The sequence below is a fragment of the Dendrobates tinctorius genome, unplaced genomic scaffold, assembly GCF_039654945.1.
Source record: "Dendrobates tinctorius isolate UK_male_01 unplaced genomic scaffold, ASM3965494v1 ptg000070l, whole genome shotgun sequence".
NCBI classification, from domain to species: Eukaryota; Metazoa; Chordata; class Amphibia; order Anura; family Dendrobatidae; genus Dendrobates; species Dendrobates tinctorius.
In genome coordinates, this window is record NW_027361738.1 from 761987 (window position 1) to 906165 (window position 144179).

At 44.7% G+C, this 144179-nt stretch overlaps 1 long non-coding RNA gene across 1 annotated transcript; it reads left to right on the plus strand.

The window, feature by feature from the left end:
* Positions 1-10143: 10143 nt before the first annotated feature.
* Positions 10144-10407, plus strand: LOC141095892 (uncharacterized). The gene is made up of 2 exons (XR_012233483.1): positions 10144-10222; positions 10322-10407. It is a non-coding gene; the product is annotated as an uncharacterized lncRNA (long non-coding RNA).
* The last annotated feature ends 133772 nt before the right edge of the window (positions 10408-144179 follow it).

The window sequence follows — 144179 nt, forward strand, 5'->3', positions numbered from 1 at the left end:
TTCATTAACATTGGACTCGCTTGACTTGCAACGAATAGCGAGTTTCCGAGTCAGACTCGTTAGAGTCTAGCGATTCCAAGTATTTCAGGATTCGCCCATCCCTATTCTGCTCCCATATCTCTGGAGTAAGCTCCATTCTGCTCCCATATCTCTGGAGTAAGCTTGGTTCTGCTTCCATATCTCTGGAGTACGCTTGGTTCTGCTACCATATCTATGCAGCAAGCTACTTACTGTTCCCATATCTACATACCAGCCTATTTTTAAAGCCTGTTATCTCTGCTGCTTTAATACAATGGCCAGAGATAGGGAGGGAAAAGGAGGGCCACTGCAACTCGAGGGCCACTGCCTTGTGATTGCTCCCCAGGCTGAAAAGTGCCATCCAGCCCCTGTCTGTGTTAGAGTAGTTGGTGAGTTCTTGATGTCGCAGATTTTCTGCTGCATTTTTCCACCTATTTTTGTATCTTTTTGACTGCGTTTTTTTGTTTCTTTGCTATGTTATGTGTTGAATAAATCTGTTTTAATTTTGATACTTCCTGGTACTCGGCTTTAACAAAGCTTTATTGATAGAGTCATGTGTGGATTTTATGCATTTTGTGTTTTTTACCTGCGTATTTTCCTCATCTAATGCAATTCTATGGATAAAATCTGCATATAAATCTCAGCGTAAAAATCATAGTGGGCATGAGATTTCTATAAATCCCATCCACTTTGTGGGGACTGTAAGAAAATGCGTTTTCTATGCAGTGAAAATATTCAATGTGAGAACTTAGCTATATATTGCAATATTATTATTATGAAATCTGGTTCTTCCCTCCATGCCTGAGTTTGAAACTGATGCTAAGCCTATGGTGTTGCCACAATAATTATTGCTAGGCAACTTCCTTTTATGGTGAGATGTCCCTTTAAGATTCCATCACCAGATTCCATTATGACATCACTGATGTCAAGTTAACATTCCACCCCAAGATTCCATTATGACATCATAATGCACCGCCACTACTTAACCAAGTGCTTACTGCCCAGGTGTCATTATTGTCAGTGATTGGCTGCGAAGCTGGTGATATACTGACTGCGCTTGGATTTGCTTGAAATGTCTGACATTTCTTCAGATAAACTTGAGGAGTTGGCACTACTCCAGGGGATTCTTACCATCTATGCCCCTGACAATGTGCTACCAATACCCGATGGCGTCCTCAGCTTCACTTACCGGCTGGTTATGAAGCTAGTGAGAGACTGCCTGACCAAACACCAACAAGGTCGTATAAGCTCAGAATATCTTGAGCATTTACAGATGAACATCAGGACATCAGTACAACAGGTAACAGACAATCTGGGCAAAGCATATAAAACAACAATGGATAATATTCATAAAATACAAGCTGGGGAGGGGGGCGGTGATAGCGTGGGCCTGCGTGCTCTACAATGCCAGGGCTGAATTTTACTCCCTGTCCACCCTGGTCACAATATGAAGAAAAAGTAAATGTTTACACATGTAAAGAATATTTAGCATCCAAAACCTGGTTAAAATAATATTTTTGGGGAAAGACGGATATAAAAGCCTGATCAGAAGAGCAATGCCATGGTTTTCCCTCTTTCCCTGATTCTGGTTCTGATGCCCAACCCATAATCTTGCCACGTTAATTGTTACTAGAATGTTGCTAGGCAACTTCCATTTATGGTGAGATGCCCCTTTAACCCCTTCACCACCTTACGATTTTCCATTTTATGTGTTTTCATTTTTTTGCTCCCCTTCTTCTCAGAGTCAGAACATTTTTTTTACCATCAATATAGCCTATGAGGGCTTGTTTATTGCAGGCTGAGTTGCAGTTTTAAATGACACCATAGATTACATATATTGTACTTGAAAACGGGGAAAAAATTTCTAGTGCTGTGAAATTGCAAAACAGTGCAATTCCACAAATTTTTTTAATTTAAAATGTTTACTAAATGCTAAAACTGACCTGGTAATATGATTCTACAGGACAGTACGAGAATGCAGATACCAAACATGTATAGGTTCTTTTTTTAATTAAGTGGTAGGAAAAACATCTGAACGCCGGCCATGAGTCGGTGTTCATAAAAGAAGATCAATGGACAGGCACACTGGTCTTCTGCAGACCCCCGGCTTTTATGATAACCCATCGCAACCCCAGAATCATGTGACAAGGGCGCTGATGAGCGAGACTTGTGACACGGTTTCGGTCAGCATGTCTGATATGCAGTTGTCAGTGATTGACAGTAGCATTTAAGTGGTTGACAGCCAAAATCCATCTGCATCTATTTGCAGGACATGACAGCTGATCACACCATCAACTGTCATGTGCGGGTAGAGATGCGGGCTCTGGTGCTGCCTAAAAAAGACAGGGACACAACCTTGGATGTAACTATACTTTCAAAGTTGTAACTGGGTTAAGATTCCATCCCCGATTCCATGATGACATCACTGATGGCATGTTAACATTCCACCACAAGACTCCATTATGACATCATAATGCACCACCACTACCTACCCAATTGCTTACTGCCCAGGTGTCATTGTTGTCAGTGATTGGCTATGAAGCTGGTGATATACTGACTGCACTTGGATTTTTTTGAAATGTCTGGAATTTCTTCAGATAAACTTGAGGTGTTGGCACACTCCAGGGGATTCTTGCCATCTATGCCCCTGCCCATGTGCTACCACTACCCGATGGCGTCCTCAGCTTCACTTACCGGCTGGTTGTGAAGCTAGTGAGAGACTGCCTGACCAAACACCAACAAGGTCGTATTAGCTCAGAATATCTTGAGCATTTACAGATGAACCTCAGGACATTAGTACAACAGGTAACAGACAATCTGGGCAAAGCATATAACAATAATAATGAATAATATTCACAGCACATGAAACAATAATGAATAATATTTATAAAATACAAGTTTCTTTACATGAAATATATAGTTTGGCCAAGAGCAATATAATTTATAGCTTATAAGAAATATCCATATATGTATTAATTGTAGCTGTAGATTGCAGGAGTAAAATGGTGACATAAATAGCGTCCTATATTCTCTACTTTCTCTCATGATTTTCCTTTTTTGTTTATTTCCATTTTTATAGGCTGAAGAAAGATCCCAATGTGGAGATCTGGCCTTTTTTAAACAATTGGCCCAACATTTCCTGTATGTACTAGAGTTTATTGCCCGCCCACTGAAGCATTTGGTAAGAATCCGTCATCTTCTATATCTCATGTCTTTCTTGTCTGATCTTCTCCAGATTACTAGTCATATAGCAGATTGTCATATTTCTCATCATAGAAGCCCCCTGTCCGCTCCAGGCAGATACAGGATCTTTTATGGCAGCCTGTCTCTGCTCCATCCTCTGTGGTGACAGTCTGTACTGTGCTCAGTGGTGCGGACCTTTCATATCACATCGGTCTCGCTTTATCTTCACAATCTTCCTTCTTGTAAATGCTGCAGTTCTGGTAATAGATGTTATTGGAGAACTGTTGTATATACAAGTTCCTTATATATTAATGTGGATTTACTGGGCAGAGCGGCCGTGTATATTCCCCGCAATTATGTAAATCCAGGTTTTGTCCATTCTGTCTTTTGTGTACTGTAATTTAGTATTTGTGAGTTGTTATATTAATTGCACATATTATATCCATCAGGAAACACCGGCCGGTGACTCCAAAGAGGGGCAACACCGAAATATCGCTGACCCCAATACCAGTGAGCCAGGGCTAAAAAGTGATCTGATTGAAGGTAAGCTGATCATCTCGCATTCCTACAAACATTAATATTATGGAGACACCAGAGAATATATAAATTTACTCTTCATCCTCTGTATGAGGCCGGTGACGGCTCCTGAACCTCCTGTAGACTGTAATGGAGAGGGCTCATGCAATTCTGAAAACCCCTCTGGTTCTCTCTTCTGGGATCTTCTCAGCCCCAAAATGCACAGAGGACCTCACAGGGTCCTCATCCAAGTCACTGTCAGATCCCGAACAATCACACATTTATGGCAGAGTATATATATCTATGGATGTGCCATAAGTATATACAGTATGTGCAGAATATCCATATAACTAGTATTATACCATTTACTTGTCTTTCCTTCCTTATATCGATGTGTTATATATTAAGTTCTGATATCGTCTAATACATGATGTCTCATTATTTTATCATTATATTAGAGACAACTGAGCCGGCAACTGCTGACGGTGGAATATCTGAGACACCAGAGATCCCCGAATCTGCCAGTGTAAGTATCAGAGAAAACATCTGTATATCATCAGATAACGGGGTATGAATTACACATCACATGTTACACCCCAGAGTACAGTGGGTTAACTCTATTCTTAATGTAGATTGGACCTATTATTATTATTCCTGTCTCCTCTGTGTGATGTCCCTTACCATCCCCTCCAGTACAATGATACATGTGTATGGAGGATATCCCTATAATATAATAGTGTCTGGGGAGCGTCCTGCTGGTATCATGTCCTCTACATCTGCTGAAGTGTAATTAGCGGGGACATAATGTAGAGAAGTTCCTGCATCTGCAGCTTTTATCTTCCTGCAACTTATATGTCTTATTGTCATTTCTTATTCTTCTAGGCCGTGATCAGATCATTGACCCCTATGAGAAAACCAAGTATGAGCGACTATACCCAGATCAAAGAGATTGGCAGAGGATCTTTAGGGTGAGCGTTATGTATAATCTTCATTTTTCCCAAACTCCTTATGATGGTGCCTCAGTCTATATGTCCTGCCTTTTGGAAATTCCTGTATATGAGTCCACATCTAAATTTTACTGTATTCCAAGATGTGTAACATTTTTATTTTTTCATCCCATAGAGCTTTGTAAGGACTTGTTTTTGGTGTGTTGAGCTGTTGTTATCGGTACCACTTTGCACTAGATCTAATCTACATCTAGTCATCTACTCCACATCTATTTGTCATGATTCAGCTCAGTTATGATGTGATATGTATGAAAACCTCCCATAAGGGCTCATACTCACTTGCGAGAGACTCACACGATTCTCGATACTCGCACTGGGACCGGAGCGTGCGGCTACATGTATCTCTATGCAGCCGCACGCTCCAGTCCCAGTGCCGGCGGCAGTGCCGAGTTTTCATGCGAGAGACTAACACGAGAATCGTGCGAGTCTCTCGTAAGTGAGTATGAGCCCTAAGTGATCATTTATGCTGAGTAATTTTGTGTATTTCCAGACATTGGTTTCTAGTGACGGCCATACATCTAGTATTAACTATTAGTGATGAGTGAGTGTACTTGTTACTCGTGATTTCCGAGCATGCTCGGGTGTTCTCTGAGTATTTTGGCATGCTCGGAGATTTAGTTTGTGTCGCCGTAGCTACATGATTTGCGGCTCCTAGACAGCCTGAATACATGTGGGGATTTCCTAACAAACAGGCATTCCTCCTCACGAGTATTCAGACTGTCTAGCAGTCGCAAATCATGCAGCTGCGGTGACACAAACTAAATCTCCGAGCACGCCAAAATACTCAGAGAACACCCGAGCATGCTCGGAAAACTCGAATAACGAGCATACTCGCTCATCACTATTAATCACTATTAACTATTAGGACAGAAGATCATTTGACATACAGTATAGACAGACTGTTAGTAAGAATTCTGTATAAATTATGGATTTTTCTCCTCTACAGGGCCGTCTACTTAGTGCGTCATAAAGACACAAACAAGGTATTCGCCATGAAGAAACAAGCAAGGGGTATCCTGGAGGATCCAGAGTATCTTGAAATGGCCTATCTGGAAAGGGACATCGCAATATTCGCTGATTGTCCCTTTGTTGTCTCCACATTTTGTTCCTTCCCAGGTAAACGACATCTGTGTATGGTCATGGACTTTGAAGCAGGTAAGACATATCCATTGTATCTATAATCAGCCCATTTCTGCTTAAACATATAAAGCTACCAATGTATTTATATTTCATCATTCTACATGCTCATAAGAACAGATTAGGAAGGTTACATCTTTCTGACAGATAATAATTTTCATTGCTTCTTATTGCATTTTTTTCTGATGTTGGGGCAACAAAAACACTGCAATTCCATCTGAGTTTATTTTTTTTTTATTTATTTTGAATGGAGAAAAAGTGATTTTTATATTACATTTTCTTTCCCCAAATATTTTGGTATTTTATTTTTTAGTCTCCATAAGGGACCTGAACTTGTGATTATATAATCGTAATTACTATGTACTGCAGTATGGGCATTGCAGAATATGGTGAAAATCTTGGTCCACTATGAAGCAAAGCTACACACTGACCTTCACAGAAGTACCATAGTGGCAAGGATAGTAGTCTTCCGCAGACACTCAGCAGCCATAGCAAACCACTGACATGGAATGGGAGCGATGAGTGCTTAGAGCAGCTCGCCTCCAGGTCACCTGCTGTAAATGCCGCTGTCAGAGATTGACAGTGCAATGTAAGAGTTTACCAGCAGGGGGCAGATCTCAGCTCTCTTTTTGTATAGGATTACTCTGCAGTATACAGTATACGCTCTACATCACACAGTGTATCTCTATGATTGACTCCCTGCCCCAATGTCTCAGCTTATTTCTCATTCACACTCATCATGTGTAATTTACATTGTAACAAACCCTCACCTGTCATATTTGCTTTCTGCTCTAGGAGGAGACTGTGGCAGTCTCTTAGAGTTATATGGTCGTTTACCCCTCGCCTTGGCCCGCAGGTACCTTGCAGAAACGGTTGTTGCTGTGGAATATCTGCACAGCTATGGTGTGGTTCATCGAGACCTGAAGCCTGAAAAGTAAGTGAGCGCTGCAGGATAATAAAGGGACACAGTTATAGTTATAGTCTATGGGTTATTACTTAGGGCTGACAATATCTTTTCTTTTACAGCCTCATGATATCATCAACTGGACATATCAAAGTCACCGATTTTGGGATTTCAAAACTCGGACTCATGAGACCAACATCAGACATTTACAAGGCTCAAACTATCGACATCACCAGAGAGTTTCCTGCTGATGGGGTTAGCTATACATAAAAAACTTATTCTTTACAGATCTGATCTATTACTGCTTCTCTGATATTTTCTCACATAGAAAACTTTTCCACTGATATTATTTGTCACAGTTATTTTCATTGATCATCTTCTCATTGTTCTGTTGGTTTTCAGATGATTGGCACCTTGCATTATATAGCCCCAGAAGTCATCTTAGGGGAGGGCTACGGAAGGCCTATTGACTGGTGGTCAATAGGGATCATCATGTATGAATTTCTTACCGGCGATGTGCCATTTAAAGGAAGATACAAAAGTGATATTTTCAACAGTATCACCACGGGTAAGTAAAATATTCTGAATGCTGTGTGATGCCACAGTAATTTGGTTCAGTTGTTATGTTCATTCTTTGATTTAGTTACTTGTTGCTTTTGATGAGTTTTTTAAATGATAGTAAATGTAGAGACCTTCTTTTCTGTAATATTTACTTTTTATATAACAGATGACATCACTTTGAAATTTCAAGAGTGTGCTCTTCATCCCAAAGCTCAAAGCATCATTACTCAGCTACTCATAAAAGATCCAACACATAGACTCGGGACAGGTAATATATATAGTAGTATTAATAATGACTTATAGCTCCTCTGTGACCTGACAAATAGATCATTTCCATGAGGATAAACACTGAGGACTCTGCATTATCTTCTTGTCCATTCCCCATTCTTCATTCCATGACTTACAGTATATTTTGGATCTGCTATATCTTCAGTTTAGATTAACTTAAAATGTACAGTCTTCCTAACATTGTCTGGATCACTTTTTTCTTGTCTTCCATTTCCAGGAGGAGCAAATGAAATCAAGAGTCATCCATTCCTGAGTGAGTTAGACTTTGAGAACCTTCAAAATATGCCAACGTTAAGGCCAGATATTACGTCAGAGGAGGACACCCGCTACTTTCCCAGTAAGTAGAATGAGACATCATCTGGTTAAAGTTGCCGTTTGTCTTGTCTTTCATTTTATGTGACAATATGTTCCCATCATTATTAGTAATAACATGGTGACTGTCTGTGATTATATTAATAATCTCTGATAATACTTGTACTTTGTAGCTGGCATTGAGAGACCCAAATATATGAATTCAGATGAGGAGGTCAGTGATTGGCCAGAAAGTCTAAACTATGTATCATCTTCTCAAAGACTTTCTAAGGTAAGTATATGATCAGTAAATCCACAAAACTATAACTAAAATAGTATTATAATACTATATATACTGTATATATATATATATATATATATATATTTAATTTTACTCTGTGTATTTTAGCTATATGACCCCAATACCAGGATGATGAGAGATGAAGATCATGAGCCATCTCCAGATTGCTCTCTAGAGACCAGCACAAAACACTCAGATATGTGAGTAAATTATTATAGGGTATAGTACTGACATATCTTCAGAATACCAAATACAATACGCATATGACACAATACTAAATACAGAATCCACCATCCCATGATTGATCATCACTGTTGGGTCTGGCTTGTGATAACGCTGGTGATAACAGTTGATCATTATGACCAGCCTTTCATTTCCATTTCATTAAAGCCCTTTATTACTAGTTATTATTCATTCATGCTGACAGAAGGCAGTCCTGTGCAAGGTATACCCTTCATTTTGGCCAAGTGTCCTAATTGCCCATAAAAACTGAGTCTTTTTAATTTTCATTGCTTTCACTTGTAATTTATTTATTTTTCTTCTACTAAACAGGCAGAAAGAATCTTCTCCAACTGGAAATGATGGTGATAATCAGTGCTTCACTACTGAAAACAACAAGTCACCCTCTCCCATATTGCCAGGTATGTGCAGGTCTATAGGACATCTTGTTGTCGCCACTGATCATAAGGTGTAATGTAAATGTCACATGAGGACTCAGAAAATCACTGCTTTTTTGTGCCTTTAAAATAAACAACAATCCAACACGTTAATGTATAAAATTCTCACTCTTATGTGCTGCGCATTAAAAGGTATAAGGGGCCATACAGTCTGGTGCCTGATACTGATCACGAATACTCTGCCCATGGCTCAATCAGGCCCCAAATTAACCTTATATATACCCTTAATGTGCCACAGATGTTTAAACCCCTTAACCCCCGAACCTTTGTTTAGATTTTGCGTTTTGGCGCTTTTGTTTTTCTTTCCACTTCTTTCCAGAGCCATAAGTTTTTTATTTTTAGGTCAATATGGCCATGTGAGGGCTTATTTTTTGTGGAACGAGTTGTACTTTTGAACAATACCTTTGTTTTTACCATGTCGTGTAACAGAAAACAGGAAAAAAATTCCAAGTACAGTAAAATTGCAAAATAAATGCAATCCCATACTTAATTTTTGATTGACTTTTTTGCTAGGTTCACTAAATGCTAAAACTGACCTGTGACTTGGATTCTACAAGTCATTACGAGTTCATAGACACCAAACAGGTTCTTTTTATCTAAGTGGTGAAAAAATATTCCAAACTTTGCAAATAAAAAAATAAATTGCGCCCTTTTCTGAGACCCGTAGCGTCTCCACTTTTTGGGATCTCTGGTTGGGCGAGAATTTAGTTTTTGCACGCTGAGCTGACGTTTTTAATGATAACACTTTTAGGCAGATACGTTCTTTTGATCGCCTGTTATTTCATGTTAATGCAATATCGCGGCGACCAAAAAAACTTAATTATGGCGTTTCGATTTGTTTTCTCGCTCAGCCGTTTAGCGATAGGGTTAATCTTTTTGTTTATTGATAGATTGGGCGATTCTGAACACAGCAATACCAAATATGTGTAGGTTTGAATTTTTTTATTGTTTAATTTTGAATGGGGCGAAAGAGGGGTGATTTAAACTTTTGTTTTTTTACATTTTTTAATATTTTTAAAAACTTTTTTTTATTTTTGCATTGCTCCATAGGAGGCTAGAAACTGCCATAAATCGATCGCCTCTGCTACATAGAGGAGATGAATAGATCCCCTCTATGTAGCAGAATTATAGGTGTGCTATGAACCCGACCACAGGGTTGTGCTGATAGCAATCCGGCATCAGCAATCATAAAGATATGACTCTAATCTTATAGGAGGTTATCATTGACTTGTTTTTCTTAATATTTTGTATGATTTTCCAGTTGATACGAAAAATACATCTGCACTAAAACTGGAAGAGCAAAGAACAGAAATAGTAGTAAAGACAGAACCTAGCAGAGGTAAGTGTGACAATAAGGTCTATGTGGTCTGATGTCAGCGACTGAGAATAATTCACAAGGAGGATATATTATATGTTACTTTTTTACATGAATTTCCAGTTGAGACAATAAATACATCTGCATTAAAAATGGGAGAAGATCAAGACCCAAAAATAGTCCCAGAGACAGAACCGAGCAGAGGTAAGTGTGACAATAAGGTCTTTGTTGTCTGATGTCGGCGACAGAATAATTCACGAGCAGGAAATATTATATGTCAATGGTGAGATTTTCACATCTATGACTGACAATGATCACTGACTTGTTTTTCTTACTTTTTTTGTATGAATTTCAAGATGAGACAAAAAATACCTCTGCATTAAAACTGGGAGAAGATCAAGACCCAGAAATAGTCGCAGAGACAGAGCCTAGCAGAGGTAAGTGTGACAATAAGGTCTATGTTGTCTAATGTCGGAGACTGAGAATAATTGAGGAGGATATATTATATGTCAATGTGGGATTTTCACATCTATGACTGACAATGATCATTGACTTGTTTTTCTTACTTTTTTGTATAATTTTCCAGTTGAGGCAAAAAATACATCTGCATTAAAACTGGGAGAACAAAACCCAGAAATAGTTGCAGAGACAGAGCCTAGCAGAGGTAAGTGTGACAATAAGGTCTATGTGGTCTGATGTCGGCGATTGAGAATAATTCACAAGGAGGATATATTATATGTAGTGATAAGTGAATGTGCTCTTTACTCGAGTTTTCTGAACATGCTTGGGTGTTCTCTGAGTAGTTTCGGCGTGCTCGGAAATCAAGCTTTAGTCCCCACAGCTGCATGATTTGAGACTGCTAGACAGCCTGAATTCATGTGAGGATTTCCGAAATAACGGGCAATCCCCACATGTATTCAGGCTGTCTAAAAGCTGCAAATCATGCAGCTGCGGGGACTAAAACTTAATTCATGAGCACCCTCAAAATGCTCGGAAAACTCGAGTAATGAACACACTCGCTCATCACTATATGTCAATGGTGGGATTTTCACATCTATGACTGACAATAATCATTGACTTGTTTTTCTTACTTTTTTATATGAATTTCCAGTTGAGGCCAAAAATACATCTGCATTAAAACTGGGAGAAGAACAAGACCCAGAAATAGTTGCAGAGACAGAGCCTAGCAGAGGTAAGTGTGACTATAAGGTCTATGTTGTCTGATGTCGGCAACTGAGAATAATTCATGAGGAGGAGATATTATATGTAGTGATAAGTGAGTGTGCTCTTTACTCGAGTTTTCCGAACATGCTCGGGTGTTCTCTGAGTAGTTTGGGTGTGCTCGGAAATCAAGTTTTAGTCCTCGCAGCTGCATGATTTGAGACTGCTAGAGAACCTGAATACATGTGGAGAACACCCAAGCATGCTCGGAAAACTCCAGTAACGAGCACACTCGCTCATCGCTATATGTCAATGGTGGGATTTTCACATTTATGACTAACAATGATCATTGACTTTTTTTTCTTACTTTTTTAGATGAATTTCCAGTTGAGACAATAAATACATCTGCACTAAGACTGGGAGAAGAGCAAGACCCAGAAATAGTCCCAGAGACAGAACCTAGCAGAGGTAAGTGTGACAATAAGGTCTGATGTCGGCGATTGAGAATTAGTCACGAGGAGGAGATGTTAACTCCCAGTGGGTACGATTGTCACATGTATGATGACTGACAATGATCATTGACTTGTTTTTTCACTTTTTATATGAATTTCTAGTTGAGAAGAAAAATAACTCTGCAATAAAACTGGTAGAAGAGCAAAATGCCAAAATAGTAGAAGAGCGAGAACCTAGAAGACGTAAGTGTGATAATAAGGCCTATGTTGTTTGATGTTGGCCAGTGAGAATATTTCATGTGGAGAAGATGTTATCTGTCAGTGGTGGGATTGTCACATGTATGATGAGTGACAATGATCCTGTTCCTCTGCACGGATAAGATTTCTCTACTGTCCTGCCACAATGACACCAAAGCAGTATCCTCTAATATGGAGTACCATTACTTACATTAGTTTTATATCTCTTCTCCTAGGGTCCATCTTCCGCCGGATTGTATCATCCTGTCGGCGTGGATTATCCAGGGCCGCTCGCAGCATCAGTAGATGCATTTGCCCAATCTATGATTAGGGCACCATATACATCTAGTACAGCAAGTCCATCATCAAAGCTGTACTTGGGCAGCACGGTGGCTCAGTGGTTATCACTGTTGCTTTGCAACACTGGGATCCTGGATTTAAATGTCACTAAGGAAAACATCTGCAAGGAGTTTGTATGTTCTCCCCGTGTTTGCGTGGGTTTCCTCCGGGTACTCCGGTTTCCTCCCACACTCCAAAGACATACTGATAGGGAATTCCTAATTTAAAAAAATTAAATAAAAATTCTGAATTAATTAATATTCCTTTGTAATAGAATATTTCTGAAATATATGGCATACCAATACTGTACATCGTACATATTTGAAGAATCCTCATGAAGTTTTGCTTTTTTCACTAAACGTGTATGTACTGTAGTGTGGTGGGGTAATATACTTCCCAACTGCCATCTTCTCTGAGATCAAGCTCTGTCCGGCTCCACTTTTATGTGATGTCATAGATACATAGTTACATACATAGGTTGAAAAAAGACTTGGGTCCATCAAGTTTAACCTTTCTCCACCAATTGTCCATTTTGTCACTAAATTAAATATAACCCACAATGTTATGTGTATTGAAGAAATCATCCAGCCCTTTTTAAAAGCTGTTGTAGTGTCTGCTATTACTATTTCTTGTGGTCGGCATTCCACAGTGTGACTGCTCTAACTGTAAATAACCCTTTCCTATTTAGCTGTCGGAATCGCCTTTCATTGCTCTCCAGACTCTTCGGCTCACTCTATGCTCTCGGTGAGAGCGAGAAGTCTCTTCTATAATGCTAGCCTATGGGGCCTTGTTCTGACGCTCCATAGGCTTACATTGATAAAGGCAACCTGTCACCTCGCTTTTCAGCTATAAGCTGCGGCCACTGCCTTTCAGGGCTTATCGACAGCATTCTAGAATGCTGTAGAAAGGCAGTGGCCGCAGCTTATAGCTGAAAAACGAGGTGACAGGTTTCCCTTTACTAGTCGACTACATACTTGCCGATGTGGGAGATGTTGTGACCTGGTCATCATCTAGCCGTGACAATTATTCCCTTATAAAAGGTTCTAGAGACATTCATTAACTAGTAGGACTTGGGCATCCTAAGACAGTCCTGCTTAGACTGCAGAGACCCGTATGACGTAAACGGTGCCTCCCCGCCTCCCACCAATCCCATAATAACGAAACAACAAAAAGGCCTGGATGGGTTGAACAGGTCGGTCACAGTTTACTGAATTCTAAACCGAGAGAGGCAAATACAAATTCTCAACGGACTCAGAGCCGAAAGCCCCCCGTAACTGACGGTGGGCAAGGAAGCTGATGAGAGGTTACGAACCTTTGCCCCCCATACTACCGCTGTGACATTGAATACAACAAAATCATGCAAGTAATGAAAACATTGTCCAAAATTTTTTTTTTTTTTTTTTAAATAAACATTATATACAATAGCCGCACAGCACAATTGCGAATTTATAAGGGAGGGAGGGTGGTGACAAAACTTTGACTGGTCAGCCAGGGGAGGAAGAGGAATTCTCCGGCCCAGCACAAGAATTTAACCCCTGAGGGTGTGGCCGGACGCCCCTTCCCCTTTTTCCCATTGGTCAGTGGGCGTCCTAATATATGGCATCACCTGAGAAGTAGTGGGAGGGGGGAAGCACTGCCCAAAGTTCCTTTATAGCTTAACCTATCTATGGGGACTCTGCAGTCAGACACACATTCCCTATACGGTGCCGTGCCTCTCAGACTGTTCACATTGGACTATGATCAGTGGCCCTGTCGGTATTTGTGTCTGAAGCCCCATAGAATGGGATTCAGATGTTCGCACCAACAGGAACATTGAATATAATGATGCAGGCAGAGTCAGTGTTCTATATTAGCATTATTATATGCCTATTTGAGGCAGGCACCAAGACGCCATCTTGGTGTCTGCCTCAAAAAGGCATACGAGGACAAAAATTATGACCTATAGAGCACACAATGACTCCATCTACTTCATTATAATCAACAAGATGGTGGCCCGATTCTAACACATCTGGTATTCTAGAATATGCATGTAGTTTATTTAAAGGGAATAAGTCACCCCATTTTTGCCCCATAAGCAGGGGCCACCGCAATCAGGGGCTTATCTACAGCATTCTGTAATGCTGTAGATAAGCCCCCGATGAAACCTGAAAAATAAGAAAAACACGTTAGATTATACTCACCGGAGGCGGGGGCGGTGGTTCGTCGCTGTCCGGCGCCTCCCATCTTCATACAATTATGTCCTCCTCCTTGCTTCCCCTTGGCTCCTGTGCACATGTACTTTATCTGCTCTGTTGAGGGCAGAGTAAAGTACTGCAGTGCGCAGGCGCCGGGAAAGATCAGAGAGGTCAGGCGCCTGCGCACTGCAGTACTCTGCTCTGCCCTCAACAGGGCCAATAAAGTACGCGTGCGCAGGAACTGAGGGAGAAGCAAGGAGGAGGGCGTCATCATATGAAGATGGGAGGTGTCGGATGGGACAGCAACACCCATCAGACCGGACCGAACGCCGGGGTGAGTATAAGCTAACTCTTGTTTCTTATCTTTCAGGTTTCATCGGGGGCTTATCCACAGCATTACAGAATGCTGTAAATAAGCCCCTGATGGCAGTGGCTGCAGCTGATAGGCCAAAAATGGGGTGACAGATCCCCTTTAAATTCCACGCCAATATCGCTGATTGCGGCAAATCCGTGTGGCAGGAGATGACCCGAGGCAACCGTCGCGAGATAAGAGGCTAACGCCGCAGATCTCCCGATGGTAGCAGTGGCGTGCGCCGTTCGAACTCCGCACCAATTTGCGGCCGGACTCTGCCTGTCGCTGATTGGTCGCGGCCGGCCGGGCGCGACCAATCAGCGATGCGGGATTTCCATTGCAAACAGACAGACAGATAGAATTATTATATAGTAGATGGCTCCATTAACACAAACATCGGAAAACGTTTTTCTAGGGCTTCAGCTGCAAGCCCCCAACCGTAGACAATGACACAATGTGAACTTTGATTAAGTAATTAAGTTATAGCCATCAAAAAGAAAGAAAAAAAATGGATTCAGCTCACTGCTTGTATTCCAAATGGAGATGCTAAAAAATAACTTTTAAATAGTCTGTGGTCTGGCGCATGGGTCGAGATACATACCAGGCTGGCTCCATAGTCAAATAGCTTCAAAAAGTAGTAGTAGTAGTATATGTAATTACTGCAATCTCCTGCCAAATTCCTTAGTGAGGAGTGCCGAACATTTATTCAGGTTATTTGTCAACCCAGAACGCTTAAGACAATGCATAGGTTAAAAAAACACACTATGCCTATAATAGTTATGACATGTTCTTGTATGGACCTTGAGAATATATCCATGTCAGAAGGAGCAGACATCAGAAGGAAGGGTCGGAGGTTGAACATAGAACTTTGCTTTACCTTATTCACTTAACGGAGTACAAAACATGAACCGATTGGCTTTATTAAAAAAATAAAGTTTTTTCCTGATCCCGAGGGACAATCAGAGTGGACCTACAGGCATTTAGGCTTCACGGCGGTCAGAGCCAGAACAAAAAACAATTAGTTCCAGTCAGAGCATAACAGTTCATTTTAATGGCTACATTTAATCAGCAACATTCCCTTTATAATCTACAGTAGATGATAAATGGATCTGGCAGATTTAAAGGGAACTAGCTGAAGAGCCCGGCACTGCCCGGGCATAGTAACTAACTGTGGTTAGTTATAACAAATAATTATCCTCCATCCCATAGGCCCGTGCCCATATACCCATCATACATATCCTCCATCCCATAGTCGAGTGCCCATATACCCATCACACATCCTCCATCCCATAGTCCCATGCCCATATACCCATCATACATATTCTCCATCCCATAGTCCCATGCCCATATACCCATCATACATATTCGCCATCCCATAGTCGAGTGCCCATATACCCATCACACTTCCTTCATCTCATAGTCCAATGCCCATATACCCATCATACATATCCTCCATCCCATAGTCCTGTGCCCATATACCCATCATACATATCCTCCATCCCATAGGCCCGTGCCCATATACCCATCACACATCCTCCATGCCATAGGCCCGTGCCCATATACCCACCATACATATCCTCCATCCTATAGTCCCATGCCCATATACCCATCACACATCCTTCATCTCATAGTCCAGTGCCCATATACCCATCACACATCCTCCATCCCATAGTCCCATGCCCATACACCCATCACACATCCTCCATCCCATAGTCCCATGCCCATATACCCATCATACATATTCGCCATCCCATAGTCGAGTGCCCATATACCCATCACACATCCTTCATCTCATAGTCCCATGCCCATATACCCATCATACACATCGTCCATCCCATAGTCCCATGCCCCTATACCCATCATACATATTCGCCATCCCATAGTCGAGTGCCCATATACCCATCATACATATTCGCCATCCCATAGTCTTGTGCCCCTATACCCGTCGTACATATCCTCCATCCCATAGTCCAGTGCCCATATACCCATCACACATCCTCCATCCCATAGTCCCGTGCCCATATACCCGTCATACATATCGTCCATCCCATAGTCCCGTGCCCATATACCCGTCACACATCCTCCATCCCATAGTCCCGTGCCCATATACCCATCATACATATCCTCAATCCCATAGTCCCGTGCCCATATACCTATCATACATATCCTCCATTCCATAGGCCCATGCCCATATACCCGTCATACATATCGTCCATCCCATAGTCCCGTGCCCATATACCCGTCACACATCCTCCATCCCATAGTCCCGTGCCCATATACCCATCGCACATCCTCAATCTCATAGTCCCGTGCCCATATACCCGTCATACATATCCTCCATCCCATAGTCCCGTGCCCATATACCCGTCATACATATCCACCATCCCATAGGCCCGTGCCCATATACCCGTCATACATATCCTCCATCCTATAGTCCAGTGCCCATATACCCATCACACATCCTCCATCCCATAGTCAACCATTATGACATCATAATGAGCAGCGGCAGGGTTTGCAACCTATGATGACATCAGCGTCACCATGGCAACTATTGTGACATCATAATGAGGGGCAGGGCTTGATACGCACACACTGTTTCCCCAGTATGCAAATAGGGGCATTATGACATCATAATGAGGGGCGGGGCTTGACGCACACACACTTTTTCCCTCAGTATGTAGATAGGGGCAAAATTGTTTGGTGAATTGAAATGCACAGGGTTAAAATTTCACCTCACAACATAGCTTAGGACGCTCTCGGGGTCCAGATGTGTGACTATGCCAAATTTTGTGGCTGTAGCTGCGACGGTGCGGATGCCTATCCCGGACATACACACATACATACACACATACATACATACATACATACATACTTTGAGCTTTATATATTAGATGTGCCCATTTTTTCTCAACAATTGGAAAAAAAAATGCAAAAACGTATATTTTTTAATGGTATAAAATAGCAATTTTTGTTCATATTTTCAACTTGAAAAACTGGAGGGAGTGGGGGGCAACTGCTGATATTTGCCATAAAAATTGAATGTAATGTGAAATAGTGCAACTGCAGTACACATTGGTGGGATCTGCTCCATGTGTGAGACGTCACTCCTCGCCTTCTAGAAGTTTGCCAAAGGATAAGGCAGGATGAAGCATAGGAGCCATTTTGTTAGTGGCGGCAAAGTGATATTGACAAGTGGACAGTGACACAGAGGTCGGTCGTTAGCACCGATTCTGTTAGTTGAAGCTGCGCTGCTCACCGTTTCAGTGACCGCATGAGATACATGGCTCAGCAGACCGTCACACATGATGGGACTAGATACATGGCTGTGCTCAGTGTAAAGCCTCACTCAGATGTATAATGTAGGGACAACTGAATGAGACTTTACACTGACTGAGCAGAGATGAGTCAGTGTTCAGAGCACAGCAACGTGATGATGAGCTCTGAATACTGAAGTGAGTACAGGTCGGCAGCCTGACATTGTACGACTAATCCCAGGCTACCGAGCTGCTCAATAGCCTGATATTAGTACAGCGTCAGGCTCCTGATCTGTGCTCACCACATCTCACAACCACTGCGCAGACCTCCTGTCACCGACAGCTACGTGAGCTGTTGATATGGGGGTGTAAATTGTAGCCAAGAGCACAGTTCTGGACTACAATAAAATGGCACCTGACTCCCCCGCAGTGTTGAACTGGACACCCCATGGGGAATACACAGTCCACAGCTGAGGCAGACACAATATAGGAGATTGTGGTCTGTGCGTCTCTAGTCTCCTATGGCTGCAGTATTTGCGGTGTGCAAGTGTCATACCCAAACAGTTTTGTTGCTACATTGCTACAAACAAAAGAGAAGATTCAAATGATCCACAACTTTAATAAAAAAAATTGATACACATATAAAGCATTCACGGAAAGCCTACAAGTGAAGATCATTAACTGGAAAAATACAGTGTTTGTGTATCCAAAGTCCAGCATAGTGCAATTATTCGCATGTACTTTTATATCTTGGCCAATTTTGGTTTCAAAGACCTGCTGCAAGTATTGGCAACTGAAATAATAGTGGTTAGATTTGGCTTGGTGAAAAAAAAAAATTATATACAATTTTTTTTTTTTTAATAATGAAATAGAAGGCACGAGTCATTAAGACTGTGCTGTGCAGGCCAGTTTAAGAAGAGGATTGCTGGAGTACAATGCACCAAATTCAGGTGCCGTCAATGTACCCCAGTCAGACTCTTTATGCAGGTGGGTGCAGCCATGCCCTGTCCATATTGGCATAGCTGGCTTGTAAAGTAAACTCCAAATGTTGCAATATTTTTGCGCAACTTCACCAGAATTCTGCTGAAATCAGTTTAATAAATCAGGACCCAAAAGACTTCAAAATAGTGAATAATGAAGTTATTAAAATCTAATAAAGGCTCATTTTAACAGCTTACACATGTAGCAGAATATGAGCACTGAACTGTTACTTTCCAATTACAGGTGGGCTACATAGAGGTAAAGGGACCCCATCCCATTAGAAGGGAGGTACAGTTTACCATTACCTTTTTTGAGACAGTAATAATAACAGCCCCAATACACGTTAGTTGAAAGCCGGTCAAAGCCACAGATTTTGGGAGGATCGCTCGGCCATCTGCTGTGTAGGGGCACCTCCCGCCTCTTCCCCGATAGGAGAGAGAAGGACCGGGCAGGTGGAGTGGCAATGCCTGATACTTTTGTTCTCAGGGGAGATTGTTGTGAGTTCATTCTCTCCTTCACCTTTGATGTCTGATGAACTCCCTCTGCTGGTGAAGAGAGGTAGTGAAATTGATTGGGATGGGAAGAACCTGTCATCTGAACAGGCGGAGTGTGATTGGACATCTGGAATTTCTGAGTGGATATAAGGCAGCCGACGCCCTGCAGGGCTGCTGGTGATCCTTTCTGCTCTGAGCTCTTGCATCCAGTTTTGTTCTTGTCTACTAAAAGCTAAGTTTTTGCCCTGCTAATATTCCATGAGATTTTGTCTGGTTTCCTTAGTGTTTGTATTCAGCCAGTCCTGGTTGGGACTGGCTGAATTCCATTTTTGTCTCTGATCAGTTGATCTCTTTGCTCTGTTTTCAGAATATACCTGAGTGCTGATATAGTGATTTTTGTCTAGTGACTTCAGGGCCTTTTTCCCTATCAGATGGTTGGGACATTTTTGGAAGGGTTTTTTGCGGATTGCAGCCAGCATCTTTTCTGTCCTGTCCTATCTAATTAGTTGGGCCCCATCGTTTGCTCAGTCTGCATTTCTGTCTGTGTTTGTGTTTTCATCTGTTTTTCACCGACAATACATGTTGGGGGCTGTCTATTGCTTTGGGGTCTGCTCTGGGGCAGTTTAGATTTCCCCTTTCCTACTTTAGGCTTATGTAGTTCTCCGGCTGTGACGAGGGGTCTAGGGCACCATAGGAACCCCCCACGGCTACTGTTAGTTGTGGTGTATAGGATCAGGGGTCTGCAATCCGATAGCTACCAACCTCTCCGGTTTTCTGGACTTAGCTTGTATTTTTGTTTTCTCCTCCTCCGGTGACTCATTCATAACAGGAGATAATCTCAAAATCCCCAGCACTCACAAGTATGTGGAGTCGGGAGTGATAGCCTTTGGCCGAACATTCAGCACACGGCTACCCAATGTGTATAGTCAGCTTTTTCCATCTCGTGTAGCATTACAACTGGAGAATATGAAACCATCCTCAAATCCGAATTTGCCATATTCATGGCTTTTTTGTACTCTATTCGTGCAGAATTTATGTTTGACGATCAGTCCCGAACATATTCGCTCAACTCTAAACCCACTGACGTTTGGTGAATACTGCAAATACAATATTCGCCGGCGATCGTAATCCGAACCAAATTTTGCAAAATTGGCTCAACTCTTGTCACAACCCCTATCTCCTGTGGCATTGCTTACTCCCAACACTACATTGATAGCTATACGATAGGGATTCATTTTTATAATAGACATTACCAGAATTTTAATGCCAGGTAACACAAGAATACAAACCATCTTGCAGCAAGAATTCAAACCAAAATTTATTTGCATAAAGTAAAATATGAAAAAGGCAACTTCACAAAAAAACAAAAAAAAAAAAACAAAGAAACCTTCACAATGTTGATAATAAATGGAGTATTCAGAAATACAAAAAATAAATGCATACCTATTTTTCCCATTAAAGAAATTATTTCTGATTTGAATCCCCAGAAACCCTCTTGGCAGTGAACCTGTCAGACACCTGATGTGGGAGTTTTCAAATTAGGCCAGGATCACAAATTGCTATGCAGCCGCACGCTCCGCTCCCAAGTGCAGGCGGCAATGCCTGGTATTAACATGCGAGATTCGTCCGAGTTTCTCGCATGTGTGATCCCGGACTTAAACCAATTGTCAGTGGTAAGAACATTTTATTTGCTGCCGATGTGCAAAACAGCAATTGGTGTGAAGAAACCGAGACACTGTTCATAGGACGGCACTTTTTATTGCAGCTTATCCCATTTTACATCAATGAAGTTACAATACTGAGCTAATCCCATGGACACGAGTATCTAATTATCCATTTATTAGATTTGCTGGCGTTTATATTATACTAGCTGAAGAGCCCGGTGTTGCCTGGGCATAGTAACCAACTGTGGTTAGTTATAACAAATTATAATGATTATATTGCACATAAAAACCGTGCATCTAATCCTATCCTGTGTGATACTGACTGCTGAGCCGTGTATCTGGGTCGCCCTCCCAGGGCTGTGGGGTAATCGGTACCGGGCCGGTCACTCAAGGGGAAAGGTGTCACAGCAGCGGTGACCCGGTCCGTGGCCCTGGGCACCCAAGTAAAAGGGAGATTGAATGGTGGATTGTAGTTGATTAAATGAATAGTTCGTGACGCCACCTGTGGTGTTTGGCAAGGAGGTGTTAAGCCGACGCTGCATGCAGATCCTCTGGGACTGATGGTATGATGCAGCAAAGATGTAAAAGCTCCCCACAGGTGAAGCTGTAGTCCCAGGGCAGTGTAGATGTGGAGGCCAAGGGGAGATGTAGGTCAGGCGGTGTTGGGCACCAAGATGTAGCAGTGCCGGGTGTGTTGGCGCAGGAATAAGTGGAGGACACCAGGGCATGTAGTTCCAAAGCTTTACTCACAGTCTGTTGTGCAAACAGGTGCCTGCCTCTGTGCTGTGTCCTCCAGGTCAGGGACTCAGTCAACCTCCAGGCCAGGTGGAATACTCCTTTCCAACACTCCGCCAACATGTGCCTTTCTGAACGTCTCCTCTTATAGCACCTATAAATGAAGTACTCCCAGTACTGAGTTACACCGGAGTTTCTCCTGTCCGATGTTCTTATGAACTTTCCTTGTACGGCAGACAGCTGTAGCCTGCTTCGGGGACTTCTTGCTTCCTAGTCCCAGCTCACTATCAATGTTGCTGTTGTGCCACCAAGTCTGATGTGGGAATAAAGTATTGCTAACTTCTTTTCCTCCGGTGTCTGCTGCAGGATCATTAGTATCCATACAACCTCGGGGACCGGGCCCCGGCCTTGCACTTAGAACTCCTAGGCAGGGTTCTTCTCTAACCCACGTCCTCTGTTCTGTCTTTTACTCCTCACATTCTGTACTAATCCTTTCTTTCTATGGAACAATCAGGTTTTCGTTCTATGTCTATTTCTTGTGCCAGCAGACCCAGGTCACTGTGGCCTGCTGCAGCACTTCCTTCATCCATCCATCTCCCGGGGATCTTCTCTGTCTCACTCTCTGTCCTTCTGCATCCTCACTCACTCTCAGTGACTGGCTGAATGACTGAATGCCTATGACTGAATGACTGACTACTAACTAACTGCTGAATCCTAAACTCTTCTCGCTCTTTTAATGTAAACTCAACTCCACCCACCTCCCAGCACGTTTCGTGTTCCAAGCAGGGAGCCACCAAATGGGTGCTTTGCTATACTCCAAGCAGGGAGCCGCTGAAGGTGCTTTGCTACACTACTTTGTGGTGTGGGGTGCAGGTGTTGGAGTGTGGTTAGGAGCTTCCCACCTTACCTGGATGGTGGGGCACCACACCTCAGGAGGAGGTGCAGTACCTCTGTGGCAACCGAGCCTCAGGGGCGCCACATATCTAATCCTATTCTGTGTGATACTGTCTGCTGAGCCGTGTATCTAATACTATTCTGTGTGATACTGTGTGCTGAGCTGCGTATCTAATCCTATCCTGTGTGATTCTGTCTGCTGAGCCGTGTATCTATTCCTATCCTGTGTGATACTGACTGCTGAGCTGTGTATCTAATCCTATCCTGTGTGATACTGACTGCTGAGCTGTGTATCTAATCCTATCCTGTGTGATACTGCCTGTTGAGCCATGTGTCTAATCCTCTCCTGTGTGATACTGACTGCTGAGCTGTGTATCTAATCCTATCCTGTGTGATACTGACTGCTGAGTCGTGTATCTAATCCTATTCTGTGTGATACTGTCTACTGAGCTGTGTATCTAATACTATTCTGTGTGATACTGTGTGCTGAGCTGCGTATCTAATCCTATCCTGTGTGATACTGCCTGCTGAGCCATGTATCTATTCCTAGCCTGTGTGATACTGACTGCTGAGCTGTGTATCTAATCCTATCCTGTGTGATACTGACTGCTGAGCTGTGTATCTAATCCTATCCTGTGTAATACTGCTTGCTGAGCCGTGTATCTAATCCTATACTGTGTGATACTAATTGCTGAGCTGTGTATCTAATCCTATCCTGTGTGATAGTGACTGTGGAGCCGTGTGTCTAATTCTCTGCTGTGTGATACTGACTGCTGAGCCGTGTATCTAATCCTATGCTGTGTGATACTGACTGCTGAGCCATGTGTCCAATCCTCTCCTGTGTGATACTGACTGCTGAGCTGTGTATCTAATCCTATCCTGTGTGATACTGACTGCTGAGCTGTGTATCTAATCCTATCCTGTGTGATACTGGGCTCCCCCTGCAGTCTGTGTCAGAGGGTGGTCTGTATTGGCACGGTAATAAATTGTGTTATTTCCAGCTTTACAGACGGACGATAACACCATAGAAATGATAAGAATAATAGGCCTCAGTTACCACAACTGCCTACAAAGAAAACTGTTGCTGATAGCAACCAATCACAGCTCATTTTTCATCTTTTAAACAGCTTTGGGACAGCGTGGCGAGTTTTGAGTGGCCACTTTTGTGTTTGGACTTTTATGTGGCGAGGTTGGTGTATGTGTGGTGAAATGTGTGCTGAGGGTGGTATATGTGTTGAAGCACGTGGTAGTGTGTGGTGCATTTTGTGTGTGTGTTCATATCCCCGTGTGTAGTGAGTATCCCATGTCAGGGCCCCACCTTAGCAACTGTACGGTATATACTGTTTGGCGCCATCGCTCTCATTCTTTAAGTCCCCCTTGTTCACATCTGGCAGCTCTCAATTTGCCTCCAACACTTTTCCTTTCACTATTTCCCCATTATGTAGATAGGGGCAAAATTGTTTGGTGAATTGGAACGCGCGGAGTTAAAATTTCGCCTCACAACATAGCCTATGACGCTCTCTGTGCCCAGGTGTGTGACTGTGCTAAATTTTATGGCTGTAGCTACGATGGTGCAGATGCCAATACATACATACACTTTTTCCCCATTTTGTAGATAGGGGTAAAATTGTTTGGTGAATTGGAACGCGCGGGGTTAAAATTGAGAAAGTTTAGCGCATAAACTTGGCCATTTTATGCACTAAACTTTCTCAATTTTTCATATTTCTAATGCAGTAATGCAATTCATTATTCATTTTTCATGTTTGCATGGTTTGGCGCTACAGTGTGCTTCCTTTTTTGCTTGAATGTGCCAAATTTTATGGCTGTAGCTGCGACGGTGCGGATGCCAATCCCGGACATACATACATACAGTACATACACTCCCACATTGAGCTTTATATATTATATAGTACGGTGTTGTGTACACAACTGTATTATGGCTCCATACAAGCAAAGCGTTGTATAATCATAGCCAAACTAGAGAGCCAGTTCTGCACCTCTAGGTCTCATATGGAGGATTTTTTCATGGCATCCATATTTTTTTTTTGGATACCATTTATAGAGCACCATATGGCGGCACAATGGCTAAGTAGGACGTTCCAACAGGGACTACTGTCTATGTCTTGAGGCTTTACTCTCACACTTGACAATATGGATCAGGCATGTGTTGTCGAATGCAGTATTTTTTCCCCCACATTTCTCTCCATATTGTAACCCTTTTGCTCAGCGTTGACCATTTTTCATGTAGTAGATTCGTTTTTGGTTAAAGCATTAACCAATTTTGCAGAAAAGCAAATGAAAAAAAACCAAAAAAAAATGCATGCTTAAACTAATTAAAAATCTTTTTTTTGTTTTTTTCTTAAATAAACGTCTATGTGGTAAAAATGGTACCAATACCGAGCTGTTGCCACATGCTGGGCCTTTTAGAAAAAAAAAAAAAGAAAAAGTAAAATATATATTTACAGGTCACTTTTTCTTCTCTTTTTGCAAGTGACATGTAAATTAAATCATGAACATCTACTGCCAAATTTAAAAAAAAGAAAACGAATCTAAAATAAGCAAATGTGAATGAGCCCTTGGCATAAAAGACTGCGAACTACTAGCCAAAAAATCGGACCAGATTAAGCTTTTTAGTGCAACTATATTGTATGCGACAGGCATTTATTTAGGGGGGGTGCACATGAGGAAAGCCTTAAAGAAAAGGGTATTCCCATCTCCAAGATCCTACCCCAATATGTAGTAGGTTTAATAATAATAATAATAATATCAAATACCTCCAATTAGAAAGGTAGTATAGTTCTCCTGAGATGCTATGTCCCTTTCCTTAGGCATCCATGGTTACGGCCACTCATATAGTGGCACTTATCTAGTTGCTAGCGGTCGTAACCATGGAAACCTAGGCTACAGCAATGCCCTGCACATGAGGAAAGAGACATGGCAAATAAGAACTATGCTACATTTCTAATAGGGGCATTTGATAATACAGGGTGGGCCATTTATATGGATAAACATGGGTGGGCCATTTATATGGATACACCATTGTTTTTCCTGTGAAATTCTCAATAAGTTTGTCACATGACCCTCTTCCCATTTATTTTAGGTGTATCCATATAAATGGCCCACCCTGTTTATTGGGATAGAATCTTGGAAATGGGAATACCCCTTTAAGGCCTAAATACGCAATTGATTACTTTTGTTTGATCCTGACGAAATGTGATGTCAGGGAAGAGAAAAAGGCTTGAAATTTAAAGGACCCGACTTGTGTCAGAGGAGTGTGTAGGTGGTAAAGGGAGAGATCACTGACGGCAGAATGAGCAGTGGTCCATTTGCCATCATAAGTTTATGGCCAGCTTTAGGTCTACAGCTCCCACATGAGTGACAGGTTCACGTAGTTACACGTCTACAACAGTTTAGTAGGTTGCAGTAATGCTGCAGTTACACGGCCCCAGAGGGCCACCAGTATACAATTCCTAATTACATTTATACATTTTGTATAATTTAAAGGGAATCTATCATGTTAAAAAAGGCAAACCTATACCTACAAGGCGGATACCCTGGTACATATGTGGTGCCCCTGAGGGTTCAGTCGCCACAGAGGTACTGCACCTCCTTCTGAGGTGTGGTACCCCACTATCCAGGTAAGGTGGAGACACCTGACCACACTCCAACACCTGCACCCAGCACAGACACTTTAGAATAGCAGAGCACCCTGTAAGCCAGCTGCTTTGGTTCATGAAGGGTGCTGGAGAAGTGGGTGGAGCTTAGACTGCACAAGAGAGCGGGAGAATGTTAGGAAAGGGTCAGTGAGAGAGAGAAGATCCCGAGAGAGGGATGGAGTGGAAGCAAGTGCTGCAGCAAACTGTTGTGAGTCGGAGCTGTTGGCACGTGGATCGCCCGCCAGGGCAGTGTGGTACTGGGCCGGTATCTCAGAGGGAAGTGTCACAGTAGCGGTGACCCGGTCCGTGGCCCTGGGCGTCCATGTAAAAGGGGTTAAGCGTGGCTGGTTAAAGTCTATAAGTGGATGATACGCGATGCCACCTGTGGTGCTCGGCAATGAAGGGGTTAATCCGACGCTGCAGGCAGATTCTCTGGGACAGATGGTATAAGGCAGCAAGATGTAATAGCTCCCCACAGGTAGAGCTGTAGTCCCAGGGCAGTGAGAATAGGTGTTGAGGAAGAGGGTGCAGTGTTAGGCACAGAGATGTAGCAGAACTGAGGGGGTTGCAGGAAGAAGGCAATGACACAACAGGGTGCAGTTTCCTTTACCTTTACTTTGCTTTGCAAAGTCCAGGATCCAGATTGCAGATGGAACAGGAGTTGGCTAGCCTGGAAGCAACTCAGGAATCTCTCTATGCAGATGAGTTGTGTAGTCTCTTTTCTAGCGCTTATCTGAGGTACATGCAGTACTGAGTTACACTGAAGATCCTCTTGCTTGCTCTCTTTTAGAACCCCCTCGTATGGCAGACAGCTGTATCCTCCTTCTTCTGGCTCACACGTTGCTGTTGTGCCTCCTAGTCTTATGTGTGAACAGAGCATTTACAGCTTCCTATTCCTCCGGTTTCTGCTGCAGGAACATCAGTTTCTCAAACTTCTCGGGACCGGACCCCGGAACCATGCGCCACGCTAGAAGTGAGCCTGAACTCTGCTCAATCCTCCAGCTCTTCTCCTCTCATCCACACACTACGCCCTCCTCACACGAACTAACTAAACTTCCCCTTCCTGGCCTCCAGAGAGCAGCTCTTTCCCCAGTTTTGGTTCAGAGCTCCCTCTGCTGGCCTGGAGTGGGAACTGTGCTGTGTGTTGTATTTACCTGACAGAGAGACCCTTTATTGCTTCCAAAAGCATGACATCACACTCCCTAGGAGGAAGGTAATGCCACTGTGGCGCCCATACTCCTGGGGGCGCCACAGCACGGGAAAGAGCAAGAGAAAGCCTGATTCTCCAGAAGGAAGATAGATTAGTATGGAACATGGGGAGAAGAGAACTGAGGATAAGGGTGAGAGCAGAGCCCTTCCTTAAGTTAAAGCGCATGGTCCGGAGTCCGGTCTCCGAGGTTGTATGGATACTGATGTTCTTGCAGCAGAACCTGGAGGAAAAGAAGCTGTCACCACTTTATTCCCACCTAAGACTTGGGGGCCTTCTGTCTCCCTGTCTCCCTCTTCTGGTGTGATGTCACTTCCTTCTTCTTCTCCCTGTGTCTCATTCTCCATCTTGGCTTCATTAGAAGCACATGTGTTTTCAGCCTGTCTGAAGAAAGTCTTTTTTACCTGCTGCTGTTTGTATGCATTCATCAAGAATTCTTAAAGAAATCAAAGTCTCTTCTGGATTCTTCATAAGGCCGGGGTCACACTAACCGACGCAAAATACGGTCAGTAGTTTACATGCATAATACGGATGAATGACCCCTAAATAGTGCTCGGTATGTCATCCGTAAGGCTAGTTTCACACTTGCTTTTTTTTGCTGCGCGTTTTTCCCGCAAAAAAACGCATAAAAAAACGCATACAAATGCATACAAACGCTGCGTTTTTTTCAAGCATTTTTATGCGCATGCAGGAAAAAAACGCAGCGTTTTTGTGCGTTTGTATGCGTTTTTTGTGCGTTTGCGTTTTTTTACAGACTTTGGAAAAACCCCCAAAAAAAGAAAAAACAACCATTCAACAACACACAAGACCAATGGGACTTCATTGTGGGTGTGGTATGTTAATATATAGACCCTGTCTACAGTATTCTTCACATTTGCTTGATTCTTCTCGTGACCATGGATCTGCGCTGGAAGAGTTTTCACTTCAACTTGGATTTGGACATCGCGATGGCTCAGGCGTATGCAGTTGCTTGCCATGAACAAAGGAAGAGAGAGAGGCAGCGAAGACGGCGGCGTATGTGGATACATCCGATTGTTGAACTCCGGGAGAGCCGTGGGGCATACCACACCCTCTACAGCGAGCTCCAGTCAAACCCGGAGAAATTTACAGATTATATCCGGATGTCCCACGAAAGTTTCATGGATTTGCTTGCTCGTGTCCAACAATCCATCCGGAGACAGGACACACAGCTCCGTCGTGCGATTCCTCCTGAGGAACGGCTACTGGTGACATTACGGTATGTTTTAAAAACCAAGGGGTGCGGTCTGATGGGTTTTTTTTAAATTTAGTATTCAAAACCTTGGGTAATTAGTTTTCGTGAATGTACTAATATTTTATTTTATAGTTTTTTAAAATAATATACATAAATATTAATTTTACTTCTTTGTCTGTTCACAGATTCCTGGCGACTGGAGAAACCCTATCTTCACTACACTTCCAGTACCGTATTGGAATCTCTACCTTGTCTGGAATTGTTGCTGACACCTGCCGGGCTCTCTGGAATGTTCTTTGTCCAGAATTTATGCCCCTGCCCACCGCTGAAAAGTGGATGGAAATTGCTGACAAATTCTGGACAGTATGCAATTTTCCCAACTGTTTGGGAGCTGTTGATGGTAAACACATACGGATCATCAAACCCCAAAGAACGGGATCTGAGTACTATAATTACAAAAAGTACTTTTCAATAGTACTCATGGCGATTGCGGATGCCGGATGTATGTTTGTAGCAGTGGACATTGGAGCATTTGGCCGTGGTAATGACTCACAGGCTTTTAAAAACTCAGACATGGGCCGGAGGTTGTATGGCAACCAATTTAATTTCCCTATGCCACGGCCTCTTCCTCACACCGAAGCTCCGCCACTGCCCTTTGTAATGGTTGGCGATGAGGCTTTTCAAATGTGCGGAAACTTACTGAAACCCTACTCCAGCCGGGACTTGGACCACACCAAAAAAATATTTAATTACAGGCTGACCAGGGCCAGAAGAACTGTCGAGTGTGCTTTTGGGATTCTTGTCTCCATATGGCGAATTCTGGGCACGGCCATTAATCTTAAACTTGAAACAGTCGATGAGGTGGTGAAGGCCTGTGTGGTTCTACATAACTTTGTGATGGCTAAAGAGCACCCGACCTTTGAACTGGACGATGATGCTCCTAACCCATTGCCTGAATTCACTCAGCACACTCTCAGGTCATCCGTTGAAGTTGGCCAAATGAGGGACCAATTTGCAGCCTACTTTATTTCTGATGTAGGACGGGTGCACTGGCAAGATGAAATGGTGTAATGTTTTTGTTTGTTTATGGTAATAAAAAACCTTATTTGATACCATTACTGAGTGCACTATATTTTTTAAACTCCAATTAAATAAAAATATATTGGAACGAGCAAAGCTGCAGGCCATGAATCGGGAAACCAATTTTTTTCAAGAGAAAATTGTGCAACTAGTTGAAAAAAAAGTATGTGATTTTCTCAAAACACAACCCTCAAAACCCAACCCCAATGAAAGTCCATGGGGAATACAAGTCAGCATTGAGTGGATGAATGTAATCTGCTCCATTCCAACTTACAAGTTATTACACTAGGCCTTGGAATGACTATACTAGGCTGTGGTATTTCAAATATGAGTATAGTAGGCCTTGGGCCTACTAGTATAGTCATATGTGAAATACCACGGCCTAGTATAGTCATACCAAGGCCTACTCGATTTTTGCCAACTAGGATCTTGTTTCACGAAAAACAAACTGGTGAAACTTGACAAGTTTCAACAGTTTGTTTTTCATGAAACCAGATTCTAGTTGGTAAAACTCGAGTATTACACTAGGCCTTGTAATGACTACACTAGGCCGTGGTATTTCAAATATGAGTATAGTAGGCCTTGGGGCTAGTAGTATAGTAATATGTGAAATACCACGGCCTAGTATAGTCATACCAAGGCCTACTGTAATAACTCGATTTTTAACAACTAGCATCTTGTTTCACAAAAAACAAACTGGTGAAACTAGAAAGAAACTTATTTTTTAGACAAGTTTCAACAGTTTGTTTTTCATGAAACCAGATTCTAGTTGGTAAAACTAGAGTTATTACACTAGGCCTTGGAATGACTACACTAGGCCGTGGTATTTCAAATATGAGTATAGTAGGCCTTGGGGCTAGTAGTATAGTAATATGTGAAATACCACGGCCTAGTATAGTAATACCAAGGCCTACTTGATTTTTACCAACTAGGATCTTGTTTCACGAAAAACAAACTGGTGAAACTTGACAAGTTTCAACAGTTTGTTTTTCATGAAACCAGATTCTAGTTGGTAAAACTAGAGTTATTACACTAGGCCTTGTAATGACTACACTAGGCCGTGGTATTTCAAATATGAGTATAGTAGGCCTTGGGGCTAGTAGTATAGTAATATGTGAAATACCACGGCCTAGTATAGTCATACCAAGGCCTACTGTAATAACTCGATTTTTAACAACTAGCATCTTGTTTCACAAAAAACAAACTGGTGAAACTAGAAAGAAACTTATTTTTAAGACAAGTTTCAACAGTTTGTTTTTCATGAAACCAGATCCAAGTTGGTAAAACTCGAGTTATTACACTAGGCCTTGGTATTACTATACTAGTCCGTGTTATTTCACATATGACTATACTAGGCCTTGGGTTGGTTTTTAACATGTATTTACCCATCAGTGTGTGTGAGCGGCGCAAACAACATTAATGAAACTTTGTAATGGTGAACCACAAATGTAAATTTATTTTTAATCACAAAAATAAACCAAAAAATTATTTTTTCCGGCGTTTGGGGGCAGATGGTTTCAATTTGGGGGTGTGCAGGGAATATGCAACACTTGCAGTTGAAGACGGTGTTTGAGGGGAAGGGGCAACAAAACTTGTGGGGGAAGGTAGTCCAGTTAAGGGAATTAAACTAGGAACACTTGGAGGAGAGGAAATCTGTTCAGGTACATTAGTTGTAATGGCATGTCGCCGTAGGCTTGTGTGCCTGGACCGACTTTGGCCCAATGCCCGCCTTGATAGATTTCGCCTTGAACTAGGGGCAAATATTGAATGTAGGTCCCCCGTCTGCTGGTGTGGCTGCTGCTGCTGAGGTGGCTGCTGCTGCTGCTGAGGTGGCGGCTGCTGCTGAGGTGGCTGCTGCTGCTGCTGAGGTGGCTGCTGCTGCTGCTGAGGTGGTTGCTGCTGCTGCTGAGGTGGCTGCTGCTGCTGCTGAGGTGGCTGCTGCTGCTGCTGAGGTGGCTGCTGCTGAGGTGGCTGCTGCTGCTGAGGTGGCTGCTGCTGCTGTTCTTCGTTGGCAGTGCTCGTCCTTGCAGGAGGACTGGTGGCGGCAGTGATGGTCCAGGTTTGCAGAGTGGTGGTGGCAGGGCTACTACATGTTGTTGTAGCGGCAGGGCTGTTCCATGTTTGCCTAGTGGTGGCTGAGCTCCACGCATGCATGGGAGTGGCGGTGGTGCTCCAGACAGGAGCAGCGCTTGCCATGGTGGTGTCGGTGAAGTGACCAGCTGCACTCAGACTTGTGGTGGTGTAACGGTGGGTGTCCTGGCTTTGAATAGAGGTGTCCGTGCAGTGGTATGCAGCACAAGTCGGTAGTGAGGTGAAGCGAGTCAATGGTGGCACAGGTGGAAATGACACCACTGACTGCTGACCGTACCGATTATGCTGCATAGCCTGCAAGAAAGCATTGTTGCAGGCCTGCAGCACATTCAGCTGTTGCTCAGGACTAAGGTGTTCCGCCATGCCCTTTTCAATCTTACTAAAAAAATGGTGTGCTGGTCTGTTGAGGTCGGCCTCCAGACAGTCAAGGCGCTGTTCTACAGAATTGAAGCGGTGTTCAAAGTGGTTAAAACCACGTTCCATGAGTGCAAAACCGCTTTCAACTCTGTCGGACAGTGACTGGAGGCTGGAATTAAAGGCCTCGCTCAAATGCATAAACTCGGGCAAGACATTCCGGTCCAAGGCCCTCTGCCGCTGGCGGGTAGTGCCCGCATAACCAGTGGCAGAGACCTGGGACAGGGGAACACCTGATGGCCCAGCTTCCTGGTCACCAGCTGTGTGTGTGGTTGACCTGCAAGGTGCTTCCTGGCTGTCGGATGGCTGGGACGGGTCAGAGGACGTCCGAGGAAGGACCGCTCCAGGGCCAGGTTGCAGGGTGCTGCTCCAGGTGCTGTGGAAGAAAGGAAAATCATTACTACCATGCCTTTACAAGAAGCATCAGCTGTGGATTAGAAAAACACAGATTAATAAAAATAAAAACCCAAAATTTATAATACTTACGATCTCGTGGCAAGGACCGGTCTTAGGAACTGCAACGCGTGATAGTGACGGTATCTAGTTCTGGTCCTTGACGCAGATCCACTGCGAACCTGGCCCTCAGCACGAACATCACTGTTGAAGCGGTCCTTGATCGAACGCCAACGTGTTCGGACTTTGTCCACTGTTGTTAAAAAAAAAACAGTGCCGTCAAGGACAACAGTCAATGCGGCACAATGTAGCAATACAATACTCAAAGCAGTCACTGTAGACCCCGATGACACTGTTGGGTTTCCTGCTAGAATACACCTAGCACGAAACCCAACAGTGCCGTCAAGGACAACAGTCACTGCGGCACAATGTAGCAATACAATACTCAAAGCAGTCACTGTAGACCCCGATGACACTGTTGGGTTTCCTGCTAGAATATGCCTAGCACGAAACCCAACAGTGCCGTCAAGGACAACAGTCACTGCGGCACAATACAGAGCAGGGAAATACTCACTAAACGCCTTTTTGGAGGATGCTGTGGCGCTGTCCCAGCCATCCATCAACGCTGCGGCCACCTCATTCCATAGCCGCCGGGTCACCACAATGTCCTTGTGCAGCCGGTCACGGCTGTCCCACAACGGCGAACGCTCCTGGACCAGGCTGATGAGCTGCTCATTATCCAGGTAGACGTCTTCATCCCGTTGTGGAACCTAGACAAAACACATTCATTAGAATAATCAAATTTAAATTGAATAAAAAGTTACAAAAAAAGAAACATAAAAAAGAGTAAAAATAGAAGATAAAAAATAAAGAACATTACAAATCATTTGATACATACATTCCGTATCACCACCGGGACTTGGCTTCGCTGCTCCTGCTCTTCGCCCTCACTAGTCCCGTCCGCAGAAGATGATGATGACGATGTCTTAAAAAAGTTGAAAAAAATGTAAGAGATTTGGAGAAGCTGCAGATATACTTACCAGATGCACGAAAATAATCACCTCACGGTCTGCTTGCGCCAATTCCTGCCGCGATGGGGAATACTCGGATTCTGAAGACATACTGCATGTAAAAATAATAAAAATCATTAGTACATACATAATTTAAAAGGACAGGCATATAATGTAATATACTCACATTCTTCGCTGATAGAAGATGGGTTCCTTGTTGACTGTCTGCTCTCCAATCTGTCAGTGTAGTAGTGGCAGAGTTTTGGCAGGCACCTCCTTTATATAGACTTTTTTTTTTTGACTTTAGAAGATTATAACTAGTACAACAAGTGGACACCACCAAAAAAACGCAGCGCTAAAAAAACGCTTACATGCGCATGCCAGTGCGCACGTATGCGCATCCATAGGCTATAATGGCCATTTTTAGCGCAAAACGTGCGCATACGTGCACATGCGCTTTTTTGCAGGGCCAAAAAATGCAACATGCTGCGTCTGGAAAATACAAACGCACACCCCAAAAAAACGCAGCGCATGAAAATCGCATACGTGCGCATGCCAGCGCGCAGGTATGCGCACCCATGTTAAATATAGGGGAAAAAACGCATGCGCACGTAAGCGTTTTTTTCCAGCGCAAAAAAACGCAAATGTGAAACCAGCCTAAGCAAGGTGTGGTTGCGTATTTTGCGCATGTCTGCATCCGTATGTAATCCGTATGACATTCGTATGGCGAGATTTTCTTGCCGCCTTGCAAAATGGACATATAATGGAGCCCTATGACAGGGTTTATAACAGATATGAAATAGATATAGACACATAGAATGCATGTAAGTCAATGGGGAAGAAAAGTCAGGAGTGAGAGGAGGACAGGAAACACACCAACAGTGTCCATTTGAATGCCAAAAGCATAAATTCTTATTACTGAAGCTTGTCACCCTTTATTTACTTCATAATACTAGTTACGCACTGAAAAATGGGGGTTATTTGGCTAAAGTTGTGGGGGGGGTAGGGCTGGCTCCAGGTTTTCATGTGCCCTGGGCTTAAGAGCGCCCCTTTAACACATACCACAACTCATGCTGCTCCGATACGGCAGAGAAATAGTGGTATACTACAAAGGAAAATACTTCACTTTTTACATCTCATGACGAGGCCCATCTATTTCTCCATACAGAATCATTGGTCCCATATAATGTTTGAAACAGTATATGATGAGCTCCAAATAATGCTACAGTATATGTTGGTCCCAATGGATGAAGCTCCACTGTCTTATGGGCCCAAATAATGCTCCATACATAATGGGCCCCATTTCTAATGCTCTAGTGTATAATGGGCCCTGTAAATCCAGTGTCTGATGTCCACCTTTGGAATGTTCCAGTGTATGGTGGGCCCCATCTATCATTCTCCAGAGTATAGTGCTCCCCAAAACTTGCTGTCCCAACATTGAAAACAATGAAATAAGTCTCCTCGCTAGGGAATCCCTGTACTAGTCTGGACTTCTCGTCGTCCCCATCTTCCATCTCACTGCACAGTATTTCAACCTTGCAAGTGCTGTGATCCTGAGCAAGCAGGGGGGCCCCACTCGTTGGCGACTGCACTGGCACAGGGCCCCTGATAGTACGGTGGTGTGTCTGACGGCGGGTGGGCCGAACCTGCACTTTCATCTGCAGCTTCCTCTTTGTCACCGTGTAAGATGGAACAGTATATGGGAAGGGTAACCTGAGTTTCATCAGGGTCAGATTCAGGCTGTGTAGAGTGCGAGGGGAATGTAGTGGTCTGGGTCAATGTACCAGCAGATTCATCGAGCAGTGGCTGGGCATCAGGGCACTTGTGTCGCCCCATGGAGTACGGTCGCCACAGTGGCATTACCGTCCTCCTAGGGAGTGTGATGTCATGCTTGGGAGCAACGAAGGATCTCTCTAGCAGGTTAACTGATTGGACGGCGTTATTCCCATGAGTCACGACCCTCCAAACAGCGTTCATGAAGGCAAAGTGTTTGATTTACGTGGGCAGTATGGTTGCAAAGCTGAACCTTAAAGGAATGTCCAGAAGGGCACCACCAGGAGTGGAGCCTGCGGCGTAATTTGACTCAACACGGGCAACCTCAACCATCCAGCAACAAAAAAGATGCACACATTGCAAGCTTAATTCCGTTAACGAAGGAGACTCCGTCATGTCCCACGGTCTGAGTCCGGCTTACTAGAGGGACACGCGAGGCTCTGGCACGTGAGATTGGCCAATAACTGGTGTGTCATTCCCTTACATGTCCGTGGCTGCATGTGCGCTACACTGAAAGGGCCAGCGTTTGTCGCTTACAGGTGCAGATAACCCGCTGAACACCGTTAGTGATGGGGATCTGGGATTACAATTATTACCAGCGAACGATGATTTCCCAATAACCGCAGTTCTGGAATTAGGCCTAACCATCATTCCTGAGAAAATGAAAAACTTACGTGTCCAAACCACAGGTGCTGTAGCTTGCTTAACAGCTCGCCAGCCGCTCTCAGGCCCTGTATGGATTACACGTGATTGCACAAAGGTGAGAAAGGGTACTGTATCACCGGATAACATGTATGGATAGCATAGTGTACACATTCAAAATATATGTCTATAGATCAGGAGGCAGGCTCAGACAGTGTCAGGCCCAGTATAGATTACACGTGATTGCACAAAGGTGAGAAAGGGTACCGTATCACCGGATAACATGTATGGATAGCATAGTGTACACATTCAAAATATATGTCTATAGATCAGGAGGCAGGCTCAGACGGTGTCAGGCCCAGTATGGATTACACGTGATTGCACAAAGGTGAGAAAGGGTACCGTATCACCGGATAACATGTATGGATAGCATAGTGTACACATTCAAAATATATGTCTATAGATCAGGAGGCAGGCTCAGACGGTGTCAGGCCCAGTATGGATTTGACGGCCCAGACTACACAGCGGAGGAGCAGGGAGAGGTAAAGATTGCAAATGCTGGGGCCCTGCCCAAGCAAGGGGGGCCCACTCGTGGGCGTCGGTACTGGCACTTGGCCCCTCATAGTACGGCGGTGTGTCTGACGGCGGGTGTGCACCACCACCGTCAGAGACACTTGATTGCACTATGAAGGACCCTGTGCCAGTGCCCGCGCCCAAGAGTCGGCCTACCCACCTGTCCAGGGCAACGGCACTCGCACGGTCTCATGCGCTAGGTGGTGACCCCGGCCATGGGGGGGAGGCAGCACAGTTAGGGAGTTTTAGAAAGTGGCATATGTTGATGTTGGACATTGAGCTGATGTAAAAGGAGAAATTGTTCAAGTCCCAGGAAGAGGAGCACCAAAGCAAGCCATTTTTCTGTCAACCTATGTGTCATCAGGGGAAGGTGGGACAAAATCCTTGGAAGCCCATGCATGGTTCATTTTAATGAAGGTTAGATCATCCACATTTTGGGTCGACAGATGGGTCCTTTTTTCTGTCAGGATTGATCCAGCAGCACTGAAGACTCTTTCCGATAGCACACTTGCAGCTTGTCAAGCGAGCTCCTGTAGCGCTTTTTGTGCCAATTCAGGCCAGGTGTCCAGTTTAGCGGCCCAATAGTCAAAGGGGAATGACCTGTGAGGGAGAACATCGACATGGGAGGAAAAGTAGTTTGTAACCATAGTTGACAAGTGCTGTCTTTTGTCACTTTCCATCGATGCAGTATTACCAGTCGTGTGAGCGGGACTTGAAGAATCAGTCCACAACATGGTCATGAAACCCCTGTCTCCAACGCCACTTCTGATGTGTGCACCACGAACACCTCTTCCAAGCTGCCCCTGGCCCCTACGGCTCGTGTGAGAACCATCTCCGCTGCTGTGTGCTGGGAATGCCTCAACCAACCGGTTTACCAGAGTAGCTTGTTTGTTAGCCAATATTAGGTCAAGGTTCTCCTGTGGCAAGATATTTTGGAATTTGCCTTTATAGCGTGGATCCAGGATGCTGGCCAACCAGTAGTCGTCATCGTTCATCATTTTGGCAATGCGGGGGTCCCTTTTTAGGATCTGCAAGGCATAATCTGACATGTGGGCCAATGTTCCCGGTGTCAATGATGCAGTGCGACTGCTTGGTGGAGGAGCACTTTCTGGCAAATCCACATCCCTCCAGTCACGCACAAACCCTGTACCAGACCTTGCCACGCCAACATTTTCTCTGGACACACGAGAAGCATCCTCCTCCCCTAAATAATCATCCCCATCATCACCCTCCTCCTCCTCTTCCTCTTCTTCCTCCACCTCGTCCAGGAGAGGTCCCGGAGCAGACAATGGCTGACTGTCATCAAGGATTTCCTCCTCCTCAACCTCGGCTGCAGACGCCTGCTCCTTAATGTGCGTCAAAGTTTGCAAGAGCAGACGCATAAGTGGGATGCTCATGCTTATGATGGCGTCGTCTGCGCTTACCAGCCGTGTGCATTCCTCAAAACACTGAAGGACTTTACAGAAGTCTTTCAGCTTTGACCACTGCACACCTGTCAACTCCATGTCTGCCCTCAAAGTGCCTGTCCGGGTATCCTCCCACAAATGCATTACAGCCTGCCTCTGTTCGCACAGCCGCTCAACCATGTGCAGGGTGGAGTTCCACCTTGTTGCAACGTCGATAATTAGCCGGTGCTTGGGAAGGTGTAGCAATCACTGCAGCTTCTGCATACGACTGGAGTGTACGGGCGACCGGCGGATGTGCGAGCACAGTTTTCGAACCTTCTGGAGCAGGCCTGTTAACTCTGGATAATTATTGAGGGAGCACTGCACCACCAGGTTCAAGGTGTGAGCCAAGCAAGGTATGTGTCTGAGTTTTGAAAGGGCTATGGCAGCCACAAAATTACGGCCGTTATCGCTGACTACCTTGCCTGCCTCAAGATGTAGACTGCCCAGCCATGACTCAGTTTGTTGCTGAAAGTAGTCGGCCAGTACCTCCGCGGTGTGTCTGTCGCCCAAACACATCATCTTCAACACAGCCTGCTGATGCTTTCCACTAGCTGATCGATAGGGGGACACCTCGTGTGCAACACTGGCAGCTGCGGATGGAGTGCTGCTGCGACTGCACTCTGGGGACGAGCTTTCGCTTCTAGAGGAGTAGGAGGAGGAGGGTCGAACGCCTACAGCCAACTGTTTCCTATACCGTGGGCTAGGCAGCACAGTCCCACCACCGCTGTCCTCTGTGGACCCTGAATCCACCACATTAACCCAGTGCGCAGTGATGGACACGTAACGGCTCTGGCCATGCCTACTGGACCATGCATCAGTTGTGAGATGCACCTTTCCACTCACTGATTGCTTGAGTGCATGGACAATGCGGTCCTTCACATGAAGGTGGAGGGCTGGGATGGCTTTGCGAGAAAAGAAGTGGCGACTGGGTAGTTCATAGCGTGGTACTGCGTAGGCCATGAGTTCGAGGAAAGCTGCGCTTTCCACCAACCGATAGGGCATCATCTCGAGAGATTAGTTTGACAATGTGGGCGTTGAAACCCAGTGTACGCGGATGAGAGCATGAGTACTTTCTTGTCCTACTCATAGTCTCTGGCAGGGTGAGCTGGACTTGAGAGATGCCTATGGTGGAACTAGCGGTGGACAGGGCGGACTGTGAGAGGGTTGATGATGGTGATGGAGTTGGTGTTCTTTCTGATGGCCTAGATTCAGTCTTTCGTTGATATAACATTGTGATTCCCTGACAGCTTTGGCCTTGCAACGACACCTCAACATTTGCTGCTGTGCTAACCGGTGGGCTTACAGTGGGGGAAACAATGTAGCGTTGCTGACTACCTTCTTTGGGAGCATTTGCACATGTGGTACTTGAGGTTTGGTGTTCCGTCCACGCTTGCAAGTGCATGGTGGTTAAATGTCTAAGCATGCAACTGGTATTTAAATTTTTCAGATTTTTCCCTCGGCTAAAGGTCTTTGCGCACTTCTTACAGATAACCTTGGCCTGATCATTAGGATTTTGTTCAAAAAAATGCCACACTGCACTCTTCCTACTATGGAAGACATTTTGCGTCCTTGCACGCTGTGCTATTTTGACCGTCTGGCCAAGCAGTCCAGCAACTTTTTGGCTTTTTGTAACCCGTTTTTGGACTGCTCCGTGCCTGCCAGATAACAGCTGTTGCGATGTTGATGCCTGCTGCGGATGCTCCTCCTCCTCTTCGGAGCTATTGGCAGCGGCACCCTCTTCCCCCAATGGATGCCAATCTGGGTCAACAACTGGGTCATCCATCACCTCCTCTTCAATGTCGTGTGCACCTTCCTCTGTGTCACCGTGTATGGTGGTATAGTATGCGGGAAGGGGCACCTGAGCTTCATCAGGGTCAGAATCTGGTTCAGTACACTGCGAGGAACATGTGGTGCTCTGAGTGAATGTACCAGCAGAATCATCTATCAGTGGCTGTGCATCAGTGCACTCCATGTCAGATTCATCTTGGCCTGGGTAATTCACCATTTCACTTGATAACCCAGGCATGGTATGTGAAAACAGCTCCATGGAGTAATCTGTTGTGTGGCCTGCCGCATCCTTCAAATTTGTTTGGGGTGAAGGACACAAAGAAAGGTGTGGATCATGACCATGAGCCTCCAAAGACGACTCAGTGCTTTTATTTTTTACAAGTTCAGAAGAGGAGGCGATAGAGCTGGAGGCCGAGTCAGCAATGTAGGCCAAAACTTGTTCCTGAAGCTCCGGCTTTAAAAGCGGTTTACCTACTCCCAGAAAAGGGAGCCTTCGAGGCCTTGTGGAGCCAGACGATGACGCAGGCTTAACACCTCCTGCATTAGGTGTTATTTTGCTTTTGCCACTACCAGCAGATCCAACACCAACACCATCATTAACAGCTGGCAACCCCCGCCCACTAACACGGCCTCTTACACCACACTTCCTCATTTTTTTGAAAAATGTACCCACAATTCCACCAACGATATGGAACTGTAAAACAAGGTACAAGGTGTATATAGGACAGGGGAGAATTTAATTCTCCTACCACTTTTGGACACTGATGTATTGTGTCAGGCCAGTGTATATCACACCGCTGTATGACAGGCTGAATTTGGCTGGTGTGTAAAATGTGATATATGACGGGAGAAATGGAATGTCCTTACACACTTCTGGACACTGATGTATTGTGTCAGGCCAGTATATATCACACCGCTGTATGACAGGCTGAATTTGGCTGGTGTGTAAAATGTGATATATGATGGGAGAAATGGAATGTCCTTACACACTTCTGGACACTGATGTATTGTGTGAGGCCCAATGTATATCACACCTCTGTATGACAGACTGAATTAGGCTGGTGTGAAAAATGTGACATAGGACGGCAGAAATGGATTGTCCTTACACTCTTCTGGACACTGATGTATTGTGTGAGGCACAATGTATATCACACCGCTGTATGACAGGCTGAATTTGGCTGTTGTGTAAAATGTGATATGTGACGGGAGAAATGAAATGTCCTTACACATTTCTGGACACTGATATATTGTGTCAGGCCAGTGTATATCACACCGCTGTATGACAGGCTGAATTTGGCTGGTGTGTAAAATGTGATATATGACGGGAGAAATGGAATGTCATTACACACTTCTGGACACTGATGTATTGTGTCAGGCCAGTGTACATCACACCGCTGTATGACAGGCTGAATTTGGCTGGTGTGTAAAATGTGACATATGACGGGAGAAATGGAATGTCCTTACACACTTCTGGACACTGATGTATTGTGTCAGGCCAGTGTATATCACACCGCTGTATGACAGACTGAATTAGGCTGGTGTGAAAAATGTGACATAGGACGGCAGAAATGGATTGTCCTTACACACTTCTGGACACTGATGTATTGTGTGAGGCCCAATGTATATCACACCGCTGTATGACAGGATGAATTTGGCAGGTGTGAAAAATGTTATATAGGATGGGAGAAATGGAATGTCCTTACACACTTCTGGACACTGATGTATTGTGTCAGGCCCAGTGTATATCACACCGCTGTATGACAGGATGAATTTGACAGGTGTGAAAAATGTTATATAGGACAGGGCAGGATTGGAATCTCCCTAGAGTGTAGGTCTGTAAGAACGGAACAACTCCTTGACTTATCCTTACAGAGTCACACCCTTAGCTTCACTGTGGCCGTGATAACAGCCGTTACACGGTACTGAGAGAGCAGCGTACACCGCTGTACGGTGTGAAAAAATGCACGCTCAGTATCTCACCAGGACAAAAAAAAAAGGATTGCTTTTAAAAAAGCAGTTTGCAAAGCAGTGTGAAACCAGCAATGCAGCTGATCCACCAAAATATAGCCTCCCCTTGCACTGCACTGGTGTGTTGTGCAGGCAAAATCGCTAGCAGCAGCAGCTGATTTTTTTTCTTCTTCCCTGCCTAACGCTCTCCCTACAGAATCTGCAGCAGCAGCATCTCTCCCTATACTGAGATCAGCAGAAGTAAGATGGCGGTCGGCGTGCACGCCCTTTTATACCCCCTGTGACGCCCCCCAAAGCAAGCCAATCACTTGCATGCCCTTCTCAAAGATGGTGGGGACCGCTGCCTATGTCATCACGTTGCCCACAGTGTCCGTTCTTCCTCATTGGCTGAAAAAGGGCGCTGAAGCATGTTTTGAAATGCGACTTTGGCGCTAAAGTCGCCGACCTCGTGGCCGACCTCATGCTGAGGTCAGGTTTCATTTCATGAAACCCTACTTTGGCGAAAGTCGTCGACTTTTGAATTTTTTCGACCCGTTTCGCTCAACTCTACCCGGTGGCTTTTCGGTTGCGTCTCCCACCATATCTGCGGATCCCAAATGTTTTTCATAAGGCCCTTTTGAAACCTGTGAGGTCCGCTGGGGAGGGATCATCAGCTTCCCCAACACCGGTTTTGGTAGCCGGGCAGTCGGAGTACGAGGTGGAACGAATTGTCGACTCAAGGTTGGTCCATCGTCCCCTTCAATATCTAGTACATTGGAAAGGCTACGGTTCTGAAGAACGCTTGTGGGTTCCTGCTCGATCGGTTCATGCGGATCGGTTGGTCCGGGCCTTTCACGCCAAGTACCCTGAGAGACCTGAGGGTCCAGTGGCCCCCCATTGAGAGGAGGGTACTGTCATGATGATCCAGTACTGGGTTTAGCTTTGGCCCGTCCTGGTCTGACTGGGGGTTAATTGTTCCGCCTCTCCCTGGCAGAGGGCGGCTATTTAATGCTCACTGGACCTAGGTCCGGTGTCAGTTATACTCCTGCCCTCAGCTGAGTTAGTTGACCTTGTGCGTACGTGTGCCTTGTGCCTGATATCTTGCTTGCTTGTTTGGTTTTGATCCGGTTCTGTCCCTGTTACGAGTTCTGCCTGTCCTTCTTGTACTGCGCTACCTCTCGTGTATGACTTTCTGCTTGTGACCCGACTTCTCTCTGCTCGTCCCCTTGGTACCGCGTCACCCTCTTGTGTATGACCTTTGGCTTTGTCTGACCTCCCGTCTGTTTACCCTCCTGTACCTCGCTGTCCGTACTGTGAATGACCTCCATTTTGCCCGACTCTGAGTTTTCTGTCTTCTCTGAAAGCAGGACGCTAAGCCCCTCCCCCTTGCAGTCACATGACCGTAGGTCCCGTGCCGGCTTGCTAAACTTCATCACTCAGGTCCTGTACACCTATACTTTCTGGCTATCCTGATCCCCAGGGGTCCCTACAGTGCGGGTGAGTCCCTGCTCAGCGGAGGCTGTACGCCGGCACTGTCAGGATCCTGATAGATAGACAGTATTAAGTAAATCATTCACACCTCCCCAAAACCTACGTAACCGAGGACAGTTCCAGGTCATGTGTATCAGATCCGCATTGGGCGTTCCACATTTCCAACAATCTGCCTCCCTAGCATAGCCGATTTTCAACAGCCATACAGGGGTTCGATAAACTCGATGAAGCAAATAAAGATGCAACACTCTCTGTGCCTCGCTAACTGAGACTTTCGTGACTTCTTGCAATGCATCCTCCCATTCATCATCTGTTAAATCACCTACATCAACTTGCCACTTATTCTTCAGCATCTCCAAACTTGCCACTCTCTTTTCCAACATGGTTGCATATATCATGGATATAATACCTCTTGATCCTCCTCCCATCACTACTCTATCCAACAGCGGAGTTTTAGCTGGATTACCTAGTGGAGCGAGTCGCTGTTGTGCTTCACAAGCATGTCTCAGCTGGAGACATTGAAAAAATCTTTTATTAAGGATGGAAAATGTCTGTTTGAGATCCTCAAAAGATCGAAACTCCCCTTCCGAATAAAGCTGTGATACTAGTTTAAGCCCTCTCCTCTCCCATAGCTCAAACCCTCTAATTTCTTTAGCTCTGTACATGTCAAGTTTCTCCAGATCAGGGAATGCGCTGTGACTCCCTGTATACCCAATATTTCTTTGGCCGTGTTCCATACCTTATCCATGCACTTCATTATCGGACTATTGATAGCTTGACCCTGACGGAACCGCATTGAGTCTAGCGCCTGCACCAGTAAGTCCCTTCCCAATACGCATGTAAGCATACATCCCGAGGAACTTCACATGAAGGAATCCTCCTCCTCCATCCTCTGAAATGCTGCAACTGCGCTGCAAGATAATACAGAAACGGGTAAGGAATCGCTAATCCCCCCAGTTCTTTAGATGTATGCAAAACCTCCAACCGAATTCTAGGAACACTCCTCTTCCAGATAAGCTCTTTAAATATTCTGTTTACCTGATAAAAGATTTGACGAGGAATCCAAATGGGCGCATTGTGGAGGGCATACAAAGCTTGTGGCATGAGAACCATTTTTACCAGGTTTGCCCTTCCCACCATACTCAGTGGTAACTTGCACCAGTCCTTTATTTTTTGATGAAATTTAGCAAGTAGCGGGGTAATATTTAAACGCTCAAAATTTTGTATATTATATCCAATATGAATTCCCAATTATTTAAACTCTTTGATTACATTTAATTGTCCTGCCAATTCCAAGGAGTTCTCGGGAGCATCTCTCACCGGCATAATTGAAGATTTCTCCCAGTTAATACATAAACCAGAGATCACTGCGAAGGATCCAAAGACTTCCATTGCCACCCTCAGAGAAGATAGCCACTCTCCCAAAAACAAGAGCATGTCATCAGCATACAAAGCTATTTTTTCTTGCAAAGACTCATACCCAAACCCCTTAATTTCAGGTGTCGCCCGAATTACTACTGCCAAGGGCTCAATGCCAGAGCAAACAGTAGGGGAGATAGAGGGCACCCCTGTCTGGTCCCTCTGTATAAGTTAATTGTATTTGAGATCTCCCCATTAATTCTAATTTTGGCCTCTGGACACGAATACAGCAACTGTATCCAGGCAATAAAATTTTTATAGAAACCCATCTTGGCTAATATAGCCCACAGATGTGGCCATTCGATGCTGTCAAATGCTTTAGCAGCATCCAAAGATGCAACAGCCCTGGGTTCCTTTCCCTTAGATGGGATCTGTAAAGTTAGATACAACCGCCGGATATTAATTGCAGTTGATTTCTCTGGCATAAAACCAGTTTGATCTGGATGAATAATACTAGATATTACTCTAGACAGCCGCATCGCCAGAATCTTTGCAAAAATCTTGACATCAACGTTTAAAAGGGGGATAGGCCTGTATGACTCTGGAAGACATGGATCCTTATCAGCCTTGGGGATCACCACTATGATTGCTTCATTCAAGGACCGGGGCAAGTGCCCATCTTCCCTAGCCGCCTCAAACACCTTCAACAGCTGTGGAAGCATTATATTTGAGTACTGTTTATATACCTCCACAGGCAGCCCATCAGACCCCGGTGTCTTATTCCCTGCCATAGAATCTAGAGCCTCCTCTAATTCATCCAGACTAATTGGTGCTTCCAAGCCAACAATCAGTGAGAATCACTCACTATATACACAGATAGCATATATGAATATTCATAAAAGACAATAGAAACCTTCTCAATTAGATATGAATAAACCAAAATAAAGTCCAAATTGATAAAGACTTAAAAAGTTTTTATTTAATTACGGAATAAAAGGAAAACCAAACAAGTTGGACATAATAAAATACCATAAAATGTCATAGTATAAGGGGATAGTTACATAGTAAACACATGGGCCATGAATAGTGTTGAGCATTCCGATACCGCAAGTATCGGGTATTGGCCGATATTCGCTGTATCGGAATTCCGATATTTAGTTCCGATACTTTTTTCATATCGAATACCGGAATCGGAAGTTCCCATAATGCTATGAGCCCGCTCCATTTGATTTAGCCAATGGGAATCCTCAGAAGTGTGGGCACATCCTGTTAGGCATGTAGGCATGTTAACTATTGGCATGGCTGTGATTGGCTGCTGAAATGATGTCTTGATGCACTATAAAAGCCGCAGCCGCCATGTCTGTTCACTCTGCTGTGAATTCAGTTAGGGACAGGCTGCTGTTGAAGACTGTGAGGGACAGTTAGAAATAGCGATTCTCAAAAAAATATTGTGCTTTACCCAGGCTACATAAACCACCACTGTAGCTTTCTTTTGCCTAGCAGCAGTGTTCACACCTCAGTACGCATCAGATGATGATGAGACTCAGTTACCACTTTCTGGTGCGTACGGTGCTGGCGAGACAACCCAGGAGAAGTAGGTGTTTGAAGAGGGGAGTGTAGATGATGAGGTCCTTGACCCATCATGGCGTGAGGAACAGGAAGGTGGTGGGAGCAGCTCTGAGGAAGAGATTCCCCGAATGGCCAAAACAGGAGGGAGAGGGAGAGAGCAGACTTGGTTGCCTGTAGCCTCCACTTCGGCACCCAGTAGGAGCATTCCTCTTTCAAAAGGCAAAACGAGCGCTCCAAAGACTTGCAGTGCATGGTCCTTGTTTGACACAGTTGCAGATGACATTTGCTTTGTCAAATGCAAGCTGTGTCATCAGAAAGTCAAAAGAGGGAAATATGTCAGCAACCTCAATACCACAAATATGTGGAAACATGTGCGGACCAAGCACGAGGTGGAGTTACACAGACACACTGAAGACGTAGGCCAACGTACAGCACCACCTACCACCTCTTCAGCTCATGTTGGGGCCTCTTCCTCCAGCTCACACACAGCTGGTTCGGCTTCCTCACAGGATCGCCAAGGAAGAACCTCTGGCAATGTTGTCCGGAGATCCAGTGAACTTCCACCCACAGCACCACGTTCCCAGTCCTCCTCACACTCCCAGGCCACTCTACAGCCATCGGTAGCACAGGCATGGGATAAAAGGCGGCCATACTCGGCAAACCATCCTCGAGCACAGGCTCTGAATGCTGGCATTGCCAAACTACTGGCACTTGAAATGCTCTCATTCAGGCTGGTGGAGACTGACACCTTCCGGGACGTGATGGCATTGGCAGTCCCTCAATACACTGTACCGAGCCGCTTTTATTTCAGCAGGCGAGCCGTCCCTGCCCTGCAAAAACATGTGGAGGGAAAAATACAACATGCGCTACTAAATGCCGTCAGTAGCAAGGTCCACCTGACCACCGATGCGTGGACCAGTAACCATGGACAGGGACGATACCTTTCCCTCACTGCCCATTGGGTCAATGTTGTGGAACCGGGTACAGATATGGAGAGTGGCGCTGTACGTGTTCTGCCAATTCCACGGATTGCAGGAATCCAGTCTGTACACATTGACTCCTCCTCCTACTCAAGTTCCTCAGAAACAGCGCAGCAGGAGCCTGTTACAACCGATATGAGCACAGCCATGGCCAAACATCAACAGGCCATACTCAAATTAATTTCATTGGGGAATCGAAGCCACACAGCGCAGGAGCTCTGGAATGCCATCAAGCAGGAGAGCGATGTGTGGTTTCTGCCAGCGAATCTCCAGCCAGGCTTGGTAGTGTGTGACAATGGCCGAAATCTGGTGGCAGCTCTTGGCCTAGGCAACCTCACTTTCATCCCATGTCTGGCACATGTGCTGAACTTGGTCGTGCAGAGCTTTCTGAGGGACTATCCGGATCTTGATGCACTGCTGCACAAAGTCCACATAGAGTGCGCTCACTTGCGTTGTTCCAGCATGGCAAGATCGCGCCTTGCTGCTCTGCAGCGCCGATTACGCCTTCCGGAACATCGCATCATATGTGACCTACCCACAAGGTGGAATTCAACGTTACATATGTTGGAGCGGTTGTGTGAGCAGCAGGCAGCAGTCATGGAGTACCAGCTGCATTAGGCGCAAACAAGTCGCACTGTGCGCCGGTCACACTTCAGCACCACTGAGTGGGCCTCTATGAAGGACATCTGCCTCGTTTTGCGTGCCTTCGATGATTCCACGCGGATAGCGAGTGCAGATGATGCACTAGTCAGAATGACTGTCCCCCTTATCTGCCTGCTACAAAAAACACTGCAAGCACTAAGGGAGGAGGTTTTGGAAGAGGTGAAGGATGAGGAGTCCCAAATGCCATCTGCTTCTGGACAGTCTGCGCTACGTGGTTCCTCACAAAGGCCTAGGCAGGGGACACTTTGTGAGGAGGATGAGGAGGAGTCGATGGAGGAGGAAGACATCTCTCCAGAGGAGGGAGGTACACAATCCTCTAGTCAGTATGTACAGCGAGGGTGGGGTGATGCAGAGCAGGCAAAGATGACACATCAAGCAGGGGACAGCGTTTCTTTGGCAGTTGGGAGTCTGCAGCACATGGTTAATTTCATGCTGCAGTGCCTGAGAAACGACCACCGCATCGACCACATTCTCAACACAACTGATTATTGGGTGTACACCCTCCTAGATCCTCGCTACCGGGACAACTCACAAAGCCTCATACCACCGTTGACCCGGGAGCGTAAACTGCGGGAGTACCAAGACACACTGGTGCAGTCATCATGTTTTCCATTCCACCCGACAGCAGTGGTTCTAGTGCTTTACAAAGCAGCCCTGTGCGTCGAGGCAGTGGAGGAAACTCTGCACAAAGAGGGAGCAGAGGCAGCGCCTCAGCACAAGGCAAGACCACTATGGCCCAAATGTGGCAAAGTTTTGTTGTGTCCGCCACAGTTGTCTACACCATCACAGACGGCTCCAGTCAGCAGGAGGCAACGTTTCCGTCAGATGTTGACAGACTACATGTCTTGCCCTGTCAGTGTACTCCCAGATGGCTCTTTGTTGTGAGTTCATTTTTCCCTTCACCATTGAGGTCTGATGAACTCCCTCCTCTAGTGAAGGAAGGTAGTGAGGCTGATTACCAAACACCTGGGCAGCTAGATGATGACTGGGTGGCTGGAATTGAGGACTGGATATAAGGCAGCCGACGCCCTTCTGCCTTGCTGGTGATCCTGCTGGATTCTTGGAGACCAGTCTGATTCCTGCGTCTCAAAACTAAGTTTTTCTGCTCTGCTTTGTACTCTTCAATTTTGTTTTTGTTTTGCCTTGTTCTTTGGGAGTTCTGCCATCCCTGGCTGGGGGTGAGCTGAATTCCATTTTTGTCTCTGATCTGTTGATCTTTTGCTCTGTCTTCAGAATATACCTGAGTGCTGATATAGTCTTTTGAAGCCTAGCGACTTCAGGGCCTGTTTTTCCTATCAGTCGGTTGGCTCATTTTGGATAGGGTTTTTGCGGATGGCAGACAGCAGCTTTCCTATCCTGTCCTATTTAGTTAGCTTGGGCCCCATCATTTGCTCAACCTATCTTTCTATCTGTGTTAGTGTTTTCATCTTGCTTCACCGTCATTATATGTTGGGGGCTGCCTATTGCTTTGGGGTCTGCTCTGGGGCAGTTTAGTTTTTCCCCTTTCTGTCTTTAGGCTATGTAGTTCTCCGGCTGTGATCGAGGGGTCTAGGGCATCGTAGGAACCCCCCATGGCTACTGCTAGTTGTTGTGGATAGGTTCAGGGGTCTGCAATCCGATAGCTGCCAACCTCTCTGGTTTTTCTGGACTCAGCTAGTATTTTGTTTTTTCCTCCTTCGGTGACTCATCATAACAGAATCACCAGCCATACCGCAGATCCTAGGGTACTCAATAGCAGGAGAGAATTGTAAAAAAAAAAAAAAAAAAAAAGTGTGTCAGAATTTTTTTTTTTTTGTGCATATTTTTTCCTCTATATCTCTGAGGCCGTAGGGGGAATTTTTCTCTCAATGGAGATGAAGCAATTGTCTGATCGTGTGGAGCAGCTCGCTGCTGAAGTGCGGGGAGTTTCCGCCTATCTTGCTCATTCACATGCTGCTGAACCAAAGATTCTCCTGATGTGTTTTTTGGGGATAGGTCTAAATTCTTGAATTTCAAGAATAATTGTAAATTATTTTTTGCCTTGAAGCCTAACTCGTCGGGGAACTCCGCGCAGCAGGTTAAGATTGTCATCTCTTTGCTGCACGGCGATCCCCAGGATTGGGCATTTTCTTTGAAACCTGATTATCCTATTCTGAATAATGTGAACGCATTTTTTCAAGCCTTGGGGTTGTTGTATGATGAACCTAATGCTACTGATCAGGCTGAAAAGACCCTGTTGGCATTAAGCCAGGGTCGGGATTCGGCAGAGTTGTACTGTGAAAAATTCCGAAAGTGGGCGGTCCTTACTACCTGAAATGATGGTGCCTTGGCAGCCCTCTTTCGGAAGGGTTTGTCAGAAACTGTAAAAGATACTATGGTGGGATTTCCTGTTTCCTCTGGTCTTGACGATTCTATGTCATTAGCCATTCAGGTTGATCGGCGTTTACGTGAACACAAAACTACACGAAAGATGTTGCCACCTGTTGAATCATAGAATCATAGAATCGTAGAGTTGGAAGGGACCTCCTGGGCCATCTGGTCCAACCCCCTGCTCAAAGCAGGATTCGCTAAATCATCCCAGTCAGATGTCTGTCCAGCCTCTGTTTGAAGACTTCCATTGAAGGAGAACTCACCACTTCTCGTGGCAGCCTGTTCCACTCATTGATCACTCTAACTGTCAAAAAGTTTTTTCTAATATCTAATCTGTGTCTCCCCCCATTCAGTTTCATCCCATTGCTTCTAGTCTTTCCTTGTGCAAATGAGAATAAAGTTGATCCTTCTACAATGTGACAGCCCTTTAGATATTTGTAGACAGCTATTAAGTCTCCTCTCAGTCTTCTCTTTTGCAAACTAAACATTCCCAAATCCTGCAACCTTTCCTCATAAGACAGGGTTTGCAGACCGGTCACCATTCTGGTCGCTCTTTTCTGAACTTGCTCCAGTTTGTTGATGTCTTTTTTAAAATGTGGTGCCCAAAACTGGACACAATATTCCAGATGAGGTCTGACCAAAGAGGAGTAGAGGGAAATAATGACTTCACGTGATCTAGACTGTATGCTTCTGTTAATACATCCTAGAATTGCATTTGCCTTTTTTGCTGCTGCATCACACTGTTGACTCATATTCAGTCTGTGATCTATTAGTATACCCAAGTCTTTTTCACATGTGCTGTCACTTAGCCCTATTCCTCCCATTCTATATATGCTTTTTCCATTTTTATTGCCCAGATGTAGTACTTTGCATTTCTCCCTGTTAAAAACCATTCTGTTTGTTGCTGCCCACTTCTCCAGTTTATTTAAATCTTTTTGAATCCTCTCTCTCTCTTCTCTAGTATTAGCTATCCCTCCTAGCTTTGTGTCATCAGCAAATTTAATCAGTTTACCCTCAATGCCTTCATCTAAATCATTGATAAAGATGTTGAACAATAGAGGGCCCAGGACAGAGCCCTGTGGTACCCCACTTGAGACATTCTTCCAACTGGATGTGCAGCCATTTACGACCACTCTTTGGGTCCGATCACTAAGCCAGTTATGAATCCACCTAACAGTTGCCTTGTCCATTCCATACTTAATCATTTTTTCAATAAGGATTGTATGAGAGACTTTGTCAAATGCTTTGCTGAAGTCAAGATATACTATATCTACAGCATTTCCTTGATCCACCCAATCAGTGATACCGTCATAGAAGGAAATTAAGTTAGTCTGACATGACTTATTAGTTACAAACCCATGCTGACTCTGTTTAATCACTTAATTCTTATCCAGGTATTGACATACATGTTGTTTAATAATTTGTTCAAAGATCTTTCCTGGTATAGAAGTCAGACTCACCGGCCTATAGTTACCTGGGTCCACATTCTTCCCCTTTTTGAAGATAGGAACAACATTTGCTCTTCTCCAGTCTTCTGGCACTTCTCCTGTTCTCCAAGAATTTTCAAAGATTATAGAGAGGGGTTCAAAAATTTCTTCTGCTATCTCCTTCAGTACTCTGGGGTGTAATTCATCTGGACCTGGAGACTTGAATTCATTTAGGCTAGCTAAGTGTTTCCTCACTATCTTTCTGTTTATAGATATCCTGGATTCTTCTATTCCCTTAATAGGACAGTGAATAACAGTTGATGTTACATTTCCTTTCTGAGAGAAAACAGATGCAAAATAGGAATTTAAAAGTTCAGCCTTCTCAACATCCTGTCTTACCATTGCATCATTTTCATCCTGTAAAAATCCTATAGCATCTTTGACTTTTCTTTTACTTTTGACATATCCCCAAAATCCTTTATTATTGCTTTTGACATCTCTTGCAAGCCTCAATTCATTTTCAGCTTTAGCTAATCTGATTTGTGCCCTGCAGGTTCTGCAGACAGCATTATATTCTTCTTTAGATATGCCTCCCTCTTTCCATTTTATAAACATTTTTTTCTTCCTTTTTAGCATGTGCTTAAGTTCTGTGTTCATCCATCCTGGTTTCCTTAACTGCTTCCTATTCTTCCCTCTTTTCGGAATTGTTAACAACTGTGCTTTGAGAATTTCATTTTTCAAGATTTCCCATCCTTCCTGGACATTTTTGTCTTTAAGGATATCCAGCCATTGGATCCCTCCAATTCTCTTTCTGAATCCCTTAAAATCTGCCTTTCTGAAATCTAACCTTGACGTCTGAGTCTTCACAGGTCTTCCGCCTCTAGTTATCCAAAATTCTAAAATAGCATGGTCGCTACCTCCTAGGGTCCCAGCCACTTTTACCTCCTCAACCATTTCCTCCCTGTTTATAAGGATTAGATCCAAGGTAGCAAACAAATGTCTGAACCTATGCAATGTGATAGAGTTTTGTCTAGGGCACAACGTCAGGAGTTCAGAAGGCGTAATAAGGTGTGTTTTTTTTGGAGATGCCTCACATATTATTTCTGTCTGCCCTAAACGAGAGAAACGTTGTGCACACACGTTTTCTGTGGGTGGTGTTCAACCTAAGTTTCTTCTGGCAATTACTCTGATCTGCTCCCTGTCCACATTTTCCGCCATGGCTTTTGTGGATTCGGGAGCAGCTCTGAACCTGATGGACTTGGATTTTGCTAAACGTTGTGGATTTCCTATGACACCTCTGCGGACGCCTATCCCTTTGAGGGGTCTTGATGCTACTCCTTTGGCGAAGAATAAACCTCAGTTTTGGACCCAGGTGGTAATGCGGGTCGCCCCAGACCATCAAGAAAATTGCAGATTTTTGGTGTTGCATAATTTGCATGATACCATTGTTCTGGGGTTTCCCTGGTTGCAAATCCATAATCTAGTTCTGGATTGGAAATCTTTGTCTGTGGTGAGTTGGGGTTGTCAGTGTGCCCTTAGTGATGCTCCTGTTTTCTCCACCTCTCCCCAGTGGCATGATGTTCCTGACTATTTGGCTGACTTTTATGATGTATTTAGTGAGAATGAGTCTGCGTCTTTGCCTCCTCATAGGAGTTATGTGCAATTGAGCTGAACCCGGGGTGTAAATTCCCCAAGGGTCGGTTTTTCAATTTATCTGTACCCGAGCACGAGGCTATGCGATCGTATATTAAGGAGTCATTGGAGAAGGGTCATATTAGACCATCCTCTTCACCCTTAGGTGCTGGGTTTTTTTTCGTGGCTAAAAAGGATGGTTCATTAAGGCCTTGTATTGACTATCGTGCCCTCAACAAAATTACTGTTAAATATCAGTATCCGTTACCCCTGATTTCTGATCTATTCTCCAGAGTTAAAGGTGCTTGCTGGTTTGCAAAGCTTGACCTCAGGGGGGCGTATAATCTTATTCGCATTAAGCGTGGGGATGAATGGAAGACGGCGTTTAATACTCCGGAGGGACATTTTGAGTACTTGGTGATGCCTTTTGGGCTCACTAATGCCCCTTCTGTCTTCCAGTGCTTCATGAACGATATATTCCGAGACTTTGTGGATAAATTTTTGATTATCTATCTCGATGATATTTTGATCTTCTCCAAGAATTGGGACTCTCATGTGGAACATGTTCGGACTGTGTTCCGGATTTTGAGGGAGAATTCCCTGTATGTCAAGGGATCGAAATGCCTTTTTGGGGTGCAGAGGATTTCATTTTTGGGATTTATTTTGTCTCCGTCAACTATTGAAATGGACCCGGCCAAGGTACAGGCCATTTATGATTGGGTTCAACCCACTTCTTTGAAGGCTCTCCAGAAGTTTTTGGGTTTTGCTAATTTTTATCGGAAATTTATAGCTAATTTTTCTGGTATTGCCAAGCCATTGACGGATTTGACTAGGAAGGGTGCTGATGTGCTGAATTGGTCTCCGGAGGCTGTTTCTTCCTTTCAGGAGCTGAAGCGAAGATTCACTTCTGCTCCGGTTTTGCGGCAACCTGATGTCTCACTCCCGTTTAAGGTGAAGGTGGACGCTTTTGAGATTGGTGCAGGAGCGGTGTTGTCCCAAAAAGATCCTGTGATATCTAAAATGAATGCTTGCGCTTTCTTTTCCCGAAAGTTCTCCCCATCCGAACGTAACTATGATGTGGGGAATCGGGAACTGTTGGCCATGAAATGGGCATTTGAGGAGTGGAGACATTGGTTGGAGGGAGCCAAACACCAAGTCGTGGTCCTTACTGACCACAAGAATTTGATTTACCTGGAGTCGGCCAAGCGCTTGAATCCTAGACAGGCTAGGTGGGCCTTGTTTTTCACACGTTTTGATTTTGTGGTCTCTTTTCTTCCGGGCACTAAGAATGTCAAGGCAGACGCCCTCTCTAGGAGTTTCTTTGCTGATTCTCCTGTTGTGACTAAGCCTGCTACCATCTTAGGCGAGGGGGTAGTTATTTCTGCCATCTCGCCCGATTTGAGACGTGCTCTGGAAGAGTTTCAGGAGGACAAACCTGAGCGTTGTCCCAGTGGAAAGTTGTATGTTCATGACCAGTGGAGGAAGAGAGTGATGTCTGAGGTTCATTGCTCTGCATTGGCTGGTCATCCAGGTATTTTTGGTACTAGAGATCTGGTGAGTCGGTCTTTTTGGTGGCCCGCCTTGTCTCATGATGTCAGGAATTTTGTGCAGTCCTGTGGGACTTGCTCCCGGTCTAAACCTTGTTCTCGCTCTAGTGGCTTGTTGATGCCTTTGCCGGTGCCCAGGAGGCCATGGACCCATATTTCAATGGATTTTATCTCTGATATGCCTGTCTCTCAGAGAATGACTGTTATTTGGGTGATTTGTGATAGATTCTCTAAGATGGTCCATCTTGTACCACTCCCTAAGTTGCCATCTTCCTCTGAGTTGGTGTCCTTGTTTTTGCAACAGGTGGTTCGCTTGCACGGGATTCCTGAGAACATTGTATCTGACAGAGGAGTTCAGTTTGTGTCTAGATTTTGGAGGACTTTCTGTTCCAAGCTGGGAATTCAGTTGTCCTTCTCCTCTGCGTTTCACCCTCAGACCAATGGGCAGACGGAGAGAACAAACCAGACTTTGGAGTCGTATTTGAGATATTTTATTTCTGCCGATCAGGATGATTGGGTTTCATTTTTGCCCTTGGCCGAATTTGCTTTAAATAATAGAGCTAGTTCTGCCACTTTGATGTCACCTTTTTTATGTAACTTTGGGTTTCACCCTCGATTTTCTTCAGGGCAGGTGGAGCCTTCTGCCTGCCCAGGTGTTGACACTGTGGTGGAGAGAATGCACCAGATCTGGGACCAAGTAGTGGATAAGTTGTCTCTCTCCCAGGAAAAGGCCCAGCGGTTTTTCAACCGGCGTAGGACCGTTGGTCCCCAGTTTAAGGTGGGTGATATGGTTTGGTTGTCATCAAAAAATATCGCTATGAAGGTGGCTTCTCCTAAGTTTAAGCCTAGATTTATTGGACCTTACAAGATTTTGGAGATTATTAATCCGGTCTCTTTTCGGTTGGCTCTTCCTGTCACATTTAAAATTCATAATGTGTTTCATAAGTCCTTGTTGAAGAGGTTTGTTGAACCAGTAGTTCCTGTGGTGGCACCTCCTGACCCTATATTGGTTGAAGGTAACATGGAATATGAGGTAGAGAAGATACTGGATTCCCGTCTGGCTAGACGGAGACTCCAGTATTTGGTTAAGTGGAAGGGTTATGGTCAGGAGGATAATTCCTGGGTCTCTGCCTCTGATATTCATGTCGAAAGATTGGTGCGTGCCTTTCATCAGGCTCACCCGGATCGCCCTGGTGGCATGGATGAGGGTTCGGTGACCCCTCCTCAAGGGGGAGGTACTGTTGTGAGTTCATTTTCCCCTTCGTCACTGAGGTCTGATGAACTCCCTCCTCTGGTGAAGGAAGGTAGTGAGGCTGATTACCAAACACCTGGGCAGCTAGATGATGACTGGGTGGCTGGAATTGAGGACTGGATATAAGGCAGCCGACGCCCTTCTGCCTTGCTGGTGATCCTGCTGGATTCTTGGAGACCAGTTTGATTCCTGCGTCTCAAAGCTAAGTTTTTCTTCTCTGCTTTGTACTCTTCAGTTTTGTTTTTGTTTTGCCTTGTTCTTTGGGAGTTCTGCCATCCCTGGCTGGGGGTGAGCTGAATTCCATTTTTGTCTCTGATCTGTTGATCTTTTGCTCTGTCTTCAGAATATACCTGAGTGCTGATATAGTCTTTTGAAGCCTAGCGACTTCAGGGCCTGTTTTTCCTATCAGTCGGTTGGCTCATTTTGGATAGGGTTTTTGCGGATGGCAGACAGCAGTTTTCCTATCCTGTCCTACTTAGTTAGCTTGGGCCCCATCATTTGCTCAACCTATCTTTCTATCTGTGTTAGTGTTTTCATCTTGCTTCACCGTCATTATATGTTGGGGGCTGCCTATTGCTTTGGGGTCTGCTCTGGGGCAGTTTAGTTTTTCCCCTTTCTGTCTTTAGGCTATGTAGTTCTCCGGCTGTGATCGAGGGGTCTAGGGCACCGTAGGTACCCCCCATGGCTACTGCTAGTTGTTGTGGATAGGTTCAGGGGTCTGCAATCCGATAGCTACCAACCTCTCTGGTTTTTCTGGACTTAGCTAGTATTTTGTTTTTTCCTCCTTCGGTGACTCATCATAACAGCTCTTCCCACTTCTAGTTTTGGGTCTCTAAGCTGGATACATGGCCAGAGCTTAGCCAGTATGCATTGGAGGTGCTGGCTTGCCCTGCTGCCAGTGCATTATCGGAACGCGTCTTTAGTGCCACAGGTGGTGTACTAACAGACCGTCGCACGCGACTATCTTCCGATAACGTTGACCGGCTTACTTTTCTGAAAATGAACAAGGCCTGGATCTCGCCAGAATTTGCCAGTCCTCTTCCCGAATAAATAATTGGTTGGCAACAGTATCCAGGTCTCCTGTTGTGTTCATGTTTCTACCACCTGAACTATAATCCCTGGGCTTCAACACAGCCAGTTGTCGCTCAGAAGTGTCTTCTGCACAGAAAAAAAACACTAGCTCCTGTGTTAGTGGGGTTCATTAATGCCAGCTGCTTCCCTGCTGTGCGGACGGCAAAGTCTCCTGCTCCATCCACATTCAAACTACTACTGATTTTTAACCGTGCTCCACTTAGGCCTGTGGCTCCACTGTCTCTAGTTTTTCCCCTGCCCTCCAACCCCGCCAGTTGCTGCTCTGAAGTGGCATCTGCACAATCCACACTTGTTCCTGTGTTACTGGGGCTCAGTCATGTCAGTTGATCCCCTGATATGTGTCCGGCAATGTCTCCTGCTCTGTCCACATTCCCATTACTAGTAGTGTGAATGAGGACAGAGCAGGAGACCTTGCCGGACACACATCAGGGGATCAACTGACGTGACTGAGCCCCAGTTACACAGGAACAAGTGTGGATTGTGCAGACGCCACTTCAGAGCTGTAACTGGTGGGATTGGAGGCCAGGAGAAATACTAGAGACAGTGGAGCCAGAGGCCATAGTGGAGCACGGTTACAATCAGTAGTAGTCTACAACCTATATAAAACCTGCTGCAAGTTCGCCTCCGCCTGCTGCATGATTGATCCTGTGCTCCAACAACGCCAGTTGGTGTTCAGAAGTGCCATCTTCACAGAGAAAAACACACAAGCTCCTATGTTAGTGGGGTTCAGTAATGTCTGCTGATCCCCTGCTGTGTAGACGGCAATGTCTCCTGCTGCCTCCACATGCCAAAAACATCAGGCCTCAGCCTGCTCCATGCTTTATCCTGGGCTCCAACAATGCCAGTTGGTGTTCAGAAGTGCCGTCTTCACAGAGAAAAACACACTAGCTCCTGTGTTAGTGGAGTTCAGTAATGTCTGCTGTTCCCCTGCTGTGTAGACGGCAATGTCTCCTGTTGCCTCCACATGCCAAAAACATCAGGCCTCAGCCTGCTCCATGCTTTATCCTGGGCTCCAACAACGCCAGTTGGTGTTCAGAAGTGCCGTCTTCACAGAGAAAAGTACACAAGCTCCTGTGTTAGTGGGGTTCAGTAATGTCTGCTGTTCCCCTGCTGTGTAGACGTCAATGTCTCCTGCTGCCTCCACATGCCAAAAACATCAGGCCTCAGCCTGCTCCATGCTTCATCCTGGGCTCCAACAACGCCAGTTGGTGTTCAGAAGTGCCGTCTTCACAGAGAAAAACACACTAGCTCCTGTGTTAGTGGGGTTCAGTAATGTCTGCTATTCCCCTGCTGTGTAGACGGAAATGTCTCCTGCTGCCTCCACATGCCAAAAACATCAGGCCTCAGCCTGCTCCATGCTTCATCCAGGGCTCCAACAACGCCAGTTGGTGTTCAGAAGTGCCGTCTTCACAGAGAAAAACACACTAGCTCCTGTGTTAGTGGGGTTCAGTAATGTCTGCTGTTCCCCTGCTGTGTAGACGTCAATGTCTCCTGCTGCCTCCACATGCCTAAAATATCAGGCCTCAGCCTGCTCCAAGCTTCATCCTGGGCTCCAACAACGCCAGTTGGTGTTCAGAAGTGCCGTCTTCACTGAGAAAAACACACAAGCTCCTGTGTTAGTGGGGTTCAGTAATGTCTGCTGTTCCCCTGCTGTGTAGACGGCAATGTCTCCTGCTGCCTCCCAAATCACACGACATCTTATTTTCTACTTGCTCCCAGTTGGCCTCAGCCAGCTCCATGATTTATCCTGGGCTTCAACACAGCCAGTTGTTGCTTGGAAGTGCCATCCGCAAAGATAGAAACACTCGCTCCGGTGTCAGTGGGGTTCAGTAACGCCATCTGCTCCTCTGCTGTTTGGATGACAAAGTCTCCTGCTGCCTACACAGTCACACTACTACTGATTTTTAACCATGCTCCACTTAGGCCTCTGGCTCCACTGTCTCTAGTATTTCCCCTAGCCTCCATCCCCGCCAGCTGCTGCTCTGAAGTGGCGTCTGCACAATCCACACTTGTTCCTGGGTTACAGGGGCTCTGTCACGTCAGTGGATCCCCTGATGTGTGTCCGGCAATGTCTCCTGCTCTGTCTACATTCCCATTACTAGTAGTGGGAATGTGGACAGAGCAGGAGACCTTGCCGGACACACATCAAGGGATCCACTGACGTGACAGAGCCCCTGTAACCCAGGAACAAGTACCCCCTCCTGCCCTGCCTGGTTCTAGCACGCCTGCTGTTTTCGGGTAGTGTCAACGTCACTTTGCCACCAATACATTGTCGTGTCGTGTTGCGGTCGGGTTAGCCGAGTCTATGGTGCCTGTATTTTCGGTGCTTCCTATGTGGGCTGCGGGTTCTGGTAATAAAGGCTGGTTCCGTAGTGCCAATAGGACAAGCACCCCCTGTTGGACTGTGGGTTTCGGTAACTGCGTCCTGCTCGTGGCCTTGCAACTTTGTTGATTATGGGTACCTTGTGCTACCCATCCGGGTTCCAGCACCGTCAGCTGGTTCTCGGCAGAGCCTTTGGCCTAGGTGCCTCCTTCTCGGTATCCGAGTTCCTGCAACGTCAGCTTGTCCTTGGTAATGCTTTGTAGCACAGGTACCTCCTGCTTAGTAACCATGTTCCAGCACCGTCAGCTGGTCCACGGTTGTGGCATTGGCTCTTGTTCCTTCTGCTGCCCCTCCGGGTTCCAGCACCATCAGCTGGTCCTCGCTGGTTTCATTTGCTCTTGCAGCTTCTGCTACCCATCCGGGTTCCAGCACCGTCAGCTTGTTCTCGGCAGAGCCTTTGGCCTAGGTGCCTCCTTCTTGGTATCCGAGTTCCAGCAACATCTGCTGGTCCTTGGTAGTGCTTTCTAGCACAGGTACCTCCTGCTTGGTAACCGTGTTCCAGCACTGTCAGCTGGTCCACGGTTGTGCCATTGGCTGTTGTTCCTTCTGCTGCCATGCTGGGTTCCAGCACCGTCAGCTGGTTCTTGGAAGTCTCTTTGGCACAGGCACTCCCTCCTGCCCAGCCTGGTTCCAGCACGCCTGCTATTTCTGGGTAGTGTCAACGTCACTTTGCCACCAATAAGTTGTCCTGTCGTGTTGCGGTCGGGTTAGCCGAGTCTATGGTGCCTGCATTTTCGGTGCTTCCTATGTGGGCTGCGGGTTCTGGTAATAAAGGCTGGTTCCGTAGTGCCAATAGGACAAGCACCCCCTGTTTGACTGTGGGTTTTGGTAACTGCGTCCTGCTCGCGGCCTTGCAACTTTGTTGATTATGGGTACCTTGTGCTACCCATCCGGGTTCCAGCACCATCAGCTGGTTCTCGGCAGAGCCCTTGGCCTAGGTGCCTCCTTCTCGGTATCCGAGTTCCAGCAACGTCTGCTTGTCCTTGGTAGTTCTTTGAAGCACAGGTACCTCCTGCTTAGTAACCATGTTCCAGCACCGTCAGCTGGTCCACGGTTGTGCCATTGGCTCTTGTTCCTTCTGCTGCCCCTCCGGGTTCCAGCACCATCAGCTGGTTGTGACGACTCCTGGAGTGGACCCTCTGGGTCGTGGCACCAACCCTCCCAGGGCGAGCTGACCTAGTGAAGACCACTCCCTATACAGGGAGTGTCAGGTGCAAGCCCCAGGAGGTGAGGTACCACGACTGCTGGCACCAGGCGGCCGGCTCACAGGAGACACGAGTGGGTGAGTGTGTCTGCAGGAACGTGTAAAGCGTGGACACGGGAACACGTGGTATACAGAGACTTCGTACGCCCGGGTGTGAGTGAAGCAGGATGCGTGCAAGGAGCACATCAGAGCACTGAGTCAGGCAGCAGGTGTGCCAGGAGGTGTAACAGAGTACAGGAGCAGGGTGTGTGCCAGAGGGCACAACTGAGCATAAGACAGAGTGCAGGATTGGAACGTGTGCTAGGAGGCACAACTGAGTAAGAGACAGAGTACAGGATCAGAGCATGTGCCAGGAGGCACAACTGAGTATGAGAAAAGGCACAGGTTCCGAGTGTGTGCCAGTAGGCACAACTGAGTATAAGACAGAGCACAGGATCAGAGTGTGTGCCAGGAGGCACAACTAAGTACAAGACAGAGCACAGGGTCAGAGCGTGTGCCAGGAGGAACAACCGAGTACAAGGCAGAGTGCAGGTTCAGAGCATGTGCCAAGAGTCACAACAGAGTGCAAGGCAGGGGACCCAAATACAGTGCACAGCTAGGCAGGGACACGGCAGACCAAGCCAGGAAGCAAAACAATAATCAGGCACCTCCCCTAGGAAGAGGTAGCCTGATATAGCACATGATCATGAGAGCTTCCGGGTCAAGTCCTCCAGTACCATAGAGAGGACTGACCTGGAGCCCGAACTGAGAAAAGCGAGCAAGCGCAGACATAACATGAAGGAGACAGGGACCTAGGTACGATAGGTGCGCGTGCACACCCAGCGGGACCCCCGGAGTGACCGCGGGTCCAGAAGAGATGACGTCGGGGCCGAGGTCCCGCCCCCAGGTGAGCGCGGCGTGACAGTACCCCCCCTTTACGCCCCCTCTTTCTAAAACTGGAGAGGAACTTAGACAAAATCTGGGGTGCGTGGATATTCTCCCTGGGCTCCCATGACTTCTCCTCGGGGCCAAAACCCTTCCAATCGATCAAGAACATGGATCTCCCTCTTACCTTCTTCATGGCCAAAATGTCATTCACCTCAAACTCATCCCCCAAGCCAACAGGCTGGGGTGTGTGGCCTGGAGAAGGATGAAACCGGTTAAGAACCACAGGTTTATGGAGAGACACGTGGAAGGAAGGAATTGGGAATACGGAGTGAAGGAGGCAGCTTCAATTTGTAAGCAATATCATTAATCCGCCTGAGGACCTCAAAAGGACCAATGTAATGGGGACCCAGTTTGTAAGATGGTACCTTAAGGCGGACGTATTTGGTGGAGAGCCACACCTTGTCACCAGGGAGAAATGGAGGAACGTCCAGGCGCCTCTTGTCAGCGTGTAATTTCATTCTGTCCCGTGCTTTCTCGAGAGCGGTTTTGGTCTCCTGCCATACCCTGGAGAACTCCACAGACAGAGAATCGGCAGCAGGTACCCCCGAGACAGGAAGTACCGGTAGAGGCACATTGGGATGCTGTCCAAAGACGATGAAGAAAGGAGACTTGGTGGACGATTCACTGGAGTGATTATTGTAGGCGAACTCAGCCCAAGGAAGTATACTGACCCAGTCATTCTGATGAGCATTAGAAAAATGCCGGAGGTAGGATGTAAGGATCTGGTTGGTACGTTCCACCTGCCCATTGGTTTGGGGGTGATAGGCGGAAGAGAAATCCAATGACACTTTCATGAGTCCGCATAGAGCTCTCCAGAACCGAGAGGTGAATTGGACCCCTCTGTCTGACACGATGCGCTGGGGGAAGCCGTGAATCCTGAAGATATGGGAAATGAAGATCTTCGCCAAGTCAGGAGCAGAGGGTAGTCCGGGAAGAGGAATGAAGTAGGCCATCTTTGAAAATTGGTCTACAACCACCAAGACCACAGTACAACCGGAAGAGCAAGGCAGATCAGTAATGAAATCCATGGCTATGTGCTGCCATGGAGCCGACGGAACGTGAAGCGGGAGCAGAAGACCAGAGGGTGGTTGTCTGGGTATCTTGTTCTGGGCACAGGACAGGCAAGATGCCACAAAGTCTTTAACATCCTGGGAGAGTGAAGGCCACCAATAATAGCGAGAGATTAAGTCCAAAGTCTTTTGGACACCAACGTGGCCGGAAATCTTGGATGAATGTCCCCAATTTAACACTCTTTTTCGGTTATTCTCAGCCACAAAGGTTCTTCCCGGAGGTAACGTGATTAACTTGACAGGAGCCACGGTAATTACTTTTGATGGATCAATGATATGAGAGGGTTCTTCCTCTGCATCAGATGACAGGAATGATCTTGACAACGCATCCGCTCTAACGTTTTTATCGCCGGGCCGAAAATGTAGTTCAAAGTCAAAGCGCGCGAAGAATAGGGACCACCTGGCTTGCCGAGGATTGAGCCTCTGTGCGGACTGGATGTACGCCAGGTTCTTATGGTCCATGAAGATCTTGAATGGATGTATGACGCCTTCCAGTAAGTACATCCACTCCTCCAAGGCCAATTTAATGGCCAATAGCTCTTTGTCGCCAATGGAGTAGTTCTGTTCAGTGGAGGAAAATACTTTAGAAAAGAAGCCACAGGTGACAAAACGTCCAGAAGAGGATTTCTGCAGAAGGACTGCACCAGCCCCGGTAGAGGATGCGTCCACCTCGAGAGTGAAAGGTCTACTAACCTCAGGTCAGTGAAGCGCCGTAGCAGCGGCGAAGGCTTGTTTCAACGACTGGAAGGCCTCTTCAGCCTCAGAGGGCCAAGCCTTTGGGTTAGCTCCCTTGCAGATAAGGGACGAGATGGGGCGAACCAACGAGGAGAAATGAGGAATGAACTGTCGGTAGTAGTTCGCAAAACCAAGGAAGCGTTGGATTGCCTTCACCCCATGGGGCTGTGGCCAATCGAGGACAGCGGACACCTTTGCCGGATCCATGCGTAGACCTGATTCTGAGATAATGTACACCAAGAATGGCAGGGACATTTGCTCGAAGGCACATTTGTCGAGCTTGGCATAAAGGCGGTTCTCCCTCAGGCGCTGGAGGACTTGACGCACGTTCTTTCTGTGGGCGGAGAGGTCTGGAGAAAAAACGAGGATGTCATCCAGATAGACTACCACGCAGGAGTACAGCATATCCTGGAAGACGTCATTCACAAACTCCTGGAACACCGCTGGGGCATTGCAGAGGCCGAAGGGCATGACCAAGTACTCGTAGTGACCATCTCTGGTGTTAAAGGCGGTCTTCCACTCATCACCGGAACAAATACGGATCAAGTTGTAGGCCCCATGAAGATCCAGTTTGGTGAAAATTCGAGCTCCTCTAAGCCGGTCAAAGAGTTCCGGGATCAATGGCAATGGGTACTTGTTCTTGACCGTGATATCGTTCAGGCCTCGGTAGTCTATGCAAGGACGGAGGGAGCCGTCCTTCTTTTTGACAAAGAAAAATCCCGCTCCCGCGGGCGAGGAGGACTTACGGATAAAACCTCTCGCCAGGTTCTCCTGGTTATACTCAGACATAGCTTGGGTTTCAGCATGGGATAGCGGATATATTCTACCCCTGGGTGGCGGTATGAGGTATGAGGAATGAGGTCAATCGGACAGTCATATGGCCGATGGAGGGGCAGAGTCTCGGCCTCCTTCTTGTCGAAGACATCTGCAAAGGACCAGTAAGCCGACGGCAGACCTGTAGGTGCCGGGGATGGACAGGCAGAGTTCATCGGATGGACGGGCAACAGGCACTTCTCCTGACAGGACGGTCCCCAACGGAGTATCTCGCCCGACCACCAGTCCAGGGTTTGCTCATGAGTCCGTAGCCAAGGGAGACCTAGAAGAAGCGTGTGAGACATGGCAGACAAGACGAGGAAGGAGATCTTCTCCCGATGCAGGGCTCTGATCTGCAGCTCGATGTCTTCGGTGGCCTGGGTAACGGTCTCCTGCACGGACGTACCATTGACCAAAACTATCGACCGAGGAGTCTCCAGGGATCTGACAGGAATCTGGTATTTTTTAACCGCCTCGAGTGTGATAAAACTCCCCTCCGCGCCAGAATCCAGAAAAGCCTCCTCAGAATAACGCTTAGCACCGAGATTCAATAACACGGACACGAGCAGGGGAGGAGAGGGATCACGTACACCTAGGGAGCCACCTCTTACCAACCCTAGGCGGAGAAGGTTCCTGGCTTCTTGGGGCAGGAACGAAGGAGGTGAGAGGAGCTCCTCTCTCTGGCTGATTCACGGGCACGTTCCTAAAACCGCAGGTCAATGCGTGTCGCCAGAGAGATCAGATCCTCTAAAGAGGTGGGAGTATCCCGACCTGCCAGTTCGTCTGTGATCCGACCGGACAGGCCACGCCAAAAGATCCCTACAAGAGCCTCGTTGTTCCAACCAAGTTTGGAGGACAAGGTACGAAAACAGATGGCATACTGTCCCACCGGTAGCGTACCCTGATGGAGGTTAAAGAGAGACTCGGTGGTAGAGGCCAGCCGACCCGGCTCGTCGAACACCTTGCAGAAGGTGTTCAAAAAGGTGGAAAGCTGAGAGACGAGTGGGTCATTGCGCTACCAGAGGGGGTTCACCCATGCTAACACCTCCCCCTTTAAGTGTGAAACAATAAAGGCAATTTGGGCGCGCTCAGTGGGATAGTGCTGCGGCAAAAGCTCAAAATGTAACCGGCATTGGTTCAGAAATCCTCAACAAAACTTAGGGTCCCCGCTATATCGGGGTGGCTTGCCGAGGCACGGCAGTGGGTGCGGGGCCGAGGACTGGGCAGAAACGACTTGTATGGAAAGAAGCTGACTGTCTACCGACGCCATATAGTTGAGGATATGGACCTGGGTGTCGCGTTGCTGTGTGATTTCTTGCTGGAGGCTGGCCAGCTGGGAAGCATTCCCAGGGTCAGATGACTGCATGGCTGACAAACGGGACTCCATGGATTTCAGAGAGGACACGATCCTGGTTTGACTCTCCCGTAGGGACACCAGTTCCTTTTGGACGGAGGCAGTGGTACCAGCGGGGTCCATGGCCTGATTATACTGTGACGACTCCTGGAGTGGACCCTCTTGGTCGTGGCACCAACCCTCCCAGGGCGAGCTGACCTAGTGAAGACCACCCCCTATACAGGGAGTGTCAGGGGCAAGCCCCAGGGGGTGGGGTACCACGACTGCTGGCACCAGGCGGCCGGCTCACAGGAGACACGAGTGGGTGAGTGTGTCTGCAGGAACATGTAAAGCGTGGACACGGGAACACGTGGCATACAGAGACTTTGTATGTCCGGGTGTGAGTGAAGCAGGATGCGTGCAAGGAGCACGTCAGAGCACTGAGTCAGGCAGCAGGTGTGCCAGGAGGTGTAACAGAGTACAGGAGCAGGGTGTGTGCCAGAGGGCACAACTGAGCATAAGACAGAGTACAGGATTGGAACGTGTGCCAGGAGGCGCAACTGAGTAAGAGAGAGAGTACAGGATCAGAGCATGTGCCAGGAGGCACAACTGAGTATGAGAAAAGGCACAGGGTCCGAGTGTGTGCCAGGAGGCACAACTGAGTATAAGACAGAGCACAGGATCAGAGTGTGTGCCAGGAGGCACAACTAAGTACAAGACAGAGCACAGGGTCAGAGCGTGTGCCAGGAGGCACAACCGAGTACAAGGGAGAGTGCAGGTTCAGAGCATGTGCCAAGAGGCACAACAGAGTGCAAGGCAGGGGACCCGAATACAGCGCACAGCCAGGCAGGGACACGGCAGACCAAGCCAGGAAGCACAACAATAATCAGGCACCTCCCCTAGGAAGAGGTAGCCTGATATAGCACATGATCATGAGAGCTTCCGGGTCATGTCCTCCAGTACCATAGGAAGGACTGACCTGGAGACCGGACTGAGAAAAGCGCGCAAGCGCAGACATAACATGAAGGAGAGAAGGACCTAGGTACGAGAGGTGCGCGTGCGCACCCGGCGGGACCCCCGGAGTGACCGCGGGTCCGGAAGAGATGACGTCGGGCCCGAGGTCCCGCCCCAGGTGAGCGCAGCGTCACAGTGGTCCTCGCTAGTTTCATTTGCTCTTGCAGCTTCTGCTACCCATCCGGGTTCCAGCACTGTCAGCTGGTTCTCGGCAGTGCCTTTGGCCTAGGTGCCTCCTTCTTGGTATCCGAGTTCCAGCAACGTCTGCTGGTCCTTGGTAGTGCTTTGTAGCACAGCTAGTCCACGGTTGTGCCATTGGCTCTTCTTCCTTCTGCTGCCCCTCCGGGTTCCAGCACCGTCAGCTGGTTCTCGGCAGTTCCTCTGCCTTCTTGTACCTTCTGCTACTTTTCCAAGTTCAAGCTTGTGGAATTGTATTTTGATTCTCACTCTGGATATCCCTGACGATGACCCTGAAGACGACGACCCTGAAGACCACATCGAAGAAGACCAAATAGATGACCCTTTAGAATACCAAGAGGACAAAGAACATGAAGACAACCACCAAGATGCAGAACAACAAGAGACAGAAGACCAAGAAGCAGAAAAACCAAAAGCAGAAGAACATTAAGCATAAGACTAAAAATAAGAGCAAATGATATTATCTAAATTATAAGCAGAAGAAGACTAAGCAGTGTATGGGGGTGAGTCCGTTCCTCCTCAGGCCAAACTGAACGCGGACAAATCCTGTTGTAAATCTTTTGTGACAGGCAGAACGGAAGGTGTAATCTTCAAACTTTTATAGATAACAACTACAGGAATGCCTGTCACAAATAAGAATATGATGAAGAAGAATAGGAAGAAGATGAAGTAGAATATGAAGAAGAATAATAGTTGAATAAGAAGAATATGAAGAATGTAAAAAAAAGAATAATAGGAAGAAGGTGAAGAAGAAGAAGAAGAAGAAGATGAATAAGGTGAAGAAGAAGTTTATGAAATAGATGCTGCTGCTGAGGATGATGAAGGAGAAAGTGTGGGAGAAGTAAAAAAGGTGAAGAGCATGGAAGTAGTGAAACATACATATCTGACAAAATATAAAAGAGGTTAACATAGTCAATATCTTTGTAACTCCAATCGTCTTTAAAATAAAAAAAATTATTACTGCTATTCCATTTGATTGGGCTAAAGCTCTATGGCTTTAATGTCTCATACACCTCCCACAATACATTCTACATTATTCTTAGTTGTTTTTCTTCATGTAGAATTAACCTACAAGGAAAGAAAGGGTTTTTTTCAATTCCGATATTTCTGTTCCATTGACTTGAATGGGACTTCCGGGATCGGAATCGGCAATACCCGATATTTTTTTTAGATCGGCCGATCCAATCCGATCCGATAAATATAGTGATCATAAAAAATCCATCAGCAATCTAAAGTGCATATAGTAAGCAGACACAGGGTCTGAAAGCTCAAATAAAGTGCATAGGAAATGTAATAAGATCATAGATACCCGTGATCAGTGGCTCAATGTATCTCCAGCTCCCTCCAACGTACGTTTAGCCTACCGTGGCTTTCTCAAGGAGTGACTTTATTTTGGTTTATTCATATCTAATTGAGAAGGTTTCTAATTGGTGCTTCCAGCCCAACAGCTTCCGATTCCGACAGAGTAGGCAGACCAGCAGTCCCCAAAAAGCTACTGAGCAACTCGTCAGAGAACCCGCCCTGCGAATTATATAATGTCTCAAAAAACTCGGTAAAAGTTGCTAGAATTGCCCCAGAAGATCTTTATAGTTCACGATTTTTGGTTTTTTATCTCCGCTACCATTGCAGGGCCAGATTGAGTCTTGATCAGGGTAGCTAGTAGATGTCCAGTTCCCTCCCCCTCCCCAAAATAGACCTGCCGCCGGAAGTATCGTTTATCTGCAGCTTTTGAAAGCTTATGTTGGGTTGATCATTTTTCCGCATCTTTTAATGCGTTAAAATGTATATCCGACGGAGTTTTCAAATTTTGCAATTCTGCAAAGATAGCTTCCTTCTGTAAAAGTTCCTCATATTCTCTAGACTTAGTTCTAACTCTATTCACTTCCGAGATGGGCAGTCCTCTCAGATAAGCTTTAGACGCATCCCATATTATTTCCCTGGGGGGCTGTACCCTCATTAATAGCAAGCATTTGCTTGACTAATAGGTAACCAGAATGCGTTAAACGACCATGGTGCCCATTCCCCTCTCCCGCCATTTTCCCAATTAAATGTCGACATAACAGGGGAGTGATCTGACAAGGCCCTAGGTTGATACTTGATTGCATAATTATTACTAGGCAAGTTGTATTTCAGAGGATTCTTTTTATTATTGTCACGTGAACCCGTCCTGTGTGGGCCCTGCAATAGGGAATGGGGACGTGGAGACCTCCTGCACTCCCCTGAGTCAATGTCCCTCACACTTCTAACGTTCCCTATACAGGCTCCCCACCTGTCGCCGAGCCGGATACCTGTCACCATAGCACACCCTACACCTATCCCTTGCTAGGGAGCTGGGTGGTGCAGGCACTGGCCCCACCAGGGAAAAATACAAACAGGGGAAACACCAAAAACACTTATCTTGCTCTGGTGCAGCACCAGGCAGCAGAGTGCATCACCGGATTAACTTTTTGCAGTGGCTTGACACCTCAGAGCCAGCTGCCACCTTAACCATCTCACTCTGCTGCGGACACCGGGCAGACAGAGTTCCTCACCAGTTTCAGCAGTGGCTCCAACCTTCAAGCCAGCTGCTAACTTCACCAGGTTTCTGCAGTGGCTTCACACCTCAGCCAGCTTCTCCCTTCACCGTGGTTGGAATCCCAAAAAGACGCTATCACCCACACCTGCTCATAGACCATGTGACCCTGTATAGGAAAAGGGAATGGTCAAATGATCAGGGGCCAAAAGCTGCTATAACCCCAGTGACCACTGGGGGCAAAAGGCAAAGCAAAGAAAACATTAAGTGCAATGAGACACTTGTGGCCACCAGGGGCAAAAAGTAACCAAAGCAACTATTAGGATGCAATGACACCCATTGCCACCGGGGGCAAAACTAACCTTAAGCCAAAGACTTGAAGGAAAAAAAAAGGTTTACATGCATTAATCCAGAAGCTGACACGGCTCCAAGAATTGGATCGTGACAGTACCCCTCCTTCAATGAGGGGCCTCTGGACCCTTAACACCGTATTACACTGTATACCACCTACAGTGAGGACGCCTTGTTCCATGAGAGTTCACTTCAACCATCATCTGACACTCCCGGTCATGGCAAGAGAGGGTAGATGGAGGTGAAGATGTATACTCTGGAGGCACCACAAATCTCCAGAGCGCCGACCTGGGGAACGAGCTAGGCCTGGGTATAACAAAGGATAACTCAGACACCCAAACACGTACGCACCCAGGTCCGGACCTGAACGTTTATTGCCATTCACTCTCTTACCAATAGATGGCGAACTCCTCACAGCACCGACAACAGAGGCATCCCCCCATGTCCTAACACTCACACCCCCACAAGGCTCAGAGGCAATCTCTCCTCTCTGACCCCCCTCCTAAGAGGACTCCGACTCAGAGGGGCAGCTTGTAATGAAGTTTGCGACTTACCCCTACTCCCTGGTAGCACCCCTGCTGCCACTACTGGAGGAGAAGGGGACGGGGATATGGAGGAAATATACACTCCTTGGTCATCTTCCTCCACACGACCAGGAGGGGGCGGCTTCTTAGATGGTAAAGAATTTTCGACGTGAGCCCCGCGGACCATATCACCAGTGTGCTCACTACAAGAATGTACCCCTTCACCTCGGTGAACCCAAGACAGCACCATGGGGACACCAACTCCTCCCACCTGCCTGGGTGTGTCCGCCTGTATGAGCAAGTCCCGCTCCTCAGCAGGGACTCCAGGGGGCATATCTGCCAGAGCCACAATTGGGAAGGGAAGGAAGAGGGAAATATACTCTTCCTGGCCGTCTTCCTCCACACGACCAGGAGGGGGCGGTTTCTTCGATGTTAGAGAATTTTCGGCATGAGCCCCGCGGACTAAATCACCAGTCTGCTCACTACAGGGATGTACCCCTTCACCTCGGGGAACCCCAGACAGCACCATGGCATGGGGACACCAACTCCTCCCACCTGTCTGGGTGCGTCCGCGTGTATGAGCAAGTCCTGCTCCCCAGCAGGGACACTAGGGGGCATATTTGCCAAAGCCGCACATTGTGGTTCTGGTTGAGCCAGAGGGGAGGCCCCAGACCCTGATAAGTGCTGCTGCTGCTCCAACACACCATGCAGCTCCTCACTCTCCTCAGTGAGAACCAGCAGCAATTGCTCACCGGACTGTACTAGGCCCATGGCTCACCAGAGAAAATGTAAGGTTGGTGATAATGTCACGTGAACCCGTCCTGTGTGACACGACCCGCAGGTCGGTAACTAAAACAACAAAACTGGCACGTGTAACTGTCCTGTGTGACACGACCCGCAGGCCGGTAACTGAAACAACAAGACACGAGGGAAGGGGAAACAGTTACAATGGTGGGCCCTGCGATAGGGAATGGGGTCGTGGAGACCTCCTGCACTCCCCTGAGCCAGTTTCCCTCACACTTCTAACGTTCCCTATACAGGCTCCTCACCTGTCACTGAGCCGGATACCTGTCACCCTAGCACACCCTACACCTATCCCTTGCTAGGGAGCTGGGTGGTGCAGGCACTGGCCCCACCGCTGTACTAATACACACCAGGGAAAAATACAAACAGGGGAAACACCAAAAACACTTATCTTGCTCTGCTGCAGCACCAGGCAGCAGAGTGCATCACCGGATTAACTTTTCGCAGTGGCTCGACACCTCAGAGCCAGCTGCCACCTTCACCATCTCACTCTGCTGCGGACACCGGGCAGACAGAGTTCCACACCAGTTTCAGCAGTGGCTCCAACCTTCAAGCCAGCTGCTAACTTCACCAGGTTTCCGCAGTGGCTTCACACCGCAGCCTGCTGCTCCCTTCACCGTGGTTGGAATCCCAAAAAGACGCTATCACCCACACCTGCTCATAGACCATGTGACTCTATATAGGAAAAGGGAATGGTCAAATGATCAGGGGCCAAAAGCTGCTATAACCCCAGTGACCACCGGGGGAAAAACGCAAAGCAAAGAAAACATCAAGTGCAATGACACTTGTGGCCACCGGGGGCAAAAGGTAACCAAAGCAACTATTAGGATGCAATGACACCCATTTGCCACCGGGGGGGCAAAACTAACATTAAGCCAAAGGCTTGAAGGAAAAAAAAGGTTTACATGCGTTAATCAGAAGCTGACACGGCTCCAAGAATTGGATTGTGACAATTATTGAGCAACAACTATGTTCTCAATCAACCGAAAAGACTCATAAATATCAAAGCTTAATATTTTTGGAAGTTGGAGTGGGTTTTTTTTTATATTTGGCTACCTTAGGAGGATATCTGTTTGTGCAGGTAAATATTACTGTGCAGAATTATTAGGCAACTCAATAAAAAACAAATATATACCCATCTCACGTGTTTATTTTCACCAGGTAAACCAATATAACAACACAATATGTAGAAATAAACATTTCTGACATTCAAAACAAAAAAAAGGGAACCAACATAGCCACCTTTCTTTACGATGACACTCAAAAACCCTCCATCCATACATTCTGTCAGTTGCTTGATCTGTTTACGATCAACATTGAGTGCAGCAGCCACCACGGCCTCCCTGACACTGTTCCCAGAGGTGTAATGTTTTGACTCCCTGTAGATCTCACATTTTATGAGGGACCACAAGTTCTCTATGGGGTTCAGATCATGTGAACAAGGGGGCCATGTCATTATTTTTTCTTCTTTTAGACCTTTACTGGGCAGCCACGCTGTGGAGTATTTGGATGCATGTGATGGAGCATTGGCCTGCATGAAAATCATGATTTTCTTGAATACCGACTTCTTCCTGTACCACTAGTTGAAGAAGGTGTCTTCCAGAAACTGGCAATAGGTCTGGGAGTTGAGCTTCACTCCATCCTCAACCCGAATAGGTCCCACAAGTTCATCTTTGATGATACCAGCCCATACCAGTACCCCACCTCCACCTTGCTGGCATCTGAGTCAGAGTGGAGCTCTATGGCCTTTACTGACCCAGCCTCGGGCCCATCCATCTAGCCCATCAAGAGTCACTCTCATTTCATCAGTCCATAAAACCTTACAAAAAACTGTCTTAACATATTTCTTGGCCCAGTATTGAAATTTTATCTTATGTTTCTTGTTCAAAGGTGGTCGTTTTCCAGCCTTCCTTACCTTGGCAATGTCCCTGAGTATGGCACACCTTGTGCTTTTTGATACTCCAGTAACATTGCAGTTCTGAAATATGGCAAAACTGGTGGCAAATGGCATCTTGGCAGATTCACGCTTGATTTTCCTCAAATCATGGACAGTTATTTTGAGCCTTTTTTTATCAACACGCTTCTTGTGACCCTGTTGGCTATTTGCCATGAAACACTTGATTGTTCAGTGATCCCACTTCAAAAGTTTGGCAATTTCAAGACTGCTGCATCCCCCTGCAAGACATCTCACAATTTTTGACTTTTCAGAGTCCGTCAAATCTCTCTTCTGACCCATTTTGCCAAAGGAAATGAAGTTACCTAATAATTACGCACACCTTAAATAGGGTGTTGATGTCATTAGACCACACCCCTCCTCATTACAGAGATGCAAATCACCTGGTTTACATAATTGGCAGTTGGCTCGACACCTCAGAGCCAGCTGCCATCTTCACCATCTCAATCTACTGCAGACACCGGGCAGACAGAGTTCCACACCAAAAAGGTTTACATGCATTAATCCAGAAGCTGACACGGCTCCAAGAATTGGATCGTGACAGTACCCCTCCTTCAATGAGGGGCCTCTGGACCCTCAACACCGTATTACACTGTATACCACCTACAGTGCGGACGCCTTGTTCCATGAGAGTTCACTTCAACCATCATCTGACACTCCGGGTCATGGCAAGAGAGGGTAGATGGAGGTGAAGACGTATACTCTGGAGGCACCACAAATCTCCAGAGCGCCCACCTGGGGAACGAGCTAGGCCTGGGTATAACAAAGGATAACTCAGACACCCAAACACGTACGCACCCAGGTCCGGACCTGAACGTTTATTGCCATTCACTCTCTTGCCACTAGATGGTGAACTCCTCACAGCACCGACAACAGAGGCGTCCCCCCATGTCCTAACACTCACACCCCCACAAGGCTCAGAGGCAACCTCTCCTCTCTGCCCCCCCTCCTAAGAGGACTCCGACTCAGAGGGGCAGCTTGAGGTGAGGGTTGCGACTTACCCCTACTCCCTGGTAGCACCCCTGCTGCCACTATTGGAGGAGAAGGGGACGGGGAAATGGAGGAAATATACACTCCTTGGTCATCTTCCCCCACACGACCAGGAGGGGGCGGCTTCTTAGATGGTAAAGAATTTTCGATGTGAGCCCCGCGGACCATATCACCAGTGTGCTCACTACAGGAATGTACCCCTTCACCTCGGGGAACCCCAGACAGCACCATGGGGACACCAACTCTTCCCACCTTCCTGGGTGCGTCCGCCTGTATGAGCAAGTCCCGCTCCCCAGCAGGGACTCCAGGGGGCATGTCTGCCAGAGCCGCAATTGGGAAGGGAAGGAAGAAGGAAATATACTCTTCCTGGCCGTCTTCCTCCACACGACCAGGAGGGGGCGGTTTCTTCGATGTTAGAGAATTTTCGACATGAGCCCCGCGGACCATATCACCAGTCTGCTCACTACAGGGACGTACCCCTTCACCTCGGGGAACCCCAGACAGCACCATGGGGACACCAACTCCTCCCACCTGTCTGGGTGCGTCCGCATGTTTGAGCAAGTCCCGCTCCCCAGCAGGGACACTAGGGGGCATATTTGCCAAAGCCGCACATTGTGGTTCTGGTTGAGCCAGAGGGGAGGCCCCAGACCCTGATAAATGCTGCTGCTGCTCCAACACACCATGCAGCTCATCAGTGAGAACCAGTAACAATTGCTCACCGGACTGTACTAGGCCCATGGCTCACCAGATAAAATGTAAGGTTGGTGATAATGTCACGTGAACCCGTCCTGTGTGACACGACCCGCAGGTCGGTAACTAAAGCAACAAAACTGGCACGTGTAACTGTCCTGTGTGACACGACCCGCAGGCCGGTAACTGAAACAACAAGACACGAGGGAAGGGGAAACAGTTACAACGGTGGGCCCTGCGATAGGAAACGGGGACGTGGAGACCTCCTGCACTCCCCTGAGTCAGTGTCCCTCACACTTCTAACGTTCCCTATACAGGCTCCTCACCTGTCGCCGAGCCGGATACCTGTCAGCCTAGCACACCGTACACCTATCCCTTGCTAGGGAGCTGGGTGGTGCAGGCACTGACCCCACCGCTGTACTAATACACACCAGGGAAAAATACAAACAGGGGAAACACCAAAAACACTTATCTTGCTCTGCTGCAGCACCAGGCAGCAGAGTGCATCACCGGATTAACTTTTCACAGTGGCTCGACACCTCAGAGCCAGCTGCCACCTTCACCATCTCACTCTACTGCAGACACCGGGCAGACAGAGTTCCACACCAGTTTCAGCAGTGGCTCCAACCTTCAAGCCAGCTGCTAACTTCACCAGGTTTCCGCAGTGGCTTCACACCGCAGCCAGCTGCTCCCTTCACCGTGGTTGGAATCTCAAGGAGACGCTATCACCCACACCTGCTCATAGACCATGTGACCCTATATAGGAAAAGGGAGTGGTCAAATGATCAGGGGCCAAAAGCTGCTATAACCCCAGTGACCACCGGGGGAAAAAGGCAAAGCAAAGAAAACATCAAGTGCAATGACACTTGTGGCCACCGGGGGCAAAAGGTAACCAAAGCAACTATTAGGATGCAATGCCACCCATTGCCACCGGGGGCAAAACTAACCTTAAGCCAAAGGCTTGAAGGAAAAAAAGGTTTACATGCGTTAATCCATAAGCTGACATGGCTCCAAGAATTGGATTGTGACAATTATTGAACAACAACTATGTTCTCAATCAACCGAAAAGACTCATAAATATCAAAGCTTAATATTTTTGGAAGTTGGAGTGGGTTTTTTTAGATTTGGCTATCTTAGGAGGATATCTGTTTGTGCAGGTAACTATTACTGTGCAGAATTATTAGGCAACTCAATAAAAACCAAATATATACCCATCTCACTTGTTTATTTTCACCAGGTAAACCAATATAACAACACAAAATGTAGAAATAAACATTTCTGACATTCAAAACCAAAAAAAAGGGAGCCAACATAGCCACCTTTCTTTACGATGACACTCAAAAGCCTTCCATCCATACATTCTGTCAGTTGCTTGATCTTTTTACGATCAACATTGAGTGCAGCAGCCACCACAGCCTCCCTGACACTGTTCCCAGAGGTGTAATGTTTTGACTCCCTGTAGAGCTCACATTTTATGAGGGACCACAAGTTCTCTATGGGGTTCAGATCATGTGAACAAGGGGGCCATGTCATTATTTTTTCTTCTTTTAGACCTTTACTGGGCAGCCACGCTGTGGAGTATTTGGATGCATGTGATGGAGCATTGGCCTGCATGAAAATCATGTTTTTCTTGAATACCAACTTCTTCCTGTACCACTGGTTGAAGAAGGTGTCTTCCAGAAACTGGCAATAGGTCTGGAAGTTGAGCTTCACTCCATCCTCAACCCGAATAGGTCCCACAAGTTCATCTTTGATGATACCAGCCCATACCAGTACCCCACCTCCAGCTTGCTGGCATCTGAGTCAGAGTGGAGCTCTATGGCCTTTACTGATCCAGCCTCGGGCCCATCCATCTAGCCCATCAAGAGTCACTCTCATTTCATCAGTCCATAAAACCTTACAAAAAACTGTCTTAACATATTTCTTGGCCCAGTCTTAAAATTTTATCTTATGTTTCTTGTTCAAAGGTGGTCGTTTTCCAGCCTTCCTTACCTTGGCCATGTCCCTGAGTATGGCACACCTTGTGCTTTTTGATACTCCAATAACATTGCAGTTCTGAAATATGGCAAAACTGGTGGCAAAAGGCATCTTGGCAGCTTCACGCTTGATTTTCCTCAAATCATGGACAGTTATTTTGAGCCTTTTTTTTATCAACATGCTTCTTGTGACCCTGTTGGCTATTTACCATGAAACGCTTGATTGTTCAGTGATCCCACTTCAAAAGTTTGGCAATTTCAAGACTGCTGCATCCCTCTGCAAGACATCTCACAATTTTTGACTTTTCAGAGTCCGTCAAATCTCTCTTCTGACCCATTTTGCCAAAGGAAATGAAGTTACTTAATAATTAAGCACACCTTATGTAGGGTGTTGATGTCATTAGACCACACCCCTCCTCATTACAGAGATGCAAATCACCTGGTTTACATAATTGGCAGTTGGCTTTCAAGCCTATACAGCTTGGAGTAGGACAACATGTATGAAAAGGATGATGCGATCAAAATACTCATTTGCCTTATAATTCTGCACACAGTGTATAGGCCCATCATACACTGGAGCATCATCCATGGGGCCCATCATATACTGGAGCATCATATGGGGCCCATCATATGCTAGAGCATCATGTGGGGCCCATTATATATGGAGCATAATATAGGCCCATGATACAATGGAGCATCATCCATGGGGTCCATCATATACTGCAGCATCATATGGGGTTAATTATTTATGGGGCTGGACCCCATTCTGTATGGAACAATATATGGGGCCCATCATATACTGTATGGAGCTTTATATGCGATTCATTATACTGTATGGCGCAGTATGTGGGGCTCATTCTACTCTATGGGGACCGTCCTATACTGTATGGCACATTATATGGGGACCATCATATACTGTAGCATTATGTGGAGCTCATCATATACTGTATGGAACATTACATGGGATCAATTATTCTGTATGGAGCAATATATGGGGCTCATTATGGCGCACTATGTGGTGGACATAATACTGTATGGAGGAATATACTGTCCGGTTTTTGAGCTACAGTAGAATTTAAAATAGATATCAGTCATGTAATGTAAGAAGTGAAGTATTTCTCATTGCGCTATACCAATATTTCTCTGCTGTATCGGAGCATCATGAATTGTGGTATGTGTTAAAGGGGCCCACTGACACTCTTTCGCCCAGGGCACACGAAAACCTGGAGCCAGCCCTACCCCCCCACAACTTTAGCCAAATAACCCCCAGTTTTCAATGCGTAACTATTATTATAAAGTAAATTAAGCTTGACAAGCTTAAGTAATAAGAATTGATGTTGTTGGCATTGAAATTGGCACTGTAGGTGTGTTTACTGTCCTCCACTCCCTGACGATTTTGCTTCCCCATTGACTTGCATTGGGTTTCGTGTTTCAGTCGGAACTCCGACTTTTCCCAATAGTCGGCCGATTTTGTTCGACTCGACTTTTGAGAAAGTCGGGTTTCATGAAACCTGACTCGACCCTAAACAAGGCAAAGTAGCTCATCTCTACTCAAAAATATTTCTCGGATCCGTACATTCCTCAACCAAGAATCTGCAAAAACCCTTATCCATGCCCTCTTCATCTCCCGCCTTAACTACTGCAACCTCCTGCTCTATGACCTCCCCGCTAACACTCTCGCACCCCTCCAATCTTTTCTAAACTCCGCTGCCTGACTAATCCACCTGTCTCCCCGCTATTCCCCAGCCTCCCTCCTCTGTCAATCCCTGCACTGGCTCCCCATTACCCAAAGACTCCAGCTCAAAACCCTAACCATGATATACAAAGCCATCCACAACCTGTGCCCCCCATACATCTGTGACTTCGTCTCCTGGTTCTTACTTGCGCGCAACATCCGATCCTCACAAGATCTTCTTCTGGACTCCCCTCTTATCTCCTCTTCCCACAAACGCATACAAGATTTCTCCGACGCATCCGCCCTACTCTGGAACTCTATCACAACATATCAGACTCTCACCTACCGTGGAAACCTTCAAAAGGAACCTGAAGACCTACCTCTTCCGACAAGTCTACAACCTGCAGTAACCACCGATCCACCAAACCACTGCATGGCCAGCTCAGCCCTCACCTATTGTATCCTCTCCCAGCCCTTGTAGATTGTGAGCCCTCGTGGGCAGGGTCCTCTCTCCTCCTGTACCAGTCGTGACCTGTGCTGTTTAAGATTACTGTACTGTAACATTGAATAGCTAAATCAGTCCTCACCTCTCCATAAACGCAGGGGGGGTATTACCTTTCCAGACGTCTGGAGATATTACTTGGCCGTGCACCTTAGAAGGATACCAGCTTGGGCCTCCTTGCGGGATTATAGCAAATGGGTAGAAATCGATAACCTTTGGATGGCTCCAGCGCATCCCATTTCATTGTTATGGAGAGATGGGAGTACATGCCCCTCAGTTCCTCTGCTGGGCTCTATGGCATTTACAATGAAAATTTGGAGGATGTGCAACAGGGCCTTTCCATTGATCTCCCCCAGGTCCCCATATGATCTGCTTCCTTTTTACACTCTCCATACTTGATAGTATTACTGCAACTATGACAGAACCATGGCTTCAAGCACAATTATTTTATTACGCAGAAATTGTAGACCCCTTTAACATAAATATTCTTCCTTTCCAGACTCTTAGAAAGCGGTTTAATCTCCCACTTAGGACCTACTTCTCATACTTACAAATTCGCCACCTGGCCTTATCTTTATATAAAAACACAACGTTCTCTACCCCCACTCCCTTTGAATAACTCTGTAAAGGGAACCCCTCTACAAAGAGTTTGATCACTGATTTTTATAATATACTGTTCACTCTGCCATTAGACCCTCTCCTAAACATACTTACATGATTAAGTGGGAGAGATACCTGGGGAGGGAACTTCCGCTTCCTATCTGGCAGGTCATATGGTCTAAGGCAGCTAAATCATCACCATGCACAATACAGAAGGAAAATCAGTACAAGGTACTGATGTATTGATATCATACGCAGGAGGTTTTACATAATATTTACCCTGCCACGTCGGATAGATGCTGGAGATGCCTGGGGGCTGAGGGCTCATTGCCATATATATTCTGGGATTGCCAGACTATATCCCCCTTCTGGAAGAGAGTACAAGGGTTGATTTCTTAGGTGTTGGATGTAGAGATACCTCAGGATCCTGTGGCTTATTTACTTAATGTTCCACCCGTATCTATGAGCAAGGGTCCAGCCAGGCTGCTCCTCCATATCCCAACATCGTCAAAGTTTCTAATAGCCTCATACTGGAAGAAAAGATCAGCTCCTTCCATGAAAAAACTCAGCTTGAAGATTAAAGAAATGAAGACGTATGGAGATTCTTACGGCCTGTATTAATAATGAACTTGATTTGTTTAACCCCTTCATGACCCAGCCTATTTTGACCTTAACGACCAGGCCATTTTTTGCAATTCTGACCAGTGTCCCTTTATGAGGAACGCTTCAACGGATCCTTGCGATTCTGAGATTGTATTTTGTGACATATTGGGCTTCATGATAGTGGTAAATTTAGGTAGATAATTTTTGCGTTTATTTGTGAAAAAAACGGAAATTTGGCGAAAATTTCACAATTTTCGTATTTTGAATTTTTATTCTGTTAAACCAGAGAGTTATGTGGCACAAAATAGATAATAAATAACATTTCCCACATGTCTACTTTACATCAGCACAATTTTTTTGGAAACAAAATTTTGTTTTGTTAGGAAGTTATAAGGGTTAAAAGTTGACCAGCGATTTCTCATTTTTATAACAAAATATACAAAACCATTTTTTTTAGGGACCACCTCACATTTGAAGTCACTTTGAGGGGTCTATATGGCAGAAAATACCCAAAAGTGACATAATTCTAAAAACTGCACCCCTCAAGCTACTCAAAACTACATTCAAGAAGATTATTAACACTTCAGGTGCCTCACAGGAACTAAAGCAATATGGAAGGAAAAAATGGCCATTTTAATTTTTCTGACAAAAAATTTCTTTTAGCATCAATTTTTTCATTTTCACATGGGTAACAGGATAAATTGGATCCTAAAATTTGTTGGGCAATTTCTCCTGAGTACACCGATACCTCAAGTGTGGTCATAAACCACTGTTTGAGCGCACAGCAGGGCTCAGAAGGGAAGGAGCACCATTTGACTTTTTGAATGGAAAATATACTGAAATATTTAGCGGTTACCATGTCGCATTTGGAGAGTCTCTGTGTGCCTAAACATTGGAGCTCCCCCACAAGTGACCCCATTTTGGAAACTAGACAATCCAAGGAACTTATCTAGATGCATAGTGAGCACTTTGAACCCCCAGGTGCTTCACAAATTGATCCGTAAAAAAAAAGAAAGTACTTTTTTTCACAAAAATGTTCTTTTAGGCTGTGTGCCCACGATGCGATTTTTAAGCATTTTTGCCGCTATTTTCGGCACAAAAACATTTAAAAATCATGTACAGAACTCACCCCATGAATTCCTATGGCATTCCGCACATGCTGTGCTAATGCTGCGCTTTTTTCTGCGGCGGAATCGCATCGCGGAAAAAATCGCAGCGTGCTCATTCTTTTGTGCGGAATCGCAAAGAATTGCCGCGATTCTGCACCCATAGGAATGCATGAGAATCCCTTACTTCCCACATGTGGCTATGCCCACCATGCGCAAAGTTAAGCGTCTCATGTGCGGCTGGTACCCACGGTGTGCAGGAGAGGAGACTGTCCTCCAGGCCCTGGGTACCATACCCCTGTAAAAAAGAATAAAAAATAAAAAATCGGGGTATATTTACCTTCCGACGTCCCGCGCTGCATTCCCGGCCTCAGCGTTCCCAGTAATGCCTTGCGGCAAGGTCCTGTGATGACGTGGTCTCGCGAGATCGCTATAGCAACGCGAGACCAACGTCATCACAGGTCTCGCAAGGCATTACTGGGAACGCTGAAGCCCGGGAATGCAGCGCGGGATGTCGGAAGGTAAATATACAGCGATTTTTTTATTTTTTTAGCATTTTTAACATTCTATCTTTTACTGTTGATGCCGCATAGGCGGCCTCAATAGTAAAAAGCTGCTCACACTTGTCAAACACTATGTTTGACGAGTGTGACCAACCTGTCAATCACTTTCCAAGCGATGCTTCAAATCGCTTGGAAAGTGCTTGAATATCGCACGTGAAAATCACGGCAAAATCACGAACATAATCGTGGTAAAATCGCTGTGAAATCGCGATTTCTGGGAAGGAGTCCTGTTTTAGTGTACGGAATAAAACGCTACGTGGTCACATAGCCTTAGCCTGTTTTTTATTTTCACATGGACAACAGGATAAAGTTGATCCTAAAATTTGTTGGTCAATTTCTCCTGAGTACACCGATACCTTATATGTGGTTATAAACCACTGTTTGGGCGCACGGCGCCATTTGACTTTTCGAATACAAAAATTAGCTCCAATCATTAGCGGACACCATGACGCATTTGGAGAGCCCCTGTGTGCCTAAACAGTGAAAAAAAACACAAGTGACTCCATTTTGGAAAATAGACCCTTTAAGGAACTTATCTAGATGTGATGTGAGCACTCTGAACCCCCCAAGTGCTTCAGAGAAGTTTATAACAAAGAGCAGTGAAAATAAAAAATCATTTTTTCCTCAAAAATGATATTTTAGCCCACAATTTTTTATTTTCACAAGGGTAACAGGAGAAATTGGACCACTAAAGTTGTTGTGCAATTTGTCCTGAGTACGCTGGTATCCCATATATGGGGGGGAACCACTGCTTGGGCACACGTCGGGGCTCGGAAGGGAAGTAGTGACGTTTTGAAATGCCGACTTGACGGAATGGTCTGCGGGCGTCATGTTACGTTTGCAGAGCCCATTATGAGCCTAAACAGTAGAAACCCCCCACAAGTGACCCCATTTTGGAAACTAGATCCCCCAAGGAACTCATCTAGATGTGTGGTGAGCACTTTGAATCCCCAAGTTCTTCACAGAAGTTTATAACGCAGAGCCTTGAAAATAAAAAATCATTTTTTTCCACAAAAATATTTTTTTTAGTACCCAATTTTTTATTTTCCCAAGGGTAACAGGAGAAATTCGACCCCCATAGATGTTGTGCAATTTTTCCTGAGTACGCTGATAGCCCATATGTTGGGGTAAACCACTGTTTGGGCAAACGTCGGGGCTCGGAATGGAGGGAGCACTGTTTGACTTTTTGAGCGCAAAATTGGCTGGAATCAATGGTGGCTGTTGTGAGTTCATTTTCCCCTTCACCATTGAGGTCTGATGAACTCCCTCTTCTGGTGAAGGAAGGTAGTGAGGCTGATTACCAAGCACCTGAGCAGAATGATGATGACTGGGTGACTGGAATTGCTGACTGGATATAAGGCAGCCGACGCCCTTTTGCCTTGCGGGTGATTTCTCTGAGGGATTCTAGGAGACCAGTCTGATTCCTGCTCCTCAAAAGCTAAGTTTTCTGCTCTGCTTTTTGCATTTGTGTTTTGGTTTTGTTTTGCCTTGTTTTTCTGGATTTCTGCCATTCCCTGCTGGGGTGAGCTGAATTCCTTTTTGCTCTGTCTTCAGAAAATAACTGAGTACTGATATAGTCTTTTTGAAGCCTAGCGTCTTCAGGGCTTTTTTCCCTATCAGTCTGTTGGCTCTTGTTTTGATAGGGTTTTTGGCGGATTGTAGACAGCAGCTTTTCTATCCTGTCCTATTTAGTTAGCTTGGGCCCCATAATTTGCTCAGCCTATCTTTCTGTGTGAGTGTTTTTTCATCTTGCTTCACTGTCATTATATGTTGAGGGTTGCCTATTGCTTTGGGGTCTGCTCTGGGGCAGTTTAGATTTCCCTTTCTGTCTTTAGGCTATTTAGTTCTCCGGCTGTGATCGAGGGGTCTAGGGCACCGTAGGAACCCCCCACAGCTACTGCTAGTTGTTGTTGATAGGTTCAAGGGTCTGCAATCCGATAGCTGCCAACTTCTCTGGTTTTCTGGACTTAGCTAGTATTTCTGTTTTTGCCTCCTACGGTGACTCACTCATAACAGAATCACCCGCCATACCGCAGATCCTAGGGTACTCAATAGCAGGAAAGAATTGTAAAAAAAAAAAAAAAAGTGTGTATATTTTTTCCTCTATATCTCTGAGGCCGTAGGGGGAATTTTTTTTTCTCTCAATGGAGATAAAGCAATTGTCTGATCGTGCTCACTGCGGAAGTGTGGGGAATTTCCGCCTACCTTGCTCATTCACATGCTGCTGAACCAAAGATCCCTACTCCTGATGTGTTTTTTGGGGATCGGTCTAAATTTTTGAATTTCAAAAATAATTGTAAATTATTTTTTGCCTTGAAGCCTAACTTGTCAGGGAGCTCCGCGCAGCAGGTTAAAATTGTCATCTCTTTGCTGCGTGGCGATCCCCAGGATTGGGCGTTTTCTTTGAAACCAGATGATCCTATTCTGACTAATGTGAACGCATTTTTTCAAGCCTTGGGGTTGTTGTATGACGAATCTAATGCTATTGATTATGCTGAAAAGACCCTGTTGGCATTGAGCCAGGGTCGAGATTCTGCAGAATTGTACTGTCAAAAATTCTGAAAGTGGGCGGTCCTAACTACCTGGAATGATAATGCCTTGGCAGCTCTCTTTCGGAAGGGTTTGTCAGAAGCCGTAAAAGATACTATGGTGGGATTTCCTGTTCCCTCTGGTCTTGACGATTCTATGTCATTAGCCATTCAGGTTGATCGGCGTTTACGTGAACGCAGGACTGCACGAGAGGTGTTGCCACCTGTTGAACAAGTGTCTGAACCTATGCAATGTGATAGAGTTTTGTCCAGGGAGCAACGTCAGGAGTTCAGAAGGCGTAATAAGCTGTGTTTTTTTTGTGGAGATGCCTTGCATATTATTTCTGTCTGTCCTAAACGAGAGAAACGTTTTGCACACACGTTTTCTGTGGGTGGTGTTCAACCTAAGTTTCTTCTGGCAATTACTCTGATCTGCTCCCTGTCCACTTTTTCCGCTAAGGTTTTTGTGGATTCGGAAGCAGCCCTGAACCTAGTGGAGTTGGATTCTGCTAAACGTTGTGGATTTCCTATGACACCTCTGCGGACGCCTATCCCTTTGAGGGGGATTGATGCTACTCCTTTGGCGAAAAATAAACCTCAGTTTTGGACCCAGGTGGTAATGCGGGTCGCCCCAGACCATCAAGAAAATTGCAGATTTTTGGTGTTGCATAATTTGCATGATACCATTGTTCTGGGGTTTCCCTGGTTGCAAATTCATAATCCAGTTTTGGATTGGAAATCTGTGTCTGTGGTGAGTTGGGGTTGTCTGTGTGCCCTTAGTGAGGCTCCGGTTTTTTCCACCTCTCCTCAGTCACATGATGTTCCTGACTATTTGGCGGACTTTTATGATGTATTTAGTGAGAATGAGTCTGCGTCTTTGCCTCCTCATAGGAGTTATGACTGTGCAATTGAACTGAGCCCGGGGTGTAAATTTCCCAAGGGTCGGCTCTTCAATTTATCTGTACCCGAGCACGAGGCTATGCAATCCTATATTAAGGAGGCGTTGGAGAAGGGTCATATTAGACCATCCTCTTCACCCTTAGGTGCCGGTTTTTTTTTCGTGGCCAAAAAGGATGGTTCATTAAGGTCTTGTATTGATTATCGTGCCCTCAACAAAATTACTATTAAATATCAGTGTCCGTTACCCCTGATTTCGGATCTATTCTCCAGAGATAAAGGTGCTTGTTGGTTTACCAAGCTTGACCTCAGGGGGGCGTATAATCGTATCCGCATTAAGCATGGGCATGAATGGAAGATGGCGTTTAATACTCCGGAGGGACATTTTGAGTACCTGGTGATGCCTTTTGGGCTCACTAATGCCCCTTCTGTCTTCCAGTGCTTCATGAACGACATTTTCCGAGACTTTGTGGATACATTTTTGATTATCTATCTGGATGATATTTTGATCTTCTCCAAGGATTGGGATTCTCATGTGGAACATGTTCGGACTGTGTTCCGGATCTTGAGGGAGAATTCCCTGTATGTCAAAGGATCGAAATGCCTTTTTGGGGTACAGAGGATTTCATTTTTGGGATTTATTTTGTCTCCGTCAACTATTGAAATGGACCCGGCCAAGGTACAGGCCATTTATGATTGGGTTCAGCCCACTTCTTTGAAGGCCCTCCAGAAGTTTTTGGGTTTTGCTAATTTTTATCGGAAATTTATAGCAAAATTTTCTAGTATTGCCAAGCCATTGACTGATCTGACTAAGAAGGGTGCTGATGTGTTGAATTGGTCTCCGGAGGCTGTTTCTTCCTTTCAGGAGCTGAAGCGAAGATTCACTTCTGCCCTGGTTTTGCGGCAACCTGATGTCTCACTCCCGTTCCAGGTAGAGGTGGACGCTTCTGAGATTGGTGCAGGAGCTGTTTTGTCCCAAAAGGATCCTGTAACATCTAAAATGAATCCCTGTGCTTTCTTTTCCCGAAAGTTCTCTCCATCTGAACGTAACTATGATGTGGGGAATCGGGAACTGTTAGCCATGAAATGGGCATTTGAGGAGTGGAGACATTGGTTGGAGGGAGCTAAACATCAAGTCGTGGTCCTCACTGACCACAAGAATTTGATTTACCTGGAGTCGGCCAAACGCTTGAACTCTAGACAGGCTAGGTGGGCCTTGTTTTTTACACGTTTTTATTTTGTGGTCTCTTTTCTTCCTGTCACTAAGAATGTTAAGGCAGACGCCCTCTCTAGGAGCTTCTTTGCTGATTCTCCTGTGGTGACCAAGCCTGCTACCATCTTAGGCGAAGGGGTAGTTCTTTCTGCCATCTCGCCCGATTTGAGACGTGCTCTGGAAGAGTTCCAGGAGGACAAACCTGAGCATTGTCCCAGTGGAAAGTTGTATGTTCCTGACCAGTGGAAGAAGAGAGTGATGTCTGAAGTTCATTGCTCTGCATTGGCTGGTCATCCAGGTATTTTTGGTACTAGAGATCTGGTGAGTCGGTCTTTTTGGTGGCCCGCCTTGTCTCGTGATGTCAGGAATTTTGTGCAGTCCTGTGGGACGTGCTCCCGGTCTAAACCTTGTTCTCGCTCTAGTGGGTTGTTGATGCCTTTGCCGGTCCCCAGGAGGCCATGGACCCATATTTCGAAGGATTTCATCTCTGATATGCCTGTCTCTCAGAGAATGACTGTTATTTGGGTGATTTGTGTTAGGTTCTCTAAGATGGTTCATCTTGTACCACTCCCTAAGTTTCCATCTTCCGCTGAGTTGTTGCTCCTGTTTTTGCAACAGGTGGTTCGCTTGCACGGGATTCCTGAGAACATTGTATCTGACAGAGGAGTTCAGTTTGTGTCTAGAGTTTGGAGGACTTTCTGTTCCAAGCTGGGAATTCCGTTGTCCTTCTCCTCTGCTTTTCACCCTCAGACCGATGGGCAGACGGAGAGAACAAACCAGACCTTGGAGTCGTATTTGAGATGTTTTATTTCCACTGATCAGGATGATTGGGTTTCATTTTTGCCCTTGGCCGAATTTGCTTTAAATAATAGAGCTAGTTCTGCCACTTTGATGTCACCTTTTTTTGTAACTTTAGGTTTCATGCTCAATTTTCTTCAGGGCAGGTGGAGCCTTCTGCCTGCCCAGGTGTTGACACTGTAGTGGAGAGAATGCACCAGATCTGGGACCAAGTGGTGGATAAGTTATCTCTCTCCCAGGAAAAGGCCCAGCGGTTTTCCAACCGACATAGGACCATTGGTCCCCAGTTTAAGGTTGGTGATATGGTTTGGTTATCATCAAAAAATATTGCTATGAAGGTGGCTTCTCCTAAGTTTAAGCCTAGATTTATTGGACCTTATAAGATTTTGGAGATTATTAATCCGGTCTCTTTTCATTTGGCTCTTCCTGTCACATTTAAAATCCATAATGTGTTACATAAGTCCTTGTTGAAGAGGTTTGTTGAACCAGTTGTTCCTGGGGTGGCACCTCCGGACCCTGTATTGCTTGAAGGTAACATGGAATATGAGGTAGAGAAGATACTGGATTCCCGTCTGGCTAGACGGAGACTCCAGTATTTGGTTAAGTGGAAGGGTTATGGTCAGGAGGATAATTCCTGGGTCTCTGCCTCTGATATTCATGCCAAAAGATTGGTGCGTGCCTTTCATCGGGCTCACCCTGATCGCCCTGGTGGCGTGGATGAGGGTTCGGTGACCCCTACCCAAGGGGGAGGTACTGTTGTGAGTTCATTTTCCCCTTCACCATTGAGGTCTGATGAACTCCCTCTTCTGGTGAAGGAAGGTAGTGAGGCTGATTACCAAGCACCTGAGCAGAATGATGTTGACTGGGTGACTGGAATTGCTGACTGGATATTAGGCAGCCAACGCCCTTCTGCCTTGCGGGTGATTTCTCTGAGGGATTCTAGGAGACCAGTCTGATTCCTGCTCCTCAAAAGCTAAGTTTTCTGCTCTGCTTTTTGCATTTGTGTTTTGTTTTGCCTTGTTTTTCTGGATTCCTGCCATTCCCTGCTGGGGTGAGCTGAATTCCTTTTTGCTCTGTCTTCAGAAAATACCTGAGTACTGATATAGTCTTTTTGAAGCCTAGCGTCTTCAGGGCTTTTTTCCCTATCAGTCTGTTGGCTCTTGTTTTGATAGGGTTTTTGGCGGATTGTAGACAGCAGCTTTTCTATCCTGTCCTATTTAGTTAGCTTGGGCCCCATAATTTGCTCAGCCTATCTTTCTATCTGTGTGAGTGTTTTTTCATCTTGCTTCACCGTCATTATATGTTGGGGGTTGCCTATTGCTTTGGGGTCTGCTCTGGGGCAGTTTAGATTTCCCTTTCTGTCTTTAGGCTATTTAGCTCTCCGGCTGTGATTGAGGGGTCTAGCGCACCGTGGGAACCCCCCACGGCTACTGCTAGTTGTTGTTGATAGGTTCAGGGGTCTGCAATCCGATAGCTGCCAACTTCTCTGGTTTTCTGGACTTAGCTAGTATTTCTGTTTTTGCCTCCTACGGTGACTCACTCATAACAGAATCACCCACCATACCGCAGATCCTAGGGTACTCAATAGCAGGAAAGAATTGTAAAAAAAAAAAAAAAGTGTGTATATTTTTTCCTCTATATCTCTGAGGGCGTAGGGGGAATTTTTTTTTCTCTCAATGGAGATAAAGCAATTGTCTGATCGTGCTCGCTGCGGAAGTGTGGGGAATTTCCGCCTACCTTGCTCATTCACATGCTACTGAACCAAAGATCCCTACTCCTGATGTGTTTTTTGGGGATCGGTCTAAATTTTTGAATTTCAAAATGAATTGTAAATTATTTTTTGCCTTGAAGCCTAACTTGTCAGGGAGCTCCGCGCAGCAGGTTAAAATTGTCATCTCTTTGCTGATCCCCAGGATTGGGCGTTTTCTTTGAAATCAGATGATCCTATTCTGACTAATGTGAACGCATTTTTTCAAGCCTTGGGGCTGTTGTATGACGAATATAATGCTATTGATTATGCTGAAAAGACCCTGTTGGCATTGAGCCAGGGTCGAGATTCTGCAGAATTGTACTGTCAAAAATTCTGAAAGTGGGCGGTCCTAACTACCTGGAATGATAATGCCTTGGCAGCTCTCTTTCGGAAGGGTTTGTCAGAAGCCGTAAAAGATACTATGGTGGGATTTCCTGTTCCCTCTGGTCTTGACGATTCTATGTCATTAGCCATTCAGGTTGATCGGCGTTTACGTGAACGCAGGACTGCACGAGAGGTGTTGCCACCTGTTGAACAAGTGTCTGAACCTATGCAATGTGATAGAGTTTTGTCCAGGGAGCAACGTCAGGAGTTCAGAAGGCGTAATAAGCTGTGTTTTTTTTGTGGAGATGCCTTGCATATTATTTCTGTCTGTCCTAAACGAGAGAAACGTTTTGCACACACGTTTTCTGTGGGTGGTGTTCAACCTAAGTTTCTTCTGGCAATTACGCTGATCTGCTCCCTGTCCACTTTTTCCGCTATTTAGTTAGCTTGGGCCCCATCATTTGCTCAGCCTATCTTTCTATCTGTGTGAGTGTTTTTTCATCTTGCTTCACCATCATTATATGTTGGGGGTTGCCTATTGCTTTGGGGTCTGCTCTGGGGCAGTTTAGATTTCCCTTTCTGTCTTTAGGCTATTTAGCTCTCCGGCTGTGATCGAGGGGTCTAGCGCACCGTGGGAACCCCCCACAGCTACTGCTAGTTGTTGTTGATAGGTTCAGGGGTCTGCAATCCGATAGCTGCCAACTTCTCTGGTTTTCTGGACTTAGCTAGTATTTCTGTTTTTGCCTCCTACGGTGACTCACTCATAACAGGTGGCCCCATGTCGCGTTTGGAGACCTCCTGATGTGCCAAAATAGTGGAAACTTCCCAATTCTAACCACAACCCTAACCCCAACACACTCCTAACCCTAATTCCAACCCTATCCATAACCACAACCCTAACCCCAACACACCCCTAACCCTAATCCTAACTCTAACCCTAAACACAAGCCTAACCCTAATACCAACCACAACACACCCCTAACCCTAATATTAACCGTAATTCCAACCCTAGCCCTAATTCCAACCCTAACCCTAATTCCAACCCTAACCCTAATTCCAACCCTAACCCTAATTCTAACCCTAATGGAAAAATAAAAAATATTTTGTTTATTTTATTATTTGTCCCTACCTATGGGGGTGATAAAGGGGAGGTTTATTTACTTTTTTATTTTGATCACTGTGAGAGTTTATCACAGTGATCAAAATAAATGAATGGAATCTGCCGGCCGGTGGGCACACTGCGCATGTGCCCGCCATTTTGCAGGATGGCAGAGCCCATGAAGGATCAGGGAGGGACACCGGGACGGACACAGGGACATCAGAGGTACTGGGACAGGTGAAGGGGGATCAGAAGGTGGGGGAGTGGAGGGAAGGGGGAGGGGAGCAGATGGTTATGGCAGCAGCAGATCGACGCCGTTAGCAGTGGCAGGGGCTTATCGCCCCCGTCATTTGATGTGGGGGGGTGGATCTCGGTCTCCAGCCATGACAGATGCTATTGCAGCATCGGCCATGGCTGGATTGTAATATTTCACCAAATTTCATTGATGAAATATTACAAATCGCTCTGATTGGCTGTTTCAGTTTTAACAGACAATCAGAGCGATCGCAGCCACGGGGGGGGCTAACCCCCCCGGGGTGAAGTACAAAGGGTCTTGTGCCTGTGGGTCGTTTGACCTTTCAGTGACCCCAGTCATCCGACCCGCAGGAACGCGATCCTTCCATGACACAGCATATGCGGCACAGGTCAGATTGGCACCGACTTTCATGATGCATACGCTGTGTCAAAGGTCGGGAAGGGGTTTATCGCATCTGGAATCCATGGGATGACTATGTAACTAAGCTAACCAATTGATGTTACGTGCTTCTTTTCTTTCTTTTTTTTTCTCCCCTCCCTGACTTTTTCCCTATGTCTTCCCTGTACCACACCTACCCTTAGATGATGTATTAGATGTTTGACCTAATGTTAGTAGGAGCAGAAGTGCTGAGTACTGTACCACTGGAAGAAACTTCTAAAATGTTTTGCATTGTTTTGCATAATTTTGCTACAAGTATACTTGTGTTTATGATGTTATATGTACAAGAAAATAGAAAATATTTAAAAAATAAACAGTTTAACTCCTTAACGACCACCAATACGCCTTTTAACTGTGGTAGTTAAGGGTACTTAAACCACATCGCCGTTAATTAACGGCGCTGTGGAGAAAGTGTATAGCAACCCCCAGAGTCGGATTTTCTCCGGGGTCTCAGCTGCCGGAGGTAGCCAAGACTCCAAAGAACATTATTCGGGTTGATTTTTACCGACCCCGCTTTTTCGATCGCCGTTATTAACCGTATAACGGCGACCGAAAAAAAAGTCCAATGTACCATTCAATTTCTCTCTCCTATGATGTGATCGCACATCACAGGAGAGAGAAATAGGATCCCCAATCCCCCCTGGTACCTCCCGGTGGTCCTCAGCCCTCGTGCTTACCCTCCATGGGCGCCGCCATCTTCTTCAGGGAAGAAAATGGTGGGCACATGCGTAGTGCGCCCGCCGAGATCTGCCAGCCGGTACCCGGCAACAATAGGAAGATTTTTCCTATTGGTTCATTTTGGTCACTGTGATAGACCCTATCACAGTGATCAAAATTAGAAAATAGTAAATAAACCCCCACTTTATCACCTCCATAGGTGGGGAAAAATAATGAAATAAAGAAAATATTTTTATTTTCATTTTTCCATTAGGGTTAGGGTTAGCATTAGGGTTGGAATTAGGGTTAGGGTTGGGATTGGCGTTAGGATTAGGGTTGTCATTAGGATTAGGGTTCAGACTAGGGTTAAGGATTAGGGTTAGGGGTGTGTTGGTGTTAGGTTTGTGGTTAGGGTTGTTGTTAGGGTTAGGGTTGGGATTAGGGTTAGGGGTGTGTTGGGGTTAGGGTTATGGTTCGGGTTGGGATTAGAGTTAGGGGTGTGTTGGGGTTAGGTTTGTGGTTAGAGTTATGATTAGGTTTGGGATTAAGGTTACGGGTCTGTTGGAGTTAGGGTTGGAGTTAGAATTGAGGGGTTTCCACTACTTAGGCACATCACAGGGTCTTCAAACGCGACATGGTGACACCATTGATTCCAATCCATTTTGCATTGAAAAAGTCAAATGATGCTCCCTCCCTTCCGAGCCCCGACATGTGCCCAAACAGTGGTTTACCCCAGCATATGGGGCATCAGCGTACTCAGGACAAATTGCACACCAACTTTGGGGGTCTAATTTCTATAGTTACACTTGGGAAAATTAAAAAAAATGAATTTTTATTTTCACAGCTCTGCGTTATAAACTTCTGTGAAGCACTTAGGGGTTGAAAGTGCTCACCACACATCTAGGTAAACTCCTTGGGGGGGGTCTAGTTTCCAAAATGGTGTCACTTGTAGGGGGTTTCCACTGTTTAGGCACATCAAGGAGTCTCCCAACGCAACATGGCGTCTGACCTCAATTCCAGCCAATTCTGCATTGAAAAAGTCAAATGACGTTCCTTCACTTCTGAGCTCTGCCGTGCCCCCTAACAGTCGTTTACCCCCACATAAGGGGTATCGGCGCTCTCAGGACAAATTGCACAACTTTGGGGGTCTAATTTCTCCTGTTACCCTTGTGAAAATAAAAATTTGGGGACAGAAAGATAATTTTCGTGAAGAAAATATGATTTTTTATTTTCACGGATCTGTGTTATAAATTTCTGTGAAGCACTTGGAGGTTCAAAGTTCTCACCACACATCTAGTTAAGTTCCTTAAGGGGTCTAGTTTCCAAAATGGTGTCAATTGTTGAGGGTTTCCACTGTTTAGGCACATCAGGGGCTCTACAAACGCGACATGGCGTTTGATTTCAATTCCAGCCAATTCTGCATTGAAAAAGTAAAATGGTGCTCCTTCCATTCCAAGCCCTGCCGTGCGCCCAAACAGTGGTTTACCCCCACATATGGGGTATCAGCATATTCAGGAAAAATTGCACAACAAATTTTGTGTTTTATTTTCTCTTTTTACACTTGTGAAAATAAAAAAATTGGTTCTGAAATAAAATGTTTGTAAAAAAAAGTTAAATGTTAAATGTTTTCTTCCACATTGTTCAGTTCCTGTGAAGCACGTAAAGGGTTAATAAACTTCTTGAATGTGGTTTTGAGCACCTTGAGGGGTGCAGTTGTTAGAATTGTGTCACTTTTGTTTATTTTCTGTCATATTGACCTCTCAAAGTGACTTCAAATGTGAGGTGGTCCCTAAAAAATGGTTTTGCAAATTTTGTTGTAAAAATGTGAAATCGCTGGTCAACTTTTAACCCTTATAAATTCCTAACAAAAAAAATTTGGGTTCCAAAATTATGCTACTGTAAAGCAGGCATGTGAGAAATGTTACTTATTAAGTATTTTGTGTAACATATCTCTCTGATTTAAGGGCATAAAGCTTCAAAATTTGAAAATTACAAAATTTTAAATTTTTTTGCCATATTTCCATTTTTTCATAAATAAATGCAAGTCATTTAGAAGAAAGTTTACCACTAACATGAAGTAAAACACGTCACGAAAAAACTGTCTCAGAATCAGCGGGTTCTGTCACTAAGGGGTTAAAAAAAGATTACTGTACTTGTATTTTTTTATTATGTACACCCCTCCTCACATGTAAAGTGCCATGGAATAAATGTCGCTATAATAATAATAATAATAATATAATAAGACTTTTGGTTCGGCGTTCCAGTGACTTCTACGTATGCTCCTGCTCAGGGGCATTACTATCAAGAGGCAGACTGCAAAATCAGTATCATTACAGGGAAAGAACAGGAGACTAAGGAGGCATGGGGGCATTATTTCTATATGCTGCTGTACTTAGATATAAGGAAATATACGAAAGACATTAGAATGTCTGGGGTACCAATGGCCCAAAAGAATATATGAATGGATAATATCCAAATGTATATATTATATATAAATCTCACAAAATCATATAAATATGGCTGGCCATAGATCCCCAAACAATGTATAGGACTGGTAAGGACACATTGCCAATAATCATACAAAGGAGGGAAGGAAGCCAACAAAAATTGCAATCACAAGAGTCCATGTAATGCACAAAATATATAATTTTTATTAGTCAAGATGAGCAGACAAGGATAGAAGGAGTTAAAAACATCAGTGGATATAACACCCTGCCCTGCAGCCCTGATTCATATTGCACAGTGCCTGGCTATATCAGCCATAGAGATAAAGCAGTCACTGTATACATGTATACCCATCACTCTCACTTCTATACACAGAAGTATATGGGCTCAAACTTCAGAATGTATACATGAACAAATGTCCAACATACTGTATATATAATAAAGTGCATAAAGTCTTACAATAATTACCCGTTGGTGATAAGTGGTGATGGATGGCAGCAGCGTCTACAAGAGGCCAGCCCGCCCTCCCCTACGCACGTTTCGGATTACTCCTTCATCAGGGGGCGTGGTAAAGGTTGACCTAAGTGATGTTATAAAGGGAGGAGGCCGGAAATAATGTAATACCTAATAAGGTAAGAGGCGGTGCATCGCCATGGTGTCCAAGATGCCAGCATCTGACACAGGAACCCCCAGCGCCGGAAACACATTATCATGTGACCAGACGCCGGAGGAACCATGTGCCGGGGACCGAAGCGATGAACCAAGAAGGCGTCGCATGCGCAGAGGAGAGGGAGCGGGAACAAGTGATGCGCTACCAGGGAGGTGAAATACTGTATATGTACAATGCATGGCAGCCCGCACCCGAACTACGGGGTCCCTGAGATCTGGCGTGGGATGCACCGCTGCCACAAAAGACGCAGAAGGGCAACATAATACAATAGAACGCAGAGTAATACAGAATAGTACAAATACATAAGAAGCAGCACCACCGCACATGCAGCAGTGCCAACAATCAAAAAACACCCTATATGTATCCCGCAAGTTTTTATAATAGAAATAGACACATACCCTTCACTGCATAATATTTAAAGGAGAATGCCATATATATTTTTTGATAGATAATATAAAAATAGATAAGAATTCATATTAAATTCACAATTTCAAGCAATATCAAAATTGATATACAATCATATCACAAAGAAAGATATAATAATATTATATTTAATTATTGCCCACAAAATATATAGAACAGCATTACCAAAATATAGTCATATAAGAAACATTATCATATAGTCCTAATTATATATCATTGAAAAAATAGAAAACTAACTAAAATAAACAAAATAAAGATATCCACAAGACATCCCCCCGCCTCATCTTCAACCTCGTCAAAGGATCTTCTTCAAACATACTGTAGGTATAGGATGGACATAGAAAACAGTAGAAATTAGTCCATCTGTACAAGGTACCGCCACCATCCTGGACTCCGTCCAAAGAACTTCATAGATCCACAAAATATAAAAATACCTAATACATGAAAAACACACAATTAAAAATATAATAAAACCAATAAAAAATAGCAAGGGTTAGATCCACCCAATGTCCACCTGGAACAGTAAGGTGGTCACAGGAACGGAACGAAACTCAAATTCTCGTTTAGTCCTTGTGGATATACCGTATTAAGCGTCCAGATCCAGCGAGTCTCAAGTTTACCCAATCTTTGAAACAGATTGCCACCACGGATACCAATATTTAAGGCGTCGATACCCCTCATCTGTAGCACCGTACTGTCACAGTCATGAAAGTTTTTAAAGTGACAGGGTAAAGTTTTAAGAGTGGATGAATCCATGTGGCCAGCCGCCGCCTGAATATCCAACACATACTCGTACACGCGAACTTTGAATTGTCTAGTTGTTAAACCGACATAAATTAATCCACATGGACAGGTGGTGTAATAAATAGCATATCTCGTAGCACAAGTAATGTATTTATTGATCTTAAAATTTTTAACGCCACCTGAATCGGAAAAAGAATCACACTTTTCAATGTTGGGACAAAAATGTATACATTCTCTCACTTGTATAGTGACTACGGGTGAGGTGATCGCGCAGATTCTTAGCATGCCTAAATGTAATGGCTGTTATACCCAGAATAAATTTGCCAATTATTGGGTCAATTTTCAATATAGGACATGCTTTAGACAAAGGCTGCCTGACCTGCCTAGAATGGGAATGATAATTTGCAATGAAGCGTAACTCCCAGGTCCCTCCATCTTCCTATCTGATTCCCTATTGTACAGTAGTCCATTTTGGGAAGAATATTTAGCCCTGTTATAGGCTCTCTTGAGTAGACGCCGACTATAGCCACGTTCCAAGAATCTCATTTTTAGCTCCTCTGCTCTTCTCTCAAAATCCTCATTAATAGAGCAAATCCAACAAAGTTGGAGGAACTGACCAATGGGAACAGACCTGACCATGTGATCAGGATGACATAGCGAAATGTGTAACAACATAGTAGTAGAAGTCATCTTCCTAAAAATATCGGTCTGCCCCAGACCATCAGTATCCTTTTAAACAATGACATAGAGGAGCTCAATCTTATCAGCATCGCAAGTGAATGTTTAACGTATATTTTGGTTGTTGCTATTCAGGCGACCAATAAACTCCTGTAGTTCCAGAGTAGTACAGAGTAGTACCATGCCAGACCAAAAATATATCGTGGATGTAGACAGAGAGGGCAAAATGGAGGAAATATACACTCCCTGATCGCCTTCCTCCACACGACCAGGGGGACGCGGCTTCTTAGATGGTATAGAAGATTTGGCGCCTGCTGGGCAGACCCTGAAAACATGACCAGTCTGCCCACAGCTAAAACATGCCCCCACACCACGATGAACTGCAGGCAACACTACTGGGAAACACCTCCTCCCACCTGCCTGGGCTCGTCTGCCTGCACCAGTGTGTCCTCCTCCGTAGCAAGGACTACATGGGGCATATTCGCCAAAGCCGCAAAAAACTTGTCCACCGACCATAGAGATGGTGAGTCGGCAAGCAGGGAGAAGGCCCAGGATTGGGGATCACCCTCAAGGAGGGCTATAATGAATCCCACCCGCTGTTCCTTACTCCCTAATGAACGAGAGTGGAGCCTGAAGTGTAGCTTGAAGGCCTCCTTAAAAAAACAAAAATTCTCTCTCCCTCCAGAAAACCTGTCTGGGAGAGATAACTTGGGCTCTGGTTGAGCCTGCATCTGAGCTGAAGCCCCGTACCCCACCAACTGCTGTAGCTGCTGCTCCACCACACCACGCAGCACCCCACACTCCTCAGTGAGGGTCTGCAGCAATTGGAGACAGGTCTGCATTAGGGCCATGGCTCACCAGAAAAAATGGGACGGTTGGTAATAATGTCACAGGACAGTAGGGAAAAGGCAGGAGACGTGGAACTTCGGCCCCTGAACTGCCCCTCAGGCTAAGGGGGTGCCCTGACTTTCCTTAACTTGGGAGTACACTTAATGGTAGTGAGGCCCAATTCTCTGACCTGTCCCTATCCCCTGTTTAGCCCTGAGCTAAACTCCAACCCCCTCCCCAGAGGTGAGACAGGGAATAAAGTAAATTGCACCAAGGGAAAATAAAACAGACACCACAGGGTTAAAACAACTAAAAATCCAAACTTAGCTTTATCTGCTGCCAATGCTCCAAGCAGCAGAGAAAGGCACCCGAACAGCATCCAGAAGCAACTCCACTGCTCCAGATAAGCTGAACCCCTTCTCCACCTGGTAGGTCCAGACTTCACCAAGGTTCATTAGCAAATGACCAGTATTACCAACAGTGAGCTGCAGCAGCTGATGACCTTTTATAGGAAGGAGGGGGAGGTCACCACCTGCTGGCTAATTGAATATGTAGTAACACCAGCGGCCACCGGGAGAAAACCAACAGCAGAGCAACTACAGTTGTAGTAACACCAGCAGCCACCGGGGGTAAAAACCCATATTAACCCCCAGGGCCTGAAAGGAAAAAGGTTTATATAAGAGAGTCCAGACTCTGACACAGATCCAAAAATGGATTGTGACAAGTAAGCTCGGTTCTGCTCCCGTACCGCTGCAGTAAGCTCGGTTCTGCTCCCATATATCTGGAGTAAGCTCTTTTCTGCGCCACTATCTCTGTAGTAAGCTTCATTCTGCTCCCATGTCTCTGGAGTTCGCTTGGTTCTGCTCCCATATCTATGCAGCAAGCTCCTTACTGTTCTCATATCTACGTACCAGCCTATTTTTAAAGCCTGTTATCTCTGCTGCTTTAATGCAATGGCCAGAGATAAGGAGGGAAAAGGAGGGCCACTGCAACTCGAGGGCCACTGCCTTGTGATTGCTCCCCAGGCTGAAAAGTGCCAGCCAGCCCCTGTCTGTGTTACATTTGTGGCGCCCCTGAGGGTTCAGTTGCCACAGAAGTACTGCACCTCCTCCTGAGGTGCGGTACCCCAACATCCAGGCAAGTTGGAGGCTCCTGACCATGCTCCAACACTTGCATCCCACACAACACGGTAGTTCGGCAAAGCCACTTTGCGGCTCCATGCTTGGAGTGTAGCAGAGCATCTTTAGTGGCTCCCTGCTTGGAACACGAAACGTGCTGGGAGGCTGGTTGAGTTAGAATACATAAAAGAGTGGAAAGGTTTAGGATTTCGGGCAGTCAGAGAGTGAGTAAGTCAGGAGTGAGGATCCTGAGAGAGGGATGGAGGAAGGAGGTGCTGCAGCAGATCTCAGTGACCTGGGTCTGCTGGCACGGGAAAGGAAAGAAAGAGAAAGACATTGAATAGAAACCTGATCTTCCATGGGAAGGAAAGACTAGTACGGAACGTAGGAGTAAAAGGGAACAGGGGACGTGGGTTAGAAGAGAACCCTGCCTAGAAGTTCTAAGCGCAAGGCCGGGGCCCGGTCCCCGAGGTTGTATGGATACTAAGGTGTTGTGAGTTCATTTTCCGGTCCACCAGTTGTGAGTTCTCCTTCCAGGCTTCCTCTGGTGGTAACTGGAGGTAGTGAGGCTGATTTAATCAGTAGAGATCTGCCACCTGATAATGAGGATGACAATTTGACCTCAGGAATCTCAGATGGGATTTAAGACAGCCGACATCCTATTCTGGTGCTGGTGATTCCTTCTGGCTTTTCAGGCCCTGGTTTTCAGCTCTGTTCCAGTCATTTCAAGCTAAGTTTTTCTGCTAATGTTCACACTTGATTTTGTTGGTATATTCAGTTTTTTTTTGTGTGGCTAGCCAGCCCCGGCTGGGGCTGTGCTGAATTTCCACTCTTATTTATCTGTATTTGCCAATTTGCTTTTTGTTCCTTATTAGATTGGCCTCTTTTTGCTCTGTCTCAGAATATTTCAGAGTGCTGATATAGTGGGAGAAGTCTAGTGACTTCAGGGTTAATTTTGCTATCAGACGTGTTGGACATTATTTTTGTAGGGTTTTTGGCAGATTGCAGACAGTGTCTTTCCTTTCCTATCCTTTCTAGTTAGTTTGGGCCCCATCATTTGCTCAGCCTATTTTCCTGCCTGTGTTTGTGCTTTCATCTTGTTTCACCATCAATACATGTGAGGGGGCTGTCTTTCCTTTGGGGTCTGCTCTGGGGCAGTTAGTTTTCCCCTTTTCTTGCTTTAGGCTTATTTAGTCCTCCGGCTGTGATGAAGCATCTAGGACCATCGTAGGTACGCTCCACGGCTGCTGCTAGTTGTGTGGTTAGGATCAGGGATCTGCAATCTGCATAGTTACCAACCTCTCTGGTTTTCTGTGACTTAGCTTGTTAAGTCTTTTTCTCCTCGGTGACCCATTCATAACAGAATCACCAGAAATATCGCAGATTCTAGGGTACTCAAAAGCAGGAAAAAGTTGTTGAAAAGAAAAAAAAGTGTCAGAATTTTTTTTTTCCTCTTTTTTTTTTTTCTGGGGCCGTAGGAGGATTTTTTATTTTTTTTTCCTAATGGAGATTAAGCAATTGTCTGATCGTGTGGAACAACTTGCTGCTGAAGTACAGGGAATTTCCACCTACCTCATTCAGTCACATGCTGCTGAACCTAAGATTCCTACTCCTGATGTGTTTTCTGGGGATCGGGCTAAATTTCTGAATTTTAAGAATAATTGTAAATTATTTCTTGCCTTGAAGCCTAACTCATCGGGGAGCTCTGTGCAGCAGGTTAAAATTGTCATCTCCTTGTTGCACGGCGATCCCCAGGATTGGACTTTTTCTTGGACACCTGAAAATCCTGTTTTGACTAATGTGGATGCAGTTTTTCAGGCCTTGGGGTTGTTGTATGATGAACCTAATGCTGTTGATCAAGCTGAGAGAACCCTGTTTGCATTAAACCAGGGTCAGGATTCTGCAGAGTTATACTGTCAAAAATTCCGAAAGTGGGCGGTCCTTACTACATGGAATGATAGTGCATTGGCAGCTCTCTTTCGGAAGGGTTTATCAGAGACCGTAAAAGATGTTATGGTGGGATTTCCTGTTCCCTCTGGTCTGGATGATTCTATGTCATTAGCCATTCCAGTTGATCGGCGTTTACGTGAACGTAAGACTACGCGGGAGGCGCTGCCACCTTTTGAACAAACGTCTGAACCTATGCATTGTGATGTGGTTTTGTCTAGGGCGCAACATCAGGAGTTTAGAAGGCGTAATAAGCTGTGTTTTTTTCTGTGGAGATGCCTCTCATACTATTTCTGTCTGCCCTAAACGAGAGAAACGTTTTGCACACACATTTGCTGTGGGCAGTGTACAACCTAAGTTCCATTTGGCAATTACTCTGATCTGCTCCTTATCCACGTTTTCTACTAAGGCTTTCGTGGATTCAAGAGCAGCTTTGAATCTGATGGATTTGGACTTTGCTAAACGTTGTGGTTTTTCCATGATGCCTCAGCAGATGCCTATTCCTTTGAGGGGTATTGATGCTACTCCTTTGGCGGAGAATAAACCTCAGTTTTGGACCCAGGTGATAATGCGAGTTGCCCCAGACCACCAAGAAAATTGTAAAATTTTTGGTGCTGCATAATTTGCATGATACTATTGTTCTGGGTTTTCCCTGGTTGCAAACTCATAATCCAGTTTTGGATTGGAAGTCTGGGTCTGTGGTGAGTTGGGGTTGTCAGTGTGTTCTTAGGTACGCTCCTGTTTACTCCACCTCTCCTCAGTCTCAAGATATTCCTGATTATCTAGCCGATTTTTCTGATGTATTTAGTGAGAGTAAGTCTGCGTCTTTGCCTCCTCATAGGAGTTATGACTGTGCAATTGAGTTGATGCTTGGGTGTCAATTTCCCAAGGGTCAGCTTTTCAACTTATCAGTACCCGAGCATGATGCTATGCGGTCCTATGTTAAGGAGTTGTTGGAGAAGGGTCATATTAGACCATCCTCATCACCTTTAGGTGCTGTTTTTTTTGTGGCCAAGAAAGATGGTTCATTAAGACCGTGTATTGATTATCGTTCCCTTAACAAGATGACGGTTAAATATCAGTACCCGTTACCTCTGATGTCTGATTTATTCTCCAGAGTTAAGAGTGCCTGCTGGTTTACTAAGCTTGAACTCAGGGGGGCGTATAATCTTATTCGCATCAAGCACGGGGATGAATGGAAGACAGCGTTTAATACTCCGGAGGGACATTTTGAGTACCTGGTGATGCCTTTTGGGCTCACTAATGCCCCTTCTGTCTTCCAGTCCTTTATGAATGATATTTTCCATGACTTTGTGGATAAGTTTTTGATCATCAATCTGGATGATATTTTGATCTTTTCTAGTGATTGGGATTCTCATGTGGAACACGGACTGTGTTCCAGATTTTGAGGGAGGATTCCCTGTTTGTTAAGGGATCGAAATGCCTCTTTGGTGTACAGAGGATTTCATTTTTGGGATTTACCTTGTCTCCATCTACTATTGAAATGGACCGGCCAAGGTACAGGCCATTTATGTATGGGTTCAGCCTACTTCTTTGAAGGCCCTCCAGAAGTTTTTGGGTTTTGCCAATTTCTATCGTAAATTTATTGGTAATTTTTCTGGTATTGTCAAACCACTGACTAATCTGACCAAGAAGGGCGCTGATGTGCTGAATTGGTCTCCTGAGGCTGTCTCAGCATTTCAGGAGCTTAAGCGGAGATTTACTTCAGCTCCAGTTTTACGGCAACTTGATGTCTCACTTCCATTTCAGGTGGAGGTACATGCTTCTGAGATTGGTGCAGGAGCTGTTTTGTCCCAAAAAGACCCTGTGACTTCTAAGATGAATCCCTGTGCCTTCTTTTCTCGAAAGTTCTCCCCATCTGAACGCAACTATGACGTGGGGAATCAGGAATTGTTGGCCATGAAATGGGCATTTGAGGAGTGGAGACATTGGTTGGAGGGAGCTAGACATCAAGTTGTGGTCCTCACCGATCACAAAAATTTGGTTTATCTAGAGTCGGCCAAACGCTTGAATCCTAGACAGGCTAGATGGGCCTTGTTTTTCACGCGTTTTAATTTTGTGGTTTCTTTTCTTCTGGGCACTTAGAATGTTAAGGCAGACGCCCTTTCTTGGAGTTTCTTTGCCGATTCTCTTAATGTGACCGAGCCTACTACCATCCTAGGTGAGGGGGTAGTTTTTTCTGCCATTTTGCCCGATTTGAGACGCGCCCTGGAGGATTTTCAGGAGGATAAACCTGAGCGTTGCCCTATGGGAAAATTGTATGTTCCTGACCAGTGGAGAAAGAGAGAGATGTCTGAAATTCATTACTCCGCATTGGCTGGTCATCCAGGTATTTTTGGTACCAGAGATTTGGTGAGTCGGTCTTTTTGGTGGCCTGCCTTATCTCGTTACGTCAGGAATTTTGTACAGTCCTGTGGGACTTGTTCTCGGTCTAAACCCTGTTCTCGTTCTAGTGGGTTGCTGATGCCCCTGCCGGTGCCCAAGAGGCCATGGACCCATATGTCAATGGATTTTATTTCTGATCTTCCTGTCTCTCAGAGAATGACTGTTATCTGGGTGATTTGTGATAGGTTTTCGAAGATGGTCCATCTTGTACCACTCCCAAAATTGCCATCTTCCGCTGAGTTGGTGCCCTTGTTTTTACAACAGGTGGTTCGGTTACATGGGATTCCTGAGAACATTGTGTCCGACAGAGGAGTCCAGTTTGTTTCCAGATTCTGGAAAACCTTTTGTTCCAATCTTGGAATTCAGTTATCCTTCTCCTCCGCGTTTCATCCCCAGACCAATGGACAGACTGAGAGAACAAACCGGACCTTGGAGTCTTATTTAAGATGTTTTATATCTGCTGATCAGGATGATTACGTCTCATTTTAGCCCTTGGCCGAATTCGCACTCAGCAATAGAGCTAGCTATGCCACTTTGATGTCACCCTTTTTCTGTAGTTTTGGGTTTCATCCTCGATTCTCTTGAGGGCAAGTGGAATCTTCGTCCTGCCCAGGTGTGGACACTGTGGTTGAGAGAATGCAGCAGATATGGGACCAAGTGGTGGATAAGTTGTCACTCTCTCAGGAAAAGGCCCAGCGATTTTCCAACCGGCATAGGACCATTGGTCCCCGGTTTAAAGTGGGTGATATGGTTTGGTTGTCGTCTAAGAATATTCCTATGAAGGTTGCATCTCCAAAATTTAAGCCAAGATTTATTGGACCTTATAAGATTTTGGAGATTCTTAATCCTGTTTCTTTTCGATTGGCTCTTCCAGTTACGTTCAAGATCCATAACGTATTTCACAAGTCTCTGTTGAAGAGGTTTGTTGAGCCAATGGTTCCTATGGCAGCACCTCCTGACCCTGTGTTGGTTGAAGGCAACGTGGAATATGAGGTAGAGAAAATATTGGATTCTTGTTTGGTTAGATGGAGACTCCAGTATTTGGTCAAAAGGAAGGGTTATGGCCAGGAGGATAATTCTTGGGTCTCTGCCTCTGATATTCATGCCAATAGATTGGTTTGTGCTTTTCACCGGGCCCATCCTGATCGGCTTGGTGGCATGGATGAGGGTTCGGTGACCCCTCCTCAAGGGGGAATACTGTTGTGAGTTCATTTTCTGGTCCACCAGTTGTGAGTTCTCCTTCCAGGCTCCCTCTGGTGGTAACTGGAGGTAGTGAGGCTGATTTAATCAGTAGAGATCTGCCACCTGATAATGATAATGAAAACTGAAAGAAAAGGTACATGTCATCCCCTGAGGAAGAAATTTTTTAACTTTGAAACGCGTTGGGAATTAAATGTTTTAAAGCACACAACTTGTGAGGAGTGATGGTCTGGCAGCGCATGGCTAATCCATAAAAATTCCTTCTTTGCACCTGATAATGAGGAAGACGATTGGACCTCAGGAATCTCAGACTGGATTTAAGACAGCCGACGCCCTGTTCTGGTGCTGGTGATTCCTTCTGGCTTTTCAGGTCCTGGTTTTCAGCTCTGTTCTAGTCATTTCAAGCTAAGTTTTTCTGCTAATGTTCACATTTGATTTTGTTGGTATATTCAGTTTTTTTTTGTGTGGCTAGCCAGCCCCGGCTGGGGCTGTGCTGAATTTCCACTCTTATTTATCTGTATTTGCCAATTTGCTTTTTGTTCCTTATTAGATTGGCCTCTTTTTGCTCTGTCTCAGAATATTTCAGAGTGCTGATATAGTGGGAGAAGTCTAGTGACTTCAGGGTTAATTTTGCTATCAGACGTGTTGGACATTATTTTTGTAGGGTTTTTGGCAGATTGCAGGCAGTGTCTTTCCTTTCCTATCCTTTCTAGCTAGTTTGGGCCCCATCATTTGGTCAGCCTATTTTCCTGCCTGTGTTTGTGCTTTCATCTTGTTTCACCGTCAATACATGTGAGGGGGCTGTCTTTCCTTTGGGGTCTGCTCTGGGGGTTAGTTTTCCCCTTTCCTTGCTCTAGGCTTATTTAGTCCTCCAGCTGTGATGAAGCGTCTAGGACCATCGTAGGTACGCTCCACGGCTGTTGCTAGTTGTGTAGTTAGGATCAAGGATCTACAATCTGCATAGTTACCAACCTCTCTGGTTTTCTGTGACTTAGCTTGTTTAGTCTTTTTCTCCTCGGTGACCCATTCATAACACTAAGGGTCCTACAGCAGACACCGGTGGAGTAGTGGGCTGTAAATGCACTACACCCATCTAAGACTTGGGGGCACAACAGCAACTTGGATAGTGAGCCGGGACTCGGGAGCAAGGAGTCCCCGAAGCAGGCTACAGCTGTCTGCCGTGCAAATAGAGTTCTTGGGAACATCTGTCAGGAGGCACTCCAGTGTAACTCAGTACTAGGAGTACTTCACACCAAAGGCGCTATAAGAGGAGACGTTCAGAAAGGCACATGTTGGCGGAGTATGGGAAGGGCGCATTCTATCTGACTTGGAGGTTGACTGAGTCCCTGACCCGGAGGACACAGCACGGAGGCGGGCACCTGTGTGTACTACAGACTGTGAGTAAAGCTTTGGAACTACAAGCCCTGGTGTCCTCCATTTATTCCTGCGCCAACACACCCTGTACCGCTACATCTGGGTACCCACTTCTACACTGCCTGCGCCTCTCCTCTACCCGTACATCCACACTGCCCTGGGACTACAGCACCACCTGTGGGGAGCTTCACCATCTTGGCTGCAACACACCACCAGCCCCAGAGGATCTGCATGCAGCGTCGGCTTAACATCTCACTTGCCGAACACCACAGGTGGCGTCACGAACTATTCATTAAATCAATTACATTTCACGATTTCAATTCCCCCATTACTTGGGCGCCCAGGGCCACGGACCGGGTCACCGCCGCTGTGACACATCCCGCTGACAGCGGCCCGGTACCGAGTACCCCACATCCCTGGGAGGGCGACCCACATTGTGCATGGATGAGTTATGGATTGAAAAAGTGATCATGCTGTTTTGGGCCAAATGGTAAATGAAAGGAAAAATGAATGACTGCGATTATTGAGATCGTCTTTGGTGAGAATCTGCACAGTACACACATATATGGCCTGCAGTGCACTTGTGTAAAACTGATAGTACCATTATATGGACACTGTATGGTGGTGATATCAGTAATAGTACATTGGTTTTAGCTAATGATCCGTATGGCGGTATTATCAGTACTGTATATGCTGGTAATATTTTGATCTGCTCTGGTGCTATTTGTTTCATAGGCTAAGTTCCCGTGAAGAGTAGTTGGTGAGTTTTTGATGTCGCAGATTTTCTGCTGCATTTTCCACCTATTTTTGTATCTTTTTGACTGTGATTTTTGGTTAATTTAGTATGTATGTATTGAATAAATCTGCTTTAATTTTGATACTTCCTGGTACTCGGCTTTAACAAAGGTTTATTGAAAGAGTCATGTGTGGATTTTATGCATTTTGCGTTTTTTACCTACGTATTATCCTCATCTAATGCAATTCTATAGATAAAATTTGCATATAAATCTCAGCGTAATCACAAGAAAAATGTATCCTGTATATTGTGGATTTCAAACACACGCACCGCAGGTCATTTTATACTGGGTATAAAAAATCACAGTGGGCACGAGATTTCTATAAATCCCATCAACTTTGTGGGGACTGTAAGAAAATGTGTTTTCTTTGCAGTGAAAATATTCAATGTGAGAACTAAACTATATATCGCAATATTATTATTATTAAATCTGGTTCTTTGCTCCATGCCTGAGTTTGAAACTGATGCTCAGCCTATGGTATTGCCACAATAATTATTGTTAGGCAACTTCCTTTTATGGTGAGATGTCCCTTTAAGATTCCATCACCAGATTCCATTATGACATCACTTATGACAAGTTAACATTCCACCCCAAGATTCCATTATGACATCATAATGCTCCGCCACTACTTAACCAAGGGCTTACTGCCCAGGTGACATTATTGTCAGTGATTGGCTGCGAAGCTGGTGATATACTGACTGCGCTTGGATTTGTTTGAAATGTCTGACATTTCTTCAGATAAACTTGAGGAGTTGGCACTACTCCAGGGGATTCTTACCACCTATGCCCCTGACAAAGTGCTACCAATACCCGATGGCGTCCTCAGCTTCACTTACCGGCTGGTTATGAAGCTAGTGAGAGACTGCCTGACCAAACACCAACAAGGTCGTATAAGCTCAGAATATCTTGAGCATTTACAGATGAACATCAGGACATTAGTACAACAGGTAATAGACAATCTGGGCAAAGCATATAAAACAATAATGGATAATATTCATAAAATACAAGCTGGGGTGGGGGGCGGTGATAGCGTGGGCCTGCGTGCTCTACAATGCCAGGGCTGAATTTTACTCCCAGTCCACCCTGGTCACAATATGAAGAAAAAGTAAATGTTTACACATGTAAAGAATATTTAGCATCCAAAACCTGGTTAAAATAATTTTTTGGGGGAAAGACGGATATAAAAGCCTGATCAGAAGCGCAAAGCCATGGTTTTCCCTCTTTCCTTGATTCTGGTTCTGATGCTCAACCCATAATGTTGCCACTTTAATTGTTACTAGAATGTTGCTAGGCAACTTCCCTTTATGGTGAGATGCCCCTTTAACCCCTTCACCACCTTACGATTTTCCATTTTATGTGCTTTCATTTTTTTGCTCCCCTTCTTCTCAGAGCCAGAACATTTTTTTACCATCAATATAGCCTATGAGGGCTTGTTTATTGCAGGCTGAGTTGCAGTTTTAAATGACACCATAGATTACATATATTGTACTTGAAAATGGGGAAAAAATTTCAAGTGCTGTGAAATTGAAAAACAGTGCTATTCCACAAATTTTTTTAATTTAAAATGTTTACTAAATGCTAAAACTGACCTGGTAATATGATTCTACAGGACAGTACGCGAATGCAGATACCAAACATGTATAGGTTCATTTTTTAATTAAGTGGTGGGAAAAACATCTGAACGCCGGCCATGAGTCAGTGTTCCTAAAAGAAGATCAATGGACAGGCACACTGGTCTTCTGCAGACCCCCAGCTTTTATGATAACCCATCGCAACCCCAGAATCATGTGACAAGGGCGCTGATGAGCGAGACTTGTGACACGGTTTCGGATAGCACGTCTGATATGCAGTTGTCAGTGATTGACAGCAGCATTTAAGTGGTTGACAGCCAAAATCCATCTGCATCTATTTGCAGGACATGACAGCTGATCACATCAGCTGTCATGTACGGGTAGAGATGCGGGCTCTGGTGCTGCCTAAAAAAGACAGGGACACAACCTTGGATGTAACTATACTTTCAAAGTTGTAACTGGGTTAAGATTCCATCCTGGGATTCCATGATGACATCACTGATGACATGTTAACATTCCACCACAAGATTCCATTATGACATCATAATGCACCACCACTACCTACCCAAGTGCTTACTGCCCAGGTGTCATTGTTGTCAGTGATTGGCTATGAAGCTGGTGATATACTGACTGCACTTGGATTTTTTTGAAATGTCTGGAATTTCTTCAGATAAACTTGAGGAGTTGGCACTACTCCAGGGGATTCTTACCATCTATGCCCCTGCCCATGTGCTACCACTACCCGATGGCGTCCTCAGCTTCACTTACCGGCTGGTTGTGAAGCTAGTGAGAGACTGCCTGACCAAACACCAACAAGGTCGTATAAGCTCAGAATATCTTGAGCATTTACAGATGAACATCAGGACATTAGTACAACAGGTAACAGACAATCTGGGCAAAGCACATAACAATAATAATGAATAATATTCACAGCACATGAAACAATAATGAATAATATTTGTAAAATACAAGTTTATTTACATGAAATATATATTTTGGCCAAGAGCAATATAATTTATAGCTTATAAGAAATATCCATATATGTATTAATTGTAGCTGTAGATTGCAGGAGTAAAATGGTGACATAAATAGCGTCCTATATTCTCTACTTTCTCTCATGATTTTCCTTTTTTGTTTATTTCCATTTTTATAGGCTGAAGAAAGATCCCAATGTGGAGATCTGGCCTTTTTTAAACAATTGGCCCAACATTTCCTGTATGTACTAGAGTTTATTGCCCGCCCACTGAAGCATTTGGTAAGAATCCGTCATCTTCTATATCTCATGTCTTTCTTGTCTGATCTTCTCCAGATTACTAGTCATATAGCAGATAGTCATATTTCTCATTATAGAAGCCCCCTGTCCGCTCCAGGCAGATACAGGATCTTTTATGGCAGCCTGTCTCTGCTCCATCCTCTGTGGTGACAGTCTGTACTGTGCTCAGTGGTGCGGACCTTTCATATCACATCGGTCTCGCTTTATCTTCACAATCTTCCTTCTTGTAAATGCTGCAGTTCTGGTAATAGATGTTATTGGAGAACTGTTGTATATACAAGTTCCTTATATATTAATGTGGATTTACTGGACGGAGCGGCCGTGTATATTTCCGCAATTATGTTAATCCAGGTTTAGTCCATTCTGTCTTTTGTGTACTGTAATTTAGTATTTGTGAGTTGTTATATTAATTGCACATATTATATCCATCAGGAAACACCGGCCGGTGACTCCAAAGAGGAGGGGCAACACCGAAATATCGCTGACCCCAATACCAGTGAGCCAGGGCTAAAAAGTGATCTGATTGAAGGTAAGCTGATCATCTCGCATTCCTACAAACATTAATATTATGGAGACACCAGAGAATATATAAATTTACTCTTCATCCTCTGTATGAGGCCGGTGATGGCTCCTGAACCTCCTATAGACTGTAATGGAGAGGGCTCATGCAATTCTGAAAACCCCTCCGGTTCTCTCTTCTGGGATCTTCTCAGCCCCAAAATGCACAGAGGACCTCACAGGGTCCTCATCCAAGTCACTGTCAAATCCCGAACAATCACACATTTATGGCAGAGTATATCTATCTATGGATGTGCCATAAGTATATACAGTATGTGCAGAATATCCATATAACTAGTATTATACCATCTACTTGTCTTTCCTTCCTTATATCGATGTGTTATATATTAAGTTCTGATATCGTCTAATACATGATGTCTCATTATTTTATCATTATATTAGAGACAACTGAGCCGGCAACTGCTGACGGTGGAATATCTGAGACACCAGAGATCCCCGAATCTGCCAGTGTAAGTATCAGAGAAAACATCTGTATATCATCAGATAACGGGGTATGAATTACACATCACATGTTACACCCCATAGTACAGTGGGTTAACTCTATTCTTATTGTAGATTTGACCTATTATTATTCCTGTCTCCTCTGTGTGATGTCCCTTACCATCCCCTCCAGTACAATGATACATGTGTATGGAGGATATCCCTATAATATAATAGTGTCTGGGGAGCGTCCTGCTGGTATCATGTCCTCTACATCTGCTGCAGTGTAATCAGCGGGGACATAATGTAGAGAAGTTCCTGCATCTGCAGATTTTATCTTCCTGCAACTTTTATGTCTCATTGTCATTTCTTATTCTTCTAGGCCGTGATCAGATCATTGACCCCTATGAGAAAACCAAGTAAGAGCGACTATACCCAGATCAAAGAGATCAGCAGTGGAGGTTTTGGGTGAGCGTTATGTATAATCTACATTTTTCCCAAACTCCTTATGATGGTGCCTCTGTCTATATGTCCTGCCTTAGGGAAATTCCTGTATATGAGTCCACATCTAAATGTTACTGTATTCCAAGATCTGTAACATTTTTATTTTTCATCCCATAGAGCTTTGTAAGGACTTGTTTTTGGTGTGTCGAGCTGTTGTTATCGGTACCACTTTGCACTAGATCTAATCTACATCTAGTCATCTACTCCACATCTATTTGTCCCGATTCAGCTCAGTTATGATGTGATATGTATGAAAACCTCCCATAAGGGCTCATACTCACTTGCGAGAGACTCGCACTATTCTGGTGCCAGTGTCACATGGAAATCTGGCACAGCTGCCGGCATTGGGACTGGAGTGTGCGGCTACATGTATCTCTATGCAGCCGCACGCTCTGTTCCCAGTGCCAGTGGCAGTGCCGGGTTTTCATGCGAGAGACTAGCACGAGAATCATGCGAGTCTCTCGTAAGTGAGTATGAGCCCTAAGTGATCATTTATGCTGAGTAATTTTGTGTATTTCCAGACATTGGTTTCTAGTGACGGCCATACATCTAGTATTAACTATTAGTGATGAGTGAGTATACTTGTTACTCGTGATTTCTGAGCATGCTCGGGTGTTCTCTGAGTATTTTGGCATGCTCGGAGATTTAGTTTGTGTCGCCGTAGCTGCATGATTTGCGGCTCCTAGACAGCCTGAATACATGTGGGGATTTCCTAACAAACAGGCATTCCTCCTCACGTGTATTCAGGCTGTCTAGCAGTCGCAAATCATGCAGCTGCGGCGACACAAACTAAATCTCCGAGCACGCCAAAATACTCAGAGAACACCCGAGCATGCTCGGAAAACTCAAGTAACGAGCATACTCGCTCATCACTATTAATCACTATTAACTATTAGGACAGAAGATGATTTGACATACAGTATTGACAGACTGTTAGTAAGAATTCTGTATAACTTATGGATTTTTCTCCTCTACAGGGCCGTCCACTTAGTGCGTCATAAAGACACAAACAAGGTATTCGCCATGAAGAAACAAGCAAGGAGTAACCTGGAGGATCCAGAGTATCTTGAAATGGCCTATCTGGAAAGGGACATCGCAATATTCGCTGATTGTCCCTTTGTTGTCTCCACATTTTGTTCCTTCCCAACTAAACGACATCTGTGTATGGTCATGGACTTTGAAGCAGGTAAGACATATCCATTGTATCTCTATCCAGCCCATTTCTGCTTAACCATATAAAGCTACCAATGTATTTATATTTCATCATTCTACATGCTCATAAGAACAGATTAGGAGGGTTACATCTTTCTGACAGATAATAATTTTCATTGCTTCTTATTGCATTTTTTTCTGATGTTGGGGCAACAAAAACACTGCAATTCCATCTGAGTTTATTTGTTTTTTTATTATTTATTTTGGAGAAAAAGTGATGTTTATATAAAATTTTCTTTCCCCAAATATTTTTGTTATTTTATTTTTTAGTCTCCATAAGGGACCTGAACTTGTGATTATATAATCGTAATTACTATGTACTGCAATATGGGCATTTCAGAATATGGTGAAAATCTTGGTCCACTATGAAGCCAAGCTACACACTGACCTTCACAGAAGTACCATAGTGGCAAGGATAGTAGTCTTCCGCAGACACTCAGCAGCCATAGCAAACCACTGACATGGAATGGGGGTGATGAGTGCTTAGAGCAGCTCGCCTCCAGGTCACCTGCTGTAAATGCCGCTGTCAGAGATTGACAGTGCAATGTAAGAGTTTACCAGCAGGGGGCAGTTCTCAGCTCTCTTTTTGTATAGGATTACTCTGCAGTATACGCTCTACATCACACAGTGTATCTCTATGATTGACTCCCTGCCCCAATGTCTCAGCCTATTTCTCATTCACACTCATCATGTGTAATTTACATTATAACAAACCCTCACCTGTCATATTTGCTTTCTGCTCTAGGAGGAGACTGTGGCAGTCTCTTAAAGTTATATGGTCGCTTATCCCTCGCCTGGGCCCGCAGGTACCTTGCAGAAACGGTTGTTGCTGTGGAATATCTGCACAGCTATGGTGTGGTTCACCGAGACCTGAAGCCTGGAAAGTAAGTGAACGCTGCAGTATAATAAAGGGAGAGACAGTTATAGTTATAGTCTATGGGTTATTACTTAGGGCTGACAATATCTTTTCTTTTACAGCCTCATGATATCATCAACTGGACATATCAAAGTCACCGATTTTGGTATTTCAAAACTCGGACTCATGAGACCAACATCAGACATTTACAAGGCTCAAACTGAAGACATCACCAGAGAGTTTCCTGATGATGGGGTTAGCTATACATAAAAAACTTATTCTTTACAGATCTGATCTATTTCTGCTTCTCGGATATTTTCTCACATAGAAAACTTTTCCACTGATATTATTTGTCACAGTTATTTTCATTGATCATCTTCTTATTGTTCTGTTGGTTTTCAGAAGATTGGCACCTTGCATTATATAGCCCCAGAAGTCATCTTAGGGGAGCGCTACGGAAGGCCTATTGACTGGTGGTCACTAGGGATCATCATGTATAAATTTCTTACTGGCGATGTGCCATTTAAAGGAAGATACAAAAGTATTATTTTTAACAGTATCACCACAGGTAAGTAAAATATTCTGAATGCTGTGTGATGCCACAGTAATTTGGTTCAGTTGTTATGTTCATTCTTTGGTTTAGTTACTTGTTGCTTTTGATGAGTTTTTTTAAATGATAGTAAATGTAGAGACTTTCTTTTCTGTAATATTTACTTTTTACATAACAGATAACATCACTTTGAAATTTAAAAAGCATGCTCTTCATCCCAAAGCTCAAAGCATCATTACTCAGCTACTCATAAAAGATCCAACACATAGACTCGGGACAGGTAATATATATAGTAGTATTAATAATGACTTATAGCTCCTCTGTGACCTGACAAATAGATCATTTCCATGAGGATCAACACTGAGGTCTCTGCGTTATCTTCTTGTCCATTCCCCATTCTTCATGCCATGACTTACAGTATATTTTGGATCTGCTATATCTTCAGTTTAGATTAACTTAAAATGTACAGTCTTCCTAACATTGTCTGGATCACTTTTTTCTTGTCTTCCGTTTCCAGGAGGAGCAAATGAAATCAAGAGTCATCCATTCCTGAGTGAGTTAGACTTTGAGAACCTTCAAAATATGCCAACGTTAAGGCCAGATATTACGTCAGAGGAGGACACCCGCTACTTTCCCAGTAAGTAGAATGAGACGTCATCTGGTTAAAGTTGCCATTTGTCTTGTCTTTTATTTTATGTGACAATATGTTCGCATCATTATTAGTAATAACATGGTGACTGTCTGTGATTATATTAATAATCTTTGATAATACTTGTACTTTGTAGCTGGCATTAAGAGACCCAAACATATGGATTCAGATGAGGATGACACAAGTGAGGAGGTCAGTGATTGGCCAGAAAGTCTAAACTATGTATCATCTTCTCAAAGGCTTTCTAAGGTAAGTATATGATCAGTAAATCCACAACACTATAACTAAAATAGTATGAAAATACTATATATATATATAATTAATTTTACTCTGTGTATTTTAGCTATATGACCCCAATACCATGATGATGAGAGATGAAGATCATGAGCCATCTCCAGATTGCTCTCTAGAGACCAGCACAAAACACTCAGACGTGTGAGTAGATTATTACAGGGTATAGTACTGACATATCTTCAGAATACCAAATACAAGACGCATATGACACAATACTAAATCCAGAACTCACCGCCCCCATGATTGATCATCACTGTAAGGTCTAGCTTGTGATAACGCTGGTGATAACAGTTGATCATTATGACCAGCCTTTCATTTCAATTTCATTAAAGCCCTTTATTACTAGTTATTCTTCATTCTTGCTGACAGAAGGCAGTCCTGTGCAAGGTATACCCTTCATTTTGGTCAAGTGTCCTAATTGCCCATAAAAAAGGAGTCTTTTTATTTTTCATTGCTTTCACTTGTAATTTATTTTTTTTCTACTAAACAGGCAGAAAGAATCTTCTCCAACTGGAAATGATGGTAATAATCAGTGCTTCACTACTGAAAACAACAAGTCACCCTCTCCCATATTGCCAGGTATGTGCAGGTCTATAGGACATCTTGTTGTCGCCACTGATCATAAGGTGTAATGTAAATGTTACATGAGGGCTCAGAAAATCACTGCTTTTTTGTGCCTTTAAAATAATCAACAATCCAACACTTTACTGTATAAAATTCTCACTCTTATGTGCTGCGCATTAAAAGGTATAAGGGGCCATACAGTCTGGTGCCTGATACTGATCACGAATGCTCTGCCCATGGTTCAGTCAGGCCCCAAACTAACCCTATATATACCCTTAATGTGCCACAGATGTTTCAACCACTTAACTCCCGAAGCTTTTTTCCGATTTTGCATTTTCGTTTTTCTTTCCCCTTCTTTCCAGAGCCATAAGTTTTTTTAATTTTTAGGTCAATATTGCCGTGTGAGGGCTTATTTTTTGTGGGACGAGTTGTACTCTTGAACAATACCTTTGGTTTTACCATGTCGTGTAACAGAAAACAGGAAAAAAAATTCAAAGTGCAGTAAAATTGCAAAATAAATGCAATCCTACACTTAATTTTTGATTGGCTTTTTTGCTAGGTTCACTAAATGCTAAAACTGAATTGTTATTTTGATTCTCCAGGTCATTACGAGATCATAGACACCAAACATGTCTAGGTTCTTTTTTATCTAAGTGGTGAAGAAAAATTCCAAACTTTGCAAAAAAAAAAAATTGCGCCCTTTTCTGAGACCCGTAGCGTCTCCACTTTTTGGGATCTCTGGTTGGGCGAGGATTTATTTTTTGCACGCCGAGCTGACGTTTTTAATGATAACACTTTTATGCAGATACGTTCTTTTGATCGCCTGTTATTTCATGCTAATGCAATATCGCGGCGACCAAAAAAACTTAATTATGGCGTTTCGATTTGTTTTCTCGCTCAGCCGTTTGGCGATAGGGTTAATCCTTTTTTTTATTGATAGATCGGGTGATTCTGTACACAGCAATACCAAATATGTGTAGGTTTGATTTTTTTTATTGTTTAATTTTGAATGAGGCGAAAGAGGGGGGGATTTAAACTTTTGTTTTTTTATATTTTTTAAAAACATTTTTTTTATTTTTGCATTGCTCCATGGGAGGCTAGAAACTGCCATAAATCAATCGCCTCTGCTACATAGAGGAGATGCATAGATCCCCTCTATGTAGCAGAATTATAGGTGTGCTATGAACGCCGACCACAGGGTTGCGCTCATAGCAATCCGGCATCAGCAACCATAAAGATATGACTCTAATCTTATAGGAGTTTTTCATTGACTTGTTTTTCTTAATTTTTTGTATGATTTTCCAGTTGATACGAAAAATACATCTGCACTAAAACTGGAAGAGCAAAAACCAGAAATAGTAGTAAAGACAGAACCTAGCAGAGGTAAGTGTGACAATAAGGTCTATGTGGTCTGATGTCAGCGACTGAGAATAATTCACAAGGAGGATATATTATATGTTACTTTTTTACATGAATTTCCAGTTGAGACAATAAATACATCTGCATTAAACCTGGGAGAAGATCAAGACCCAAAAATAGTCCCAGAGACAGAACCGAGCAGAGGTAAGTGTGACAATAAGGTCTTTGTTGTCTGATGTCGGCGACAGAATAATTCACGAGCAGGATATATTATGTGTCAATGGAGGGATTTTCACATCTACGACTGACAATGATCATTGACTTGTTTTTCTTACTTTTTTATATGAATTTCAAGATGAGACAAAAAATACCTCGGCATTAAACCTGGGAGAAGATCAAGACCCAGAAATAGTCCCAGAGACAGAACCTAGCAGAGGTAAGTGTGACAATTAGGTCTATGTGGTCTGATGTCGGAGACTGAGAATAATTGAGGAGGAGGATATATTATATGTCAATGTGGTATTTTCACATCTATGACTGACAATGATTATTGACTTGTTTTTCTTACTTTTTTATATAATTTTCCAGTTGAGGCAAAAAATACATCTGCTTTAAAACTGGGAGAAGAGCAAGACCCAGAAATAGTTGCAGAGACAGAGCCTAGCAGAGGTAAGTGTGACAATAAGGTCTATGTGGTCTGATGTTGGCGATTCAGAATAATTCACGAGGAGGATATATTATATGTAAAACGAAAAAAGTGGTTTGGTACCGTGTTAGTCAGTAGAAAAAAATATATAAAGTTCTCTCAGTGAGAGAAACAAAATAGGAATCTTGTGGGTATGATACCTTTTAATGGCTAACAAATAATAGTGAATGTTGTTACAAAGCAAGCTTTCGGGACTCCTTAGGTCCCTTCATCAAGCTGATAAGCTGCTGATATGCATATCAGCCTGATGAAGGGACATAAGCAGTCCCGAAAGCTTGCTTTGTAACAACATTCACTATTATTTGTTAGCCATTAAAAGGTATCATACCCACAAGATTCCTATTTTGTTTCTCTCACTGAGAGCACTTTATATATATTATATGTAGTGATGAGCGAATGTGCTCTTTACTCGAGTTTTCTGAACATGTTCGAGTGTTCCCTGAGTAGTTTCGGTGTGCTCGGAAATCAAGTTTTAGTCCCCGCAGCTGCATGATTTGAGACTGCTAGAGAGCCTGAATTCATGTGAGGATTTCCGAAAAAACTGGCAATACGCACATGTATTCAGGCTGTCTAGAAGCTGCAAATCATGCAGCTGCGGGGACTAAAACTTAATTCATGAGCACGATCAAAATGCTCGGAAAACTCGAGTAACGAACACACTCGCTCATCACTATATGTCAATGGTGGGATTTTCACTTCTATGACTGACAATAATCATTGACTTGTTTTTCTTACTTTTTTATATGAATTTCCAGTTGAGGCGAAAAATACCTCTGCATTAAAACTGGGAGAAGATCAAGACCCAGAAATAGTAGCAGAGACAGAACCTAGTAGAGGTAAGTGTGACAATAAGGTCTATGCTGTCTGATGTCGGCAACTGAGAATAATTCATGAGGAGGATATATTATATGTAGTGATAAGCGAGTGTGCTCTTTACTCGAGTTTTCCGAACATGCTCGGGTGTTCTCTGAGTAGTTTGGGCGTGCTCGGAAATCCAGTTTTAGTCCCCGCAGCTGCATGATTTGAGACTGCTAGAGAGCCTGAATACATGTGGGGATTTCCAAAAAAACATGCAATCATCCCCGCATGTATTCAGACTGTCTAGCAGCTGCAAACCATGCAGCTGCAGGGACTAAAATTTAATTTCCGAGCACGCCCAAAATACTCGGAGAGCACTCGGAGAGCACCCGGAGAACACCTGAGCATGCTTGGAAAACTCAAGTAACGAGCACAATCGCTCATCACTACATATAATATATCCTTCTCAGGAATTATTCTCAGTCACCGACATCAGACAGTCAGTCCCCGCAGCTGCATGATTTGCGGCTGACAGCCTGAATACATGTGGCGATTGCCCGTTCTTTAGCAAAAATCCCCACATGTATTCAGGCGTTCCAGCAGCCGCAAATCATGCAGCTGCGAGGACTAAAACTTAATTCACGAGTATGCTCAAAATACTTGGAGAACACCTGAGCATGCTCGGAAAGCTCCATTAACAAGCACACTCACCCATCACTATATGTCAATGGTGGGATTTTCACATTGATGACTGACAATGATCAATGACTTGTTTTTCTTACTTTTTTACCTGAATTTCCAGTTGATAAGAAAAATACATCTGCACTAAAACTGGAAGAGCAAAAACCAGAAATAGTAGTAAAGACAGAACTTAGCAGAGGTAAGTGTGACAATAAGGTCTATGTTGTCTGATGTTGGCGACTGAGAATAATTCCCGAGGAGGATATATTATATATCAATGGTGGGATTTTCACATCTATGACTGACAATGATCATTGACTTGTTTTTCTTACTTTTTTACATGAATTTTAAGATGAGACAAAAAATACCTCTGCATTAAAACTGGAAGAAGATCAAGACCCAGAAATAGTCCCAGAGACAGAACCTAGCAGAGGTAAGTGTGACAATAAGGTCAATGTTGTCTGATGTCGGCGATTGAGAATTAGTCACGAGGAGGAGATGTTAACTCCCAATTATACGATTGCCACATGTATGATGACTGACAATGATCATTGACTTGTTTTTCTTACTTTTTTACATGAATTTCAAGATGAGACAAAAAATACATCTGCATTAAAACTGGAAGAAGATCAAGACCCAGAAATAGTCCCAGAGACAGAGCCTAGCAGAGGTAAGTGTGACAATAAGGTCTATGTTGTCTGATGTCGGCGATTGAGAAATAGTCACGAGGAGGAGATGTTAACCCCCAGTTATACAATTGCCACATGTATGATGACTGACAATGATCATTGACTTGATTTTTTACTTTTTATATAAATTTCTAGTTGAGAAGAAAAATAACTCTGCAATAAAACTGGTAGAAGATCAAAATGCCAAAATAGTAGAAGAGCGAGAACCTAGAAGACGTAAGTGTGATAATAAGGCCTATGTTGATTGATGTTGGCCAGTGAGAATAATTCATGTGGAGAAGATGTTTTCTGTCAGTGGTGGGATTGTCACATGTATGATGAGTGACAATGATCCTGTTCCTCTGCACGGATAAGATTTCTCTACCGTCCTGCCACAATGACACCAAAGCAGTATCCTCTAATATGGAGTACCATTACTTACATTCGTTTTATATCTCTTCTCAAAGGTTCCATCTTCCGCCGGATTATATCATCCTGCCGGCGTGGAATATCCAGGGCCGCTCGCAGCATCAGAAGATGCATTTGTCCAATCTGTCCTTAGGGCACCATATACATCTAGTACAGCAAGTCCATCATCAAAGCTGTACTTGGGCAGCACGGTGGCTCAGTGGTTATCACTGTTGCTTTGCAGCACTGGGATCCTGGGTTTAAATGTCACTAAGGAAAACATCTGCAAGGAGTTTGTATGTTCTCCCCGTGTTTGCGTGGGTTTCCTCCGGGTACTCCGGTTTCCTCCCACACTCCAAAGACATACTGATAGGGAATTCCCAATTTAAAAAAATTAAATAAAAATTCTGAATTAATTAATATTCCTTTGTAATAGAATATTTCTGAAATATATGGCATACCAATACTGTACGTCATACATGTTTGAAGAATCCTCATGATGTTTTGCTTTTTTCACTAAACGTGTATGTATTGTAGTGTGGTGGGGTAATATACTTCCCTACTGCCGTCTTCTCTGAGATCAAGCTCTGTCCGGCTCCTGTTTTGTGTGATGTCATAGATACATAGCTACATACATAGGTTGAAAAAAGACCTAGGTCCATCAAGTTTAACCTTTCTCCACCAATTGTCCATTTTGTCACTAAATTAAATATAACCCACAATGTTATGTGTATTGAGGAAATCATCCAGCCCTGGTTAAAAGCTGTTGTAGTGTCTGCTATTAGTAGTTCTTGTAGTTGGGCATTCCATAGTGTGACTGCTCTAACTGTAAATAACCCTTTCCTATTTAGCTGTCGGAATCGCCTGTCATCGCTCTTCAGACTCTTCGGCTCACTCTATGCTCTCGGTGTGAGCAAGAAGTCTCTTCTATAATGCAAGTCTATGGGGCCTTGTTCGGACGCTCCATAGGCTTATATTGTTAAGGGGAACCTGTCACCTCGTTTTTCAGCTATAAGCTGCGGCCACTGCCTTTCGGGGCTTATCAACAGCATTCTAGAATGCTGTAGAAAGGTAGTGGCCGCAGCTTATAGCTGAAATAATAATAATAATATAATAATAAATTTTTAGATAGAGAAAGGCACCGCGCTCACAGGACGATTCAAAGATGATAACGTAATGCTGTAATGCTGTAGATAAGCCCCTGATGAAACCTGAAAAATAAGAAAAACATGTTAGATTATACTCACCGGGGGGGGGGGGTGGGTGTCGTGGTCCGGTGCCTCCCATCTTCATACGATGATGTCCTCCTCCTTGCTTCTGTTGAGGGTATTGTAAAGTACTGCAGTGCGCAGGCACCAGGAAAGGTCAGAGAGGTTCGGCGTCTGTGCACTGCAGTACTCTGCTCTGCCCTCAACAGGGCCGATAAAGTATGCATGCGTCATCATATGAAGATGGGAGGTGCCGGATGTTACGGCGACACCCATTGGACCAGACACCAGGGTGAGTATAATCTAACTCTTTTTTCTTATCTTTCAGGTTTCACCGGGGGCTTATCTACAGCATTACAAAATGCTGTAGATGAGCCCCTGATGGTGGTGGCTGCAGCTGATAGGCCAAAAATGGGGTGACAGATCCCATTTAAATTCCGCGCCAATATCGCTGATTGCGGCAAATCCGTGCGTGCAGGAGATGACCCGAGGCAACCGTCGGGAGATCAGCGGCTAACGCAGCATATCGCCTGGCGGTGGCGTGCGTCGTTCGAAATCCGTGCCAATTCGCGGCCGGACTGCGCCTGTAGCTGATCGGTCGCGTCCGGCCGGCCGCGACCAATCAGCAACGCGGGATTTCCATTGCAAACAGACAAAATTAGACGATTATATAGTAGATGGCTCCATTAACACAAACATCGGAAAACGTTTTTCTAGGGCTTCAGCTGCAAGCCCCCAACCATAGACAAAGACACAATGTGAACTTAGATCAAGTTCAGCAGCGTAGCTAGCAGGGGGGCACAGGGTGCAGTCGCCCCGGGCCTCTTGATCTGAGGGGCCCATCCAGAGCTTCTGCCACTGTTAACCATGTCAGCGTGCGCAGCTCACTGATGTAGCTAAGCTGCACTGTAGTTGCAGGGAGATTATAGCTTTAAGCTTCCTCCAGCGAACTGCAGACATGCCCACACTGCTCCTGTGTGTCTGCAGGAGAGAGGTCACCACACAGCACTAGCTTCTTCACCTGGACAGGAGCAGGACAAGACGGTGCTGTGAGTAAGAACTCGGGGGGCCCTGAGGGGTCTGTGCAGTGAGGAGGGGGGAGGACGCTGCTCACCTCCTGACAAATCCTGGATGGTTTATTTTCTTGTATCTGAGGCACAGTAGATTTATGGCGGCTGCTTGAACTCTTATACAGCTCAGAAGATGTCTCTGTCAGTGCAAATCAGCTGCCATAAATCTCACTGTGCCTCAGAGCCACTGACATGAGTGATATCATATACCGTATATACTCGAGTATAAGCCGACCCGAGTATAAGCCGACCCCCCTAATTTTGCCACAAAAAACTGGGAAAACTTATTGACTCGAGTATAAGCCTAGGGTGGGAAATGCTCCATAGATTATTCCCCATATGCTGCCCCCATAAGAAGCTCCATAGATTATTCCCCATATACTGCCCCCATAAGAAGCTCCATAGATTATTCCCCCATATACTACCCCCATTAGAAGCTCCATATTGTTCCCCCATATACTGCCCCCATAAGAAGCTCCATATTGTTCCCCCATATGCTGCCCCCATTAGAAGCTCCATATTGTTCCCCCATATGCTGCCCCCATAAGAAGCTCCATATTGTTCCCCCATATGCTGCCCCCATTAGAAGCTCCATATTGTTCCCCCATATGCTGCCCCCATTAGAAGCTCCATATTGTTCCCCCATATACTGCCCCCATTAGAAGCTCCATATTGTTCCCCCATATGCTGCCCCCATAAGAAGCTCCATATTGTTCCCCCATATGCTGCCCCCATTAGAAGCTCCATATTGTTCCCCCATATGCTGCCCCCATTAGAAGCTCCATATTGTTCCCCCATATACTGCCCCCATTAGAAGCTCCATATTGTTCCCCCATATACTGCCCCCATTAGAAGCTCCATATTGTTCCCCCATATGCTGCCCCCATAAGAAGCTCCATATTGTTCCCCCATATGCTGCCCCCATTAGAAGCTCCATATTGTTTCCCCATATGCTGCCCCCATTAGAAGCTCCATACTGTTCCCCCATATACTGCCCCCATTAGAAGCTCCATATTGTTCCCCCATATGCTGCCCCCATAAGAAGCTCCATATTGTTCCCCCATATACTGCCCCCATTAGAAGCTCCATATTGTTCCCCCATATACTGCCCCCATTAGAAGCTCCATATTGTTCCCCCATATGCTGCCCCCATTAGAAGCTCCATATTGTTCCCCCATATACTGCCCCCATTAGAAGCTCCATATTGTTCCCCCATATGCTGCCCCCATTAGAAGCTCCATATTGTTCCCCCATATACTGCCCCCATTAGAAGCTCCATATTGTTCCCCCATATACTGCCCCCATTAGAAGCTCCATATTGTTCCCCCATATGCTGCCCCCATAAGAAGCTCCATATTGTTCCCCCATATGCTGCCCCCATTAGAAGCTCCATATTGTTCCCCCATATACTGCCCCCATTAGAAGCTCCATATTGTTCCCCCATGTGCTGCCCCCATTAGAAGCTCCTTAAGATTATTCCCCCATGTGCTGCCCCCATGCTGCTGCTGCATGTAAAAATAAAAAAATGACATACTCACCTCTCCGTCGCTGGGTGTCAGATTCTCACCTGTCCTGCGTCCATGGCTGCTCACCGCTATCTGCCACGTCATCAGTCAGTGACGTTCAGACTGCAGGGGGCGCGGCACGCACTAACCACGTCACCGCGCCCTCTGCTGTCTGAAGTCACTGACCGATGACAGACAGCAGCAAGCAGCCATGGACGCAGGACAGGTGAGTATCGCTATACTTACCCGTCCTGACGCTGTCTCTTGAGCCCCCAGCTTCTCCGCGCTCTCTCTTCCTGCCTTCAGCGGTCACATGGTGTCGCTCATTAATATGCGCATATTCATGAGTTTTAATGAGCGGCACCACGTGACCGCTGAAGGCAGGAAGAGAGAGCACGGGGAGAAGCTGGGGGCTCAAGAGACAGCGTCAGGACGGGTAAGTATGACCTGACACCCCCGCCCCCCCTCCCCCTCTGACCCCCCGGTGTATATGACTCGAATATAAGCCGAGAGGGGGACTTTCAGCCCCAAAAAACAGGCTGAAAATCTCGGCTTATATTCGAGTATATACGGTATATGGTATATATGGTATATAAATGTAAAAATCTAAAGTAGTAAAAACTGAAGGCAGCAGTCTATTGACAAAATTAAGAAATAGTGTTTTAATAGCTCATTGGGGCTCAGCAATGTTTCAGTTTACTGAGAACCTTTTTCCAGGAGAATCAAAACTCTGTTTTTTTTCATTTTGTCTAAGCGGTGTGCTACTTTCATTTTTGCTGCTATATTGAAGATCGGTAAATGCCTGAAATGTTTGGCAGCCGTATATTTCATATATCTCTACATATATGTATATATACAGTATACATAAACCCCCCCCCCGTGACTTGGTCCTGTAGCCGGGGTGAGGGTCATATCATCTCATATTGTAAATCCAGGGTGGCAAACATGAAAAGCCAATTACGGTATATAACTTTTTACTAAAAAAAATAATCCCCACAAAGTTGAGGATGAATATATATGATAAAGAGCCAAATAGAAGAAAATACAAACAGCCAGCAGGTGCGTATAGCTGATCACATATAAACCCCTGAACATATACTCAGTCTGGACAAGACCCCCACAAAAGGCAGAAAGGGGAATAAAAGAGAAGACGTACCAGGGTGCACTTTTCTTCTTTACATGAGTAATATTTTACCTCCCTCTCTTCTAATTCCCTCTTTCTTTCTCCCTCTTTGGGGTCTTGTTCAGCCAAGAATATTTCTTTTAGGGTCACCTGGGTACATTCAGGGAGCTATACCCATATCCTGGACTCTATACGCACCCACTGGCTGTTTATATTTTCTTCTATTTAGTTCTTTGTCATATATATCAGGACTGTGCAGGTTGTAGCTCACAGACAGGGACTGACAGAGACCAGAATCAGAGGCATGGGAGCTACAGCGGGGGCCATTATACAGTGTTAGAGCTAATTCGAGGGTCATAATCCAGCGGATGAGCTAATGCGGGAGTCAGTATACAGCATGAGAGCTAATGCAGGGGCCATTATACAGTATGGGAGCTGGTGTGGGGCCAGTATAGAGCGTGAGCGCTAATGTGGGGGCCATTATACAGTACAGTTTAAAGGCTACTGTGGGGGCTGTCATGCAGTATGGGGGCCTATATACAGTGTGGGAGCTACTGTGAGGGCCATCATACAGTATGGGGGTCTATATACAGTGTGGGAGCTACTGTGGGGGCCATCATACAATATGGGGGTCTATATACAGTGTGGGAGCTACTGTGGGGGCCATCATACAGTATGGAGGTCTATATACAGTGTGGGAGCTACTTTGGGGGCCATCATACAGTATGGGGGTCTATATACAGTGTGGGAGTTACTGTGGGGGCCATCATACAGTATGGGGGTCTATATACAGCGTGGGAGCTACTGTGGGGGCCATCATACAGTATGGGGGTCTATATACAGTGTGAGAGCTACTGTGAGGGCACAAGAGACATTCTGCTATGTAAAGGGCACAATAGTGGCATTATTATGTGAGGCAGTTAGAGGATTCCTGCGCTTGTACCACACAGCAGGTGCATTAATAGGGACACATACGGCAGCAGCAGCAGCAGCTCAGTATTGGGGTATCAGGTACAATAGTAGGGACACATACGGCAGCAGCGGCTCAGTATTGGGGTATCAGGTACAATAGTAGGGACACATACGGCAGCAGCGGTCAGTATTGGGGTATCAGGTGCAGTAATAGGGACACATACGGCAGCAGTGGCTCAGTATTGGGGTATCAGGTACAATATAGGGACACATATGGCAGCAGCGGTTCAGTATTGGGGTATCAGGTGCAGTAATAGGGACACATACGGCAGCAGCGGCTCAGTATTGGGGTATCAGGTACAATAGTAGGGACACATACCCCAATGCTGAGCCACTGCTGCTGTATCAGGTACAATAGTAGGGACACATACCCCAATGCTGAGCCACTGCTGCTGTATCAGGTACAATAGTAGGGACACATACGGCAGCAACGGCTCAGTATTGGGTGAGTAGTTTGTGCAGGTTGGAGATAGATGGGTACTAAGCTGGAAATGTGAGAAGTCAAATGTGTCTTTGTTGTATTCTCTGCAGATGAGTCCTGGCTGGAGAAGTAGACATGTCGGTCTGAGTAAAGTATAAAAGTGAACGATTATCAGAAAGAACGGGGCCTGTAAGTTATCATATGTAACTGTATAGTAAACTCTTGTATATGCTGCAGGACTGGTATCTACCACTATGAGATCACCATATGGCGGTAATATCAGTATTGTTTTTTGTATAGAGATTTGTTTCAGTTACAGCGCGGTCATCTGCTGAGGTTCTCCTATACTCACGACTAGAGTGTGCCAACCTGAGTTGTAATCAGGGTTACCGGTTAGGAGCCCACTCAGATTTTTTCGCCCCCACCCTAAGCCGAACCCCTAGCTACGCTTCTGATCAAGTTATTAAGTTATAGCCATCAAGAAGAAAGAAAAAAAATGGATCCAGCTCACTGCTTGTAGTCCAAATGGAGATCCTAAAAAATACCTTTTAAATAGTCTGTGGGCTGGCGCATGGGTCGAGATACATACCAGGCTGGCTCCATAGTCAAATAGCTTCAAAAAGTAGTAGTATATGTAATTACTGCTATCTCCTGCCAAATTCCTTAGTGAGGAGTGCCGAACCTTTATTCAGGTTATTTTTTAACGCAGAATGCTTAAGACAATGCATAGGTTAATAAAAACACACTATGCCAATAATAGTTATTCCATGTTCCCGTGCTCTACAATGGGCTGCAGGGCTTTGCTACATTGCACAAACAAAAGAGAAGATTCAAATTATCCACAACGTTAATAAAAAAAATTGATACACATATAAAGCATTCACGGAAAGCCTACAAGTGAAGATCATTAACTGGAAAAATATAGTGTTTGTGTATCCATAGTCCAGCATAGTGCAATTATTCGCATGTACTTTTATATCTTGGTTGATTTTGGTTTCAGAGACCTGCTGCAAGTATTGGCAACTGAAATAATAGTGGTTAGATTTGGCTTGGGGGAAAAAAAAAATTATATACAATTTTTTTTTTAATAATAAAATAGAAGGGACGATTCATTAAGACTGTGCTGTGCAGGCCAGTTTAAGAAGAGGATTGCTGGAGTACAATCCACCCAATTCTGGTGCCGTCAATATACCCCAGTCAGACTCTTTATGCAGGTGGGTGCAGCCATGCCCTGTCCATATTGGCATAGCTGGCTTGTAAAGTAAACTCCAAATGTTGCAAGATTTTTGTGCAACTTCACCAGAATTATGCTGAAAACAGCTTAATAAATCAGGACCCAAAAGGCTTCAAAATAGTGAATAATGAAGTTATTAAAATCTAATAAAGGCTCATTTTAATAGCTTACACATGTAGCAGAATATGAGCACTGAACTGTTACTTGCCAATTACAGGTGGGCTACAGAGAGGTAAAGGGACCCCATCCCATTAGAAGGGAGGTACAGTTTACCATTACCTTTTTTGGGACAGTCACAATAACAGCCCCAATACACGTTAGTTGAAAGCCGGTCAAAGCCACAGATTTTGGGAGGATCGCTTGGCCATCTGATGTGTATGGGCAGCTCCTGGCTCTCCCCCCATAGAAGAGAGAAGGACCGGGCAGGTGGAGTGGCAATGCCTGATACTTTTGTTCTCAAGGGAGATAATCCCAAAATCCCTAGCACTCACAAGTATGTGGAGACGGGAGTGATAGTCTTTGACCGAACATTCAGCACACGGCTACCCAATGTGTATGGTTAGCTTTTTCCATCTCGTGTAGCTTTACAACTAGAGTTGAGAGAATATGTTCGTAAACCATCACCAAATCCGAGTTTGCCATATTCATGCCTTTTTTTGTACCCTATTTGTGCAGAATTTATGTTTGATGATCAGTCCCGAACATATTCGCTCAACTCTAGACCCATTGACGTTTGGTGAATACTGCAAATATAATAATCGCCGGCGATCGTAATCCGAACCAAATTTTGCAAAATTCTCTCAACTCTTGTCACAACCCCTATCTCCTGTGGCATTGCTTACTCCCAACACTACATTGATAGCTATACGATAGGGATTCATTTTTATAATAGACACTACCTGAATTTTAATGCCAGGTAACAGGAGAATACAAACCATCTTGCAGCAAGAATTCAAACCAAAATTTGTTTGCATAAAGTAAAATATGAAAAAAGCAATTTCACAAAAAAACAAACAAAACAAAGCAACCTTCATAATGTTGATAATAAATTGGAATATTCAGAAATGCAAAAAAAAAAATGCATACTAGTTTTTCCAATTAAAGAAATTATTGCTGATTTGTATCCCCAGAAACCCTCTTGGCAGTGAACCTGTCAGACACCTGATGTGGGAGTTTTCAAATTAGGCCAGGATCACACATTGCTATGCAGCCGCACGCTCCGCTCCCGAGTGCAGGCGGCAGTTCCGGGTATTATCATGCGAGACTCGTCCAAGTTTCTCGCATGTGTGATCCCGGACTTAAACCAATTGTCGGTGGTAAGAACATTTTATTTGCTGCCGATGTGCACAAACAGCAATTGGTGTGAAGAAACCGAGACATTGTTCATGGGACGGCACTTTTTATTGCAGCTTATCCCATTTTACATCAATGAAGCTACAATACTGAGCTAATCCCATGGACACAAGTATCTAATTATCCATTTATTAGATTTGCTGGCGTTTATATTATACTAGCTGAAGAGCCCGACGTTGCCTGGGCATAGTAACCAACTGTAGTTAGTTATAACAAATTATAATGATTATATTGCACATAAAACCGTGCATCTAATCCTATCCTGTGTGATACTGACTGCTGAGCCGTGTATCTAATCCTATTCTGTGTGATACTGTCTGCTGAGCAGTGTATCTAATACTATTCTGTGTGAAACTGTGTGCTGAGCTGCGTATCTAATCCTATCCTGTGTGATACTGTCTGCTGAGCCGTGTATCTATTCCTATCCTGTGTGATACTGACTGCTGAGCTGTGTATCTAATCCTATCCTGTGTGATACTGACTGCTGAGCTGTGTATCTAATCCTATCCTGTGTGATACTGACTGCTGAGCTGTGTATCTAATCCTATCCTGTGTGATACTGACGGCTGAGCTGTGTATTTAATCCTATCCTGTGTGATACTGTCTGCTGAGCCGTGTGTCTAATTCTGTCCTGTGTGATACTGGGCTCCCCCTGCAGTCTGTGTCAGAGGGTGGTCTGTGTTGGCACGGTAATAAATTGTGTTATTTCCAGCTTTACAGAAGGATGATAACACCATAGAAATTATAAGAATAATAGGCCTCAGTTACCACAACTGTTTACAAAGAAAACTGTTGCTGATAGCAACCAATCACAGCTCATTTTTCATCTTTTAAACAGCTCTGGGACAGCGTGGCGAGTTTTGAGTGGCGACTTTTGTGTTTGGACTTTTAGGTGGCGAGGTTGGTGTATGTGTGGTGAAATGTGTGCTGATGGTGGTATATGTGTTGAAGCACGTGGTAGTGTGTGGCGCATTTTGTGTGTGTGTTCATATCCCCGTGTGGAGGAACACACATGGACCCGTTCCTCCCACGTCACCACCGTGACGTAACTACACAGGCACAGCTCTCCGGTGCCCCCTTTGGGGGTGATAAAGGGGGGGTTTATTTACTTTTTTTATTTTGATCACTGTGAGAGTTTATCACAGTGATCAAAATAAATGAACGGAATCTGCCAGCCGGCGGGCGCACTGCGCATGTGCCCGCCATTTTGCAGGATGGCAGCGCCCATGAAGGATTTGGGAGGGACACCGGGACGGACACAGGGACATCGGAGATACTAGGACAGGTGAGGGGGGATCAGAAGGCGGGGGAAGTGGAGGGAAGGGGGAGAGGAGCAGATGGTTACGGCGGCGGCAGATCGACGCCGTTAGTCAGTGGTGGGGGCTGATCGCCCCCATCATTTGGTGTGGGGGGGTCGGATCTCGGTTTCCAGCCATGACAGATGCTATTGCAGCATCAGCCATGGCTGGATTGTAATATTTCACCAAATTTCATTGATGAAATATTACAAATCGCTCTGATTGGCTGTTTCACTTTTAACAGCCAATCAGAGCGATCGTAGCCACGGGGGGGGCTAACGCACCCCCCGAGGTGAAGTACAAAGGGTCTTGTGCCTTCGGGTGAGGTGACCTTTCAGTGACCCCAGTCACCTGACCCGCAGGAACGCGATCCTTCCATGACACAGCATATGCGTCACAGGTCAGATTGGCACTGACTTTCAGGATGCATACGCTGTGTCAAAGGTCAGGAAGGGGTTAATCGCATATGGAATCCATGGGATGACTATGTAACTAAGCTAACCAATTGATGTTACGTGCTTCTTTTCTTTCTTTTTTTCCCCCCCCCTGACTTTTTCCCTATGTCTTCCCTGTACCACACCTACTCTTAGATGATGTATTAGATGTTTGACCTAATGTTAGTAGGAGCAGAAGTTCTGAGTACTGTACCACTGGATGAAACTTCTAAAATGTTTTGCATTGTTTTGCATAATATTGCTACAAGTCTACTTGTGTTTATGATGTTATTTGTACAAGAAAATAGAAAATATTTAAAAAATAAACAGTTTAACCCCTTAACGACCACCAATACGCCTTTTAATTGCGGTAGTTAAGGGTACCTAAACCACATCGCCGTTAATTAACAGCGCTGTGGAGAAAGTGTATAGCAACCCCCAGAGTCGGATTTTCTCCGGGGTCTTAGCTGCCGGAGGTAGCCGAGACTCCAAAGAACATGATTCGGGTTGATTTTTACTGACTCCGCTTTTGCCATCGCCGTTATTAACCGTATAACGGCGACCGAAAAAAAAGTCCAATGTGCCATTCAATTTCTCTCTCCTATGATGTGATCGCACATGAGAGGAGAGAGAAATAGGATCCCCAACCCCCCCGGTACCTCCCGGTGGTCCTCGGCCCTCGTGCTTACCCTCCATGGGTGCCGCCATCTTCTTCTGGGAAGAAAATGGTGGGCGCATGCGCAGTGCGCCCGCCGAGATATGCCGGCCGGTACCCGGCAACAATAGGAAGATTTTTCCTATTGGTTCATTATGGTCACTGTGATAGACCCTATCACAGTGATCAAAATAAAAAAATAGCAAATAAACCCCCACTTTATCACCCCATAGGTGGGAAAAATAATGAAATAAAGAAAATATTTTTATTTTCATTTTTCCATTAGGGTTAGTGTTAGCATTAGGGTGGGAATTAGGGTTAGGGTTGGGATTGGCGTTAGGATTAGGGTTAGGTTTGGCATTAGGGTTAGGGTTGGGACTAGGGTTAAGAATTAGGGCTAGGGGTGTGTTGGTGTTAGGTTTGTGGTTAGGGTTGTGGTTAGGGTTAGGGTTGTGTTGGGGTTAGGGTTATGGTTAGGGTTGGGATTAGAGTTAGGGGTGTGTTGGGGTTAGGTTTGTGGTTAGAGTTATGATTAGGGTTGGGATTAAGGTTACGGGTGTGTTGGGGTTAGGGTTGTTGTTAGAATTGAGGGGTTTCCACTACTTAGGCACATCACAGGGTCTCTAAACGCGACATGGTGCCACCATTGATTCCAACCAATTTTGCGTTGAAAAAGTCAAATGATGCTCCCTCCCTTCCAAGCCCCGACGTGTGCCCAAACAGTGGTTTACCCCAACATATGGGGAATCAGCGTACTCAAGACAAATTGCACAATAACTTTGGGGGTCTAATTTCTACAGTTACCCTTGGGAAAATTAAAAAATTGGTGGCTAAAAAATCATTTTTGTGGAAAAAAAATTATTTTTTATTTTCACGGCTGCGTTATAAACTTCTGTGAAGCACTAGGGGGTTCAAAGTGCTCACCACACACCTAGATAAACTCATTGGGGGGTCTAGTTTCCAAAATGGTGTCACTTGTAGGGGGTTTCCACTGTTTAGGCACATCAAGGGGTCTCCAAACGTGACATGGCGTTTGACCTCAATTCCAGCCAATTCTGCATTGAAAAAGTCAAATGACGTTCCTTCACTTCTGAGCTCTACCGTGCCCCCTAACAGTCATTTACCCCCACATAAGGGGTATCGACGAACTCAGGACAAATTGCACAACTTTGGGGGTCTAATTTCTCCTGTTACCCTTGTGAAAATAAAAATTCAGGGACAAAAAGATAATTTTTGTAAAAAAAATATGATTTTTTATTTTCACGGCTCTGCGTTATAAACTTCTGTGAAGCACTTGGAGGTTCAAAGTGCTCACCACACATCTAGTTAAGTTCCTTAAGGGGTCTAGTTTCCAAAATGGTGTCAATTGTTGGGGGTTTCCACTGTTTAGGCACATCAGGGACTCTACAAACGCGGCATGGCATCCGATTTCAATTCCAGCCAATTCTGCATAGAAAAAGTCAAACGGCGCTCCTTCCATTCCAAGCCCTGCCGTGCGCCCAAACAGTGGTTTACCCCCACATATGGGGTATCACCGTATTCAGGAAAAATTGCACAGCAAATTTTGTGTTTTATTTTCTCTTTTTACGCTTGTGAAAATAAAAAAATTGGTTCTGAAATAAAATGTTTGTAAAAAAAAGTTAAATGTTAAATTTTTTCTTCCACGTTGTTCAGTTCCTGTGAAGCACGTAAAGGGTTAATAATCTTCTTGAATGTGGTTTTGAGCACCTTGAGGGGTGCAGTTGTTAGAATGGTGTCACTTTTGTGTATTTTCTGTCATATTGACCTCTCAAAGTGACTTCAAATGTGAGGTGGTCCCTAAAAAAATGGTTTTGCAAATTTTGTTGTAAAAATGTGAAATCGTTGGTCAACTTTTAACCCTTATAACTTCCTAACAACAAAAATTATGCTACTGTAAAGCAGGCATGTGGGAAATGTTATGTATTAAGTATTTTGTGTAACATATCTCTCTGATTTAAGGGCATAAAAATTCAAAATTTGAAAATTGCAAAATTTGAAATTTTTTTGCCATATTTCCGTATTTTTCATAAATAAACACAAGTCATTTCGAAGAACATTTACCACTAACATGAAGTAAAATATGTCATGAAAAACAGTCTCAGAATCGGCGGGATCTGTTAAAGTGTTCCAAAGTTATAACCTCAAAGTGACAGTCGTCAGAATTGTAAAAATTGGCCTGGTCAGTAAGCTGCAAATTGGCTCAGTCACTAAGGAGTTAAAAAAAGATTACTGTACTTGTCTTTTATTATGTACACCCCTCCTCACATGTAAAGCGCCATGGATTAAATGTCGCTATAATAATAATAATAATACATAATAATAAGACTTTTGGTTTGGCGTTCCAGTGATTTCTACGTATGCTCCTGCTCAGGGGCATTACTATCAGGAGGCAGACTGCAAAATCAGTATCATTACAGGGAGAGAACAGGAGACATATTATTATAAGCAATCACGGGGGTAAGAAGGTACGGGGTCAATATTATTACTATAAAGGGTGAAGGAGAATTATTATAAGGAGGCATGGGGGCATTATTTCTATATGCTGCTGTACTTAGATATAAAGAAATATATGAAAGACATTAGAATGTCTGGGGTAACAATGGACCAAAAGGAATATATGAATGGATAATATCCAAATGTATATATTATATATAAATCTCACAAAATCATATAAATATGACTGGCCATAGATCCCCAAACAATGCATAGGACTGGTAAGAACAGATTGCCAATAATCATACAAAGGAGGGAAGGAAACCAACAAAAATTGCAATCACAAGAGTCCATGTAATGCAAAAAATATATAATTTTTATTAGTCAAAATGAGCAGACAAAGATAGAAGGAGTTAAAAACATCAGTGGACATAACACCCTGCACTGCAGCCCTGATTCATATTGCACAGTGCCCAGCTATATCAGCCATAGAGATAAAGCAGTCACTGCATACATGTATACCCATCACTCTCACTTCTATACACAGAAGTATATGGGCTCAAACATCAGAATGTATACATGAACAAATGTCCAACATACTGTATGTATAATAAAGTGCATAAAGTCTTACAATAATTACCTGTTGGTGATAAGTGGTGATAGATGGCAGCAGCGTCTACAAGAGGCCAGCCCGCCCTCCCCTACACACGTTTCGGATTACTCCTTTATCAGGGGGCGTGGTAAAGGTTGACCTAAGTGATGTTATAAAGGGAGGAGGCCGGAAATAATGTAATACCTAATAAGAGAAGAGGTGGTGCATCACCATGGTGTCCAAGATGCCAGCATCCGACACAGGAACTCCCAGCACTGGAAACACATTATCATGTGACCAGACGCCGGAGGCACCACGTGCCGGGGACCGACGCGATGAACCAAGAAGGCGTCGCATGTGCAGAGGAGGGGGAGCGGGAACAAGTGACGCGCTGCCAGGGAGGTGAAATAGTGTATATGTACAAGGCATGGCAGCCCTCACCCAAACCATGGTGTCCCTGAGGTCTGGCGTGGGATGCACTGCCGACACAAGATATGCAGAAGGGCAACATAATACAATAGAAAGCAGAGTAATACAGAATAGTACAAATACATAAGAAGCAGCACCACCGCACATGCAGCAGTGCCAACAATCAAAAAACACCCTATATGTATCCCACAAGTTTTTATAATAGAAATAGAAACATACCCTTCACTGCATAATATTTAAAGGGGAATGCCATATATATTTTTTGATAGATAATATAAAAATAGATAAGAATTCATATTATATTCACAATTTTCAAGCAATATCAAAATTGATATACAATCATATCACAAAGAAAGATATAATAATATTATATTTAATTATTGCCCACAAAATATATAGAACAGCATTACCAAGATATGATTATATAAGAGACATTATCATACAGTCCTAATTATATATCATTGAAAAAAATAGAAAAATAAATAAAATAAAATAAACAAAATAAAGATATCCAAAAGACATCCCCCCGACTCATCTTCAACCTCGTCAAAGGATCTTCTTCAAAGATAGGTATAGGATGGACATAGAAAACAGTAGAAATTAGTCCATCTGTACAAGGTACCGCCACTATCATGGACTCCGTCCAATAATCTTCATAGATCCACAAAATATCATAAAAATACCTAATACATGAAAAATACACAATTAAAAATATAATAAAAACAATAAAAAATAGCAAGGATTAGATCCACCCAATGTCCACCTGGAACAGTAAGGTGGTCACAGGAACGGATCGAAACTCAAATTCTCGTTTAGTCCTTGTGGATATACCGTATTAAGCGTCCAGATCCAGCGAGTCTCAAGTTTACCCAATCTTTGAAACAGATTGCCACCACGAATCCCAATATTTAAGGCATCGATACCCCTCACCTGTAGCACCGTACTGTCACAGTCATGAAAGTTTTTAAAGTGACGGGGTAACGTTTTAAGAGTGGATGAATCCATGTGGCCAGCCGCCGCCTGAATATCCAACACATACTCGTACACGCGAACCTTGAATTGTCTAGTTGTTAAACCGACATAAATTAATCCACATGGACAGGTGACATAATAAATAACATATCTCGTAGCACAAGTAATGTATTTATTGATCTTAAAATTTTTAACGCCACCTGAATCGTAAAAAGAATCACACTTTTCAATGTTGGGACAGGCAACTCAATGTCCACACGGAACACACCCACTCCTATGTGTGAAATTATCCAAAAATGTACCCTTTCTCTCACTTGTATAATGACTACGGGTGAGGTGATTGCACAGATTCTTAGCACGCCTAAATGTAATGACTGGTATATCCAGAATAAATTTGCCAATTATTGGGTCAATTTTCAATATAGGACATGCTTTAGACAAAGCCTGCCTGACCTGCCTAGAATGGGAATGATAATTTGCAATGAAGCATAGCTTCCAGGTCCCTCCATCTTCCTAGCTGATTCCCTATTGTACAGTAGGCCATTTTGGGAAGAATAAATAGCCCTGTTATAGGCTCTTTTGAGTAGATGCCGACTATAGCCATGTTCCAAGAATCTCATTTTTAGCTCCTCTGCTCTTCTCTCAAAATCCTCATTAATAGAGCAAATCCGACAAAGTTGGAGGAACTGACCAATGGGAACAGACCTGACCATGTGATCAGGATGACATAGCGAAGCGTGTAACAACATATTAGTAGAAGTCATCTTCCTAAAAATATCGGTCTGCCCCAGACCATCAGTATCCTTTTAAACAATGACAGAGAGGAACTCAATCTTATCAGCATCGCATGTGAATGTTTAACGTATATTTTGGTTGTTGCTATTCAGGCGACCAATAAACTCCTGTAGTTCCAGAGTAGTACAGAGTAGTACCCTACCAGACCAAAAATATAGGGCAAAATGGAGGAAATATACACTCCCTGATCGCCTCCCTCCACACGACCAGGGGGACGCGGCTTCTTAGATGGTACAGAAGATTTGGCGTTCGTTTGGCAGACCCTGAAAACATGACCAGTCTGCCCATAGCTAAAACATGCCCCCACACCACGACGAACTGGAGGAAACACCGCTGGAGAACCACCTCTTCCCACCTGCCTGGGCTCGTCTTCCTGCACCAGTGTGTCCTCCTCCCTAGCAAGGACTACATTGGGCATATTCGCCAAAGCCACAAAAAACTCGTCTACCGACCGTAGAGATGGTGAATCGGCCGGCAAGGAGAAGGCCCAGGATTGGGGATCACCCTCAAGGAGGGCTATAGTGAATCCCACCTGCTGTTCCTCACTCCCTAATGAGCGATTGTGGAGCCTGAAGTGTAGCTTGTAGGCCTCCTTAAAAACAAAAAATTCTCTCCCTCCAGAAAACCTGTCTGGGAGAGATAACTTGGGCTCTGGTTGAGCCTGCATCTGAGCTGAAGCCCCGTACCCCACCAACTGCTGTAGCTGCTGCTCCACCACACCACGCAGCACCCCACGCTCCTCAGTGAGGGTCTGCAGCAATTGGAGACAGGTATGCATTATGGCCATGGCTCACCAGAAAAAATGGGATTGTTGGTAATAATGTCACAGGACAGTAGGGAAAAGGCAGGAGACATGGAACCTGGGCCCCTGAACTGTCCCTCAGGTTTAGGGGGTGCCCTGACTTTCCTTAACTTGGGGGTACACTTAATGGTAGTGAGGCCCAATTCTCTGACCTGTCCCTATCCCCTGTTTAGCCATGAGCTCAACCCCAACCCCCTCCCCAAGAGGTGAGACAGGGAATAAAGTAAACTGCACCAAATAACACAAGGGAAAATAAAATAGATACCACGGGGTTAAAGCAACTATAAACGCAAACTTAGCTTTATCTGCTGCCAATGCTCCAAGCAGCAGAGAAAGGCACCCAATCAGCATCCAGCAGCAACTCCACTGCTCCAGATAAGCTGAACCCCTTCTCCACCAGGTAGGTCCACACTTCACCAAGGTTCGTTAGCAAATGACTAGTATTACCAACAGGGAGCTGCAGCAGCTGATGATCTTTTATAGGATGGAGGGGGAGGTCACCACATGCTGGCTAATTGAACATGTAGTAACACCAGCGGCCACCAGGAGAAAACCAGCAGCAGAGCAACTACAGTTGTAGTAACACCAGCAGCCACCGGGAAAAAAACCCATATTAACCCCCAGGGCCTGAAAGGAAAAAGGTTTATATAAGAGAGTCCAGACTCTGACACAGATCCAAAAATGGATTGTGACAAGTAAGCTCGGTTCTGCTCCCATACCGCTGTAGTAAGCTCGGTTCTGCTCCCATATCTCTGGAGTAAGCTCTTTTCTGAGCCAATATCTCTGTAGTAAGCTCCATTCTGCTCCCATATCTCTGGAGTATTCTCCGTTCTGATCCATATCCATATCTATGTAGTAAGCTCAGTTCTTCTTCCATATGTCTGTAGTAAGCTTCTCCCTCCTGCCCAGCCTGGTTCCAGCACGCCTGCTGTTTCTGGGTAGTGTCAACGTCACTTTGCCACCGATACGTTGTCCTGTCGTGTTGCGGTCGGGTTAGCCGAGTCTATGGTGCCTGCAGTTTCGGTGCTTCCTATGTGGGCTGCGGGTTCTGGTAATAAAGGCTGGTTCCGTAGTGCCAATAGGACAAGCACCCCCTGTAGAACTGTGGGTTTCGGTATCTGCGGCCGGCTCACTGCCTTGCAGCTTTGTTTTTTTCCTGGGTACCTTCTGCTACCCATCCGGGTTCCAGCACCGTCAGCTGGTTCTCGGCAGAGCCTTTGGCCTAGGTGCCTCCTTCTTGGTATCCGAGTTCCAGCAACGTCTGCTGGTCCTTGGTAGTGCTTTGGAGCACAGGTACCTCCTGCTTAGTAACCATGTTCCAGCACCGTCAGCTGGTCCACGGTTGTGCCATTGGCTGTTGTTCCTTCTGCTACCCCTCCGGGTTCCAGCACCGTCAGCTGGTTCTCGGTAGTTCCATTGACTCTTGTAGCTAATGCTACCCATCCGGGTTCCAGCACCGTCAGCTGGTTCTCGGCAGTGCCTTTGGCCTAGGTGCCTCCTTCTTGGTATCCGAGTTCCAGCAACGTCTGCTGGTCCTTGGTAATGCTTTGTAGCACAGGTACCTCCTGCTTAGTAACCATGTTCCAGCAACGTCAGCTGGTCCACAGTTGTGCCATTGGCTCTTGTTCATTCTGCTGCCCTCCGGGTTCCAGTACCGTCAGCTGGTTCTCGGCAGTTCCTCAGCCTTCTTGTACCTTCTGCTACTTTTCCAAGTTCAAGCTTGTGGAAATGGTTTTTAGTTCTCACTCTGGATCTCCCTGACAATGACCCTGAAGACGACGACCCTGAAGACCACACAGAATAATACGTAAAAGATGACCCTGAAGAAGATGACCAAGAGGACAAAGAACAGGAAGACAACCAGCAAGATGCAGAACAACAAGAGACAGAAGACCAAGAAGCATAAAAACCAAAAGCAGAAGAACATGAAGCATAAGACTAACAATCAGAGCAAATGATATTATTTAATTTATAAGCAGAAGAAGACTAAGTGTATGGGGGTGAGTCCGTTCCTCCTCGTGGTGCCCCTGGAAAAGGCCTGCTGCTGCAGGCCAAACTGAACGCGGACAAATCCTGTTGTAAATCTTTTGTGACAGGCTGAACGGAAGGTGTAATCTTCAAACTTTTATAGATAACAACTACAGGAATGCCTGACACAAATAAGAATATGATGAAGAAGAATAGGAAGAAGATGAAGAAGTAGAATATGAAGAAGAATAAAAGAAGAAGAATAAAAGAAGAAGATACTGCTGCTGCTGAAGATGATGAAGGAGAAAGTGTGGGAGAAGTAAAAAAGAAGGTGAAAGAGCATGGAAGTAGTGAAACATACATATCTGACAAAAAAATTAAAGACTTTAACATAGTCAATATCTTTGTAACTACGAATGTCTTTAAAAAAAAAAAAATACTGCGATTCCATTTGATTGGGCTAAAGCTCTATGGCTTTAATGTCTCCTACACCTCCCACAATACATTCTACATTATTATTAGTTGTTTTTCTCCATGTAGAATTAACCAACAGGGAAAGAAAGGTTTTTTTTAATTCCGATATTTCTGTTCCATTGACTTGAATGGGACTTCCGGGATCGGAATCGGCGATACCCGATACTTTTTTTAGATCGGCCGATCCATTCCGATACGATATTTTTCAGTATCGGGTGGTATCGCTCAACACTAATCACCACACATAAAGGGAAACGGGAAATACCAGCAGCAGCAATCACACGGTGATATATGCAGACCCAGTGGTATCTACAGCTGATAACCCCACAGACTATATAATTATAATTGTTAGGACAGTCGAATCACTGAACACAGCACAACACACAAGAACACACTGACCATAAGTCCTGAATGTAAAAATATATATACTTTATTATTTTATAAATAAAGGTACTTGAGGCATTTTAAAAGTAGCAAAGCATCAGTGTTTTATAATATAAAAATATACATAAGAGGGCAGTACTATCCATTTCATAAGGGCATATTATTGCAGTAAATGGTGCTAACAAATATATATATCTCAACAGTGGAAAAAATTTTTTTTTTAAACCAAAATGATAATATATATTCATAAGTAAGGTGCATACAAATTAGTAAACATTTTATATCAATTCCTTATAGGTTTACATCATAATTATACAAATAAGAAAACGTATATAAAGTGCAAAAAATATATAGGTATTAAAGTGCAATATTAGTGCAAAAATAGTGAACACCATATGTGTCACTGCATAGATATACCACATGAATAATGGGAATAATACCAAATAGCACCAGCAGGTATCAGTATATGCATAGTTTATGTCATGGACCAGAAAAATTTCTGAAAACAGCATTAGACATCAAAGAGTATGGTAAGTATAAGGTATGACTTACAAGCTACACTGCACCTGGTCTCGACAGCCGCCCTCCCCAACACGTGTTTCGGCCCTTATCCTTTGTCAGGGGGTGGCGCCTATAGGAGACAGGTAAGTATATATACCCAAACTCAACCAATCGTACATCGGATATGGCAAAACTGGCCAATCAAAGTGGAAGGGTGTGTTTAACAATCACCATGATGAACTTCCCATCCTATTCTACCTCATACATCATTTAACCCCTTACCTACAATGGACAAAATATTCTGTCCATGTGACCCTGGACCTAATTTCCATGGACGGAATATTATGTCATAGCGATCAGCGGCGCCCACGTGGTGAGCGCCGCTGATCGCGGCCGGGTGTCAGCTGACTATCACAGCTGACACCCAGCACAATGTGTCAGGGGCGGTCACGGACCGTCCCTGACACGTTAACCCCTTGCACACCGCGATCAAACACGATCGCGGTGTACCGGGGTTAAAGGGAAGCGTCGGCAGGGAGCGGGCTCCCTCCGTGCTTCCCTGAGCCACCCACAGCAGCGTAATGTGCAGCGCTGCTGTGGGGGGCTCTTTCCCTGCAGGCCCCCGAATCCAAGATGGCGACGGGGATCTTCGGGGGCCTGCAGGGAGCTGGCTTCCTCAGTGCCTGCAAAGCTGCGGCATGAGGAAAGCCTGTGCAGTGCCTGTGACAGATCGCTGATCTGTCACAGTGATCTGTGATGTGACAGATCAGCGATCTGTCACAGGACAGTGATGTCCCACCTGGGACAATGTAATAAAGTTGAAAAAAAAGTGTACAAATAATTTAAAAAAAATCGCTAAATAAATAATTAAAAAAAAATATTCCTAAATAAATGAATTTTTTGGAAATAAAAAAAAAAACAATAAAAGTGCACATATTTGGTATCACCGCGTCCATAACGACCCGCCCTATAAAACTGTCCCATTACTTAACCCCTTTAGCGAACACCTTAAAAAATAAAAATAAAAAACGAAGCAAAAAATAATGATTTATTATCATACTGCCGAACAAAAAGTGCAATAACGCGCGATCAAAAAGACGCATATAAATATCCATGGTACCGATGAAAACGTCATCTTGTCCCGCAAAAAACGAGCCACATACAGCATCATCAGCAAAAAAATAAAAAAGTTATAGCTCGCAGAATAAAGCGATGCAAAAATAATTATGTTTTATGTAAAATTGTTTTCATTGCATAAAACCGACAAAGCATAAAAAACGACCTAAATGAGGTATCGCTGTAACCGTACTGACCCGAAGAATAAAACCACCTTATCAATTTTACCGCAGGCGGAACGGTGTAAACGCACCCCCCAAAAGAAATTCATGAAATGCTGATTTTTGTTCAATCTGTGTCCCAAAAATCAGAATAAAAAGCGATCAAAAGATGTCATGTGCCCGAAAATGGTACCAATAAAAACGTCAACTCGTCCCGAAAAAATAAGACCTAACATGACTCGGTGGGTCAAAATATACAAAAATTATAGCTCTCAATATGTTGTGATGCAAAAGCTATTTTTACAGTAAAAAGCGTCTTTTAGTGTGCGACAGCTGCCAAACATAAAAACCGCCATAAATAGTAAATGAACCCCCGTTATCACCCCCTTAGTTAGGGAAAAATAATAAAATTAAAAGAAAATGTATTTATTTCCATTTTCCCATTAGGGTTAGGGTTAGGGCTAGTGTTAGGGCTAGGGTTAGGGCTAGGGCTAGAGTTAGGGCTGAGATTAGGGTTAGGGGTGTGTTAGGGTTAGGGTTGGAGTTAGAATTGGGGGTTTCCACTGTTTGGGCACATCAGGTGCTCTCCAAATGCAGCATGGCGTCTAATCTCAATTCCAGCCAATTCTGCGTTGAAAAAGTCAAAAGGTGCTCCTTCCGTTCCAAGCTCTGCCATGTGCCCAGTGTTTTACCCCCACATATGGGGTATCAGCCTACTCAGGACAAATTGCAAAACAACTTTTGGGGTCCAATTTCTCCTGTTACCCTTAGGAAAATAAAAAAATGGGGGCAAAAATATAATTTTTGTGGAAAAAAATGATTTTTTTATTTTCACGCCCGGGCGTTATAAACTTCTGTGAAGCACTTGGGGGTTCAAAGTGCTCACCACACATCTAGATAAGTCATCTAGATAAGTTCTCTGGGGGGTCTAGTTTCCAAAATGGGGTCACTTGTGGGGAGTTTCAATAGTTTAAGTACATCAGGGGTTCTCCAAATGCACATGACACCCGCAGACCATTCCATCAAAGTCTGCATTCCAAAACGTCACTACTTCCCTCCTGAGCCCCGACGTGTGCCCATATAGTCGTTTTCTCCCACATATGAGGTATCAGCGTACTCAGGACAACTTGGATAACAACTTTTGGCATCCAATTTCTCCTGTTACCCTTGGGAAAATGAAAAAATTGGGGACTAAATGATCTTGTTTGTTGAAAAAATACGATTTTTTTATTTTCACACCCGGTCGTTATAAACTTCTGTGAAGCCCTTGGGGGTTCAAAGTGCCCACCAGACATCTAGATAAGTTCCTTAGGGGGTCTAGTTTCCAAAATGGGGTCACTTGTGGGGGGTTTCCACTGTTTAGGTACATCAGGGGTTTTCCAAATGCGACATGGTGTCCAATCTCAATTCCAGCCAAAAACGTCAAATGGCGCTGCTTCCCTTCCGAGCTCTGCCATGCGCCCAAATAGTGGTTTACCCCCACATGTGGGGTATCAGCGTACTCAGGACAAATCGCACAATAACTTTTAGGGTCCTGTTACCCTTGGAAAAATAAGAATTGAGGGTGAAAAGATCATTTTTGTGGAAAAAATATGATTTTTTAATTGTACGGCTGTACGTTATAAACTTCTGTGAAGCCCTTGGGGGGTTCAAAGTTCCCACCACACATCTAGATAAGTTTCTTGGGGGGTCTAGTTTCCAAAATGGTGTCATTTGTGGGGGGTTTCACTGTTTTGGTACATCAGGGGTTTTCCAATCGCGACATGGTGTCCCATCTCAATTCCAGCCAAAAAAGTCAAATGGCGCTGCTTCCCTTCTGAGCTCTGCCATGCGCCCAAATAGTCATTTACACCCACATACGGGGTATCAGCGTACTCAGGACAAATTGTAGAATAACTTTTAGGGTCCTGTTACCCTTGGGAAAATAAAAATTAGGGGTGAAAAGATCATTTTTGTGGAAAAATATGATTTTGTAATTGTACCGCTGTACGTTATAAACTTCTGTGAAGCCCTTGTGGGTTCAAAGTTCTCATCACACATCTAGATAAGTTCCTTGGGGGGTCTAGTTTCCAAAATGGGGTCACTTGTTGGGGGTTTCCACTGTTTAGGTACATAAGGGGCTCTCCAAACGTGACATGGCGTCCGATCTGAATTCCAGCCAAATTTGCATTGGAAAAGTCAAACGGCGCTCCTTCCCTTCTGAGCTTTGCCATGCGCCGAAAAAGTGGTTCCCCCCACATATCAGGTATCAGCGTACTCAGGACAAACTGCAGAATAACTTTTGCAGTCCAATTTCTCCTGTTACCCTTTGTAAAATAAAAAAAATTGAACCTGAAGTATTTTTTTTGTGAAAAAAGTTAAATGTTCATTTTTTTTTTAAATATTCAAAAAAATTCCTGTGACGCACCTGAAGGGTTAATAAACTTCTTGAATGTGGTTTTGAGCACCTTAAGGGGTGAAGTATTTAGAATGGTGTCACTTTTGGGTATTTTCTATCATATAGATCCCTCAAAGTGGC